A 144,179-nucleotide genomic window follows, 5' to 3' on the forward strand; every position below is an offset into this window, starting at 1 on the left:
AGATCTACTATTGATTTTTTGCCCAGGTCTAAAAATAAGGGTTTCAAGGGGGACGATAAAGGTAGCGAAACCATATTTCTAATAAACTTATTTTCCGCCACTTTTAAAGCTTTTGTATTTTCCGCACCCCAAAGTTCTGAACCATAAACTGCCGCCGCCAGTGCTTTCCCTTCGTACACTGCCAGGGTAGGGGCTATGGGTCTGCTAATAGAACGTCGCTGGTTTTTGAGAATCACTCCTGCCACCCTTTTAAGGTTTAAAACCATTTTAGTAATATGGGCAGACCAACTCAAATTATTACAAAGTCTTACTCCTAGGTAATCAAATTCTTGAACCACCTCCAGCGCGGTGCCATTCAACAAGAGGTTAACCTTCCTATGTTGCTTTTTCGATGTTAACACCATCAACTTTGTTTTAGAAGTGTTTATTGTCAACCCTCTTTCTTTACAAAAACTGCAAAACCGATCAAGCAGTTTCTGCAGACCCATAGGGGATTTAGACATGAGAAGAGTGTCATCGGCAAACAGGAGAGTAGGTGTTTTCTCACCGGCAAGGGTGGGGGCATCAGCCTGGTCCTCCCTCAAATGGTCTACCACCCCATTAATAAAGAGGGAGAACAAGGTTGGAGCCATCACACACCCCTGTCTCACTCCCCTGTTTACCGGAATCCTCTCAGTCAGTTGACCCTGAGATCCCCAGCGGATTCTGGCATAATTTCCATCATGAAGTTTAACAATAAATTGTAGAAGGTAACTAGGAAAACCCATATCAGATAAGACCGACCAAAGCTTAGTCCGTGGGATGACGTCAAATGCTGTCTTCAAGTCTATAAAAGCCAAGTATAAACAACACTGTACTGCAAAAAATATCTCCTCAAACACATTAACATACCAAATTCTCCTATCGCAATGTTTTCCCCAAAGCAGACAAATTCAGAATAAGACTCTATACAAATAAACTCCTGCTTCCACATTAGAACACATTTTTCTTATTAACTTAAAGTGCACAACATAGATCCCCTTACAAATTAATAACTCACCTTTAAAAATGCTTTTGTAGTTTTAGAACAGTGTCAATCACACACCAGATTTTCTTAAGCAGAATCTCTCAATTGTGCACCAGTCACTGGAATCATGGAATGACATAGCTTCCCTCTCATTTTACACACATAATCTTGTAGATAACCAATGAAATATCTTCCCACTAGAATTCAAAACCAAACTAACATTTTAATTGGGTCTACATTGCAACACTTTCAATCTCACATAATATTGAACCTTCCCCCACTGCTCTCTCTGCCTGTTACCATGGTAACACTTCATTGAACACCTAACTGAACACACAGGTGAAAAGTTAATCTGCAAACGAAACCAGCAAGGGTGTTTGACTTTTCAATATACCAGCGTATCCTGTGCAATGTTCCTTTAAATGATTTTTTCTCAAATATTAGCATTTCTCCTTAAAAAAAAAACAGTAGCATGCACCCTAGTTTTCAATGTTGATTTTTCAGAAACCACCAATCATTTCTTTTTTTACAAGTGCACTGAATGTCATCCACATTTTTTTCTAAACACCTACTTTTCAAACTGCCATTTCATTTCCAGAGCCCATCGGAGTACAACCAGATCTCCCTTCAAGATGCTAAGAGTGTGGATTGTAGCACACAGCTATATTTTCTGGAGTGAAAGGTATGCAGCAAATAGATGCTTTCTCAACCTTGATTTACCAAATGTGGATATAATATGGATTGGCCAGAGAGGATTGAGATGTCACCAATTGATGCCATTGGTAAAATCCTTTTTGCATCTCCCACACCCTGACCTCATAATTGTGCACTGTGGTGGCAATCACCTAGGCACTTTGACTGGGGTAGGTCTGGAAATGCTTTTAAAAGACACCTTTGGGCAATTGATGTCACTTTTTTCACAAACTGCCTTTGTATATTCTAATATATGCCAAAGGCAAAAATGGAACTGGTCCAACCAATATTGTCCACAGATTGAAAAAACAAGGAAACGTGTGAATAAGTCTGTTTCTGCTTTCCTCAGAGACTATGGTATGGGTTCTATATACCACAACAACTTGCGTTACAACATGCAAGGCATTTATAGAGGAGACGGTGTACATTTCACAGATGAGGGAAACAGAGTCTTCCTCTTGAACTTTAGACTCTGCATCGGTACTTGCTTGTAGGTACAAAAAACACTCAATGAACACAACGGTTCTTTTTAGAGCCAACCAACATCTAAACACTCAAACTTGTTAATTAACTTGTTTTTTTTTGTCACTTTTTTTTCGACGTGCGTGCAACGAGCGCGCATCTCGTGAGTAAAAAAAAATTTGGTTTTTTTGCCCTTCGGGGTCCTTCAGGGACCCCCTGAGAAGGCCTAGGGGGTCAGGGAGTCTCTACTCTGCCCCCTTTTCACATTCTCAACTTTTGTTTTTGACTCACTTCTGCCTCGAGGGTGCGTGCAACGTGCGCGCACATCGCGATTTAAAAAAAAATATATATTTTTTGCCCTTCGGGATCCTTCAGGGACTCCTGAGAAGGCCTAGGGGGTCAGGAAGTTTCTACCCTGCCCCCTTTTCACGTTCTCCACTTTTGTTTTTAACTCTCTTCTGCCTCGGGAGTGCGTGCAACGTGGGCGCACCCAGCGATTTAAAAAAAAAAATGTTTTTTTTGCCCTTCAGGGTCCTTCAGGGACCCCCTGAGAAGGCCTAGGGGGTCAGGGAATCTCTACCCTGCCCCCTTTTCATGTTCTCCACTTTTGTTTTGGGCTCTCTTCTGCCTCGGAGTGACAAAATGGCGGCCAACACTTGCTGGTTTCCACCGATTAGAATGTTGACAGATGTCTAACAGCAAATCAGAATTCCGCTCGGGCACACCCGTTTCGCGCACGGTGCGCGCACGGGAGCACGCACGGTGCACACTTATAGATATATATATTTTTTTCTTTTGATTTTCCCACGAACTACTGGATGGATTTACACCATTTGAGCAAAATCCTGATCTGCAAATCAGACTCTACCATTTTGCCAATTTTCTTGTAATTCCGTTCAGCCGTTCGGGATGTAGCCGTGTCTAATCGTCCTATGGAAAATAACATGGGGAAAACACGTTTTGGGACCCCCTTTTTTCTCAGCCCCCACTTGACGAATCCCCCCAAAACTTTCAGGGAAGGAGCGGTGCGGAGCGGGCCATCTTCTTTTGGGAAATTCGCAAAGATTCATCAACAGGCGCCAAGGTTATTCCCAATAGAATGTTGCGGACTTCCTATGGAAACTAGGTCCTAACTATAACTACCTACTGGCGACCGCCAGTAGGTAATATCTATCTATCTATCTATCTATCTATCTATCTATCTATCTATCTATCTATCTATCTATCTATCTATCTATCTATCTATCTATCTATCTATCTATCTATCTATCTATCTATCTATCTATCTGTCTGTCTGTCTGTCTGTCTGTCTGTCTGTCTGTCTGTCTGTCTGTCTGTCTGTCTGTCTGTCTGTCTGTCTGTCTGTCTGTCTGTCTGTCTGTCTGTCTGTCTATCTATCTATCTATCTATCTATCTATCTATCTATCTATCTATCTATCTATATATATATATATACATACATACATATATATATATATATATATATATATATATATATATATATATATATATATATATATATATTACCTACTGGCGGTCGCCAGTAGGTATATATAGTTAGGATTTTTTCTCTATGGGTTTTTTGAAAATTCTATGTCTAATAACTTTGGCGTTTGTGGACGGAATTGGCTGAAATTTTCAGGAAAATGGCACATTTTGTATCTGAGCAGCCCTTGAAAATTTGGGGGGGGTTCGTCCAGTGGGGGCCGAGAAAAAAGGGGGGTCCCAAAACGTGTTTTTAACATTGAGTTTTCCATAGGGCGGTTGGCCTCACTTTTAGCCCGAACGGCTGAATGGATTTGCACGAAACTTGGCAAAATTGTAGGGACTGGTAGCCCGATGTGCCTTTTGTAGGTCTCAATATATGTGCTCCAGTGGATTTTGAGAAATTAACGTTTAAAAAAAGATATATATCTGTAACAGCGGACCGGGCAGCGCACTGGTTCGCGGACTTTTCGCGCAACGGAGCTTTGTGAAGCGAAGCTGATTGGTTCTCCGGCGTCTGTCAACATTCCAAACAGTCCGTAGCGGCCGCCATCTTGTCTCTCGGTAGGATCGAGAGACAAGAGGAGGTCAAAACAAAGGGGGAAATAACTATAAGGGGGCATAGTAGATCCTCGCTGACCCCCTAGGTTTGATGTGGAGGTTTTAAAAGGGCCCCGCGGGGCAAAAAAAAATAATAATAATAATAATTGAACGGCTGAATGGATTTGCACGAAACTTGGCAAAATATTAGGGACTGGTAGCCCGATGTGCCTTTGCTAGGTCTCAATATATGTGCTCCAGTGGATTTTGAGAAATTAACGTTCAAAAAAAGATATATATCTGTAACAGCGCTCCGCTTCGCGTAACGGAGGTTTGCGAAGCTGATTGGTCATTCTGTCACTGGGCTATAGTTGGGCTACATCTGGCTGATATTTGGGCTACATTTGTTTTTTTGTGTGTCTGGCGGCCATCTTTGGGCTACATTGGGCTACATTGGGCTTCATTGGGCTACATTCGGCTAATTAGCAAATAGCTCATCGCAAACTAGGAATGGTAAAGAATCGCTATTTATTCCTTAAAGTTCGCTATTTAGGAAATGCAAATAACTTTGATGATACATATGGCGGTTCATCTCTAACAAGATAAGAAGCATAGGGATACATTTATGATGACTGGCGCATCACCAGGGATGTGTTAGTCATTCTGTGCCGCTGTTCCGTCACCTATGGTGTGCTGCATTTACAATGCGGCGCATCATGGGGCAAAAACAGCACAGATGCGTGATGTATCTGTGCCGTAAAGGTGGCGCATTGCTGGAGTTGTATTGCAAGTGTGATGAAGCTCCAGCAAGGGTCGGGGGTGCCCCTGTCGCAGGGTTTCTGTTCTCACACAGAACTGTGGACAGAGGATTGGAACCTCGGCGAATGCATTGCTGGAGTTGTATCGCAAGTGTGATGAAGCTCCAGCAAGGGTCGGGGGTGCCCCTGTCGCAGGGTTTCTGTTCTCACAGAGAACTGTGGACAGAGGATTGGAACCTCGGCGAATTAGGGTGTCCCAAAACTCACGTTAGTAATCAAAAACTATTTAGCAAGCTAGGTACAGTGTCACATTGGATATAACAAACTCTCAATGTTTAGACAATCCAGAATATGAACTTATAGTACCTCAGGATACGTGGAACTCATGAACAGTCGGTCGTTATAGATTTCTTAGAAACCAGAACATGGAGTTAAGAAGAACAGATGTGTATTTGAAATGTTTATTTACTAATGCCGTCTTCTCAGGCGTAGTACCTTAGATAATAAAAGTACACATATTATCAGTAGCAAAATTACCAGCATAGTTACTAGTACATAAAAAGTGAATGGTGATAGTATGTTAACATGCTGTAAATGAATAAGAGTTAGCAACACTTATAAGCAGCCGCGGGCCGTGGAGGGAGTTACGGTGAGGCAGGGAGGCGGGGAGGGGGAGAAGCAGGGTGGAGAATACAAGTACACATATTATCAGTAGCAAAATTACCAGCATAGTTACTAGTACATAAAAAGCGAATGGTGACAGTATGTTAACATGCTGTAAATGAATAAGAGTTAGCAACACTTATAAGCAGCCGCGGGCCGTGGAGGGAGTTACGGTGGGGCAGGGAGGCGGGGAGGGGGAGGGGCAAGGTAGAGAGGGCTCCACCCTGCTTCTCCCCCTCCCCGCCTCCCTGCCCCATCGTAACTCCCTCCACGGCCCGCGGCTGCTTATATCTCACCCTCCCTAATACACATATTATATTATTTGCTAAGAAGGTCTCTTTGTGTTGGTTTAGGGCGTGCCCATACTTTAGTGTCTTAGATTTGAAGGAATCACATCAGCATACACCAGCTCTCTCTTCATGTGAACCGCATCAACTGTTGTGTATGTGTGTTCGGCAAAGCAATATAAAACCCGCCTCATGCCCAGAATTGGCAGAAGTTGCACTTATGTTATGAGTATGAAGTCGTGGAGATCAGACCTCATAACAATTCTGTATCGTGTTGTTCTTGAAACTTTAGCACTCGCTGTACAGATATAGTTTAACAAGTAAAGCAGATAGTAGACCAATAACATATTATTCTCATGTAAACCACGATGAACTACTAGGTGGAAAGCTAAAGCAACAACTAAGTGTCGTGTGCAGAAGTTGCAAAAAAGGAAAAATGGCGTTTAAACCGGTAATGAGCCCATGCTAACTTAACATGGTGTAAAGATATCCAGGACCTAGATGACACCTCCTCATGATCCGGAAACGAACTGAATAAGATAATAGAAGTGCCATCTCATGAGAGCAGATTGCAAGTTTATATGTGGACGGTCCGCAAGGTAAAGCATTAAAAACTAGGAAAATTTAATGCTAAAGAAAAATAAAACAGCCAAGTACTTTATCGAGTCTTAAGCCAATAGGCAAGGTAAATAATAAAAACTTGACAAATAAGTCAATGAATTGTCAATGAAATGCTAGTACTCAGCATATCAAACATGAAAAAGGTCTATGACATAACTGTGTATGCAAAATAAGCTGCAACAGCCTCCAATAGGAAGTCACCGTCTTCATCCGAAAACAGTTCAGCCATCCAATTTAAAAGCGGAAAAGAACATACGTGCTCTCCCAGCACCGGATCCTCTATCACCATCAGAGGACAGCTCGGTGGGTTTTCAAGAAAGCTCTGTTCCAAGAAAGACTGTGCTGCCGCCAGTAAATTCCAGGGACCAAGTAGTCCATGCATCAATGCCACAGCCATAATCCTTTCGCCAGGACAAACCAACTCGTGAGTAATGATAGGAGTCATCAGCTGATTAAAGTCGACGTCAGGAGAAACCGGTCCGCAGAGACACAAATCAATGGCCCAATCGAAATCACAGGTCAGGCAGTGAAATACAGGCTGGACACAGGTGAAGTAGGAGAACCGAAAAGATAATCCATATGCCGTGCTTAATATCGCCAACGGCATTGTGCCATAATATTCTAGCATGCGATTGCGGAACAGTGTCAGCAGCTGCAGGGTCGGAGGTTGCATAGGAGGGACATCCATATTTAAAAATGTAAAAAAGCACAAGAGCGTCCGCTGGTAATGCAAGTAAAAATGCCAATCCACGAACCAGAGTGCAGAAAATACAATGAAAGGAAGTAGGGATGACTCCAAAGATTTTCTCAAATGAAGTCACGAGACCACTGGTAACAACTTTAAAAAAGTGTGCCAGGGATTTTGTGGAGGATGCGTTAAAGATAGTCGGAAACATGTTGCTGAAATTGAAAGGCAAACCTGTGTACGGGTGTTCGCTATGTGAAGTACGAAAGTTTCACGGGCCGAACTCAAGGCCACCTCTCTCTGAGACAAAAGAGCTCTTATTCTTGCCATGCCGTTGAAACGTGTCCCAAGGTTGGTATTTGTGGCCAGATTGAAAACTCCCTATGTTCATGTGTGGGAGGAAATAGAACATTTCTGCAGCAAATAACCCGTTCACTTACTGTTATGATAAAAGGAATACTTTTAATTAACTCAGAACAATCTTCATTATTGAGCATCAAATAACTACCATTTTCCAACAACTTGAACGTGGGGATGATAGCAGGAACTGGCGTGCCTTGCAACACGCAAGCCATATTTGGTCGGTGTTTGTTGCATGAATCGTGTAACTGTATGTGCCTACACATTAGTGAATGATCTGGCGTCTCAGTGCATTCCTCTCCATTCAGATAAACTTCTTGATCATCTTTGAAACATCTGTATGTGTATGGAAGCGACCAGACCTCATGAAGAAAAGCACTACCTAAAGGTTCATAACGACCTATTGGTATATATTTCATACAATTTGAAAACTTATATAAAGCAAAAGGCAGCGTTATTAAACCGTGGATAAGGCATGTTGCCAAAAAACCCGCAATCCTCTGCTGATGATGTCACTGAGCATGTCATGAATGATGTAATATGTGACATCATCAGCAGTGGATTACGGGTAATGGTATCTCTAGTTTACTCCCCTATAGCTGTCTTTCTTTTAACATAAGTGTGTGTTTCCTTCCCTTATACTTACTGTTTTTGGTTCGCTTCCAGTTCGCGTACCAGCGAGCGAACTAGGAAGCGAACTAAGAGAAATAGAGGTTGGCACAGTTCCAAATATTGTACCAATTTTTTAATAACGGGGAGGTAGTTCTGAAAAGAACTTTTTTTTTTATTTTTCTGAACATTTTTTTACTGTTTTGGAATTTTTCGGAACAGTTTTATATTTTTTTGGGTTTTTCTTGGAGGGGGCAATGAAAACGATTCATTGTAAAGGGCTCAACAGGAGCAACAAAACAAAAAAAAGAAGTATTTATTATTTTGGGCGTTTCGGACAAACTTGCATATGATAGTCAATAGCTCTGTTGATCAGAGTGATGCTTTTTTCTCCGTAGGAAATGAATCCATCGCAAAATGCGCAGGTGTGTTTTACATCACCAAATCTCATTTGTATATTTGGCACCATCTCCCTGCCCTCTGGTCCCGTTACTTCCGGTACAACAGATCTTCTGGCCATAATAGGGAGATTATCTAGGTCGTTCCGAAACTGTGCAGCACTGTAGTTGTTAGGATGCCACCTAGTCATATGGCGATGCATTGTGTAGTTTCCGAAACTGTATTTTTTGTCGGTCCCTCTGGACAGTCTATCTTGACATATAAGGCAAGTTACGTATCTTGCATTTACTTTTTTCTGACCTTTGGGAATTTTAAAAAATTGCCAAATGAAGTTTTCTTTCTGGTGAGACGTCCTGGGCTGCTCAGGCAAAAACTGCCTCTCTTCGTGCTCGTCCTCCTGTTCCTCTTCTTCTTCTTCTTGTTGAATTACAACTTGAGCAGGTGGTCCACTCTTCCTTGGATGTGGTGGAGGTGGTGGGGAAGCACCAGCTGAAGCTACTAAAGAAGCCATTGCTCAGTGATCACAAAGGGTCTTTCTCTCACAATGATGAAAGTCAGAGTGAGGAAAGAAGGAGGGATTTTCATCATTTGGGAAAAACAAGAGTTCTCAACCAATCAAAAGTGTTCATTTTAGATTATATGACCTAGTCTTACATCATTAGGAAACCAAAAGTGAAATGAACCAATGAAAAGTGTTATTACCAAGTCACATGACTTGCTGTGTTTACGTTAAGCGCTTTGCAGGGCCTCCCGGTTTGCTTCCAGAAACCTGCGCTTTGCGACTCGCTTCGCGTACCAGTTCGCTAACGTAGCACGTCATATGACGTATCACGCGACAACGTGAAACGTCATGCGGACGGGAGGCGTCACGATGTTGTTTTCTAACGCGGCACTTGCGGTAAAGAAACGTTTACCGGCTCGCGGTCTATTTCGCGGCATCAAGGTCAGCTAACGGGAAGCTTCCCGATTCGCGAAGCGGGAACGAAGAAAAAAAAATATTTAAAAAAAAAATTATTCATAAACATATAAAATATATTTTTGGATTTAAAGAAGAATACATTTTACAGCTACAGATATTAGCTGTTAAAAAACCAATGAAATTCACAGAAAAAACCATAGGTTATAGACCATATATAGTTAGGAATTAGCATTTACAAAACCTTGAAAATTCACTGAAAAAACCATAGGTTATAGACCATATATAGTTAGGAATTAGCATTTAGAAAACCTTATTTTACTCACACAAAACCATTGAAATTCCATATATAGTTAGTTGCACTAACTATATATCGCGCACCCGCAATCCACTGCTGATGATGTCACATATTACATCATTCATGACATGGTCAGTGACATCACTGATGACATCACTGATGACATCTCAAATGACATCACTGATGACATCACTGATGACATCTCATTTGACATCATTCTTGTGCTAATACGATAAACCTCTTCAGACTCTAATATAACCTTAGATACACTCAGTGTATACAGACACTCACACACTGTCACTCATCCATGGAGTTACTCACACACCTAGTCAGTCATGCAAAGAAACAATCTCACCTCCATTTCCTCAACTATACAGTTATACACACCTTACTTATTCAAACATATACTAACACATATTTACTCTCTTATACAATCCCTGATACAAGTTCACAATGATCCATACAGCCACTCACACATTCAGTGGCTCTCATGCACAGTTATTTATATATGCCAACTCTCACATGTACTGTGTTTTACATATGTACTTACTATGACATGTAGCATTGAGATATCCATTCACTCATCAATACACTCATGCACACAGTCAACCGCCCATGTAGCTTTTTCCACATGCACTCTTGAACTCATACACCTAGTGAATCAACTGCTCACACATCTATGCACAGAGTCACACACCTCCCAGCCACCCCCACACAAACTCAATCTCCCATAGAAATACTTGGGCAACCAATTAATAACACATATAGCCTCTCGTATAGCTAATGATCAACACATGCAGCAGTTTACATCACAACAGACATAATGATGCACAAATTAAGACAGTTTAGTCACTAACCCATGCATTCAGTGAGACACATTTAATCACTCACTCATACAGTCAGTCACGCACCTACTAAATCCTTCATCCAGACACTTATACATCCACTCATTCTTCAATATCTAAGACATATTTTAACTTTACAGAAACATACAGTCACTGGATGTTGTCATCAGTGATGTCATTTGAGATGTCATCAGTGATGTCATCAGTGATGTCACTGACCATGTCATGAATGATGTAATATGTGACATCATCAGCAGTGGATTGCGGGTGCGCGATATATAGTTAGTGCAACTAACTATATATGGAATTTCAATGGTTTTGTGTGAGTAAAATAAGGTTTTCTAAATGCTAATTCCTAACTATATATGGTCTATAACCTATGGTTTTTTCAGTGAATATATATATATATATTACCTACTGGCGGTCGCCAGTAGGTATATATAGTTAGGATTTTTTCCCTATGGGATTTTTGAAAATTCTATGTCTAATAACTTTGGCGTTTGTGGACGGAATTGGCTGACATTTTCTGGAAAATGGAACATTTTGTTTCTGAGCAGCCCCTGGAAATTTGGGGGGGGTTCGTCAAGGGGGGGCCGAGAAAAAAGGGGGGTCCCAAAACGTGTTTTTAACATTGAGTTTTCCATAGGGCGGTCTGTCGCACTTTTAGCCCGAACGGCTGAATGGATTTGCACGAAACTTGGCAAAATTGTAGAGACTGGTAGCCCGATGTGCCTTTTGTAGGTCTCAATATATGTGCTCCAGTGGATTTTGAGAAATTAACATTTAAAAAAAGATATATATCTGTAACAGCGGACTGGGCAGCTCCCGGTTCGCGGACCGGGGCGCGTACCAAAACTTCGCGTAGCGAAGCTGATTGGTTATCCGGCGTCTGTAAACATTCCGAACAGTCCGGAGCGGCCGCCATCTTGTCTCTCGGTAGGATTGAGAGACAAAAGGAGGCCAAAACAAAGGTGGAAATAACCATAAGGGGGCATAGTAGATCCTCCCTGACCCCTTAGGTTTAATGTGGAGGCTTTAAAAGGGCCCCGCGGGGCAACAAAAAAAAAATTTTTTTTCTGTTTTTTTGCGTGGGTAGCGCTCGGTCCGCGAACCGGGAAGCGTTCTGGGCAGCGTACTGCAATGAAAAATGAATGATAGACTTTTCAAATGCTGTATGTTAATTGATTGTTGGTTTTGTTGATTATTTTTTTTTTTTTTTTTTTTTAAAGCATTTTTTATTGTGTTTCATAATTTATTAAACTTTCTAACATTTCATTGTCAGAAATTTCATAATTATCATGGAATATACATTGTAGTCTCTGAGGTTGTAAAATGTCCTCATTTGCAAGGAGGTTATCTACTGCTTGTACACATTGCAGTAGTTCTTGGTCCCAAGTTTCATCCATAAATTCAATCTCATTTGGATCAATGATTTCTGTGTTGGACTCTGGAAGGACAATTTCAAATGAAATTTTTTGTTCACTTTCCATTTTCCCTGAAATTTGCATAAAAAAAATATATATTAGTAGAGGTAGGGCACTGTTGGGATTAATTTTAGATAGGCAGTTTCTAACAGTGAATTTATCTTTGGGCAGTGTATAGTATCAGAGTGGAAGTAGGAATATAAAAAAGTGTATCTAAATTTATAAGTACTACAGAGGGATAGTATATAACTAACAGAAAAAGTTTGCCATATTAACTTAAAGTGCACAATATACTTCAGTTTTAAAAATAACAACTTACCTTTAAAAAGAAGTTGAAGTTATTAATGAAAATCCTATTGAAATGTACACCAGGAAGTAGTAGTCAAAATGGCTGTGTTTCCTTCTCTTCCTTTATATATATTCGGGTACATAACCAATCAAATGTCAGGTAAAAAAAGTAGAAAATGAAAGTAACATTTTAATTGGTTGTCAATTCCAACACTTCAGATGTGTTTTGTGAAGTAATTTACCTCACGGTATTTAGAGAGGTCTACAGGCTAAATGGCTAAATGGAATTCCAATCAAATTTGTGAAAATGGTAGGGATTGGTATGTAGTATGAGCTAATCTATATTTGGTGAAATTGTCTCAAGTGGCTTTTGTGTGAACTACTTTCCCACCTTTTTTGATGGTGCGCTTCCCAGGGAGCGACCCGGTACGCGAACCGTTGAGCGCCCCGGTTCGCGAACCTTAAGCGTTCCGGGAGTCCACCATTTTGTGTTTCGGTCGAATTAAGATACAAGATGGAGGGCAAATAATGTTCAGAATGGGTAGAAGGGGGCACGGTAGAGTTATCTTGACCCCCTAAGTTTTCTGAGGGTGGCTGAGGAGGCTTATATGTGCGAAAAAAAAACATTTTTAAAAAAAATTTCGCGAGGTTAGCTCCCGGTTCGCGTACCGGGTAGCGGCCCCGGTAGCGTATTTTGTTGAAAATTAGTGAAAAATGTTAGAGTTAAATAATAATTGTGAGTGATCAGATGTAGGGTAGCTCTGAGAAGAGCTTTTGGGTTTATGGTACATTTAGGTACTTATAAGTAGGTACCAATGCACATTCTTAAATTCAGAGTGAAAATTCTGTTGCCCTCATCTGAGAAGTGAACTCCATCTCCTCTGTAGATATCTTGCATGTAGTAACGCAAGTTATTGTTGTACAGGGAGCCCATTCCATGGTCTCTCATGTAAGCTGAAACAGATTTGTTTACATGCTTCCTCGACTTCTCAATTTGTGGACAAAATTGGTTTGACCACCTCCATTTCTGTCTTTGGCATATATTTGAATTTACCAAGGCAGTCTGAGGAAAAAGTGCCATTAATTGCTCAAAGGTGTCCTTTAAAAGCATTTCCAGACCTACACCAGTCAAAGTGCCCAAGTCATTACCTCCACAGTGCACAATTAACAGGTCAGGTTTGGGCAAATGCATAAAGGTTTTCACCAATGGTATCAATTGGTGACATTTTAATCCTCTGTGGCCAAACCACTTAATTTCCACATCTTGTAAATTGAGGTTAGGTAAATTCCTGCTTTCAACGTACCTTTGAGCCCAGTGAATATAACTATGACCAACAATCCAGACAGAAAACATGGTGAGAGAAGGTTCTCCTGCAGTCAGATGAAGTGTGGCAATGAAATGGCAGTTGAAAAAATGAGAGTTTGAAATGAAAAAAACTGTGGAGTTTCTGTGTTCATGAAGCAGTAACAGTGATTGGTGGATTTTGATTGCTGAAAACAAAAAGTTAGGGTGCACGGATGTGTTCTTTGAAAGATGTATTTTGAGTGGTCAATAAAAAATCATTAAATGAAAGAATGCACTGGATATGCAGGTGCACTGAGAGTTCAGAGTTCAATTGCAACATTGTTGTGTGAACTTGCAAACAACAGAGTTCTTCCAGGAGGTGGTTGCCATGCAGATAAAGCAGAAAGGGCAGAGGGGGGATGGGTTTTCATTTGAAAAAAGTGAGGGAAGACTTTTGATTGGGTGACATGAGAGATATGTGTGAAGAATTACAGCATTTCTGTGCTTTTCATAGCTGCAGACTCTGGAGTGCATACCTTTTGCTCTGCTGCAGACAAATTGGTGTGTTTCTGAGACTGTTTTCAAACTCAAAGTATTTGCTAAGGTGAGAAAATATTTCTTTACTTTAGATAGAGAATAGTGTGCTTTAAGGAGAAAATTATGATTTATGTGGCGCAAATTGCTTGTAAATATGCTCTCACATGTGTATGGAAAATTTTGATTTTGAATGTTTGTGTTACATAGCCATGTTAAAAGTGACCCAACCATGCTGGAAAGGCAATCAAAAAATGCTTTCATGTGTTTTATTGACATTTTAAGTCATTTTCCCATGTGCAGTGTTTAGAAATTATGATTTGAAAATCGTTTTTGGGGAAAAGGAATTGTTTTTAAAATCATGACAAGGAGATAATGGTGTATACTTCTTTATAAGGCTATTGACTGTCCCTGATGTTATTTTTCTCATTTTAGTGTAAGACCTTTCTCTGTGGCGCAAATTGCTTGTAAATATGCTCCCACATGTGCATGGAAAATTTAGAGTTTGAATGTTTGTGTTACATAGCCATGTTAAAAGTGACCCTACCATGCAGGGAAGCCAATCAAAAAACGCATTTATGTGTCTTAAGGACATTTTAAGTCATTTTCCCATGTGCAGTTTTTAGAAATTATGATTTGAAAATCGTTTTTGGGGAAAAGGAATTGTTTTTAAAATCATGACAAGGACATAATGGTGTATGCTTCTTTATAAGGCAATTGACTGTCCCTGATGTTATTTTTCTCATTTTAGTGTAAGACCTTTCTCTGTGGCGCAAATTGCTTGTAAATATGCTTCCACGTGTGCATGGAAAATTTTGATTTTGAATGTTTGTGTTACATAGCCATGTTAAAAGTGACCCAACCATGCTCGAAAGGCAATAAAAAAACGCTTTCATGTGTTTTAATGACATTTAAAGTCATTTTCCCATGTGCAGTGTTTAGAAATTATGATTTGAAAATCGTTTTTGGGGAAAAGGAATTGTTTTTAAAATCATGACAAGGACATAATGGTGTATGCTTCTTTATAAGGCAATTGACTGTCCCTGATGTTATTTTGCTCATTTTAGTGTAAGACCTTTCTCTGTGGCGCAAATTGCTTGTAAATATGCTCCCACATGTGCATGGAAAATTTAGATTTTGAATGTTTGTGTTACATAGCCATGTTAAAAGTGACCCTACCATGCAGGAAAGCCAATCAAAAAACGCTTTTATGTGTCTTAAGGACAATTTAAGTAATTTTCCCATGTGTAGTGTTTTGAAGTTATGATTTGAAAATCGTTGTTGAGGTAAAGGAATGTTGTTAAAATTTATGTGCGCCATATGCCCCCAAATTTCTTTTTCAGGGGTGCAGCAGGGTGTTCTTGAGATACCCCTGCACGCTTGAAAAAAATCCTATTTTGTGATGAGCTAATTGCTAATCACAAATTGCAACCTTCATTCCTATGAGCCTCCTAGCCCATGGAAATGAATGGTTAATTTGCAATTAGCAATTTGCTCATTGCAAATTAGGAATAGTAAAGAATTGCTATTTATTCCTTAAAATTTGGTATTTAGGAAATGCAAAATAGTTTGATGGTACATATGGTGGTTCATCTGTAACAAGATAAGAAGCTTAGGGATACATTTATGATGACTAGCGCAATAAAGTGCACAATACTTACTTCATTGGTAGGCCTTTACATGTATTATCTCCTCTGTATTCTTCATCAAGCGTAACTTTAATCTGCAATCCTGAGTAGGCCTCACCTTAAACAAACCTCTGGATAGGACACACTTTATTGTCATCCTGGATTAATCATTTAAAATGGTAGGGACAGATTTATGATAGGTGTATGCCTCTTTTGTGCCACTGTGCGTCACTTTTATGATGCAGCGGTGGTGCAAAAGATTTGCTATGAGGCGACAACATTACAAATTGATGCATTTAGGCAGATATGTCATGGTGTAAAAAAAACGTACCACATAAAACCCAAGCAGCAGTGATGCAAAAGATGCACCATGCCGCAAGACAGGCCTCACTTGGGGCCATATGTATGAAGGTAATTAGCATTTGCAAAGATCAAAATTCTACAAATTTCGGCCTTTGTGAATGTTAATTAGACAAATGGTATGTATCAAACAAGTTTGATGCAAAATAAGGAGTAGCAAAATTTGCTATTCCTTATTTTGCAATTGCACTGAAGGATTTGCAAATTTTGTGACTACGTGAATGCAATGTATCAAACAAAAACTATGTAAAAAATGACATTAAGGATTTGGAAACTATTGTGGTAAATTGGTGGTAATTTGTGAATTCTTTTCAAAAAGCTTTTTTTCAAAAAAACAAAAGGTGCCATATGACGCCAACACATGCCCTTAGGGCATGTATGTGTGCCATATGCCCCCAAATTTCTTTTTCAGGGGTGCAGCAGGGTGTTCTTGAGACACCCCTGCACCCTTGGAAAAATTCCTAATTTGTGATGAGCAAATTGGTAATCGCAAATTAAACCTTCATTCCTATGAGCCTCCTAGCCCATGGAAATGAATGGGTAACTTGCAATTAGCAATTTGCTCATCGCAAATTAGGAATGGTAAAGAATCGCTATTTATTCCTTAAAATTCGCTATTTAGGAAATGTAAAATATTTTGATGATACATATGGCAGTTCATCTCTAACAAGATAAGAAGCTTAGGGATACATTTATGATGACTGACGCATCACCAGGGATGTGACAGTCATCCTGCGCCGCTGTTCCGCCACCCATGGTGTGCTGCATTTACAATGCGGCGCAGCATGGGGCAAAAATGGCACAGATGCGTGACGCATATGTGCCGTAAAGGTGGCGCATTGCTGGAGTTGTATTGCAAGTGCGATGCAGCTCCAGCAAGGCTCAGGGGTGCCGCATCTCCACAATGCTGCGTCAAGACCTATGCCAGCTTCAAGCAGGCGCAGGGTTTTGACGCAGCTTTCTCCTATCTGATTGTAAATGCGGCACACCATGGGTGGCAGAGCAGTGGTGCACGTTAACTGGTGCATGCCTGTGGATGTGCCATTTAATATAAATCTGCCCCTTTACATTTAAGTATGTGCAGGGGACACAGAGTCGGTGAGGCTTATCCAAGGTTAAGAAGAGATGAGTCCTGTTCAGTGAATAATTAGACATAGGCTTCACCTGCTCAGCATTGCTGGACATGGCTAAATAATAGCTGCTAAATGTTAATCTTGTTAAACAATTTTACTGTTATAATCTCTGAGATTTGTCTCTTACTCTGCAACATCTCATTGTTGTTATCTTTCTTTAAAGATAAAGACAACCTCAACATGAGCGACAATCTGCAATCAGTTGATTTTGACCTCATCATTGAACTTGTAATTGAAACATCAGTGGATGTTGATCCTTTGGATGATTTAAATCCTGAGGATGAAGAAGAGCGTGATGAGGATGCAGATTTGTCCGAACTATATGATATAGGATGGGAAGCTGACCTGCTTGAGCCTTTGGAAATATAAACATTTATTTTTAAATTTTATAATTAATAAAAAGTAAAAAGGTAAACCGTTTAATTTAAAAATAAAGACACCTTCAAAAACAGGTTATGTGTAGTGTCTTCAATAAAATATTAAAATATGTTCATAAAATTAGATCAGATTCACATATAAAATAGCATAGGTAACATAAATATAAATGTCATTTCTTTTCTGGTATTTTTGTATTGTAAGATTGCCAATGACTAAAAAATCTTCAAATTAAAATGTCAAGTAGTGTGTTAAGTTTTTGATCACTGTTACTGATTTACTGTTTGGTAATAATGTTTATTAACATTTTTTATTATATTTTTCCTCAGATTCAACTGCAGATCATTTCAAGATTTCACCATGCCTACAATACAAAGACAGATAAAGGCTGCAAAACGTCAAAGACAGCAGGTGAAAACAAAAACCCAGCAGTCCTCTAACAAAAAGATTTCTCAAGCCACGAAGAAAGCACCGGGTAAGAGCTCTAAATATTTCATAAGAAATATTTGTAATAAAAAAAATATTACTACAGAAAATGTTTCAGTCCATAACACGAGAAGGAAATCAAATGGAAAGAAAAGGACAATGAAAAATGTTACTGCTAGAGCAAGAGATAAATCTGTGCATGATAGTAGAAGGAAACAACAGTTTAGGGAGATTCGTAAACGAATGTTCCGCAACAGGATAATTGGCAATTTGTTAAAAAATATTAAGAAAGGTCAACAGAAACTAGTTTTTTATAAGAGAAAAAAAAAAGTTGAGAAAGTTATTGATCAGGCATTTGAAATTAAACGTAAGTTATTTATTTTGATAATCAATAGAATTAGGAAGCTAAACAAGGCAATTTTTGATTTCAAAAGAAATAGTAGATGGAAGAGAATAGTTAATCGTAGTAATTTTTGTGAAGTTTTTTCTGGAGAATGGATGCATAGTTCAAGCTGTGAGGCATTTTTTAATGAGGAGAGTTATTTCCAGGATAATGATTTGGTGCATGCAGTTGACACCAGTGGTCGTGCTTATGAAGTGAAAGATGGTTGTCCAGTTGAAAAAGAAAAACTTGTGACAACAGAGGCAGAAGAGGTGTTAGGTAATGAGGTTTTAGGAAGACGTGCTAAGGGTCCTGTGTACACCTGGAAGTGTAGTAGTATTTGCAGTGTGCGACAGGATTCCATCAATTTGCTTTGTGATTTTGTACGGTCATTTAACAAAAAAAGTTTGAAGCAGAAAATGATGTTGTTGCAAGAATTAGATCCTTGCAGAGTAAGAGAAGTGACAGGTTTGCATGGTCATTCACTGGCTTGTCTTTCCAGGAGAGTATGTCAGAGTGTTTTTCATCATTTCAGGATGCTAGCAGTGCATCATAACAAAGTGAGGAAATTAGTTAGAATGTTGTATTATGCTAAGAGTCCAGCAATTATGCTGAAACAATTATGCGCTGCTCTTTTGCATGGTTCTGAAATAGATGTGAAGAATAAGTGTGAAGAAATTGAGTTTTGTTACTTTGGAAGTAAAGAGGAGAATGTTGAAATTGAGCAAGAAGTAGAGGGTCATGTGGAAGATAGTGTACAGGTTTCCAGTACAGATAATTTCCAGAGGGAAATTGCGACGTTTGAGGTGAAATCAAGTGAGAGGCCTAATTTCACTTGTGTGTGTTGTCGACGCACTTATTATAAGAATCAGACTAAGTTAGTGGATTTATATGCAAAAAGTGAAAGGGAAAATAATAGTGAATGGAAGGATTTTGCAACATACTTGATGGTAGAAAATTGTTTTGATTTGGGATTGGATCAACGTGTGTGTACTTATTGTTGTAACAAATTAAAACAAAACCAGATGCCTGCTAGAGCAGTTCATAATAATCTGGAATTGGTTGAGATTCCTTCTGAATTGAAGGACTTAAATACTTATGAATCTATTTTGATTCAAAGTATCCATCCCTTTCAGGCTATTGTAAGAATGGAGCCAAAGACAGGGAAATTGCCTCCATCAGATTTACAGAGAGGATTAAAGGGAAGAGTTGTTTATTTGCCTCTAGATTTCAAAAAAAACATTAACACAATTGGAGTAGAAAAAGTGGAAGAGGAACCTCTGGTTATCTTAGTTTATGGGGTTCCGACAAAGAATAAGAAAATATGGCAAGATTTAGTAGATGTTAGGAAAGTCAAAAAGGCAACATTGTATTTGAAAAAAAATAATAAATACTACAAGAATGTATATGTTGCAGAAGAGGAAGTAAGTGAGGAAGAGGATAGCGATTTGTGTGCTGGTCAAATTGAGAAAGTAGAACCCTCTACTAGTGAAGAAATATATGAACATTATAGTGTTCATCCTTTGCATTCCAAGGAAGTCATGGGGAATGCTATTGAGTTGTTTCAAATGAAACAAGCCAAAGGGAGTCCCATTAGTGTTTGGGAGGAAAGTTTGGAAGCTCGGTGTTTCCCACAGCTTTTTCCAACAGGTCAGGGAGGAAGATATGATGAGCGACCTCATCAAATTCCTGCTTCTGAATACCGGACTTTGCGATTGTATGCAGGAGATGCTAGGTTTCGACAATGCATTCCTTATTTGTTTCATCTCCTGTTTGAAAGCGATCTGTCTGGACTGTCATATGCAGTGAACCACATCTTGAAAAGTGGTATACACATGCAAAACATCTCGGCAAGTGACTTTATGGATAAAGTCAATGTCCAAGATAGTATTTTGGATTCTCACCTGATTAATCTCAGCGTGGTACTAATGAGTACTGGTACCGTCGTCATGGTGATTTAAAATGTATGCTGAGGAACTTAGGTACTCCCACATGGTTCCTCACTCTGAGCTGTGCCGAGTATGGCTGGGAAGACTTACTTGAATTTCTACGAGAGGCAAATGCTAACGTAGATAACATCGAATTCAAGACACCCGGAGAACTGTGCTCTTTGGATCCAGTCAATGTATGTAGGTACTTCAATCATAGATTTGAAGCTATGATGTCTTTCATCATGAATAAGAAGAATCCACCTCTTGGAGAGGTGTTGGATTTCTTCTGGAGAAAGGAGTACCAAGCAAGAGGTGCTCCTCATATACATATGTTGCTGTGGATCAAGGATGCACCTAAATTTGGAACGGATCCAGAAGACTCAGTGATGAGTTTCATCCAACAGTATTCTACGTGTGCTGTTCCAAATGCAAAGGAGAAGAAAAGCCTAAGAGAAAAAGTTCTGCGTTTCCAAAGCCATCGATGTGGAAAGTACTGCCGTCGTAAATTCCGAAACAAAGACAAGTTCTACACTAAATGTCGTTTCGGCTTTCCACGACCGGTGATTTCTAAAGGAAGAGTAAACAGTTTGATGTCTTCGTTGCGACACAATGTCATGAAGAAATCACCTAAAAACACTTACAATTTGAAGAGGAACGAAGAGTCCAAGTACATCAACGACTACAACCCGGTGATTTTGTCCATGTGGAATGCTAACATGGATATACAGTTTGTGGCTGATAACTGTATGGCTGTGGCGCGGTATGTGACGTCTTACATCACCAAAAAAGAGAAGACAGAATTGAAGGATATGTGGGAGGACATTTCCCATGAAAAGAGCCTCAGCAAGAAGTTGTACAGTTTCAGTCTGAAGATGTTGTCGCATCGAGAAATCGGAGCGTACGAATGTTCTGACCGGTTGTCTTCAGCAAGTCTCTATGCCAAGTCCAGGAGTATCGTTTGGGCGAGTCTTGGCCTTGCTGCAACGCGTAATCGAGTTCTCAAACCTGTGCGGGAAATTGAGTATTTGGCGGAAAAGGAGCCAAACAGTACCGACATTTTGAAGACCAACATGTTGGATACATATTATCCAAATCGAAGCAGTCACCTCGAGAATGTTTGTCTGTATGAGGTTCTGCAAAATTACATATTCAAGAGGAACATCAAAGAAGATACTGAGAAAGGAGTGTATGCTGTAATAGGAAGTGAGGGATGTCTGGTCAAGCAAAGAAAATGCCACTTGGTAAACCATCGAAAATTGAGTGGCGAATCTCCTGAAAAAAAGGAGTTTTTCTATTTAGCACTTTTGCAACTTTTCAAGCCTTGGCGTGCAGAAGAGGAACTGCTTGGAGATTTTCTCTGTTACGAAGACTCTTTCAATGCCGCCAAGGAGACCATAGAATGTCCTGCTTTTCCCAAATATGTAGAAATGTTGAATGCGGAAATTGAGCAGGAAGCAACAATTGCAGCCGAGATTGCCAGAGACAGTTCTCAGGACAGTCAGAGTTCTGCTTCATTGAGTCAGGATCCACTAGGAGGACCTGTTATCGAAAATGAAGCTGCCACTGCTATGAATGAAGTGGAAAGAGCCATGGCACATGCTCAAGAGGATGCGGTTAACTTAGAAGAGTTGGAAAGGCAACTCAACGTTGAGCAGAGGAAAATATATGACGAAGTTACCATGCAAATTGATCATGGATTAAGTCATGATAAGAAAGAGTGCTCATGTACGTCGTTGAAGCCTGTCCGACTGTACGTGAGTGGAGAAGCGGGAACTGGAAAAAGTTTCCTCATTAAAGCAATTTCATGCTATTTGCAGGAAAAGACAGAGTCATCGCTGTCTTGTGTTGTCACTGCTCCAACTGGACTGGCAGCACATAATATTAAAGGGATTACTTTACATCGTTTACTGATGCTGCCAGTGGAGCATGACAACAAATTAGAATATCACAAGCTATCTGGAGATGCTTGTTTTGAAGTTTCAAGAATCTTGAGGAAAATGAAACTTCTTATCATTGACGAAGTAAGCATGGTTTCCAATGTCATGCTTGCCTTTGTGCATTTGAGGATGCAAGAAGTTCTCAAAACAGAGTATGATGTGTTATTTGGTGGCAAACACATCATTGTTTTCGGAGATCTTTTGCAGCTGACACCAGTGAAAGGGCAACCTGTGTTCAAAATGCTCACGCATGAAGATACCAGGAGGTGCCTAGGCAGCATTGGCAACGTCAATATATGGTTAAACTTCAATTATGCTGAACTGCATGAAAATATGCGTCAGGCGAAGGATTAAGTTTACAAGACTATTCTACAAGATGTTAGAATTGGAAAAGTGACCGAGCATGGGAAAGAAGCTTTACATGCACGATTACTGTCAAATTTATATCCAGAACAAGATGTTGTGCCTGAGAATATTTTTCAGAAAATTACTGAAAAGAAATCTGGAATATGTTTGATGCCAACTCTTGCAGAATGTGCCAAATTTAACAACAAAATGTTGCATTTAGAAAAGCAAGAGATTGTGAAACTGGAAGCTATTGATAGAGTAGAGCATATGGGATCAACAATTATTTTGTCTGAGAATCTGAAAACAAAATTGGATTCATTAGAGAAGAGTATATCTAAAACTGCAGGTTTTGAAAAGACTCTGAATGTGTGCTTGAACTGCCGTATAATTTTAAGAAGGAATTTACATGTTGAAAGAGGTCTGGTAAATGGATCAATGGGTAATGTTGTTGATTTTGTGAAATACAGAAATAGAGATGGAATTGAATTTTTAAAAATTAAATTTGATGGCATTGAGGAAGTACAGCTAATTGCTCGTTGTTCTGCTACATTTTTGCTTGTAAAAGACTTATATGTTCGCCGTAAGCAGTTTCCTGTTTGCTTGGCATATGCGGTGACAATCCATAAATCGCAAGGTTTAAGTGTAGACAGTGCATTGGTGAATATTGGCAGTTCTGTGTTCAAGGAGGGTATGGCATATGTGGCATTGTCACGAGTTAGAACTTTATCGGGATTGTACTTGATTGAGTGTGATGTCACAAACATTTGTGCAGATCTAGATTGTGTTAAGGAATACAATAGGTTAAGAAGAGATTATGCGCCACATTTGCCTCAGTTTCCTTTGTTTGCGAAACGTCTGGTAGGCCGGAAACGAAGAAATGAGAACAATACTGGGGAGGTTATAGCAAAAAGACAAAAAGTGAATGAACCTAAAATTACAAGCAGAAACAAAAAGGATTCTGTTGAAGATGTTGTTGGTTTTCAGTTTGAAAACAGTTCTGGTGTCAACTGCTATGCTAATGTAGTAATTAATGTTTTGTTTTCTCTAAAAAATGTAAAAGAAGAGATTGTGGTCAATTCTGATCAAAGATTTTGCGGTTTGTTAAATTCTGTGTTAGAGAAATGTACCACTGATAGAAGAAACATAGAAAGTGTGTCTGAAATTCGAAATCTGTTAGACAGATGTTCAGGCCAAACACAATTCTCTCAAAATATTCAGCAAGATTGTCAGGAGTTTTTAATGTATATGCTTGATGTATTACATGCTGAAGGTGTAGATGTAGATCAGCTGTTTGGGCTTTCTTATCAATGGCAGCATGACTGCGAGAACTGTATGATATCAAGTACTACTAGTGTAGACTCAGAAAGATTTATATATTTAACTTTGCCAGACAGTAAATCAGTCTCCTTTAATAAGCTAGTAAAAGCTGCTAATCACAACATGGAGTGTAGCCAATGTAAATCTGAAATGATGTCCACATTATTTATACGAACATATGGCCAGTATGTCATTTTAATGTTCCAACGATGTAGGCCTGATGGAACAAAATTGACAACTTTAATAAAAAATTTTGTAGCTTCGCAGTTGTCAATATCAGGAAGGACTTTTGTAACTACAGCAATTATATATCATGACGGCCCTTCAATATCATCAGGACATTACACAGCTTATTTAAAGTCTAGAAATGGCTGGTCATTCTGCAATGATTCTGTTTTAATTTTCAAAAAAAAATTGCCGTATGACCTTAAAAACTCTTACCTGGTGTTTTTAAAACCAAAATTTTAGGGAAATAATCTCGGGATGTGCTCTGTGGAATTTCAAGAAGTTCTAATGGCTCCTACACAATTTGGCCTTGAGGATAAGTGTAGTTCAGAGACATAACTTCTAATCATAGGACTGGACATCATGGAGATATATGTGCACTTTGAATGAGTTCAGAAAAACTGTTTCTTTTTATAAGCTAATTGAAGCAGCCAATCAAAACATGGAGTAGAGGGAATGTAAGTCTGCAATGCTGTCTACTGTTTTACATTGCTTTGTGATTAAAAGTGATGTAGAGAATTAAATAATTGTTGTAGTCATAGAGGTAGTGTAAGTCTGCTTCATATTAAGCAGTATCAGTGTCATAGGAAATGTAGAACATGACTGAGCAAGAAGGGGAAGATATTACTATTCCAGGATTGTGAAAATGATCTTCAACATTTTAATTCTGAAAGTTGCGGAAATGCCAAATGATGGGATTGGCTAACAAGAAATCCAAGAGTTATACATGGCTCTGACAAGATTTGGCCTTGTGGAATCTTGTGGTAGAGAGCAAGAAGTCATTTATTGTATGTAACATGTTTTTAAAAACGATGGAGATTTTCTTTCAGAAAGTGGCGGGCTGAAAGTAATAACAGCACAAAAGAGTGTAAGCTATTCATAGGACATCCTTGGACGTCATGGAAAGTAAGTTAACTTTAAGGAGTTCTGATTTTTGATTTCTGATGTTGTATGGGTTTTTTAAACACAATCATTTTGATTGTGTTTTTTTTTCCCCGCTGTTACATGATGAATACCTTCAAGTCACTGTTTTTAGTGAATTTTGATACATTCTGAGAACAGCAAAAATAAACCATTTAACATGTATAATTAATTCTGTACTGTTTGCATTTATGATGTATATGTAGAACTGTGTAGGAGGCATGGAGAAGGTGAGGCTTCTGTAAGTGTCAAAGTTGTTGCATGCAGTGCTGCACTTCTGCGTATTCTTTCATATGCTAGACTACATCTGCACAATGAGATACCTAAGCAAAGGAAACACAAGTGATGTGATTGTGAAATGAGCAAAATAAATTGCATGTATTTCAATTACATCACCTGTGTTTCCTATCATTACGAATCACATTGTGCAGATCAAGTTTAGGTCTGTCCAGGGAAACATAGGAGGTTTGGACTTTGTTGAAGATTGCAGTGGACATGACTCACTTCATTGGTAGACCTTCACATGTATTATGTCCTCTATTCTCTTCAACAACTCGAAATTTCATCTGCAACCCTGAGTAGGCCTCACCTGAAACAAAACTCTGGATAGTAGACATCTTATTGGCATCCTGAAGCAATTATTTTAAATTTTAGTGTCTTGCGACACTTTTCTGAGACAACAGCAATGCAAAAGATGCACCATGTTTTAAGATAGGCCTCACTTCATCTGCATCAAGATACTGTTAGTTTAAAATGTATATCTTTAGGACTGTGTAGCTTCTGTAAGTGTCAAAGTTATTGAAAAACTGTTTGTCCTTCAATCTTTGCCCTTGTCTTTTGTAATTTTTTAATACATGTTTTTATATTTTTCAAATGTTTGTTCTCTCTTTCACAGATTGAAAGTATAAAAATAAAAAATGAGGAATTTAACGACAATTATAAGGTAAATATTTTGTACTCTTTTCGTTACATTTCTATCACATTGAACTACTATTAGTTCCACTGCTTCATTTCTTTAATCCTCAGTTTCCTGCCTTTGCTACTTCCCTCATTCCTTTCTCTATTACCTACTTACTCAACTCCTTCCACTCTTTTTCTCAGTCCCTCTCTTCTCATAGTTCCTCACTCTTGTTCACTCACTCCGTCTCTATTACTCTTAGGGGCAGATTTATGAGGCACTTGCGCCACGTTTACGCCGCTGTTGCGTCACGCAAGGCGGCGTAAACGTGGCGCATCCCTACGAACGATTTACAACGTGACGCATCTAGGCAGATGCGTCACGTTGTAAAGCCCTGCGCCGCTTGTGGGCGTTCCGGCGCAGGGTGGGCGTTCCGGGGCAGGTGCGCCTCGCAAAAGTGGCTGAGTGAAATCTATAAGATTTCACTCAGTCACTTTCAGGCCAATGCTGCGTCAAAAGCCTGCGCCTGCTTGAAGCAGGCGTAGGTCTTGACGCAGCATTGTCGAGATGGGGCACCCCCGAGCCTTGCTGGAGCTGCGTCGCGCTTGCGACGCAACTCCAGCAATGCGTCACCTTTACGGCACAGATGCGTCACGCATCTGTGCCGTTTTTGCCCCATGGTGCGCCGCATCATAAATGCGGCGCACGGGTGGCGGAGCTGTGGCGCACTGTGGCGCATGTTAACTGGCGCATCCCTGGGGATGCGCCAGTTAACATAAATCTGCCCCTTAGTGTCTTTGACTGATCACTGTATCACTATTTGTTCATAATGCTTTCTCTGTGTAGTTGAAGCACACTAAGGGGCATATTATGAATGCAGCCAATAAAATTATTGCTCTTTTTATTGGCAGAAAACTGGTGCAAAAGCGGCTTTAGCGGCAGTTTTCTGCCGCAAAAGCAGCTTTAGCGACACATTTCTGCCGATAAAAGCTGCAAAACTTTTATTGCCTATGTTGATAATATGCCCCTATGTTATTTACATTAGGGCTATATTGTCCAGTATAACAATCAAAATTGCTCTCCAAAGACACCAGGCAAAGCAGACGCTCCCTCAAACAGATCACCAAGCGCAATTTACCCTACTTACAATCTAGCCTGTTCTCTGTCGAGACTTTAGCAATCTTTAGAGCACAAGATAAGATCTTTTCACATGGAAGAGCCAGACGTATTGCAATTCTACTTAAGAAACAAGCATTGGCATAGACAATAGGTCTCGCCTTTGGGACCTTATATGTGTTTAGCCATGCAACAGTTGATGTTGCTGCACCAAGGATATTATGCTGCATAACTAAATACTTAGAAGGTCCCAAAGTCGATACCTATTGGCTATGCCAATGCTTGTTTTTCTTTCACTTTGTCATCTATTTTGTTTTTCACAATTATACCCTCTTCTGTCTGTTCTTTGGTAAATAGATCTATTAAACAGTATCTCTTCTTTACTCCCTATAGCTGTCTTTCTTGAAACATCACTCTCTGTTTACTTTCCTTATACTTACACTTTTTTTTTTAAAAAATTTTTTTTTTTGGTTAGCTCCCGGTCCGCGTACCGGGAAGCTAACCCGGGAGCGAACCAAAAGAAAGAGAGCTTGCCAGAGTGCTAAACATTGTAGCAATTTTTTTGGAAAGGGAAGGTAGTTCTGAAAAGAACTTTTTTTTTAATATTTTTGTTGTTTTATATTTTTTTGTATTTTTTGAACATTTTTTGTTTTTTTTGTATTTTTTGAACGATTTTATATTTTTTTTGGTTTTTTGGGGGGGGGGGGGAAACAACAAAAAACAGGCGTTGAAAAGGGCTCAACAGGAGCAAAAAAAATTACTGGGGGCGGTTAGGGCAATCATGGTGTTCATACGCCAGGTTCAGTGCATTGATGCTCATGTTGCCACAAGCTAATAATGCACGACAGCGCATACATAAATGTATCATATTCCCAAAATTTGGTTGGATATTTGGCACAGTTTCCCGTGCCTCCTCTGGTGATAAAGAAACCGATGTTGTTGGTCTCGCCACAGGAGTTGGTCGAGGATTGTCCATCATATCCCTTAATTCCGCCCGGCTGTAATTTAGGGGATGTTTCCTCGTCATGTGCCTATGCATGGTATGATTACCATAGCTGTATTTTTTGTCCGTCCCTCTGGACAATTGTTCCTTGCATATGAGGCATGTTGCGTACCTGGCATTGACCTTTTTTTGGCCACGAGGGATGGAAAAAAACTGCCAGATGAAACTGGGTTTCTTTCTTGAAACCCGGGGCAACTCTTCCAGGAATTGTGGTTGTTCTCCCTCCTCATCCATCTCTTCATCTTCCTCCTCAGTGTTGGTAACCACCTGGGGAGGTGGTCCTCTCTTCCCATGAGGAGGTGGAGGTGGTGGTGGGGGTGCACCAGCTGAAGCAATCAGTGAAGCCATTTTCATACAATCAAAATAGGTCTTCCAAGAAGCAAAATAGGTCTTCCTCTCACAATAATGAAAGTCAGAGTGAGGAAAGAAGGAGTGGTTTTCATCATTTGGAAAAAACAATACTTCTTAACCAATGAAAAGTGTTATTTTTAGGTCACATGACCTAGCCTTCCATAATTATGAAACTAAAAGTGAAATGAACCAATGAAAAGTTTTATTAACAAGTCACATGACCTCTCACGCTCATGTTACGCGCTGCGGAACGCTCCCCGGTTAGCTTCCGGTTCGCTGCGCTTCGCGCCTCGGTCCGCGCCCCGGGACACTTCCGGGTGCGCTAACGCGATACGTCACAAGACGCATTTCGCGGCAACGCGATACGTCGCGCTTTCGCGCCGCGGATCGCTTCCGGGGAGTTGCGTTTCGCGCCTCGGTCCGCGCCCCGGGGCACTTCCGGGTGCGCTAACGCAGTACGTTATAAGACGCATTACGCGGCAACGCGATACCGTCACTATGTTGATTTGTTACCGGTTCGCGGACCGGATCGCGGAATCGAATTGAGCTAACGGGAAGCTTCCCGGTTAGCGGACCGGGAGCGAAACAAAAAAAATATTTAAAAAAATTTATTAATAAACATATAAAATATATTTTTGGATTTAAAGAAGAATACATTTTACAGCTGTAGATATTAGCTTTTAAAAAACCAATGAAATTCACTGAAAAAACCATAGGTTATAGACCATATATAGTTAGGAATTAGCATTTACAAAACCTTGAAAATTCACTGAAAAAACCATAGGTTATAGACCATATATAGTTAGGAATTAGCATTTAAAAAACCTTATTTTACTCACACAAAACCATTGAAATTCCATATATAGTTAGTTGTACTAACTATATATCGCGCACCCGCAATCCACTGCTGATGATGTCACATATTACATCATTCATGACATGGTCAGTGACATCACTGATGACATCACTGATGACATCTCAAATGACATCACTGATGACATCACTGATGACAACATCCAGTGACTGTATGTTTCTGTAAAGTTAAAATATGTCTTACATATTGAAGAATGAGTGGATGTATAAATGTCTGGATGAAGGATTTAGTAGGTGCATGACTGACTGTATGAGTGAGTGGTTAAATGTGTCTCACTGAGTGCATGGGTTAGTGACTAAACTGTCTCAATTTGTGCATCATTATGTCTGTTGTTCTATAAACTGCTGCATGTGTTGATCATTAGCTATATGATTAACTATATGCGTTATTGATTGGTTGCCTACATATTTGTATGGGAGACTGAGAGTGTGTATGGGTGGCTGGGAGGTGTATGACTCTGTGCATAGATGTGTGAGCAGTTGATTCACTAGATGTATGGGTTCAAAAGTGCATGTGGAAACAGCTGTATGGGCGGTTGACTGTGTGCATGAGTGTATTGCTGAGTGAATGGATATCTCAGTGCTACATGTAAAAGTAAGTACATATGTAAAACACAGTACATGTGAGAGTTGACATATATAAATAACTGTGCATAAGAGCCAGTGAATGTGTGAGTGGCTGTATGGATCATTGTGAACTTGTATCAGGGATTGTATAAGAGAGTAAATATGTGTTAGTATATGTTTGAATAAGTAAGGTGTGTATAACTGTATAGTTGAGAAAATGGATGTGTGATTGATTCTTTGCATGACTGACTAGGTGTGTGTGTAACTCTATGGATGAGTGACAGTCTGTGAGTGTCTGTTTACACTTACTGTATCTAAGGTTATATTAGAGTCTGAAGAGCTTCATCGTATTATCACATGAATGATGTTATCAGTGATGTCATCAGTAATGTCAAATGAGATGTCATCAGTGATGTCATCAGTGATGTCATTTGAGATGTCATCAGTGATGTCATCAGTGATGTCATTTGAGATGTCATCAGTGATGTCATCAGTGATGTCACTGACCATGTCATGAATGATGTAATATGTGACATCATCAGCAGTGGATTGCGGGTGCGCGATATATAGTTAGTACAACTAACTATATATGGAATTTCAATGGTTTTGTGTGAGTAAAATAAGGTTTTTTAAATGCTAATTCCTAACTATATATGGTCTATAACCTATGGTTTTTTCAGTGAATTTTCAAGGTTTTGTAAATGCTAATTCCTAACTATATATGGTCTATAACCTATGGTTTTTTCAGTGAATATATATATATATATATATATATATATATTACCTACTGGCGGTCGCCAGTAGGTATATATAGTTAGGATTTTTCCCTATGGGATTTTTGAAAATTCTATGTCTAATAACTTTGGCGTTTGTGGACGGAATTGGCTGAAATTTTCTGGAAAATGGAACATTTTGTTTTTGAGCAGCCCCTGGAAATTTGGGGGGGGTTCGTCAAGGGGGGGGCCGAGAAAAAAGGGGGGTCCCAAAACGTGTTTTTAACATTGAGTTTTCCATAGGGCGGTTGGCCTCACTTTTAGCCCGAAGGGCCGAATGGATTTCCACGAAACTTGGCAAAATTGTAGGGACTGGTAGCCCGATCTGCCTTTGCTAGGTCTCAATATATGTGCTTCAGTGGATTTTGAGAAATTAACGTTTAAAAAAGATATATATCTGTAAGCGCGCTCTGGGCAGCGCTCCGGTTCGCGGACTTCACGCGTAACGGAACTTCGCGAAGCGAAGCTGATTGGCTCTCCGGTGTCTGTCAACATTCTAAACAGTCCGGAGCGGCCGCCATCTTGTCTCTCGGTAGGATCGAGAGACAAGAGGAGGCCAAAACAAAGGGGGAAATGACCATAAGGGGGCATAGTAGATCCTCCCTGACCCCCTAGGTTTAATGTGGAGGCTTTAAAAGGGCCCCGCGGGGCAAAAAATAATAATTTTTTTTTTGTTTTTTTTGCGTGGGTAGCGCCCAGTTCGCGAACCGGGAAGCGTTCTGGGCAGCGTACTATAAGGAAAAAAGAATGATAGACTTTTCAAATACTGTATGTTAATTGATTGTTGGTTTTGTTGATTATTTTTTAATTTTTTTATTTTTTAAGCAATTATTTATTATTGTGATTGTGTTTGAAAATTTAATAACATTTCTAACATTTAACTAGTTTATGAATTACATATAAAAATGATTAAAGACTCAAACAATTTTTTAATATTACATACAATTTTATTTTTCGGATTGTTTTTCAAAATTTAATAGAACGTCTAGCATTTGACTGTCCGATATGTCCTCTTGTTGAGTGAACATAAGTTCCCACATTTGACCGTCATCATAATGAAGTAAATGATCCACAGATTCTACACATTGAACTAATTCATGGTCCCGTGATTCATCCATGAAATCTGAGTCATCATTGTCCTCAATATCTTTTTCTGTGTTGTTCTCCAGAACAATTTCGAAGGAAACATTCTGCTCACCTTCCATTTTATTGCTGTAATTTGCATAAAAAATAAATATATCAGTAGAGATAGGGCACTGTTGGGTTTAAGTTCAGACAGGTACTTGTGAGTTTATAACAGAGAAGTAATCTATGGGCACTGTATGGTTTCAGGCGTGAAGTAGTACTATTAAAAAGTGCCTGTGAAGAAGCCTAAGTAAATTCATAATTATACCACAGAAACCTAAATCAATCCATAATTATAATAAAGAAGCCTTTCTCAATGTCTAACTCTTACAGAGGGATAGTATATAACTATCTGAAAATGTTTTCAAATTTATAAAATAATATCTCACCTTCTAAAAAGAAGTTTAAGTTGTGAGTGAAAATGATCTTGCAATGTAGTTCAGGAAGTAGTAGTCAAAATGGCTGTGTTTCTCTCTCTTCCTTTATATATATTCAGGTACATAGCCAATCAAATGTCAGGTAAAAAAAGTAGAAAATGAAAGTAACATTTTAATTGGTTGTCAATTCCAACATTTCAGATGTGTTTTGTGAAGTAATTTACCTCAGGGTATTTAGAGAGGTCTACAGGCTAAATGGTTAAATGGAATTTCAATCAAATTTGTGAAAATGGTAGGCATTGGTATGTAGTATGAGCTAATCTATATTTGGTGAAATTGTCTCCAGTCGCTTTTCTGTAAACTACTTTCCCACCTTTTTTGATGGTGCGCTTCCCAGGGAGCGACCCGGTACGCGAACTGGTGAGCGCCCCGGTTCGCGAACCTTAAGCGTTACGGGAGTCCACCATTTTGTGTTTCGGTCGAATTAAGATACAAGATGGAGGGCAAATAATGTTCAGAATGGGTAGAAGGGGGCACGGTAGACTTATCTTGACCCCCTAGGTTTTCTGAGGGTGGCTGAGGAGGCCCATATGTGCGAAAAAAAAAAACATTTTTTAAAAAATTTAGCGAGGTTAGCTCCCGGTTCGCGTACCGGGAAGCGCCCCAGGGAGCATACTTTGTTGAAAATTAGTGTAAAATGTTAGAGTAAAATAATAATTGTGAGTGATCAGATGTAGGGTAGCTCTGAGAAGAGCTTTTGGGTTTATGGTACATTTAGGTACTTATAAGTAGGTACCAATGCACAGTCTTAAATTCAGAATGAAAATTCTGTTGCCCTCATCTGAGAAGTGAACTCCATCTCCTCTGTAGATATCTTGCATGTAGTAACGCAAGTTATTGTTGTACAGGGAGCCCATTCCATGGTCTCTCATGTAAGCTGAAACAGATTTGTTTACATGCTTCCTCGACTTCTCAATTTGTGGACAAAATTGGTTTGACCACCTCCATTTCTGTCTTTGGCATATATTTGAATATACCAAGGCAGTCTGAGGAAAAAGTGCCATCAATTGCTCAAAGGTGTCCTTTAAAAGCATTTCCAGACCTACCCCAGTCAAAGTGCCCAAATCATTACCTCCACAGTGCACAATTAACAGGTCAGGTTTTGGCAAATGCATAAAGGTTTTCACCAATGGTATCAATTGGTGACATTTTAATCCTCTGTGGCCAAACCACTTAATTTCCACATCTTGTAAATTGAGGTTAGGTAAATTCCTGTTCTCAGCATACCTCTGAGCCCAATAGATGTAACTATGTCCAACAATCCAGACAGAAAACATGGTGAGAGAAGCTTCTCCTGCAGTCAGATGAAGTGTGGCAATGAAATGGCAGTTGAAAAAATAAGAGTTTAAAATGAAAAAAACTGTGGAGTTTCTGTGTTAATGAAGCAGTAACAGTGATTGGTGGATTTTGATTGCTGAAAACAGAAAGTTAGGGTGCATGGATGAGTTGTTTGAAAGATGTATTTTGAGTGGTCAAGAAAAAATCATTAAATGAAAGAATGCACTGGATATGAGGTGCACTGAGAGTTCAGAGTTCAATTGCAACATTGTTGTGTGAACTTGCAAACACCAGAAGTCTTCCAAGAGGTGGTTGCCATGCAGAAAAGGCATGAAATGGCAGAGGGGGGAAGGGTTTTCATTTGAAAAAAAGTGAGGGAAGAGTTTTGATTGTGTGACATGAGAGATATGTGTGAAGAATTACAGCATTTCTGTGCTTTTGATAGCTGCAGACTCTGGAGTGCATACCTTTTGCTCTGCTGAAGACAAATTGGTGTGTTTCTGAGACTGTTTTGAAACTCAAAGTATTTGCTAAGGTGAGAAAATATTTTTTTAATTTAGATAGAGAATAGTGTGCTTTAAGGAGAAAATTATGAAGAAAGTTGTGTTCTTCAAATGTTGCTTTGTCTCAAGTGTTTTACAAATAGATTTTGTTTCTTTGAGAAAATGTAATTGGAGAAAATGTGAAGTATTAGTACTGACAGGGTGTTATTGTGCATAGGAGCTGTGGAGTCTTTTCAAATTATGATTTGAAAATCGTTTTTGAGGAAAATGAATGGTTATAATATTTATGACAAGGACATAATGGTGTATGCTTCATTATAAGGCAATTGAGTGTCTCTGATGTTATTTTTCCCATTTTAATGTAAGACCTTTCTCTGTGGAGCATATTGCTTGTAAATATGCTCCCACCTGTGCATGGCAAATTTAGATTTTGAATGATTGTGTTACATAGCTATGTTAAAAGTGACCCAACCATGCTGCAAAGGCAATCAAAAAACGCTTTTATGTGTCTTAAGGACATTTTAAGTCATTTCCCTATGTGCAGTGTTTTCAAATTATGATTTGAAAATCGTTTTTGGGGAAAAGGAATGGTTTGTAAATTTTTGACAAGGATATAATGGTGAATGCTTCTTTATAAGGCATTTCAGTGTCTCTGATGTCATTTTTCCCATATTACATTAAAAGACCTTTCCCCGTGGGGCACATTCCTTGTAAATATGCTCCCACCTGTGCATGGCAAATTTAGATTTTGAATGTTTGTGTTACATAGCTATGTTAAAAGTGACCCAACCATGCTGGAAAGGCAATCAAAAAACGCTTTCATGTGTCTTAAGGACATTTTAAGTCATTTCCCTATGTGCAGTGTTTTCAAATTATGATTTGAAAATCGTTTTTGGGGAAAAGGAATGGTTTGTAAATTTATGACAAGGATATAATGGTGTATGCTTCTTTATAAGGCATTTCAGTGTCTCTGATGTCATTTTTCCCATATTACATTAAAAGACTTTTCCCCGTGGGGCACATTCCTTGTAAATATGGTCCCACCTGTGCATGGTAAATTTAGATTTTGACTGTTTGAGTTACATAGCCATGTTAAAAGTGACCCAAAAACTTGCAAAGGCTTTAAAAAACACTTTCATGTGTCTTAAGGACATTTTAAGTCATTTCCCCCCGGGTGCAGTGTTTTCAAATTATGACTTGAAAATCGTTTTTGACGTAAAGGAATGTTGTTAAAATTTATGTGCGCCATATGCCCCCAAATTTCTTTTTCAGGGGTGCAGCAGGGTGTTCTTGAGACACCCCTGCACCTTTGGAAAAATTCCTAATTTGCGATGAGCTAATTGCTAATCGCAAATTGCACCTTCATTCCTATGGGCCTCCTGGCCCATGGAAATGAATGGGTAATTTGCAATTAGCAATTTGCTCATTGCAAATTAGGAATGGTAAAGAATCGCTATTTATTCCTTAAAATTCGCTATTTTGGAAATGCAAAATAGTTTGATGATACATATGGCGGTTCATCTCTAACAAGATAAGAAGCTTAGGGATACATTTATGATGACTGGCGCAATGAAGTGGACATCACTTACTTCATTGGTAGAGCTTTACATGTATTATCTCCTCTGTATTCTTCTTCAAGCGTAACTTTCATCTGCAATCCTGAGTAGGCCTCACCTTAAACAAACCTCTGGATAGGGCACACCTTATCGTCATCCTGAATTAATCATTTAAAATGCAAGGGACAGATTTATGATAGGTGTATGCCTCTTTTGCGCCGCTGTGCGTCACTTTTGTGATGCAGCGGCGGTGCAAAAGATTTGCTATGAGGCGACAAAATTACAAATTGAGGCATTTAGGCAGATGTGTCATGGTGTAAAAAAAACCGTGCCACATGAAACTGATGCAGCAGTGATGCAAAAGATGCACCATGTTGCAAGACAGGCCTCACTTGGGGCCATATGTATGAAGCTAATTAGCATTTGCAAAGGTCGAAGTTCTATGAATTTTGGCCTTTGCGAATGCTAATTAGACAAATGGTATGTATCAAACAAGTTTGATGCAAAATAAGGAATAGCAAAATTTGCTATTCTTTATTTTACGATTGCACTGAAGGATTTGCAAATTTTGTGATTTCTTAAATGCAATGTATCAAACAAAAAATATGCAAAAAATGCCATTAAGGATTTGCAAATTACCACCAACTTCTAGTTGGTGGTAATTTGCGAATTCTTTTCAAAAAGCTTTTTTTCCAAAAAACAAAAGGTGCCATATGACGCCCATACATGCCCTTAGGGCATGTATGTGCGCCATATGCCCCCAAATTTCTTTTTGAGGGGTGTAGCAGGGTGTTCTTGAGACACCCCTGCACCCTTGGAAAAATTCCTAATTTGCGATGAGCTAATTGCTAATCGCAAATTGCACCTTCATTCCTATGGGCCTCCTGGCCCATGGAAATGAATGGGTAATTTGCAATTAGCAATTTGCTCATTGCAAATTAGGAATGGTAAAGAATCGCTATTTATTCCTTAAAATTCGCTATTTAGGAAATGCAAAATAGTTTGATGATACATACGGCGGTTCATCTGTAACAAGATAAGAAGCTTAGGGATACATTTATGATGACTGGCGCAATGAAGTGGACATTACTTACTTCATTGGTAGGCCTTTACATGTATTATCTCCTCTGTATTCTTCATCAAGCGTAACTTTAATCTGCAATCCTGAGTAGGCCTCACCTTAAACAAACCTCTGGATAGTCCACACCTTATCGTCATCCTGAATTAATCATTTAAAATGCTAGGGACAGATTTATGATAGGTGTATGCCTCTTTTGCGCCACTTACAAAACACTGCCCACGGGGAAATGACTTAAAATGTCCTTAAGACACATGAAAGTGTTTTTTTTAAGCCTTTGCAACTTTTTTGGGTCACTTTTAACATGGCTATGTAACTCAAACAGTCAAAATCTAAATTTACCATGCACAGGTGGGAGCATATTTACAAGGAATGTGCTCCACGGGGAAAGGTCTTTTAATGTAATATGGGAAAAATGACATCAGAGACACTGAAATGCCTTATAAAGAAGCATACACCATTATGTCCTTGTCATAAATTTACAAACCATTCCTTTACCCTAAAAACGATTTTCAAATCATAATTTGAAAACACTGTACATGGGGAAATGACTTAAAATGTAATTAATTCAAAATTTGCTATTCCTTATTTTGCGATTGCATTGAAGGATTTGCAAATTTTGCGATTCCTTAAATGCAATGTATCAAACAAAAAATATGCAAAAAATGCCATTAAGGATTTGCAAATTACCACCAACTTCTAGTTGGTGGTAATTTGCGAATTCTTTTCAAAAAGCTTTTTTTCCAAAAAACAAAAGGTGCCATATGACGCCCATACATGCCCTTAGGGCATGTATGTGCGCCATATGCCCCCAAATTTCTTTTTCAGGGGTGCAGCAGGGTGTTCTTGAGACACCCCTGCACCCTTGGAAAAATTCCTAATTTGCGATGAGCTAATTGCTAATCGCAAATTGCACCTTCATTCCTATGGGCCTCCTGGCCCATGCAAATGAATGGGTAATTTGCAATTAGCAATTTGCTCATTGCAAATTAGGAATGGTAAAGAATCGCTATTTATTCCTTAAAATTCGCTATTTAGGAAATGCAAAATAGTTTGATGATACATATGGCGGTTCATCTGTAACAAGATAAGAAGCTTAGGGATACATTTATGATGACTGGCGCAATAAAGTGGACATTACTTACTTCATTGGTAGGCCTTTACATGTATTATCTCCTCTGTATTCTTCATCAAGCGTAACTTTAATCTGCAATCCTGAGTAGGCCTCACCTTAAACAAACCTCTGGATAGGCCACACCTTATCGTCATCCTGAATTAATCATTTAAAATGCTAGGGACAGATTTATGATAGGTGTATGCCTCTTTTGCGCCACTGTGCGTCACTTTTGTGATGCAGCGGTGGTGCAAAAGATTTGCTATGAGGCGACAAAATTACAAATTGATGCATTTAGGCAGATGTGTCATGGTGTAAAAAAAACGTGCCACATGAAACCGATGCAGCAGTGATGCAAAAGATGCACCATGTTGCAAGACAGGCCTCACTTGGGGCCATATGTATCAAGCTAATTACCATTCGGAAAGGTCAAAATTCTGCGAATTTCGGCCTTTGCGAATGCTAATTAGACAAATGGTATGTATCAAACAAGTTTGATGCAAAATAAGGAATAGCAAAATTTGCTATTACTTATTTTGCGAATGCACTGAAGGATTTGCAAATTTTGCGATTCCTTAAATGCAATGTATCAAACAAAAAACATGCAAAAAATGCCATTAAGGATTTGCAAACTACCACCAACTTCTAGTTGGTGGTAATTTGCGAATTCTTTTCAAAAAGCTTTTTTTCCAAAAAACAAAAGGTGCCATATGACGCACATACATGCCCTTAGGGCATGTATGTGCGTCATATGCCCCCAAATTTCTTTTTCAGGGGTGCAGCAGGGTGTTCTTGAGACACCCCTGCACCTTTGGAAAAATTCCTAATTTGTGATGAGCTAATTGCTAATCGCAAATTGCACCTTCATTCCTATGGGCCTCCTGGCCCATGGAAATGAATGGGTAATTTGCAATTAGCAATTTGCTCATCGCAAATTAGGAATGGTAAAGAATCGCTATTTATCCCTTAAAATTCACTATTTAGGAAATGCTAAATAGTTTGATGATACATATGGCGGTTCATCTGTAACAAGATAAGAAGCTTAGGGATAGATTTATGATGACTGGCGCATCAGCAGGGATGTGCCAGTCATCCTGCGCCACTGTTCCGCCACCCATGGTGTGCTGCATTTACAATGCGGCGCAGCATGGGGCAAAAATGGCACAGATGCATGACGCATCTGTGCCGTAAAGGTGGCGCATTGCTGGAGTTGTATCGCAAGTGCGATGCAGCTCTAGCAAGGCTCAGGGGTGCCCCATCTCCACAATGTTGTGTCAAGACCTATGCCTGCTTAAAGCAGGCGCAGGGTTTTGACGCAGCTTTTTCCTATCTGATTGTAAATGCGGCACACCATGGGTGGCAGAGCAGTGGTGCACGTTAACTGGTGCATGTCTGGGGATGTGCCATTTAACATAAATCTGCCCATTTACATTTAAGTATGTGCAGGGGACACAGAGTCGGTGAGGCTTATCCAAGGTTAAGAAGAGATGAGTCCTGTTCACTGAAAAATTAGACATAGGCTTCACCTGCTCAGCATCGCTGGACATGGCTAAATAATAGCTGCAAAATGTTACTCTTGTTAAACAATTTTACTATTATAATCTCTGAGATTTGTCTCTTACTCTGCAACATCTCATTGTTGTTATCTTTCTTTAAAGATAAAGACAACATCAACATGAGCGATAATCAGCAATCAGTTGATTTCGACCTCATCATTGAACTCGTAATTGAAACATCAGTGGATGTTGATCCCTTGGATGATTTAAATCCTGAGGATGAAGAAGAACGTGATGAGGATGCAGATTTGTCCGAATTATATGACATAGGGTGGGAAGCTGACCTGCTTGAGCCTATGGAACTATAAACATTTATTTTTAAAATTTACAATAAATGAAAAGTAAAAATGTAAACTGTTTAATTTTAAATTAAACACACCTTCAAAAACAGGTTATGTGTAGTGTCTTCAATAAAATATTAAAATATGCTCATAAAATTAGATCAGATTCACATATAAAACAGGACAGGTAAATGAAGAAGAATTCCATTTCTTTTCTGCTATTTCTGTATTCTAAATTTGCCAAAGCACTAAAAAATATTATATGTAAAATGTTAAGTAGTGTGTTAAGTTTTTGTTGACTGTTATTGATTTACTGTTTGGTAATAGTGGTTAATAACATTTTTTATTATATTTTACCACAGATTCAACTGCAGATAATTTCAAATTTTGAGAATGCCAACTAAGGAGAGAATGAGAAAGGCTACAAAACGTCAAAGACAGCAGGTCCATCATTTACAGCAGCAGTCCTCTACAAAAAAAAATCGTCAAGTCACCAAGAAAGCACCGGGTAAGAGTACAAAAACATTCATAAGAAATATTTGTAGTAAAAAAAATATTACTACAGAAAATGTTTCAGTCCAGAAAAAGAGAAGCAATTCAAACGGAAAGGAAAGGCCAATCAAAAATGTTACTGCTAGAGCAAGAGATAACTCTGTGCATGATAGTAGAAGGAAACAACAGTTTAGGGACATTCGTAAACGAATGTTCCGCAACAGGATAATTGGCAATTTGTTAAAAAATATTAAGAAAGGTCAACAGAAAGTGCTTTTTTATAAGAGAAAAAAAAAGTTGAGAAAGTTATTGATCAGGCATTTGAAATGAAACGTAAGTTATTTATTTTGATAATCAATAGAATTAGGAAGCTAAACAAGGCAATTTATGATTTCAAAAGAAATAGTAGATGGAAGAGAATAGTTAATCGTAGTAATTTTTGTGAAGTTTTTTCTGGAAAATGGATGCATAGTTCAAGCTTTGAGGCATTTTTTAATGAGGAGAGTTATTTCCAGGATAATGATTTGGTGCATGCAGTTGACACCAGTGGTCGTGCTTATGAAGTGAAAGATGGTTGTCCAGTTGAAAAAGAAAAACTTGTGACAACAGAGGCAGAAGAGGTGTTAGGTAATGAGGTTTTAGGAAGACGTGCTAAGGGTCCTGTGTACACCTGGAAGTGTAGTAGTATTTGCAGTGTGCGACAGGATTCCATCAATTTGCTTTGTGATTTTGTACGGTCATTTAATAAGAAAAGTTTGAAGCAGAAAATGAGGTTGTTGCAAGAATTAGATCCTTGCAGAGTGAGAGAAGTGACAGGTTTGCATGGTCATTCACTGGCTTGTCTTTCCATTAGAGTATGCCAGAGTGTATTTCATCATTTCAGGATGCTAGCAGTGCATCATAATAAAGTGAGGAAATTAGTTAGAATGTTGTATTATGCTAAGAGTCCAGCAATTATGCTTAAACAATTATGCGCTGCTCTTTTGCATGGTTCTGAAATAGATGTGAAGAATATATGTGAAGAAATTGAGTTTTGTTACTTTGGAAGTAAAGAGGAGAATGTTGAAATTGACCAAGAAGAAGCGGGTAATGTGGAAGATAGTGTACAGGTTTCCAGTACAGATAATTTCCAGAGGAAAATTGCGATGTTTCAGGTCAAATCAAGTGAGAGGCCAAATTTCACTTGTGTGTGTTGTCGACGCACTTATTATAAGAATCAGACTAAGTTAGTGGATTTATATGCAAAAAGTGAAAGGGAAAATAATAGTGAATGGAAGGATTTCGCAACATACTTGATGGCAGAAAATTGTTTTCATTTGGGATTGGATCAACGTGTGTGTACTTATTGTTGTTGCAAATTAAATCAAAACCAGATGCCTGCTAGAGCAGTTCATAATAATCTGGAATTGGTTGAGATTCCTTCTGAATTGAAGGATTTAAATACTTATGAATCTATTTTGATTCAAAGTATCCATCCCTTTCAGGCTATTGTAAGAATGGAGCCAAAGACAGGGAAATTGCCTCCATCAGATTTACAGAGAGGATTAAAGGGAAGAGTTGTTTATTTGCCTCTAGATTTGAAGAAAAACATTAACACAATTGGAGTAGAAAAAGTGGAAGAGGAACCTCTGGTTATCTTAGTTAATGGGGTTCCGACAAAGAATAAGAAAATATGGCAAGATTTAGTGGATGTTAGGAAAGTTAAAAAGGCAACATTGTATTTGAAAAAAAATAATAAATACTATAAGAATGTATATGTTGCAGAAGAGGAAGTAAGTGAGGAAGAGGATAGCGATTTGTGTGCTGGTCAAATTGAGAAAGTAGAACCCTCTACTAGTGAAGAAATAAATGAACATTATAGTGTTCATCCTTTGCATTCCAAGGAAGTCATGGGGAATGCTATTGAGTTGTTTCAAATGAAACAAGCCAAAGGGAGTCCCATTAGTGTTTGGTAGGAAAGTTTGGAAGCTCGGTGTTTCCCACAGCTTTTTCCAACAGGTCAGGGAGGAAGATATGATGAGCGACCTCATCAAATTCCTGCTTCTGAATACCGGACTTTGCGATTGTATGCAGGAGATGCTAGGTTTCGACAATGCATTCCCTATTTGTTTCATCTCCTGTTTGAAAGCGATCTGTCTGGACTGTCATATGCAGTGAACCACATCTTGAAAAGTGGTATACACATGCAAAACATCTCGGCAAGTGACTTTATGGATAAAGTCAATGTCCAAGACAGTATTTTGGATTCTCACCTGATTAATCTCATGGCGTGTCAGCGTGGTACTAATGAGTACTGGTACCGTCGTCATGGTGATTTAAAATGTATGCTGAGGAACTTAGGAACTCCCACATGGTTCCTCACTCTGAGCTGTGCCGAGTATGGCTGGGAAGACTTACTTGAATTTCTACGAGAGGCAAATGCTAACGTAGAAAACATCGAATTCAAGACACCCGGAGAACTGTGCTCTTTGGATCCAGTCAATGTATGTAGGTACTTCAATCATAGATTTGAAGCTATGATGTCTTTCATCATGAATAAGAAGAATCCACCTCTTGGAGAGGTGTTGGATTTCTTCTGGAGAAAGGAGTACCAAGCAAGAGGTGCTCCTCATATACATATGTTGCTGTGGATCAAGAATGCACCTAAATTTGGAACGGATCCAGAAGACTCAGTGATGAGTTTTATACAAGAGTATTCTACGTGTGCTGTTCCAAACGCAAAGGAGAAGAAAAGCCTAAGAGAAAAAGTTCTGCGTTTCCAAAGCCATCGATGTGGAAAGTACTGTCGTCGTAAATTCCGAAACAAGGACAAGTTCTACACCAAATGTCGTTTCGGCTTTCCACGACCGGTGATTTCTAAAGGAAGAGTAAACAGTTTGATGTCTTCGCTGCGACATAATGTGATGAAGAAATCACCTAAAAACACATACAATTTGAAGAGGAACGAAGAGTCCAAGTACATCAACGACTACAACCCGGTGATTTTGTCCATGTGGAATGCTAACATGGATATACAGTTTGTGGCTGATAACTGTATGGTTGTGGCTCGGTATGTGACGTCTTACATCACCAAAAAAGAGAAGACAGAATTGAAGGATATGTGGGAGGACATTTCCCATGAAAAGAGCCTCAGCAAGAAGTTGTACAGTTTCAGTCTGAAGATGTTGTCGCATCGAGAAATTGGAGCGTACGAATGTTCTGACCGGTTGTCTTCAGCAAGTCTCTATGCCAAGTCCAGGAGTATCATTTGGGCGAGTCTTGGTCTTGCTGCAACGCGTAATCGAGTTCTCAAACCTGTGGGGGAAATTGAGTATTTGGCGGAAAAGGAGCCAAACAGTACCGACATTTTGAAGACCAACATGTTGGATACATATTATCCAAATCGAAGCATTCACCTCGAGAATGTTTGTTTATATGAGGTTCTTCAAAATTACATATTCAAGAGGAACATCAAAGAAGATACTGAGAAAGGAGTGTATGCTGTAATAGGAAGTGAGGGATGTCTGGTCAAGCAAAGAAAATGCCACTTGGTAAACCATCGAAAATTGAGTGGCGAATCTCCTGAAAAAAAGGAGTTTTTCTATTTAGCACTTTTGCAACTTTTCAAGCCTTGGCGTGCAGAAGAGGAACTGCTTGGAGATTTTCTCTGTTACGAAGACTCTTTCAATGCCGCCAAGGAGACCATAGAATGTCCTGCTTTTCCCAAATATGTAGAAATGTTGAATGCGGAAATTGAGCAGGAAGCAATGATTGCAGCCGAGATTGCCAGAGACAGTTCTCAGGAGAGTCAGAGTTCTGCTTCATTGAGTCAGGATCCACTAGGAGGACCTGTTATCGAAAATGAAGCTGCCACTGCTATGAATGAAGTGGAAAGAGCCATGGCACATGCTCAGGAGGATGCGGTTAACTTAGAAGAGTTGGAAAGACAACTCAACGTTGAGCAGAGGAAAATATATGACGAAGTTACCATGCAAATTGATCATGGATTAAGTCATGACAAGAAAGAGTGCTCATGTACGTCGTTGAAGCCTGTCCGACTGTACGTGAGTGGAGAAGCGGGAACTGGAAAAAGTTTCCTTATTAAAGTAATTTCATGTTATTTGCAGGAAAGGACAGAGTCATCGCTGTCTTGTGTTGTCACCGCTCCAACTGGACTGGCAGCACATAACATTAAAGGGATTACTTTACATCGTTTACTGATGCTGCCAGTGGAGCATGACAACAAATTACAATATCGCAAGCTATCTGGAGATGCTTGTTTTGAAGTTTCAAGAATCTTGAGGAAAATGAAACTTCTTATCATTGACGAAGTAAGCATGGTTTCCAATGTCATGCTTGCCTTTGTGCATTTGAGAATGCAAGAAGTTCTCAAAACAGAGTATGATGTGTTATTTGGTGGCAAACACATCATTGTTTTCGGAGATCTTCTGCAGCTGACACCAGTGAAAGGGCAACCTGTGTTCAAAATGCTCACGCATGAAGATACCAGGAAGTGCCTAGGCAGCATTGGCAACGTCAATATATGGTTAAACTTCAATTATGCTGAACTGCATGAAAATATGCGTCAGGCGAAGGATGAAGTTTACAAGACTATTCTACAAGATGTTAGAATTTGAAAAGTGACCGAGCATGGGAAAGAAGCTTTACATGCACGATTACTGTCAAATTTATATCCAGAACAAGATGTTGTGCCTGAGAATATTTTTCAGAAAATTACTGAGAAGAAATCTGGAATATGTTTGATGCCAACTCTTGCAGAATGTGCCAAATTCAACAACAACATGTTGCATTTAGAAAAGCAAGAGATTGTGAAACTGGAAGCTATTGACAGAGTAGAGCATATGGGATCAACAAATATTTTGTCTGAGAATCTGAAAACAAAATTGGATTCATTAGAGAAGAGTATATCTAAAACTGCAGGTTTTGAAAAGACTCTGAATGTGTGCTTGAACTGCCGTATAATTTTAAGAAGGAATTTACATGTTGAAAGAGGTCTGGTAAATGGATCAATGGGTAATGTTGTTGATTTTGTGAAATACAGAAATAGAGATGGAATTGAATTTTTAAAAATTAAATTTGATGGCATTGAGGAAGTACAGCTAATTGGTCGTTGTTCTGCTAGATTTTTGCTTGTAAAAGACCTATATGTTCGCCGTAAGCAGTTTCCTGTTTGCTTGGCATATGCGGTGACAATCCATAAATCGCAAGGTTTAAGTGTAGACAGTGCATTGGTGAATATTGGCAGTTCTGTGTTTAAGGAGGGTATGGCATATGTGGCATTGTCACGAGTTAGAACTTTATCGGGATAGTACTTGATTGAGTGTGATGTCACAAACATTTGTGCGGATCTAGATTGTGTTAAGGAATACAATAGGTTAAGAAGAGAGTATGCGCCACATTTGCCTCAATATCCTTTGTTTGAGAAACGTGTGGTAGGCTGGAAACGAAGAAATTTGACCAATACTAGGGAGATTGTAGCAAAAAGACGAAAAGTCGATGAACCTGAAATTATAAGCAGAAACAAAAAGGATTCTGTTGAAGATGTTGTTGGTTTTCAATTTGAAAACAGTTCTGGTGTCAACTGCTATGCTAAAGTAGTGGTTAATGTTTTGTTTTCTCTAGAAAATGTAAAAGAAGAGATTGTGGTCAATTCTGATCAAAGATTTTGCAGTTTGTTAAATTCTGTCTTAGAAAAATGTAGCACTGATAGAACAAACATAGAAAGTGTGTCTGAAATTCGAAATCTGTTAGACAGATGTTCAGGCCAAACACAATTCTCTCAAAATATTCAGCAAGATTGTCAGGAGTTTTTATTGTATATCCTTGATGTATTGCATGCTGAAGGTGTAGATGTAGATCAGCTGTTTGGGCTTTCTTATCAATGGCAGCATGACTGCGAGAACTGTATGGTATCAAGTACTACTAGTGTAGACTCAGAAAGATTTATGTATTTAACTTTGCCAGACAGTAAATCAGTCTCCTTTAATAAGCTAGTAAAAGCAGCTGATCACAACATGGATTGTAGCCAATGTAAATCTGAAATGATGTCCACATTATTTATACAAACATATGGCCAGTATGTCATTTTAATGTTCCAACGATGTAGGCCTGATGGAACAAAATTGACAACTTTAATTAAAAATGTTGTGGCTTCGCAGTTGTCAATATCAGGAAGGACTTTTGTAACTGCAGCAATTATATATCATGACGGTCCTTCAATAACATCAGGACATTACACAGCTTATTTAAAGTCTAGAAATGGCTGGTCATTCTGCAATGATTCTGTTTTAATTTTCAAAAATAAATTGCCGTATGACCTTAAAAACTCTTACCTGGTGTTTTTAAAACCAAAATTTTAGGGAAAGAATCTTGGGATGTGCTCTGAGGAATTTCAAGAAGTTCTAATGGCTCCTACACGATTTGGCCTTGAGGATAAGTGTAGTTCAGAGACATAACTTCTAACCATAAGACTGGACGTCATGGAGAAATAAGTGCACTTTGAATGAGTTCAGAAAAACTATTTCTTTTTATAAGCTAATTGAAGCAGCCAATCAAAACATAGAGTAGAGGGAATGTAAGTCTGCAATGCTGTCTACTGTTTTACATTGCTTTGTGATTAAAAGTGATGTAGAGAATTAAATAATTGTAGTAGTCATAGAGGTAGTGTAAGTCTGCTTCATAGTAAGCAGTATCAGTGTCATAGGAAATGTAGAACTTGACTGAGGTAGAAGGGGAGGATATTACTAGTCCAGGATTGTGAAAATGATCTTCAACATTTTAATTCTGAAAGTTGCGGAAATGCCAAATGACGGGATTGGCTTACAAGAAATCCAAGAGTTATAAATGGCTCTGACAAGATTTGGCCTTGTGGAAACTTGTGGTAGAGAGCAAGAAGTAATTTATTGTATGTAACATGTTTTTCAAAACGATGGAGGTTTTCTTTCAGAAAGTGGCGGGCTGAAAGTAATAACAGCACAACAGAGTGTAAGCTGTTCATAGGACATCCTTTGACGTCATGGAAAGTAAGTTAACTTTAAGGAGTTCTGAATTCTGATTTGTTATGTTGTATGGGTTTTTTAAACACAATCATTTTGATTGTGTTTTTTTTTCCCCGCTGTTATATGATGAATACCTTCAAGTCACTGTTTTTAGTGAAATTTGATACATTCTGAGAACAGCAAAAATAAACCATTTAACATGTATAATTAATTCTGTACTGTTTCCATTTATGATGTACATTTAGAACTGTGTAGGAGGGATGGAGAAGGAGAGGCTTCTGTAAGTGTCAAAGTTCTTGCATACAGTGCTCATATTCTACGTAGTCTTTCATATGATAGACTACATTTCCACAATGAGATACCTAAGCAAAGGAAACACAGGTCATATGATTGTGGAATGAGCAAAAAAATTTGCATGTTTTTCAATTATATTACCTGTGTTTCCTAACATTACACACCACATTGTGTAGATGAGGTTTAGGCCTGTTCCTGGAGACAGAGGAGGTCTGACATTTGTTCAAGAGTGCAGTGGACATTAATCACTTCGTTGGTAGGCCTCCACATGTATTATGTCCTCTGTTCTCTTCAAACAACTCGAAATTTCATTTGGAACCCTGAGTAGGTCTCACCTCAAAAAAACCTCTGGATAGGACACATCTTATTGGCATCCTGAAGCAATCATTTAAAATGTTAGTGTCTTGCGACACTTTTCTGAGACAACAGCAGTGCAAAAGATGCACCATGTTTTAAGATAGGCCTCACTTCATCTATATCAAGATACTGTTAGTTTAAAATGTATATCTTTAGGACTGTGTAGGGGGCCTGGAGAAGCAGAAGCTTATGTCAGTGTCAAAGTTGTTGAAAAACTGTTTGTCCTTCAATCTTTCCCCTTGTCTTTTGTAATTTTTAAATACATGTTTTAATATTTTTCAAATGTCTGTTCTCTTTTTCACAGATTGAAAGTATAAAAACAAAAAGTGAGTAATTTAACGACAATTATAAGGTAAATGTTTTGTATTCTTTTCGTTACATTTCTATCACATTCACCTACTATTAGTTCCACAGCTTTATTTCTTTAACCCTCAGTTTCCTGCCTTTGCTACTTTCCTCATTCCTTTCTCTTTTACCTACTTACTCAACTCCTTCCACTCCTTTTCTCAGTCCCTCTCTTCTCATAGTTCCTCACTCTTGTTCACTCACTCCGTCTCTATTACTCTTAGTGTCTTTGACTGATCACTTTTTCACTACTTGTTCACAATGCTTTCTCTGTGTAGTTGAAGCACACTAAGGGGCATATTATGAACACAGCCAATAAAATTATTGCTGTTTTTATTGGCAGAAAACTGGTGCAAAAGTGGTTTTAGCGGCAGTTTTCTGCCGCAAAAGCGGCTTTGGTGACATATTTCTGCCGATAGAAGCTGCAAAACTTTTATTGCCTATGTTGATGATATGGCTCTATGTTATTTACATTTCTTTGCTGTTTCAATTAATCTTTTTCTGTTATTTTTTGTTTTCTGTTTTCTATTTTTTCTCTCTGTTATTCCCCATGTTTTAATCTTATTTTGAACATTCACTCACATTCTCCAAGAAACTCTTCTTTGTTATTGTTCTACTCTCTTTTTTTTCTTTCACTTCCTTATCTATTTTGTTTTCCACAATTATACCCTCTTCCGTCTTTTCTTCGGTAAATAGATCTATTAAACAGTATCTCTGGTTTACTCCCTATAGCTGTCTTTCTTTTAACATCACTCTCTGTTTACTTTCCTTATACTTATTCTTCTTTTTTAAATTTTTTGGTTCGCTCCCGGTTCGCGAACCGGGAAGCGAACTGGGAGCGAACTAAAAGAAATAGAGCTTGCTAGAGTGCTAAACATTCTAGCAATTTTTTTTTAAAGGGGAGGTAGTTCTGAAAAGAACTTTTTTTTAATGTTTTTGTTGTTTTATATTTTTTTTTTATTTTTTTTTATTTTTTGTTTTTTTTGTATTTTTTGAACAATTTTATATTTTTTTGGGTTTTTTTGGGGGGGAAACAACAAAAAACAGGCATTGAAAAGGGCTCAACAGGAGCAAAAAAAAAATTACTGTGTGGGGCGGTTAGGGCAATTATGATTGTTGTAAGCTAGGTTTATTGAATTGATACTCATGTTGCCACATGATATCAATGCACCGCAGTGCAGACAAGTAAACTTCATATGCCCAAAATTATCCTGGATGTTTGGCACGGTTTCCCGTGCCTCTGCTGCTGTCAAAGAAATCAACGAAGTTGACCTGGCCACAGGAGTTGCTGTTGGGTTCTGTTCCATGTCTCTTATTTCCGCCCGGCTGTAATTGAGTGGATGCCACCTGCTCATGTGCCTATGCATGGTATAGTTCCCATAGCTATACTTTTTATCAGTCCCTCTTGATAATTTTTCTTTGCAAATGAGGAAGGTGACATACCTCGCATTCACTTTTTTCTGGCCTGGAGGCATTGAAAAAAACTGCCAAATGAAACTGGCTTTCCTATGGGAAACCCGGGGCACCTCTTCCAAGAACTGTGGTCCTTCTCTCTCCTCTTCCTCTATTTCTTCCTCTTCCTCCTCTGTGTTGGTGATGACCTGGGGAGGTGGTCCTCTCTTCCCATGAGGAGGTGGTGGTGGTGGTGGGGGTCCACCAGCTGAAGCTACCATTGAAGCCATTGCTCTAGTATGAAATAAGGTCTTCCTCTCACAAAGATGAAAGTCAGAGTGAGGAAAGAAGGAGGGGTTTTCATCATTTGGGAAAAACAATAGTTCTAAACCAATGAAAAGTGTTATTTTTAGGTCACCTGACCTAGCCTTACATGATTATGAAACCAAAAGTTAAATGAACCAATGAAAAGTTTTATTAACAAGTCACATGACCTCTCACGCTTATGTTACGCGCTGCGGAACGCGCCCCGGATCGCTTCCGGGTCGCTGCGCTTCGCGCCTCGGTTCGCGTACCGGAGCACTTCCGGGTGCGCTAACGCAGCGCGTCATAAGACGCATTACGCGACAACGTGATACGTCGCGCTTCCGCGACGCGTCACGATGTTGATTTCTAACGCGGCAGTTGCGCTAACGGAACGTTTACCGGTTCGCGGACCAGGTCGCGGCATCAAATTGAGCTAACGGAAAGCTTCCCGGTTCGCGAACCGGGAGCGAAACAAAAAAAATATTTTAAAAAAAATTATTAATAAACATATAAAATATATTTTTGGATTTAAAGAAGAATACATTTTACAGCTATAGATATTAGCTTTTAAAAAACCAATGAAATTCACTGAAAAAACCATAGGTTATAGACCATATATAGTTAGGAATTAGCATTTACAAAACCTTGAAAATTCACTGAAAAAACCATAGGTTATAGACCATATATAGTTAGGAATTAGCATTTACAAAACCTTGAAAATTCACTGAAAAAAACATAGGTTATAGACCATATATAGTTAGGAATTAGCATTTAAAAAACCTTATTTTACTCACACAAAACCATTGAAATTCCATATATAGTTAGTTGTACTAACTATATATCGCGCACCCGCAATCCACTGCTGATCATGTCACATATTACATCATTCATGACATGGTCAGTGACATCACTGATGACATCACTGATGACATCTCAAATGACATCACTGATGACATCACTGATGACATCTCAAATGACATCACTGATGACATCACTGATGACATCTCAAATGACATCACTGATAACATCACTGATGACAACATCCAGTAAAGTTAAAATATGTCTTGAGTGGATGTATAAGTGTCTGGATGAAGGATTTAGTAGGGGCATGACTGACTGTATGAGTGACTGATTAAATGTGTCTCACTGAGTGCATGGGTTAGTGACTAAACTGTCTTAATTTGTGCATCATTATGTCTGTTGTTCTGTAAACTGCTGCATGTGTTGATCAGTAGCTATATGAGTAACTGTATGGGTTATTGATTGGTTGCCCAAGCATTTGTATGGGAGACTGAGTGTGTGTGTGGGTGGCTGGGAGGTGTATGACTCTCTGCATAGATGTGTGAGCAGTTGATTAACTAGATGTATGGGTTCAAAAGTGCATGTGGAAACAGCTGTATGGGCAGTTGACTGTGTGCATGAGTGCATTGGTGAGTGAATGGATATCTCAGTGCTACATGTTAAAGTAAGTACATATGTAAAATACAGTACATGTGAGAGTTGACATATATAAATAACTGTGCATAAGAGCCAGTGAATGTGTGAGTGGCTGTATGGATCATTGTGAACTTGTATCCAGGATTGTATAAGTGAGTAAATATGTTTTAGTATATGTTTGAATAAGTAAGGTGTGTATAACTGTATAGTTGAGGAAATGGAGGTGTGATTGATTCTTTGTATGACTGACTAAGTGTCTGAGTAACTCCATGGATGAGTGACAGTCTATGAGTGTCTGTTTACACTGATTGTATCTAAGGTTATATTAGAGTCTGAAGAGGTTCATCGTATTATCACATGAATGATGTCATCAGTGATGTGATCAGTAATGTCAAATGAGATGGCATCAGTGATGTCATCAGTGATGTCATTTGAGATGTCATCAGTGATGTCATTTGAGATGTCATCAGTGATGTCATCAGTGATGTCATTTGAGATGTCATCAGTGATGTCATCAGTGATGTCATTTGAGATGTCATCAGTGATGTCATCAGTGATGTCACTGACCATGTCATGAATGATGTAATATGTGACATGATCAGCAGTGGATTGCGGGTGCGCGATATATAGTTAGTACAACTAACTATATATGGAATTTCAATGGTTTTGTGTGAGTAAAATAAGGTTTTTTAAATGCTAATTCCTAACTATATATGGTATATAACCTATGGTTTTTTCAGTGAATATATATATATATATATAAATATTATAATATATATATATATCCAACAAAGCAGATAAGCCCCTCCCCAAAGACGAAGTAAAGCCACAAGAAGTTTAATCGGCACTGAAAATTTGCATCCATTTCACAGCTTGCCAGAAGAAAAGGTTAATGTCAGCCTGACGCGTTTTTCAGGATTTCCTCAATCCTTGAACTTTGCCTCAGATGAAAGGATTGGAGAAATCCTGAAATGCGTCAGGCTGACCTTAACCTTCGAAAACTGCAGTTGTGTGTTTTCTGCTGTGAAATGGATGTAAATTTTTAGTGCCGATTAAACTTCTTGTGGCTTTACTTCGTCTTTGGGGCTTACCTGCTTTGTTGGATATATATATATTACCTACCGGCGGTTGCCAGTAGGTAGTTATAGTTAGGACCTAGCTTCCATGTGAAATTCACAACATTCTATTTGGAATAACTTTGGCGCCGGTCGACGAATCTTCGCGACAGTCTCCAAGAAGATGGGGCGCTCCGCTCCGCTCCTATCCCGAAAGTTTCGTGGTGATTTGTCAAGTGGGGGCTGAGAAAGAAGGGGGGTCACAAAACCTGTTTTCCCCATGCAATTTTCCATAGGGACCTTCAGACAATGTCTACAGCCTGAACTGCTTAACGGAATTTCACCAAATTTGGCAAAAAGGTAGAGTTTGGTTCGCAGATTACACTTTTTGTTAAATGGTATAAACCGTTCAGTAGTTCCTGAGAAAATAAAAAGTAAAATCATAGATATATCTATGAACAAAGTACCGTCGGCGTACTGTCCGCAGACTATACGCGTACTATTAAGAGCCCGAGCTGCATGCTAATTGGCTGTCAACTGTCTGTCAACACTCCAAACCAGGAAATGTTGGCAGCCATCTTGTGTCTCGGTAGAACCGAGGCACAAGAAAACTGAAAAACAAGTGTGCAAAAGATGCAAAGGTGGCAGGGTAGAAACACTGTGACCCCCCAGGCCTGCTCATGGGGTCCCACAAGGACCCTCAAGGCCTAAAAAATATATATACATTTTGTTTTAAATCACGTGATATGCGTACGGTATGCGTAGTCCGTGAAAAAGAAAAAAAAACCCGGGGGGCCAAATCCCGCAGCCCTGGGGACCACCACCCCTGGGACTTCTTTTTATTAAAAAATAAAAAATACCTGTGTGGGGGGGCTCAAGCCCCCCACATGCCCGAGGACTGCCACCTCGCCAGGGCACCATGTTTTAAAATTGGGGGGTCCGTGAAGGACCCCCCAGCCCTGGGGACCACCACCCCCTGGGACTTTTAAATATTGGGAGGGGGGACCGTGCCGCCCCCTCCTGGAACCTTGTGGTGGCCCTGGGGACCACCACCCCCAGTGCCGGCTCCTGTAGTGTCCCGGGGTGCCTACCCCCGGGACATCGTAGTTTGCTATGGTACGGCGGGAGCCTCGCTGCTCCCCCCCTACTATAGCAAAATGCTTTCCTATTTAGAAGAGAGAGCTGGTTACCCTGCTCTCTCTTGCAAATAGGAAATCAGATTGCTTTTCGTCAGGGGGAGCAGCATATTAGCTGCTCTCCCTGACGAAAAGCAATGCCGGCTCCCAAAGGACGCGGGGAGCCGGCTGGGACTGTGAGGGCATTGGGGCTCCCCCCACTGTCCCCAACATTTTATATGAGCCCCGGGGGATGGGGTAATACGGTAAAATTAGAGTACGCGTGCCATGCGCGGCCGTACCACCTATGCTGCGAGGTTTCTAAGTCGTCCCGTATGCGTACCAAGCAAGAAAAAAAGCAATAAAACAAATATATTTTTGAGATATCTATCAAGCTTCTGTGTTTAGATGTTGGTTAGTTCTAACAAGAGCTTTTCTCTTTATTGGTACTTATAAGTAAGTACCTATGCAGAGTATAAACTTGTTGAGGAGGAGTGTTTTACAGTGTGCTGAACTTTTCACCTTTGTGGTCAGTCGAGTTTAGAATGCTCTGTTGGGGGTAGGGTTCGAATTTATGTCAGTTGGAAAGGGTTCAATGTTCAACCTATAGAAATGTGTGTTTGCTTTTGAATTAATGTGGGAAGCAATTTGATTTGTTATTTACATGTATAAACGTGTGGATGGAGAGGGAAAGTGTGCCATTTTCTGGTTTTGCTGAGAACACTGAAGTAGAGAAATTCTGTATAAGAATATCCGCTGTGTGACTAGCATTCTTCTAAATCTACAAATCTGAAAGGTGAGGTGTTAGCTTGTAAGAGGATGTATGTGGTGCATTTTGTTTTTAATAAGAGTAATGTGTTTATCCTTCTAAAGTGCAAGGAGTAGTTTAATTGTGTAGAATCACATTCTGAGTTTGTCTGCATTTGGATAACCATTGTGATAAAAGCATTTGGTAAGGTAATGTGTTTGGTGAGTCAGCTTTGTGTAGTAAAGTGCAGTAGTAAAAAATGTAGAATGTGTGCAATCAGTTTTCCAGTTGTAGAGTAGTAATAGTGTTGCTTGTCTAGAATCAGGCTTGTGTTTCAAATCTACAATTTCCCAGTCAGCATATATACATTGCTACATACACTCTGGGGCAGATTTACAAGCCCCTTGTGCCTCTTTGTTGTTCTATTGTGTCACTTTTTTGATGTAATGTTGGCACCAATAATGCAGTTAATTGCTTATGTATTTGCAAAATGAATCAGGATTGTATAGTAAAATGCAGCATTCATATATATAGAATGAGTTTAGTCACTTTACTGTTTCTCGACTATTAAATGTGTTATGATAAAATGCAAGGTCTAATATGTTTTGTCTAGAATCACAGTGTGTGTCTGTGTGCATGTAGGAATTATTCTGAGTGAAACATTTTTGTATGTTTTGTGTTTGCAGACACATAAGTGCTTACAAATGTATCCTTTTTCAAATTTTGGTAGAATTAGAAACTAGTTATTGCTTTTGTATTTGCAAAATGACTCATGGTTGTACAGTAAAATGCAGTATTTATATTTCTGAAATGTGTGCAGTCATATTAGCCCTTCAAGAGTAATTTATAGTGTTGCTTGTCTAGAATCAGACTTGTGTTTCATATCTACAATTTCCCAGTCAGCATATATACACTGCTGCATACACTCTGGGGCAGATTTACAAGCTCCTTGTGCCTCTTTGTGGTTCTATTGTGTCACTTTTTTGATGTAATGTTGGTGCAAATAGTTCAGCAAATTGCCTATGTATTTGCAAAATGAGTTAGAGTTGTATAGTAAAATGCAGTAGTTAGATATATAGTAGGCCTTATGGTATGGACTGCTTCAAACTCCTATGCACTATGCATTCACTCTTGTATGTACTTCCACACTTGTTTTCTATACCTTCAATTCCCCAGTCTACATCTTTACACTTCCACCAAAAACTCTGTGACTGCTGTTGCTCTATTGTAGTAACCCATTTAGCAGTATGTGCCTATCAATTCACTGTGCTAAAACTGAACCACTTATAAATTCAGTCAAGCACTCTCCTTGCAGAACCATAATGATTCAGTCAGTACCCTAGTACTCATGCAGCAAAGTATGCCTTAGGGCATGGACTGCTTCAAACCCCTATACACTATGCATGCAGTCCTCTATGCAGCTGCAAACTTGTCTTTTATACCTTCAATTCCCCAGTCTGTATCCTTACACTTCCACCAAACACTCTGTCACTGGTGTTTCAGTATTGTAGTGAGCCATTCAACAGTATATGCTTATCTATGCACTGTGCTAAAACTGAAGCAGTTACAAATTCAGTCAGAAACTCTCCTTGCAGAACTGTAATCATTCAGTCAGTACCCAAGTACTCATGCAGCAAAGAAGGCCCTAGGGCATGGACTGCTTCAAACTCATTATAAAAATCAGACCAGAACTGTTGATCTGTATTTAAAAAGTGAAAGAGAAAATAATAATGAGTGGAAGGAATTTGTAACTTATTTTTTGGTAGAGAATTGTTTTGAGTTGGGTTCTGATCAAGATATTTGTAAATATTGTCATAACTAATTAGACGAAAACAAAATGCCTGCTAGAGCTGTGCCTAATAATCTTGAGTTGATAAATATTCCTTTTGAACTGAGGGATTTAACCCCTCGGAATTACCGCCGCGCCGCTGTGGGGGAGGGGGAACGCGCGGCGCCACCATGCTCATGACCGAAACACTCCATCACGAGCCACGGGCGCGCTGTGCTTGTGACAGAGTAGTTCCGTCACGGCCCCGCCAGCTCATTAAAACTGCCGTGCAGGCGCTGAATTGCTGCAGCGTGGGCGCCAGCACAGCATGTCTGTGGCTTGTGACGGAGTGGTTCCATCACGAGCACGGAAGGGGTTAAATACATATGAGTCTATTCTTATTCAATGTGTGCATCCATTTCAGGCAATTGTTTGTATGGAGCCTAAGACAGGGAAATTGCCTCCTTCAGATTTACAGAGAGGATTCAAGGGAAGAATTGTATATTTGCCTCTAGATTTAAAGAAAAATATTGAAACAATTGTGTAAAAAATTTAGAAGATGAACCTCTAGTTATTCTTGTTAATGGAGTTCCTAATATGAGTAAGAAAATCTGGCAAGAATTAGTGGATGTTAGGAAAGTGAAAAAGGCAACGTTGTATCTGGTAAAAAATAATCAGTACTATAAAAATGTGTATGTGGGAGAAGAAGAAATAACTGTAGAAGAAGATACTGACTGGTCAACTGGACAAATTGAAAAAGTGGACATGTCCATAACTGAAGAAATTTATGAACATTACAGTGTTCATTCACTTCATTCTAAAGAAGTGATGGGGAATACTATTGAGTTATTCCAAATGAAAAGAAGCAAAGGGAAGTCCCATGAGTGTATGGGAAGGAAGCTTGGAAGCTCGTTGTTTCCCTCAATTGTTTCCAACAGGAAAAGGAGGATGATATGAAGAACGACCTGTGCAGATTACTGCATCTGAATACCAGACATTAAGATTGTATGCAGAAGATCCAAGATTTCGACAATGTATTCCGTATTTGTTTAATCTTTTGTTTGGGAGTGACTTATCTGGACTTTCTTATGCAGTCAACCATATATTGAAAACAGGTGTTCATCTGCAAAATGTTTCCGAAAAGGAATTTATGGATGAAGTACAGCAGAAAGATAATGTTTTGGAATTTCAGCTGATTGATCTCATGGCATGTCAGCGTGGTACAACTGGTACCGTCGTCATGGAGAACTTAAATGTATGCTAAGAAACTTAGGAACTCCTACATGGTTCCTTACTCTAAGCTGTGCTGAATATGCTTGGGATGATTTACTTCAAATTCTTCAAATCCAAATATAGTAAATATTGAATACAAGACACCTGGAGAATTGTGCTCTTTGGACACAGAAGAAAAGAACTTAAGACAACAAGTCTTACGATTCCAAAGCCATTGTTGTGGGAAATATTGTCGTCGAAAGTAAAAATCTAAGGACAAGTTCTACACCAAATGTCGTTTTGGATTTCCACGTCCTGTAATATCGAAAGGAAGAGTGAACATGTTTATGTCATCTTTGCGACATACTATCACAAGAAAGTCTCCAAAAAATACCAACAACCTAAGAAGAAATAAACAGTCAAAATATATAAATGACTACAACCCACTTATTTTGTCCATGTGGAATGCTAACATGGATATTCAATACGTTGCGGACAATTCCATTGCTGTTGCTCGATATGTAACATCCTACATAACAAAATCAGAAAAGATGGAATTGAAGGAAATGTGGGAAGAGATTTCCCACGAGCAGAGTCTGAGTGAGAAATTATACAGTTACAGTTTGAAGATGTTATCTCAACGAGAAATTGGAGCGTATGAATGCTGAGATCGCTTATCATCTGCAAGTTTATACTCCAAATCTAGAAAAATCATTTGGGTGAGTCTAGATCTTGCTGCAACACAAAATTGAGTACTTAAATCTGTACAAGATATTCAATATTTAGCTGAAAAAGAGCCAAAAAGTACAGATATTGTGAAAACAAATATGTTGGATACATATTATGCAAATAGAAGTCATCATCTTGAGAACATTTGTCTCTATGAAGTTCTGCAAAACTATATTTTTAAACAGAATGTTACAGAACACATCAATAATGGTATATATGCTGTGATTGGTTCTGAAGAATGCTTGGTGAAACAAAGAAAAAGACATTTGATTAATCACCGTAAATTGAATTGTGATACTCCTGACAAAAGGGAATTTTACTATTTAGCTCTTTTGCAACTCTTCAAGCCGTGGCGTTAAGAATTGGAATTACTTGGAGATTTTCAGAGCTACGATGATTCGTTCAACGCAACTAAAGATACTATAGAATGTCCTGTTTTTGCTAATTATGTGAAAATGTTGAACAACGAAATTGAGCAAGAAGCTACAATTGCAGCTGAGATTGCTAGAGACAGTTCTCAAGACGGTCAAACTTCTGCTCCGTTGAGTCAGGATCCACCAGGAGAACCAATTGTTCAAAATGAAGCAGCAACTGCCATGGATGAGGTGGAAACACCAATGTATCAAGCTCAAGAAGGTGTAACAAACTTAGGAAACTTGGAAGAACAACTAAATGTTGATCAAAAACAAATATATGAGCAAATAAGAGAACAGATTGACCATGGATTACTTCATGAAAAAAAAGAGTGCTCATGCTCGTCATTTCAACCTATCCGAATGTACGTGAGTGGACAAGCTGGAACAGGAAAACGTTTTTTAATTAAAGTAATTACAGCTTATCTAAGGAAAACAACTGAGTCGCATCTGTCTTGTGTTGTCACTGCTCCAACTGGGTTGGCAGCACACAATATTAAAGGAATTAATTACATCGTTTACTAATGCTACCAGTAGAGCATGAAAACAAATTAGAATACCACAAGCTTTCTGTAGTAGCTTGTTATGAAGTTTCAAGAGTCTTAAAGAACATTAAACTTCTCATTATTGATGAGGTAAGCATGGTATCAAACTTAATGCTTGCCTTTGTGCATTTAAGAATGCAGCAAATTCTTAAAACAGAGTACGACGTGTTATTTGGAGGCAAACACGTCATAGTTTTTGGAGATCTACTACAACTTACTCCTTTAAAAGGACAACCAGTATTTAAAACACTGATGCATTAAGATAACAGAAAGTCTTTGAGGAGTATTGGAAATGTTAATATTTGGTCATGTTTTGAATATGAGTAACTTATTACAAATATGCGACAGGCAAATGATCCTGATTATGGAACTATTCTTCAAGATATAAGAATTGGAAAAGTGACTGAACATGGCAAACAAGCGTCACAGAGAAGATTACTTTCCAATTTGTTTCCAAATGAAAATATTGTTCCTGAGAAAATATATATGAGAATTGCGAAAACACAACTGTAATCTGCTTAATGCCAACAATGCGTGAATGTTCGATATTCAATGAAGAAATTATAAAGTTGGAAAATGAAGAAATTATATAATTGGAAGCTTTTGATAAAATAGAGCATGAAGGAATCACTATTGTTTTTACAGAAAAATTGAAGAGGATATTTGATTCTTTAGAGAAATCGATAAGTAAAACTGCTGGTTTAGAAAAGAATCTATATGCATGTGTAAAGTGTTGGGTAATTTTACGAGGTAATTTGAATGTGGAAAAAAGTTTAGTAAATGGAGCAATGGGTAAAGTTGTTGATTTTGTTAATTACCTAAATAGAGATGGTATTGAATTTTTGAAAATCAAATTTTATCAAATTGAAGAAGTACAACAATTTTGTCGTTGTTCAGCTCAGTTTTTGCTTCTAAAAGATTTGTATGTTCGCAGTTTCCTGTTTCTTTTGCGTATACGGTGACCATTCATAAATCTCAAGGTTTAGGTGTAGATAGTGCTTTGGTGAATATTGGAAGTACTGTGTTTAAAGAGGGTATGGCATATGTTGCTTTTTCTTGAGTCAGAACTTTATCTGGATTGTACTTGATTGATTTTGATGAGAGAAAGATTAGTGCAGATGCAAATTGTGTGAAAGAGTATAATAGGTTAAGAAGAGAATATACTCCCAATTTAGGTCAGTATCCTGTATTTGAAAAGGTTGAAAAAGAAGATATGAGAATATCTGTAGTGAAGCTGTAGAGAAAGAATAAAAACAAGATGAAGTTGTGATTGGAAGCAAAAAGAAAAAGGACACTGTTTAAGAGACTGTTGGTTATCAGTTTGAAAATAGTTCTGGTGTCAACTGCTATGCTAATGCAGTTGTTAATGTTTTTTTTCTTGAAAGTTTGCAACAGCACATTGTTGAAAATCGGGAAAAAAGATTTTGTTCATTGTTGTATTCTGTTTATGAGAAACGTAGTAGTTATAAAAGTAAAATACAAAGCGTTTCTGATATTCAAAATGTTTTGGACATATGTTCTGGTTGTACTCAATTTACGCAGAATATTCAGCAAGATTGTCAGGAATTTCTAATGTATATGCATGTTGTATTGGAAAATGAAGGTATAGATATTGAAAATCTTTTTGGCCTCTCTTATAAATGGCAACATGACTGTGAAAATTGTTTGTTTACATGTAGCACTAACATGGATACTGAAAGATGTATTTATTTGACTTTACCAGACTGTGAATCAGTGTCTTTTAACAACCTAGGGGCTCATTAGAATGGCGGACGGAAGGGCGACCGCCGTCCTGGAGTAGGCGGAAAAAGACATTTGTCCGTCCGCCTGCCGCTGACACTCCGTACGCCATATTAGGATGGGAAACACAGTCAAATTTCCGTTGGCGGCAGAAGAGCACGCACCGCCGCGGAAGTACACCCGACCCCGCAGTGGACGTACTCAATCCAGACACACCGCTGTACGGAATGACGTCTCCGACCGTCCTCCAAATCACGATGGCGGAAAACACACATAAATTCGCTGCGGAAAAACAACCTGCCTGAACACGGCGGAATCACCACAGCGGAGATACATACCACAAGCAGATCGCCGTCATGGACCCAGCGCTGCACACATTTCCGATACTCTTCGTGCTCCACCACCAGCAAGTCATGGACCATCATCGACGACGACGCAGGTACGCCAACTCACCAAATGCTGTTGGAAGGGGAGTACCTGGCAGGGCAGTGACGTTGGAAGGGGGAGTGTCATGTCACAGGAAATACATTGATGATCGCACCAAAACATATACAATTGAAGTACACAACCTGGAATGACAACGACAAACCACAAAACATGATTTATTAGCTTTATTCAACATAATAGGTGCATAATTTCAGAATATCCAAGAGCATGGGCATTGGGTACAACAGATCATGTACATCACTGGCAGCACGTCAGAGTGGGTAAGTGCATCAGCAGTCCATTGCACAGAACAGTTACATCATTGGCAGCACATGAGAGGGGGTAAGTGCATCAACAGTCCATTGCACAGAACAGCTAGATCAGAGGCAGCATATGAGAGGGCACAATGCAGTATCAGAACGGCAACAGGGCATTGTGGCCAACACAGCAGGTACATCAGAGGCAGGAAATGAGAGGGGCGAAGTGCATCAACAGTCCATTGCACAGAACAGCTACATCATTGGCAGCACATGAGAGGGGGTAAGTGCATCAGCAGTCCATTGCACACAACAGCTACATCATTGGCAGCACATGAGAGGGGGTAAGTGCATCAACAGTCCATTGCACAGAACAGCTACATCAGAGGCAGCAAATGAGAGGGGCCAAGTGCATCAACAGTCCATTGCACCGAACAGCTACATCAGAGGCAGCATATGAGAGGGCACAATGCAGTATCAGAACAGCAACAGGGCAATGTGGCCAACACAGCAGGTACATCAGAGGCAGGAAATGAGAGGGGCAAAGTGCATCAACAGTCCATTGCACAGAACAGCTACATCATTGGCAGCACATGAGAGGGGGTAAGTGCATCAACAGTCCATTGCACAGAACAGCTATATCAGAGGCAGCAAATGAGAGGGGCCAAGTGCATCAACAGTCCATTGCACCGAACAGCTACATCAGAGGCAGCATATGAGAGGGCACAATGCAGTATCAGAACAGCAACAGGGCATTGTGGACAATACAGCAGGTACATCAGAGGCAGGAAATGAGAGGGGCGAAGTGCATCAACAATCCATTGCACAGAACAGCTACATTATTGGCAGCACATGAGAGGGGGTAAGTGCATCAGCAGTCCATTGCACATAACAGCTATATCATTGGCAGCACATGAGAGGGGGTAAGTGCATCAACAGTCCATTGCACAGAACAGCTACATCAGAGGCAGCAAATGAGAGGGGCCAAGTGCATCAACAGTCCATTGCACCGAACAGCTACATCAGAGGCAGCAAATGAGAGGGCACAATGCAGTATCAGAACAGCAACAGGGCATTGTGGCCAACACAGCAGGTACATCAGAGGGAGGAAATGAGAGGGGCGAAGTGCATCAACAGCCCATTGCACCGAACAGCTACATCAGAGGCAGCACGTGAGAGGGCACAATGCAGTATCAGAACAGCAACAGGGCAGTGTTTACAACACAGCAGGAACATCAGAGGCAGCACGTGAGAGGGCACAATGCAGAATCAGAACAGCAACAGGGCAGTGTTTACAACAGAGCAGGAACATCAGAGGTAACCCAAGTACGTGTGTCAAGCGACCCGTGACATGGACAATAATATTATCTAGGTGGTTACATTCGTCAATCTACACACAAAGTTAAATGACATGTGAGTGATGGCAACTAAACCTCACACCACAGAATCTGGTGGACTGCTTGAATTTGAATTTGAATTTAAAAACATTTATACAGCGCTCGCATACCCAGCGGTTTCATGGCGCTAGTGGTGATCAGTGGACAACAGCAACTGAAGAGTTAGGTCAGGTAAGCTTGTGTAAACAAAAATGTTTTAAGATCTTTTCGGAATAGAGGGTAAGAGGGTGAAGTGCGTAAAGTAACAGGGAGAGAATTCCAAAAGGTTGGAGCCAGGACAGCGAATCTCGCTCCGCCAGCCCTCTGCTTTTTAAAGCGGGGGATGGTGAGGAGGGCCAAGTGGGCTGAGCGAAGTTCTCTGCCTGGACAATATGGCTTGATGAGGGAGCAGATGAACTCGGGAGCGGTGCCCGATCTGGCCTGATACACAAGGCAGCCGAGTTTGAACAAGGCACGCTCTCTAACAGGAAGCCAGTGCAGTGTTTTGAGTAGTGGAGTGACCCGATGGTATCTGGGTAGGCCATGGATCAGGCGAGCCGCCTGGTTCTGCACCAGTTGTAGACGGTGAGTCAAGTATGCAGGAGCTCCGTTATAGACTATGTTTCCATAGTCTATACGGGATAGTACCATGGCTAGCATAATGATTTTAAGGGCTGAGGGAGTGAAAAAGCGGGAGACCTTTCTGATTACCCTAAGGGAGAAAAAACATGAAGAAACCACCGAACTGACTTGTGGGTGAACAGTAAGTTAGGGGTTAAGAAAAATTCCCAGGGTTTTTACTTTGGCCACAGGGAGTGGGGGGGTTCCGAGGGAGGGGGGCCAAAAGGAAGGGGACCACGGACTGCAGCCACCCCCGGTCAAGACCAATTCGGTCTTATCCGGATTGAGTTTGAGGTGGCTGCAGCTCATCCAATCTTGAATGAGGGTCATGATAGTTTGGACGTTCAAAGCAGATGAGGGTGAGTGAGACAGATTGAAGATTAACTGGAGGTCATCCGCGTAATTAAACACGGTGACCTCCAGTTGCTGCAACATAAAAATGAGGGGAGAAATATAAAGGTTGAACAAAAGAGGGGAAAGTGATGAGCCCTGGGGGACCCCGCATTCTACTTTTCGAAAGGCCGCCGTAAAATCGGCCAACCGGACGGCCTGAGTCCTCCCAGCAAGGAAAGACTTCAGCCAGGAGAAGGCTAAGCCTTCTATACCCGCCGCCCAGACACGGTTGAGGAGGATGGTATGGTCCACCGTGTCAAAGGCGGCGGATAGATCTAAGAGGATCAGGGCTTGCGGAAGGTTGATGTCGATACCTTCACGCAGCTTGTCCATGACTGAAATGACCACCTTTTCTGTAGAATGCAGGGGACGGAAACCAGCTTGGCAGGGAGAGAGGCAGTGATTTGCCTCAATGTGGGTGCTTAATGTAGTGGCAACGTGAGTTTCAAGCACTTTTGCAAGGTAGGGGAGGAGTGAGATGGGGCGATAGTTAGAGGAAAGGGAGGGATCGGCGTCCAATTTTTTTAGGATTGGGATGACCGTCGCCGCTTTGTGTGGACTGGGAACATAACCAAGAGTAAGTGAGGCATTAAGAAGGGTGAGACGGGGGATAGGGCAAGCAAAGTAAGCTGCCTTAAGAATACTAGCAGGGGCAAAATCCAGGGGAGAGCCTGATTTGATCCGGTGTAGCAGAGGGGGGAGAGTATCGATTGTTAAGGGTGGGATACTAGTCAGCTTAGCGGTGGTGGGCAAAAGGGAAGGGTCAACAAAGGTAGAGGGGGGCGGGGGGATGTTGAGTTTGATTTTGACAACTTTGTCAATAAAGAACTCGTTGAGCGAGTCACAGAGGGATTGGGACGGGGGAATGGTGGCCGTGGCTCTGGAGGATGAGGCAAGCTCATGAACGGTGGAGAAGATTTCCTTCGACTGTGACTCCGCGACCATTATCCTGTTGGTGTAATATTCAGTTTTTGCTTCCAGGATGCTTTTTTTATAGGTCTGCAAGATGGCCAAGTAGATTGTTTTTTGGGCAGGGTCGTAGGTTCTTCTCCAGGTTCGTTCAGCCCTTCTTGCAGCTAGTTTTTTTTCTTTGAGATCAGAAGTGAACCAACGGTTAGCTGCGTGGGTCCGCTTAACTGAGAGCCGCTTGAGGGGGGCAAATTCATCGCCTGCCGCCGTGAGCCAGTTGTTAATAGCGGCCAGCTGCGAAACGACTGGTAGGTCGGATAAGACAGGACAGGTCTTGGTCAGGGATGAACAAAAGGAGGGCATGTCGATCTTTCCCCATTTCCGAACCCAGGTGTTTTTTGGTAGGGGAGGTTTAAGTAGAGGTGCGAGGGTAAGGGAAAGCGTAATGGTAAAATGATCCGACCATGAGCAGGGGGATATGGTAGGAGGTGTGGAGGGAATGTTCAGTGTCCAAATTTGATCGAGCGCATGACCATGTGAGTGGGTGGAACTATGGATGAGCGGGACAAAATTCGAGCTTTCCCTAAGACATGTGAAATCCTTAGATTGTGGGGTTTCGGCGGGGTCATTAGGCCAGTAGTTGAGGTCACCTAAAACTAATACAGAGGAATTGTTAACTACTAAGGTGGCCAAAAGAGTTTGAATATTAGGGAGAAAAGAAGGAGTGAGCTGGGGAGGGCGGTAGATAAGAACAAAAGTAAGAGGGAATTGATGAGAGGTAGAGCGGGCTACGAGAAGGTCAACATCAGTGATCGGGGGGAGGGGAGGACTTGAAAATTAAGATCGGAGCGGGCTATTAAGGCCACTCCACCGCCTCGCTTGCCTTCAGGACGGTCTGCACGAATGGCGGAATATGACGATGGTAATGCGGCAAGTACATTGGGCGTGGAGTCAGTCTTGAACCAGGTCTCGGTTAAAAAAAGGAGATCTGGGTCGTGGGAATCAATGTAATCCGCTATCTCATATTGGTGCTTCACTGCGGACCTGGTGTTAAGGAGGGCAGCCGAGGTAGTGAGTCGTTGGACAGGGGGAGCAAAGAGCGGAGGGTAAACGGGGGGGAGTGTAGGGGCCGGTAAAGCTGGCGGGGGTGCTACCTCAGGGGGAGGTTTAGAAGGGAGACGATACAGGCCGAGATGATGTAGATAGGTTGTGGTAGTAGAGTTAATGCTACCGGGGCCCCAGTAAAGGCGCAGCTGAGACGATGAGTAGGAGATAAGACCAGCAGAATCTCGTGCCCCTAGCCCCGGCCGGCCGCGGACGGGCGCAGACGGGCAGGACTCTGGCACGACTCCGGCGCGCCTCCGTCGCGCCCGCTGCGCTCGTCCGCTGCGCTGCCTCATGCTATCCGTATAAATAGGGGCGGAGCTGCGGGGGAGTGGCAGGGCTATGATGGAGAAATACTGCCCAAGCCAAAATGGCGCCCGTTCCCACTGGGAGCCCCCGAAAATGCGATCAGCCCCAGTCGGCCACTCACCCCTGAAATCACAATGAGGTCAGAACCTGCATAAGTTTAAAAGCGGTTAGTCACAGTGCATTTAAAATACAGATTCCAATATTTGACAGGGAAATCGCCTCCGCTCGTAATCAGCGAGGCGGGATGTGTAGGAAGCAAGGAACTCTCCAAAGTGTGACCAAACAACCCACTGCCACCGGGCCACTGGTCAAACACGAGAGAAATCGGAAAGCGCGCTCCTAAATAGGGGCGGAGCTGCGGGGGAGTGGCAGGGCTATGATGGAGAAATACTGCCCAAGCCAAAATGGCGCCCGTTCCTACTGGGAGCCCCCGAAAATGCGATCAGCCCCAGTCGGCCACTCACCCCTGAAATCACAATGAGGTCAGAACCTGCATAAGTTTAAAAGCGGTTAGTCACAGTGCATTTAAAAAACAGATTCCAATATTTGACAGGGAAATCGCCTCCGCTCGTAATCAGCGAGGCGGGATGTGTAGGAAGCAAGGAACTCTCCAAAGTGTGACCAAACAACCCACTGCCACCGGGCCACTGGTCAAACACGAGAGAAAGCGGAAAGCGCGCTCCTAAATAGGGGCGGAGCTGCGGGGGAGTGGCAGGGCTATGATGGAGAAATACTGCCCAAGCCAAAATGGCGCCCGTTCCCACTGGGAGCACCCGAAAATGCGATCAGCCCCAGTCGGCCACTCACCCCTGAAATCACAATGAGGTCAGAACCTGTATAAGTTTAAAAGCGGTTAGTCACAGTGCATTTAAAAAACAGATTCCAATATTTGACAGGGAAATCGCCTCCGCTCGTAATCAGCGAGGCGGGATGTGTAGGAAGCAAGGAACTCTCCAAAGTGTGACCAAACAACCCACTGCCACCGGGCCACTGGTCAAACATGAGAGAAAGCGGAAAGCGCGCTCCTAAATAGGGGCGGAGCTGCGGGGGAGTGGCAGGGCTATGATGGAGAAATACTGCCCAAGCCAAAATGGCGCCCGTTCCCACTGGGAGCACCCGAAAATGCGATCAGCCCCAGTCGGCCACTCACCCCTGAAATCACAATGAGGTCAGAACCTGCATTAGTTTAAAATCGGTTAGTCACAGTGCATTTAAAAAACAGATTCCAATATTTGACAGGGAAATCGCCTCCGCTCGTAATCAGCGAGGCGGGATGTGTAGGAAGCAAGGAACTCTCCAAAGTGTGACCAAACAACCCACTGCCACCGGGCCACTGGTCAAACACGAGAGAAAGCGGAAAGCGCGCTCCTAAATAGGGGCGGAGCTGCGGGGGAGTGGCAGGGCTATGATGGAGAAATACTGCCCAAGCCAAAATGGCGCCCGTTCCCACTGGGAGCCCCCGAAAATGCGATCAGCCCCAGTCGGCCACTCACCCCTGAAATCACAATGAGGTCAGAACCTGCATAAGTTTAAAAGCGGTTAGTCACAGTGCATTTAAAAAACAGATTCCAATATTTGACAGGGAAATCGCCTCCGCTCGTAATCAGCGAGGCGGGATGTGTAGGAAGCAAGGAACTCTCCAAAGTGTGACCAAACAACCCACTGCCACCGGGCCACTGGTCAAACACTACTCGCCTCGGACACACTGCCAGCACCAGTGTGAGACACAGCCACCGATCTACTGACTGACACATGAGCCATAGACCCAGACACACCGCCAGCACCAGAAACATGAGTGTGAGACACAGCTACCGATCTACTGATTGACACATGAGCCATAGACCCAGACACACCGCCAGCACCAGCAACAGCAACAGGAGTGTGAGACACAGCCACCGATCTACTGACTGACACATGAGCCATAGACCCAGACACACCGCCAGCACCAGCAACCGGAGTGTGAGACACATCCACCGATCTACTGACTGACACATGAACCATAGACCCAGACACACCGCCAGCACCAGCACCAGGAGTGTGAGACACAGCCACAGCTGTAGTGACTGACACATGAGCCCTAGACCCAGACACACCGCCAGCACCAGAAGCAGGAGTGTGAGACACAGCCACAGATCTACTGACTGACACATGAGCCATAGACCCAGACACACGGCCAGGACATGTCCCTGTACACTGACCAACAAATACCATGCCTGCATCTGACACATGAGAGTGGCGGACACACATAGTGCCAGTACCTGCAACAGGAGAGGGCACAACTGACACAGTGCTACTACATGATGCATGACAGTGAACAATAGACACAGTGCCACTATCTGACACATGAGAGTGAACTGCAGCTGACCCACTAGGACCACTGAAATGATGAGCCACAGGGCTGTATGGGCCAGGAGGCAGGGTGGCTCTGGGAGCTGGGGACAGCTGTACTGGAGCGACAATGGGGTGGTCAGGTCTCACTGGTGTGTGTCTACATTTCTTTGTGAAACATAGGGGCACCACGGACATGACTGGACTGGTAAGTGTTGTCGCCTCATCAGACATCAAAGGTGTATCATGTGCTTGTGGTGGTCTGCCCTCTGGGGACGTGCTGGACCCTGCCTGCCGTTTGCTGTGGGCCTGCCTTCTGCCCTCTGCATCATGTGTAATGGGGGATGCAATAACAGTGTACTCCTTCCTCTGCTTCTGCGGGGTGTGGATGGGAGTAGAGGTATGGGGGGACTCCACTGCTGACACATGGGTTGTACGTTCCTTAAACATCATCCTCAGTGCAGCCAGGGGTGAAATATGCCTGTCCTTGATGGTGCTCGTGTCCATGGGAGAACCCTTGCCCATGGGATGTGCCTTGGACGTAGGAGGTCCCTGGAATGTCCCTGATCCCTTGCCAGTGCCCTGTCCCTGGGTGCAGACTGGTCCTTTGTAGTGTCCCTCTCCTTTGAAGCTACCTTGCCCTTGGGAGTGTTCCTGCTCTTGGGAGGTGCCCTTTCCTTGGTACTGTCCTTGTCCTTGGGAGTGTCCCTGCTCTTGGGAGGTGACCTTTCCTTGGTACTGTCCTTGTCCTTTGGAGTGTCCATGCTCTTGGGAGGTGCCCTTTCCTTGGTACTGTCCTTGTCCTTGGGAGTGTCCCTGCTCTTGGGAGGTACCCATTCCTTGGTACTGTCCTTGTCCTTGGGAGTGTCCCTGTTCTTGGGAGGTGCCCTTTGCTTGGTACTGTCCTTGTCCTTGGGAGTGTCCCTGCTTTTGGGAGGTGCCCTTTCCTTGGTACTGTCCTTGTCCTTGGGAGTGTCCCTGCTCTTGGGAGGTGGCCTTGGCTTGGGAGTCCCTTTTGTGGGGGATGCCTGTGTAGCATGTGATTCCATTTCCACCAACACCCCTTGATGATCCTGTGTGTCAACTCCAGTGTTGCTCACGTCGTCTTCGGAGAAAGATATCCCAGTCCTAGGGGATGGTGTCTGTGTCCTCTGTGCCCTGCCTTGCTGCCTGTGGCTGCTCCTAGTGTAATAACCTGAATAAGAGGCCTGGTCTGATGACTCACTCTCCCCTGTAACATCAAGTGGTGTGGATGGTGGTACAGAAGTTGCACCCTGTCTCTGCGACTGTACAATGGCTGAGGACACAGTGTTTGCCAATGAGTGAACTGTTCTGTGGGGACCAGCAACATCGACATGCATCCCCTCCATGAATGCCACCACCTGCCCCAACTTCCTATCGTGGTCTTGGAATGCATTGATCATGTTGGTCTGCCCTACACACAGCTGTCGCAGCAGATCAACAGCCTCTGCACAAAGTGCACTTTATGTCACAGGTGCAGGGGCAGCGGTTCCTGCACCGAAGGCAACTCTGCTCCCCCTTCTCTGGCGAGCACGAGCAGTACATGTTGCAGTGGGTGGCAGTGTGGGCCCTGTGTGCTGTGTCCCGACTGAAGGTGTCGATTGCCCACTCCCTGTCTGTGACAACAGTGCTGACTCACCAACACTTTCTGAGGATGAGGGCGATGGTGTCTCCACAGGTGAGTCCTCAGGGACGGTTCTGTCCCCCTCTCCGTGGCTGCCCTCTTCAGTGTCAGTCTGCGTGCGTGTCATCTCGGACCCGGATGCATTGCCATCACTCATCTCCGTTGTCTGTGTCTCAGTGCCCTCGGCCAAAGCTGGAAGAGAGAGGGAAGAGATGTTAACCTAAGTGACACACTCACGTACTGAATGTTTGAAAGTCACACCGTTCCGTACAGTCAATTGACATGTAGCACCCATCCTGTACACGAACCACCCCTACCACACGTCCACACATCATAGATCCATGTGTGTATGTGAAACCTGTACATCAAACAAACAGGCCAAGTGCATGCAGACCACCACACATGTCATGCCATGGGACACCAGACCTCAACGGCATGTCCCGGAACCCGCAAATGCAAATCAACTGGCATGTCCACCTGGCAGAAATGGGTGCTACCGGTCACTCCGCTAATGCCACCAACATGCAATATAGCTAAAGATGCGCACCACGGATGTCACTACTGTGTCTGTGCACAGATACATGCATTCACTCACAAGTTACAGACACATACAGTCTGCTTACCGCTAGTTTGCTGTTGATCCCCTCTCAGCCGGGCGGACAGGTCAGGATGCGTCACAGCATTTATGCGGTGCATTAGAGGTGTCATGGTGCGTCGTTCAAGGCGGCCTGTTCTCTGAATGCTCCCCAGTGTCATCACTGCAACGTTCTTGCTGAGCCTGAATATGTCGTCCCAGCGCTTGTGGCAGTGTGTGTGTCATCTATTGCACACCCCCACTGCCCGTACATCACGTGCCACGGTCTTCCACACGGTCTTGCGAAGGTGCAGCTTCACCTACCAGGATGGAAGACAAGAAGGGAACGTCAATGGAATGTTTGACAATCATATACATTGCAGAAACACGTATCTTCAGGCAGCCATGCGCAGTACAACATATGTGAAGGTCCCACAGCACACCGCCAAGCTTGCAGAAGCAAGGAGTCAGTGACCACCTCATGCCCACCAACATGTTACCCACTTCACATACCACCTGTCCGGGGGCACCATAGAGCCGTTCATAGTGGGTGAGCACACCGTCCACAAGAACATCCAGCTCCGCTGCGGTGAAGGGACGAGACCGGGTCTCTCGCACTCCCTGCATGGCAAGGTTCACGACTGTGGCAGTATAGCAGCAGTTGTTGGATAGCTCAGGAGCAGCAAGTCGAGGTGACGGTCGCAGGCAGCAGTTGTTGGATAGCTCAGGAGCAGCAGGTCGAGGTGATGGTCGCAGGCAGCAGTTGTTGGATAGCTCAGGAGCAGCAGGTCACGGTGACGGTCGCAGGCAGCAGTTGTTGGATAGTTCAGGAGCAGCAGGTCGAGGTGACGGTCGCAGGCAGCAGTTGTTGGATAGCTCAGAAGCAGCAGGTCGAGGTGACGGTCACAGGCAGCAGTGGCTGGAAGCAGTGAATGTGTGCAGGAGATCTTCACACATATATAGGGCCCTGAGCTCATTCCATTGGCACATGTCTACAGCAATTGGTTTTCCCTGGATGCTTCATTCAAAAAGAGCCAATGTCTCACATTGTTGTGGCGGAGCACGTCTTCCGCAATTTTTGAAAGCGCTTACGCGCAACCTGTTCCCATTGGCTACATGTGCACGGACCGTCACATTCACACACCGGCAACCGCATGTGCGCACTACCGCGACGGTGCATCATTTGAAATCAATCACTCACTGGCGCCGCTATGGCGGTGCACGCCTTCCGCGGTGGCGGTGCAGGCAAAAAGATACATTTGATGATGCAATCTGAAATGGCAGTTGAAACAACCCCTTACAGTGTTATTGCCTCATCCACCGCCAGTCCATGCCGGTCAGCTACCGCCAGTCTAGGCCGGTCACTACTTAATAAAATAAAATAAAATAAAAACATACTTTCTGTCGGTTTGGGCGGAACCAGGTACTTTTGTCATATAAGTAATTCCTCATTATCTCTGGCCTATTTTTCTCTCTAGACCTTTGTATATTCTTTTCTGTCATTTAGACACAAAGAGCGTTTGTTTACATAAGTATATGATATTGATGTGTACAACTAGATGACATTGATGTGTGTTTCTGAATTATATCAGTCTTACACAAATAACCACTATAAAGCGGCACACCATGTGATATTATCATTCTTCTGGCTTTTTTGTTCAAGTCATAGTCTTAGTCAATGTATTGACCAAATGCACACTGTTAGCACTAAAACCAATAGTTCTTCTCAAAAATGTTTTATCTATTTCTAGCTACAAGATGGTAGCGTCCTGAGGAAGACACTTCTTATGTGTTGAAAAGCGTAGACGAAAACCATCTCTCCTTCAGATCATTGAAAACATCTGTATACATAATATTTTATATTCATTGATTCTTTCATGAAATAACTTTTTATCATCATTTGTTATTTCTGTCTATGTCATTGATTATCCTCATGACCATTTTTATCAATTTTATCTAATTAAATTCTCAAATGCTAATTTTGTGCTTGATTATTACCTTCTTTTATTAATTTGTTATTACTTGAACTTTGCCAGTATACTTGCTTTTGCCTGGGTACGTTATTTTTTCATAAATACAATGCTGTGGACATGACATGGTTTTGGTAACAACATTACTAATCAATTACCGCTCTCTCACACGCCCACCCACCACCACCCTCCCTGTGGACATGGGGGCCTGTTGGGAGTTGTAGTGCTGGTCTCTCTCTCACCCCCTCCACCGCCATCCCTCCCTGTGGACATGGGGGCCTGTTGGGAGTTATAGTGCTGGTCTCTCACACACCCCCCACCGCCATCCCTCCCTGTGGACATGGGGGCCTGTTGGGAGTTTTAGTGCTGGTCTCTCACACACACATACCCCAACCGCCATCCCTCCCTGTGGACATGGGGGCCTGTTGGGAGTTGTAGTGCTGGTCTCTCCCACACCCCCCATCGCCATCCCTCCCTGTGGACATGGGGGCCTGTTGGGAGTTGTAGTGCTGGTCTTCCCCAAACCCCACACACCTCTCTCACACACACCCCACACCTCCATCCCTCCCTGTGGACATGGGGGCCTGTTGGGAGTTGTAGTGCTGGTCTCTCTCTCACCTCCCGCCATCCCTCCCTGTGGACATGGGAGCCTGTTGGGAGTTGTAGTGCTGGTCTCTCTCTCACCCCCCCCCACCGCCATCCCTCCCTCTGGACATGGGGGTCTGTTGGGAGTTGTAGTGCTGGTCTCTCACACACACACACCCCCACCGCCATCCCTCCCTGTGGACATGGGGGCCTGTTGGGAGTTGTAGTGCTGGTCTCTCACACCCCCCCACTGCCATCCCTCCCTGTGGACATGGGGGCCTGTTGGGAGTTGTAGTGCGGTCTACCACACACCCCACACACCTCTCTCACACACCCCCCACACCGCCATCCCTCCCTGTGGACATGGGGGCCTGTTGGGAGTTGCAGTGCTGGTCTCTCTCTCACCCCCCCGCCATCCCTCCCTGTTGACATGGGGGACTGTTGGGAGTTGTGGTGTTGGTTGCTCTGACAACATGCAAGCATTGGAACGAAGGAGGCAACATTTGTGGTTGGTCATGGTGGGTGCATTTGAGCTGAGGACTTCACAATTGGGTGACTGTGTGGTCCACATGCATGGATTGGGGCCAGGGAGATGTGTCTTGTCAATTGTGCATATATTATAATCAAAAAATGGTCCTAGACATTAGCTCAGCCTATACAATGTAATGATACAAATTAATCAATCACTTTTTTCAGTCTTGGATTAAATCAAATGAGATTCATCTAAATCAGAACATGACAGATACAGTAGTCCAGAGCATCAACTAATACAAAAATTACACAAAGAAACCAAGTGAATATGCCTCACAAAGTTCGAGAGACTTCCTTCATTTAATATATATTTTTAAGGATACACAATATATACACATATTTACAAACAGGGTTCAGCATCAATAAGAGTGCACAGAAAAGGGTGAAAGTAGGTGCTCGTGTAAAGCGACCAAGAAGGTCAGTAGTGGAAAAATTGAATTATTTAAAAACAACAACAAATTAGCCTGTCCTAAAAATATATTGCTCGCAAAAAATGTAATTCTTTCTTGCTGGCACGTAATTGAATAGTCCTCCGTATTCCTGAGTTGGCACAGGAGACAACGGGAAAGAGAGAAGGGGAAGGGCCGGGAAAATAAGGTACAGGCTAACACAATAAGGGGAGGGAAAGTCGACGTTTCGACCCAAAACAAAATACTGGGTGGCTAGGTTCCTCAGGGGCGGGTCTTCATCAGGACAAGGGAGGGAAGGGAAGGGGCAATGTGCACGTTGATGTAATGACCCCAATATCAATGGCCACCCTCTGTCGGTGTGCCACACGTACGGTGTTAATCCGTACCCGGACGTAGTATCAGTGTGCTAAGTTGAGCACAACGCGCCGTCTCATTCAATTGTACTCGATCTTCAACGATAACTCACTTTTTTAGTATTCAGAAACGCCAACTTAATGCCTCAATACACGCTCTGCAATGGCTCCAAGTCGCCTCAAGCGGATGCGGATTGTCAATTGTGCATGGCAGACCATGGCAGGGTGATCGTGGTCATTTGTTTGTACTTCCCAGCCTCTTCTCCCTCCTCGATTCCTTCCAGGCTCTCAGGGTGCAGTATGCCCAGCACCTTCTCCTCCCATTCAGCAAATGGTAAGGGCTCCGGGGGAGTGCCGCCGCCAGTGTGGTTTGCCCGCAGGTGGTTCTTCACCCTGATGCCTTTCACCCTTGCCTTGAGGTCGTGCGACCGCCTCTGGGTGTCGTGTTTGGTGCGTGGCACGGTCCCTGACGCATTCACTCTGGTCACTATCCTTTCCCACATGTGGTTTTTGGTTGCCACAGTTGTCTGCTGGACTAGGTTGCTGAAGAGCTGTGGTTCCACACGGATGATATCATCCACCATGACCTTCAACTCAGTGTCAGTGAATTTAGGATTTTTCTTGGGTGCCATGGTGTGTGATGTGCAAGGTGTTGGTGTGGCGGGGTGGGATGTGCAGGTGTGTGGTGTGTAGGGATGGTGTTGGGTTGGGTTGTGTGGTGTGTGTGTTTGTGAGCAGGTAGTATGTGTGTTTGTGTGTGTCTGCTGCTCGTGGTGATGTGGCTCTTGCTTGCAGCTAGGAGGGTGTGTTTTTATACTCTGTGTGGTGGTGGTGCCCCAATGGTTGTAGGCAATCAGGTGTTCTGTGGGTGTGGTTATTTTTGTGCATTTTTCGGAGCTGTGGGGGTGTAATTGGGGCGTGTAGATGCTGGGGGTGGGTGTTTCTGATGGTTGGTGGTCGGTTTAATGTATTTTCTATTTACTTCCGTCTGCCATTTTGTAATTGGTTTGAAGGCAGGGATGGTGTTTGTGTGGTACTTCCGCAGTCATGGTCAGTTTTCGGAGGTATTGTTTCCGCGACGGTGGAGGACGGCGGTGAGTTCCGTTGGAATGGCGGCATTATCCTAATCGCGCGGATGGACCCTCCGCAGGTATGACGGCGGTTGGGCTTGTTCCCACGGTCATGTCCGTCCGCGGCGGTGGTTGTTCTTTTGATTCCGTCCGCCGTGGACGGTGTTAGATGTGTTCCGTCCGCCGCGGATGGTGTTTGATGCGATCCGTCCGCCGCGGTCGGAGTTTCTTGACATGGATATCCTAATCGCAACCGCGGAATCTCCGCGGTGCGGCCGGGAGTGATTTTTCCACGGCCATGGCGGACGGTACCCGTTTCCGTCCGCCATCCTAATCGACCCCTAAGTCGGTATTTTAGATAATGCAGTCCTGTAGGAAAAGACATTGCTCCAGTGCATTCTGTCTGCACCACACATATGCATCATTGCAGGCTCTGCACATACTTTTTTTGCTTAGTGTATTTCAAAATGAAGAGCTCAACTGAAGGCCAGGTGGCTGTGGGCTCTTGCTGACTGCTCTCTTTGGCCTACCCTGCAGACAGCAGTGTTCACAATTGAGATCGAGTTGCTATTGTACATAAAGTAGTCCTGTAGGAAAGGACATTCCTCCAGTGTTTACTTTCTGCACCACTCATATGTATCATTGCAGGCTGTGCACACGTTTTGTTTGCTTTGCGAATTTCAAAATTTAGAGCTTAAGTCAATGCCACATGGCTTTGGGCCCTTGCTGAACGCTCTTTCTGGCCTATACTGCAGACTTCAATGTTCACATTTGACATTATGTCGGCATTGTGGAAGATGCAGTGTAGAAAAAGACATTCCTCCAGTGCACTTTGTTTGCACCACTTATACGCATCATTGCAGGCTCTTCACACGTTTTCTTTGCTTTGCGTATTGCGAACTGTAGAGCACAAGTCAATGCCACGTGGCTGTGGGCTCTTGCTGACCGTTCTCTATGGCCTACACTGCAGACAGCAGTGTTCACAATTGAGAGCGAGTCGCTATTGTAGATAAGGTAGTCCTGTAGGAAAATATATTGCTCCAGTGTATACTGTCGGCACCACTTATTTGCATTATTGCAGGCTCTGCACATGTTTTTTAGGTTTGTGTATTGCAAACTGTAGAGCTAAGGGGAAGGCCATGTGGCTATGGGCCCTTGCTGACGGCTCACTTTGGCCTACACTGCAGACAGCAGTGCTCACAATTGAAATTGAGTCGGCATTGTAGATGAGGTAGTCCTGTGGGAAAAGACATTGCTCCAGTGTGTACTGACTATACCATGCAAATGTATCATTGCAGGCTTTGCACACGCTTTACTGTTGCTTCGCTGACAACAAACTAGGTAGGTCAAGTCACCTTACATACCTGTGGGTCCTTGCTGACCACTCTCTGTGGCCTACAGTGCAGACAGCAGTGTTCATAATTCAGATTGAGTCGCGATTGCAGATGATGCAGTGTTGATGGCAACAGATATTGCTCCTAGTACGGCCTGTCTACAGCACGCATTATCGGTGGCTGTGCACATGCTGGATGCTTTTGATGTGGTTATGTGAGTGCACTAGAACTGATGGAGCGTTTTTGATATCATCTTTTTGAGTATTATTTCAGATCTATTGATTGTGTGTCAGTATACCACAAGTTGTTGTTCTTTTACGATGGAATTATTTCTGTATTATTTCACATCTACTAACCCTACCTTACTGCAGCATAAATTATTGATTCTTTTAATATTGAATCTCTGTGTGTGATCCAATGGTTACTGTTGTAGTTGATGCTAGCAGTAACCATTCCCTGAAGGCCGGTTTACACTTACCGCACACACATCCAGCACAGACGTCACTGGATATGTCACCAAGGTAATAAAAAGGAGTTGAGCGCACATGCCCGTATCCACTTCCACTATCTATCTGTTTCTGTGTGTTCATTATCTATGCACAATACTATCCCTGGACCGTACTATATTACGTTGTTCTGTGGAGAGTATATGCAACCATGTTACATGTGGTATTGGAGAAAATTTCGGTAATGTAACTTTTAGGTGTATGGCTATCATAGGTAGACAGCTACTTTACAGAGCATGAATATTAATGAAAATGATGGTTGCATGTTACGTGTAGTGCAAGATATGTGTATGTTGCAAAAAGATTAGAACAAAGCTCTCTAAGCAGAAGAGGTGTGTCTCATGAAATGCAGTACGCATATTGACTAAAATGGGTGGCGTTTTTGAACTGTTACAATGGGAAATGTTCTGAACTAATGAAATGCTTTTTTTTAATGGTCACATGGCAATTGCGCAGCCAGTGCGCAATGAGACCGCACCCGATGTGATTTTGAGAAAATATATTTATTATAATATAAGTTTATTAGAGTTAGAAATATATGACTGTTTAAAATATTTTTAATTATCGCTTGCGATCATATACACTTTAAAGTTTTTTAGATTTAGTTTGAGACAAAAAAATGAGAGAATGGCATATGCAGCACAACATCATATGTCTATGACGTAACACAGGGCGTGGCAGCGTGCATTCATCCCTTTTGGAACGCGCAGCGGGTGCCACCCCATACGTACATGATGTAATGCGCCGCTTGGTAGTGCGTACCGGTCGAATACCACAGTAGCAGCTGGCGCAACCTCATACGTACATGCTGTTAAGTGGGACGCGGTGTCACAAACCCGTTGGATATGAAAAGTGCATCATTTAAATGTGGAAGATAGGATTCGAGTGTTGATCGAGCTTGGTAGACTACCGGTACGGGACTTTAGTTTTTTGTGGGGAAGATATAAAAGATTACATAATTTTCAAAGTTTGAAAAAATATGATAGAGTTGCAAAATATTAAAAAACAATTTGAAAAAATATAGGTTTTATAAATAATAAAATATGAAATTAACATTAAAAAAAACCTTCGAAACTCACAGAAAAAACCATAGGTTTTACAGACGTTATATTTAGGAATTAGCATTTAAAAAACCTTAGAAATTCACTTAAAAAAATGTAAGTTTCAGGGACATTATAGTTAGTTGAACATTTGACTCATATAAAACCAGAGAAATTCATTTGTTATAGTTAGTTGAGCTAACTATAACTCGCGCGCCTGCAATGTCTGCAATGCACTGCTGATGACGTCACATATTACATCACTCATGACATGGTCAGTGACATCACTCATGACATCACTGATGACATCTCAAATGACATCATCCACGTGATAGTCTGACACGCCTCTTCACACTGTAATATAACCTCTGAAACATGCACTCTAAAATACAGACTACCGTGTTGAAAAACATAGACACACCAATACCAGATACTAGATATCCATCCACTGATTGCTATCTATTTATTTTGAGCCAGATATACACTGATTCAGTCACTCATACATTGTGTCACTCATCCTTACATCAGTATAATATCCACTCATACACCTATATATACATTTACAAAGTGCTACTGGTCTATAGAGTTACTCACACATATATTCAGTCATGCCAAAAATCAATCATACACGCATGCACTCACCTATGCAGATATATACACAACACCTGCCTTATTTATACACACATCACTTTCCTTATTTATATAGATAGTATCACAAACTTACTTTCCTATACAATCACTAATACATGTACGCATTTTGGTATGTAGACACTCCTGCAATCACTGTCTCTCACGTAGTCAATTATACACCCGAACACTCACATATACTGTGTAAAAACATATATAGTTACTCACATATATACCACTGAGACATCAATTCTCTAATCAACACGCCTGTACACACAGTCAGCTATCCCTTCTGAGATGCACTTTTGAATCTATAGAACCAGTGAATCAGCCATTTAGACATGTATGCACAGAGCCAGACACCACCCACACACCCACATACGCACTCAGACCCCGTACAGATACTCATACAATCAATGAAAAACATATATACACACTAATATAGCTATACACCAACCCATGCACCTGCTTACACACCAAGTGAGAGACTAAGAGAGACATTCACACAGTCTAGTCACTAATCCATGCATTCAGTAACATACATTCAATCAGTGACTTATAGAGTCAGTCTTACATCTACTTTATAATGTATTCAGGCACTTTTCCATTAACTTATTCTTGAATAGACCTTGGCATAGATATATATGAAAAATATTTAAACTTTACAGAAACTCACATTCACTGGATGATGTAATCAGTGATTTCATTTCAGATGTCATCAGTGATTTCATGAGTGATGTCACTGACCATGTCATGAGTGATGTAATATGTGATGTCATCAGCAGTGCATTGCAGGCGCGTGAGTTATAGTTAGCTCAATTAACTATAACAGGCGAATTTCTCTGGTTTTATGAGTCAAATGTCCAACTAACTATAACGTCCCTGAAACCTATGTTTTTTTCAGTGAATTTCTGAGGTTTTATAAATGCTAATTCCTAACTATAAGGTATGTACAACCTATGTTTTTTTTCAGTGAATATATAAATATGTATATATGTTTGATACGTCAGGTAACAACTTTGGCATTTATGAAGACAGAAGTTGATCAAGTTTGCCCAAGGTAAAGCATTGATATCACGTTAATCCATGCAACTGAAAGGGTTGCATGACACTTGATCAAAAAAACAATGTGGTCATGTATAAATATCACCCAAAAAATATGGAATATTTTAATTAATATTGTAGATCTTTACTGAAACAGTAAATGAACAAATATAGATGTCAAGAATACTGCTGAAAAAATAATTAAATAAAAAAAATATTAATAACAGAAATAAGGAAATACCAAATATTGCCCACATATTAAGAGTAAGGAAACATAACAAGAATCATACAAATAAGTCATAATATAATAGTTATCCATTAAATATATAATGAAAACACTGATCAGTGCTTGCCATAAATGGTGCAAAAAAAAAGTCCAACAGATCAAACTAAACCCTAATACAGTAAATCAAAAGACACACTTTTCCAAATAAAATCAGCATAACAAGGCCACTAAATTGCCCAACAAATGCTGTCTGAAGAACAAATACAACAGGACATCATCACTCTGTCAGATTGCAACTCTGCAAAAGAGGACTTCAAAACTTCACTGAACCACTAAATAATATAAACAAAGTAAGACTGTCAATTTGACAGCTAACAAAACAGTAGGAAAAATATTCGGCCCATTTTCATTGCAGTAGGACTGCCACCGACAGGCCATTGGTCTGACTGCTGCAATACGATGCAGTCAGGTGGACCACAAAGAAGTGGGGGACAGATGTCACCTTGAACATGATGAAGGATCCAGTCAGGGCAGCGGACAAAAACTAATCCCCACAATGGAGGCGGTGCCTGCACAAGCACCGCCTTAGGGATTAGGATGTCTATTTCCCACAGCCTTTTCATGACGGTCCCACTGCCATGAAAAAGCTGTCCTAAAAGCACTTTGGGGGCCCAAGCAGGGCCCCGATTGCCTTGGGTCACTGTTAAGTCGTAAACATCCGTGCTCTGTGTGCCAGACACCACATGATGCATGGATGTTTGAAAAGTGCCTATTTGTACTGCAACCATTTTCCTGGAGTAAAAACAGGCACATTCTGACCGCCATCGTAATGAGGGCTATAGTAAGAGACATAATGAAAACTATTAAACTATTAATTCTCCAACATACATGTGTATCCTCCATAGGAAGAATAGGCTTTAAAATGATGAAAAATAAAGGTGCAGACACTGAATTACTCAAAATACAACAAAGACCACCTTAAAAGAAAGTATTGCAACTAAAGCATGAAACTTAATTTAGTGTAAAAATCAACCTTAAAATATACAATCTATAACTAAAATGAAGTAAAGAAAACATCTGGAATGTAAGTTAAAATATGAAGCTGCAATGTAAAAATTAAAAAAAAATATATAATAGCACATTAAAAAAAAAATATATATATATATATATATATATATATATTACCTACTGGCGGTCGCCAGTAGGTAGTTATAGTTAGGACCTAGTTTCCATAGGAAATCCGCAACATTCTATTGGGAATAACTCTGGCGCCGGTGGAGGAATTTGCGTGTAATTTTCCACAATTTTGGCCAGGTACGCTCCGCTCTTTCCCTGAAAGTTTCGGGGGGATTCATGAAACGGGGGCCAAGAAAAAAGGGGGGTCCCAAAACGTGTTTTCCCCATGTTATTTTCCATAGGACCTTTAGACACGGCTACAGCCCGAACGGTTGAACGGAATTACACCAAACTTGGCAAAATGGTAGAGTCTGGTACGCAGATCACGCTTTTGGTTAAATAGTGTAAATCCCTCCAGTAGTGCCTGAGAAAATTAAAGTTAAAATCAATTATATATCTATAAGCGCGCACCTTCCCGTGCGCGAGCGGAATTCTGATTTGTTGTTTGACGTTTGTCAACATTCGATTTGTAGGAAATCAGGAAGTATTGACTGCCATTTTGTCAGTGCGAGTCCACATATTGTAGATAACAAAGGGGCACAACATGGAAAAGGGGCAGGGTGGAGACTCCCTGACCCCCTAGGTATTGTCAGGGGGTCCATTAAGGACCCCCAAGGCCCAAAAAAATCATTTTTGTTTTCTAAAAAGTTGCGGGGTGTGCGCACTCGATTGGGCACCCCGTCTCAAAATGGCGTTTTACTTGTTTCAAATAAAAGTTTCAAAACGTGAGAAGGAGGCTTGGTAGACAGTCCCTGACCCCGAGGGTATTGTCAGGGGGTTCATTAAGGACCCCCAAAGCCCAAAAAAATCTTTTTTTTTTCTAAAAAGTTGCGTGGTGCGCGCACCCGGTCGCGCACCTCAATTTACAAGACTATTAAAAACTATAGCAGAGATCGTGGAAAGGGGGCAGGTGGAGACTCCCTGACCCCCTAGGTTTTCTCAGGGGGTCCATTAAGGACCCCCAAAGCCAAAAAGAAACTTTTTTTTGTTTTCTTCTCGCCGAAAAGTTACGGGTGCGCGCACGGCGACAAAAAAAGATAAAAAAAATGGAGTTAAATTATAAGTTTGAGTGTTTAGATGTTAGATGGCTCTAAAAAGAGTCGTTGTGTTTATTGGGTGTTTTTGGTACTTACAAGTAAGTACCGATGCAGAGTCTTATGGTACAGAGGAAGACTCTATTCCCCTCATCGGTGAAATGTACACCATCTCTCCTATAGATGCCTTGCATGTTGTAACGCAAGTTGTTGTGGTATATACTACCCATTCCATAGTCTCTCATGTACGCAGAAACAGATTTATTTACATGTTTCCTTGCTTTCTCAATCTGTGGACAAAATTTGTTGGACCAGTTCCATTTTTGCCTTTGGCATATATTAGAATATACCAAGGCAGTTTTTGGAAAAAGTGTCATAAATTGCCCAAAGATGTCCTTTAAAAGCATTTCCAGACCTACCCCAGTCAAAGTGCCCAAGTCATTGCCACCACAGTGCACAATTATAAGGTCAGGGTGTGGGAGATGCATAAAGGATTTTACCAATGGTATCAATTGGTGACATCTCAATCCTCTCTGTCCAATCCATACAATGTTCACATTTGGTAAATCAAGGTTGTAATTACCTCTGTTAGCTGTGTATTTTTGAGCCCAGTGGACATAGCTATGACCCACAAACCAGACTTTTTGCATCTTCAAGGTAGATGTGCTTGTATTCAGATGAGTTGTGGAAATGAAATGGTAGTTTGAAAGTGGGAGTTATGAAAAAAAACTGGTTAAGATTCAGTGCACTTGAAAAACAAGAAATTATTGGTGCTTTCTTAAAATTCAGCACTGCAAATTAGGGTGCATGCTTTTTTTTTTAAGAAGTCATTTCAATGGTTGAGAAAAAGTCATTTAAACAAACATGGCACATGATTAGGTAGAACAGTGAGAGGTCAAACACCCTTGATGGAATATTTTGCAACATTGTATGATGAACTTCTGCAGGAGGAAGGAGTTACCATGGTTACAGGGGAATGAGCACTGGGGGGATGGGTGAATGTTATGTGACTTTCAAAGTGTTCAAATGTACAACCAATTAAAATGTGCAGTTTGGTTTTGAATTTGTGTGGGAAGAATTTTTATTGGCTATGTACAAGGATATGGGTCTGAAATGAAAAAGAATCTGTGCCATTATTATCAGGCTCTAGTGTCAGAAGCATAATTCAGAGATTCTGCTTCAGAAAATCTGTTGACTGTGATTGACACTGTCTACATCTTCCAAAGCATTTTTAAAGGTGAGTAATTATTATTTTAATAAAGATAGAGTGCTGTATGTACTATGGGGAAGATTAGAAGCTTATTGTGCTTCTTTATTCTTGTATTTTGTGTCATGTTATTTTGTAATGCTGTTTAAAAATAGAATGGTGCATATTGGAAATGTATTTTCAAAATGAGTTAGGTTTCTGCTTTGTTTCTGTAGTGGTCATTTAAATGAGCTGTGCCCTGTGTAAAAAACGATTTACTGTGGAAAATGTTTTCAGGTAAAAAGTGTGGTGTTTAAATTTTGGTCAAGGATTACTCTGAGTGTCTGTTTAAAGTCAGAAATTATATTTATATAATTTTCAATAATGTCACATGTGCTTTGTAACAGTTTGCCTCTTTTAGCTTAAAGGGTTTTCTGTGCCTGTGCCTCATCTTACTCTGTGCCTGTGTGGTATCTGAAATATGATTTATTTAATGAAGATACACTGCTGTATGCAGTATGGGGATAATTAAGAAGCAAATAGTGTTTTTGTATGGTGTATATTGGAAATTAATTTTTGAAATGAGTTAGGTTTCTGCTTTGCTTTGTAGTGGTCATTTAAATGGGTTGTGCTCTGTGTTTTCTGGTAAAAAGTCTGGTATATATATATGCTTATATATAGGTGGCCTGTTTTTGGCCAGTAGAGACAGTGAAATATTATGAGCAGAGACACACATACTGCTTGCAGAGACAGAGATGATAAATTACATGCAACATGCTGCTCATGTGTTTAAGATGACTTAAACATGATTTATGAGCAGAGACACACATACTGCTTGCAGAGACAGAGATGGTAAATTACATGCAACATGCTGCTCATGTGTTTAAGATGACTTAAAAACGATTTATGAGCAGAGACACACATACTGCTTGCAGAGACAGAGATGGTAAATTATATGCAACATGCTGCTCATGTGTTTAAGATGACTTAAAAACGATTTATGAGCACAGACACACATACTGCTTGCAGAGACAGAGATGGTAAATTACACATACTGCTTGCAGAGACAGAGATGGTAAATTACATGCAACATGCTGCTCATGTGTTCAAGATGACTTACAAACGATTTATAAGCAGGGACACACATACTGCTTGCAGAGGCAGAGATGGTAAATTACATGCAACATGCTGCTCATGTGTTTAAGATGACTTAAAAACGATTTATGAGCAGAGACACACATACTGCTTGCAGAGACAGAGATGGTAAATTACATGCAACATGCTGCTCATGTGTTTAAGATGACTTGAAAACGATTTATGAGCAGAGACACACATTCTGCTTGCAGAGACAGAGATGGTAAATTACATGCAACATGCTGCTCATGTGTTTAAGATGACTTAAAAACGATTTATGAGCAGAGACACACATACTGCTTGCAGAGACAGAGATGATAAATTACACATACTGCTTGCAGAGACAGAGATGGTAAATTACATGCAACATGCTGCTTATGTGTTTAAGATGACTTAAAAACGATTTAGTATATAAACTGTTTTCTGCTAAAAAGTCTTGTATATATATATGCTTATATATAGGTGGCCTGTTTTTGGCCAGTAGAGACGGTGAAATATTATGAGCAGACACACATACTGCTTGCAGATACAGAGATGGTAAATTACATATACTGCTTGCAGAGACAGAGATGGTAAATTACATGCAACATGCTGCTCATGTGTTTAAGATGACTTAAAAACGATTTATGAGCAGAGACACACATACTGCTTGCAGAGACAGAGATGGTAAATTACATGCAACATGCTGCTCATGTGTTTAAGATGACTTAAAAACGATTCATGAGCAGAGACAGAGATGGTAAATTACATGCAACATGCTGCTCATGTGTTTAAGATGACTTAAAAACGATTTATGAGCAGAGACACACATACTGCTTGCAGAGACAGAGATGATAAATTACACATACTGCTTGCAGAGACAGAGATGGTAAATTACATGCAACATGCTGCTTATGCGTTTAAGATGACTTAAAAACGATTTAGTATATAAAATGTTTGCTGCTAAAAAAGTCTGGTATATATATATGCTTATATATAGGTGGCCTGTTTTTGGCCAGTAGAGACGGTGAAATATTATGAGCAGACACACATACTGCTTGCAGATACAGAGATGGTAAATTACATATACTGCTTGCAGAGACAGAGATGGTAAATTACATGCAACATGCTGCTCATGTGTTTAAGATGACTTAAAAACGATTTATGAGCAGAGACACACATACTGCTTGCAGAGACAGAGATGGTAAATTACATGCAACATGCTGCTCATGTGTTTAAGATGACTTAAAAACGATTTATGAGCAGAGACACACATACTGCTTGCAGAGACAGAGATGGTAAATTACATGCAACATGCTGCTCATGTGTTTAAGATGACTTAAAAAGGATTTATGAGCAGAGACACACATACTGCTTGCAGAGACAGAGATGGTAAATTACACATACTGCTTGCAGAGACAGAGATGGTAAATTACATGCAACATGCTGCTTATGTGTTTAAGATGACTTAAAAACGATTTAGAATAGAAAATGTTTTCTGGTAAAAAGTCTGGTATATATATATGCTTATATATAGGTGGCCTGTTTTTGGCCAGTAGAGACGGTGAAATATTATGAGCAGACACACATACTGCTTGCAGAGACAGAGATGGTAAATTACACATACTGCTTGCAGAGACAGAGATGGTAAATTACATGCAACATGCTGCTCATGTGTTTAAGATGACTTAAAAAGGATTTATGAGCAGAGACACACATACTGCTTGCAGAGACAGAGATGGTAAATTACACATACTGCTTGCAGAGACGGAGATGGTAAATTACATGCAACATGCTGCTTATGTGTTTAAGATGACTTAAAAACGATTTAGTATAGAAAATGTTTTCTGCTAAAAAGTCTGGTATATATATATGCTTATATATAGGTGGCCTGTTTTTAGCCAGTAGAGACGGTGACATATTATGAGCAGACACACATACTGCTTGAAGATACAGAGATGGTCAATTTCACATACTGCTTGCAGAGACAGAGATGGTAAATTGCATGCAACATTCTGGCTGCTCATGTGTTTAAGATGACTTAAAAACAATTTATGAGCAGAGACACACATACTGCTTGCAGAGACAGAGATGGTAAATTACATGCAACATGATGCTCATGTGTTTAAGATGACTTAAAAACGATTTATGAGCACAGACACACATACTGCTTGCAGAGACAGAAATGGTAAATTACATGCAACATGCTGCTCATGTGTTTAAGATGACTTAAAAACGATTCATGAGCAGAGGCACTCATACTGCTTGCAGAGACAGAGATGGTAAATTACATGCAACATGCTGCTCATGAAATATTATGAGCAGAGACACACATACTGCTTGCAGAGACAGAGATGGTAAATTATACATACTGCTTGCAGAGACAGAGATGGTAAATTACATGCAACATGCTGCTCATGTGTTTAAGATGACTTAAAAAAGATTTAGTATGGAAAATGCTTTCTGCTAAAAAGTCTGGTATATATATATATGCTTATATATAGGTGGCCTGTTTTTGGCCAGTAGAGACAATGAAATATTATGAGCATAGACCCACATACTGCTTGCAGGGACAGAGATGGTAAATTACACATAACATCCTGCTCATGTGTCTAAGATCACACTGTGAGTCAAGCGTGATTTTAAATGAACATGAGTGTATAATTTACGTATTTGATGTGTTTAAAAATTATTTCTTGAAGTCAGTTAGGCTTTATGATATGTACTGCTAGAGAATCGTAGGTAGCATGTCTTTTAGGCCTCTAACTTGCCAAAAAGGCTCTATGCTGTGTAATAAAGATATGTGTAACATGGTAATAAAAGTTGTGTTCGTTTTTTTCTTTTTAGTGTTTGCTGCTCAAATCCAAGAATCTAGAGTGTAATTGAGAGTGTTCTGAACCTTCAAAAAAATTTTTAAAGGTGAGTTTCTAATTTGTAAAGGTGATCTATTTTTCTGTAGTTTAAAATAATAAGAAAACATTCTCTCAATGTTTCCACCATTTGTTTTGTGTTGTATCATTTTATCTTTTATGTGTACCTTGTCTGTATCTGCTTGCATTATTTATGTATGTTCTCATACTATTTTACTGTCTCTCGGCACTATCTTTTTATGGCACTGCTCCATGTGTTGTATTCTTTGCAGTCCTACTTTATCTATCCTCTGCTTGTAACAGTTTACTGTCTGCATGCATTATTTCTTCTAAATCTGCATTATCTATCTAACTCTGGCTGTACAATCTGTCTGCATCCGTTCTTGTGTAATTGCAGAGGCCTATTATGATTTAGCTGTTGGTGTGTGTTATGCAGTCCTACCATGATATATATTTTTCCTCTCTGTCTGTAGTTTCGCACTCTCTGGTTGTACTGTTTTCTGTCTGTGTTCTCTATCTGCGCCTCTGTGTGCTTCTTGTAGCCTCTGGATGTAACATTTCAGTGTCTGTTTCTAGTAATTTTTCTGTATTATACTATTTTATTATCTGTGTCTGTTTTCATACCATTTCACCGTCTCTACTGGCAAAAAACAGACCATATACATGCACAACATAGAGCCTTTTTAGCAAATAAGAGGCCTAACCGATGTGTTGCTTAAGATTCTTTAATAGTACATATCCTGAAGCATAATTGTCTTCTAAACATGATTTTAAAACTCATCAACTAAGCAAATTATTCACCCAGATTAATTTAAAACCAACTTTGACTCACAGTGTGATTTTAGACACATGACCAGCATGTTACATGTAATCTACTATGTCTGTCTCTACCTGTACTATGTCTCTCTGCTCATACCATCTCACTGTGTCTCTACACCTTCTTTTTTTGTAACTGCTGCATCTGTTCTTTTACTTACAGCACTGCACCATCTATTCTCTGATTGTAACAGTTTACTGTCTGCCTGCGTTATTTTATTTTTCGTCAGCACCATCTCTCTATATGTGTGCCTATACCATGTCTCTAGACCCTTTTATATGCACTTGCAGAGGTCTATTATGATATGATTGCTCATGTTTAGCATGACATTTTGTACATGCTGTGCAATTTAGATTCTGAGTGTGCTGTTCAAAGGCAAAAGCAACTGTCTCTGTGGCAAGTAGTAATCTTTTTAGTGAATTTATATTTCTGCACTGTGAGTTCCACCTTCAGTCTGTACACAGTTTAAACACCAGTTTATTGTGCTAAACTTAGAAAATCCATTCCTAGAAATAAATTATATAGTCTTTCATCAGTTCTATAGTCCAGAAAACCCTTAAACAAAACTCACAGTAAGACCTCCTTTGACTGCAGTAATTGCAAAGGATAGTGGGCCAGATGTAGGTAATTCCTATTTACCGATTCATAAATTCCGAATTTTACCGAATCTGTATTTATGAATCGGTAAATAGGAAGGTGGGAGATGTAGGTAATTCTTAAATTTGAATTACCGAATCAGTAACATTCGGTATTTACCGATTCGGTAAATACCGAATCGGTATTGCCCATTGATTCCTATGGGCCTTGAAGCCCATAGTAATCAATGGGCAATACCGATTCGGTATTTACCGAATCGGTAAATACCAAATCCTGCTAGGGTGCAGGGGGTGTAACTTTGACACCCTCTAGCACCCCAAATACAGGCATGTGTGCCATGTGACACACAGACATGCCCCTAAGGGCATGTCTGTGTGCCACATGGCACAGGTGTGCATGCACAGATGTGCATGCACACCTTTATTCCGTATTTTACCACCCAATAGGATTGGGTGGTAAAATACCGACTCTTAAGGGCCTGTGGCACTCTCAGGAGTGTCACCTACACGGTATTTTACAGAATCTGTAAATTTACCGAATCGGTAAATTTACCGATTCTGTAAAATGCTGGCCCCTACATGCCTAATCCTAAATACCGGTCGGTAACGGCCGAAATCAGCCGTTACCGACCGGTATTTCCTCTCCTACATCTGGCCCAGTGTTATGTGACTCGGATCACAGTGTGAGTCTGCTTTCAAAAAAGAGGAAGGTGGCAGATTAACTTGTGTAGTTAATGTATTTAAAAGAATGGTAGAGGAACTGAAAGATGAACTTTTTCCGGCGGAAAATGATACTGTAAAGGAAGATTTTATGGATGAGAGTTTGGACAGTTCTTTTGTTGAAGTGGTAGAAGCATTTAAATTGGAAAATCAAAATTTTGTTTATGATCAAAATGAAATACCGGATGATGTCATGTTGCAAGTTTTATTGGACTATGAAATGTTTGACGAATACATTTTTAATTTATAATAAAACATTTTTTGATTCAGTCTTCTTCTAGTATTGATCGTTCATGTTTTTAATTAATATGAGAATAAATGTTTTAATGAAGTGTGTTAGAGATTAGGGTCACACACATTAATTCCACTATGACCCCCTACACCGCCTGAAAACTACTGTACTATTTTTAACCTTGAAATATTATTCTCAGCAAATATGTCTATAATTTTGACATATCAATGCTCTGCCATCAAGTCTTAAACAGCACTCACTACATGATTTCCTACTCTGTTTTGAGACTGTTGCTATGCCTTAATTTTACTTATAAACTGAACCAGTGTTTACATTATTTAGTGGTTATAATTTCTATGTTATATGTTAGTAGAGGTCTATATTATTTTTTTTCTTTATTCATACCAGATTATAATTTTGAACAGAAAGAAAAATCAACATGCCGAACAAAAAGGAAAAAAGGAAAAAACAAAAACAAACATACTATTCCAAGAGAAAACAATTAGAAGAATTACGTAATCAACAAAAGACGGTCAAAAAGAAGAGTGCTCCTGGTAAGACAACCAAGGATTTTCTAAAACAATTATGTCAAAGTAAAAAAAAAAAGGATAATGTGGGAAAGGAAAAACATTTGGCAGTATCTACAAGGACAAATCAGAGAAAAAAGAAAAATGTTTCCCAACTCTGCGGTGAACAAATTAATAGACGTACTAATCAGTTTGCGGAAATCAGGAAACGTATGTTTTATAATAGAGTAGTTTCGAATTTGTTAAAAAATTAAAACATTCCTAAAAGGAAATCTGCTTTTTATAAGAAAAAAAAGTATATTGAGAATGTTGTTGAATGCGCATTTCAGACAAAAAAAAGGTATTTGTTTTAGTAATTAATAGAATAAATACACTGAATAAGGGAATCAAAGTTTTAAAAGCTATGTGTAAATGGAAAATAGTAATTAATCGGACTAATTTATGTGATGTTTTTTCTGGAAAATGGATGCATAGTTCAAGTTGTGCACCATTTTTTAATGAAGAGAGTTACTTTCAAACTAATGATTTGTTGCATGCAGTTGACACCAGTGGTCGAGCATATGAGGTGAAGGACGGTTGTCCTATTGAAAAAGAGAAAATTGTGCCTAGAAATACAGAAGAGATGATAGCTGATGAAGTTTTAGGGAGACGTCCTAAGGCTCCTTGTACAGTTGGAAATGTAGTAGTATTTGCAGTGTACGACAGGATTCAATTGATTTCTTTCGCAATTTCTTATGTAAGTATGCTAAGAAAAGTCTTAAACAAAAAGTTAAAATGTTGCAAGAATTAGACCCTTGCAGAGTGAGAGAAAAAACAGGTCTGCAAGGGCATTCTCTGGCTTGTCTTTCTAAAAAAGTATGCCAGAGTGTTTTTCACCATTTCAGGATGTTAGCAGTGCATCATACCGAAGTAAGGAAATTAGTGAGAAGGTTGTATTATGCAAAAAGTCCAGCACTTAAGCTCAAACAGTTAAATAGTGCTCTTTTGCATGGATCTGAATTAGATGTAAAGAAGATATGTGAAGAAATTGAAGTTAGTTACTTTGGTCCAGAAGAAGACAGTGCAGAAACTGATACAGTAATAGATAGAAATGTGGTAGAAAATGTCCGGAATTTTAATACTGAAAATTTTGAACAGGAAGTAACAAAATTTAAGGTTATTGCAGGTGAAAAACAAAATTTTCCTACTGTGTGTTGTCGACGCACTCATTATAAAAATCAAACCAGGTCAGTTGATTTATATTTAAAAAGTGAAGAGGAAAATAATAGTGAGTGGAAAAATTTTGCAACCTATTGGTTGGTAGAAAATTGTTTTGATTTGGGTTCTGATCAACGTATTTGTACATATTGTTATAATAAATTAAGTGATAATAGAATGCCTGCTAGAGCTGTACATAATAATCTTGAGTTGGTGAGTATTCCATGTGAACTGAAGGATTTAAATACCTACGAGACTATTCTGATTCAGTGTGTGCATCCATTTCAGGCTATTGTTCGTATGGAGCCTAAGACAGGGAAATTAAATCCTTCAGATTTACAAAGAGGATTAAAGGGAAGAGTTGTATATTTGCCTCTTGATTTAAAGAAAAACATTGAGACAATTGGTGTTGAAAATGTACAAGAGGAACCTTTAGTTATTCTAGTTAATGGTGTGCCTACAAAGAGTAAGAAAATCTGGCAAGATTTAATGGATGTTAGAAAAGTCAAAAAGGCAACATTGTATTTGGTCAAAAACAATAAATACTATAAAAATGTATACGTAGGAGAAGAAGAAATAAATGAAGAAGAGGAAAATGATTTGCCTGCTGGACAAATTGATAAAGTAGATGTGTCCAGAAGTGAAGAAATTTATGAACATTACAGTGTTCATCCACTGCATTCCAAAGAAGCAATGAGAAATGCTATTGAATTATTTCAGATGAAAAAAGCAGAAGGAACTCCCATTAGTGTATGGGAAGAGAGCTTGGAAGCTCGTTGTTTTCCTCAGGTATTTCCAACAGGTCAAGGTGCACGATACGATGACCGACCTATGCAAATTCCTGCATCTGAATACCGGACAACAAGATTATATGCAGAAGATCTGGGATTTCGTCAATGTATTCCATATTTGTTTCATCTTCTGTTTGAAAGTGACTTATCTGGACTTTTTATGCAGTAAACCATATACTAAAAAGTAGAGTACATCTGCAAAATGTTTCAGCAAGGGAGTTTATGGATAAAGTCCAACAGAAAGACACTGTTTTGGATTCTCACCTAATTAATCTAATGGCATGTCAACGTGGTACTAATGAGTATTGGTACCGTCGTCATGGAGATTTGAAATGTATGCTAAGAAACTTAGGAGCACCTACATGGTTTCTAACTCTAAGATGTGCTGAGTATGCTTGGGAAGATTTACTTGAATTTCTTCGAGAGGCAAATGCAAACATCGAAAATATAGAGTACAAGACACCTGGAGAACTGTGCTCTTTGGATCCAGTTAATGTTTGCAGATATTTTAATCATAGATTTGAAGCTATGATGTTTTTTATTACAAACAAACAAAAATCCTCCTCTTGGCAAAGTTCTGGATTTCTTTTGGAGAAAAGAGTATCAAGCGAGAGGTGCTCCTCATATTCATATGCTATTGTGGATCAAAGATGCTCCCAAATTTGGAAAAGACTCAGATGACAATGTACTGTCTTTCATTGAAGAATATGCAACATGTGATATACCCAAATGTACAATTGATAAGGACTTAAGAGGGAAAGTGTTACGACTTCAAAGCCATCGTTGTGGCAAATATTGTTGACGAAAATTCAAATCAAAGGATAAATTCTATACCAAATGTCGTTTTGGATTTCCACGAGCAGTAATTCCAAAAGAAAGAGTGAACAATTTTATGTCGTCTTTGCGACATACTGTTACAAGAAAATCACCAAAAAATACGTACAATTTAAGAAGAAACGAAGAGTCAAAATACATAAATGACTATAACCCAGTCATTTTGTCCATGTGGAATGCTAACATGGATATTCAATATGTTTCAGGCAACTCTATTGCTGTGGCTCGATATGTAATGTCTTACATCACCAAATCTGAAAAGACGGAACTAAAGGATATGTGGGAAGTCATTTCTCATGAAAAGAGCCTAAGTAAGAAATTGTATACCTACAGTTTGAAGATGTTATCTCATCGAGAAATTGGAGCATATGAATGTTGTGATCGATTATCATCAGCAAATCTTTACGCAAAATCTCGAACAATCATTTGGGTGAGTTTAGGACTGGCAAGATCACGAAAACTGTTCAAGAAATTGAATATTTAGCAGAGAAAGAACCAAACAGTACAGACATTCTGAAGACAAACATGTTGGATACATACTATCCAAATAGAAGTAATCTGCTTCAAAACATTTGTCTGTATGAAATACTACAAAACTACACTTTTAAAAGGAATATTACAGAGGATATTAATAAAGGTGTATATGCTGTGATTGGATGTGAAGGATGTCTGGTGAAACAAAGAAAAGGATATTTGATTAATCACCGAAAGCTCAGTGGTGAAACTCCTGACAAAAGAGAATTTTACTATTTAGCTCTTTTGCAACCATGGCGTAAAGAAGAGGAACTACTTGGTGACTTTGACAGTTATGAAGATTCATTCAACGCATCTCAAAATAGTATACAATGTCCTATTTTTAGTAATTATCTGCAAATGTTGAAGGGCGAAATAGAGCAAGAAGCAACTATAGCAGCAGAGATTGCTAGAGACAGTTCTCAAGATAGTCAAAGTTCTGCATCGTTGAGTCAAGATCCACTTGGACAACCAATTATCCAAAATGAAGCAGCCACTACCATGGATGAGGTGGAAAGAGCAATGGAACAAGTTCAAGAGGATGTAATAAACTTAGAAGAATTGGAAAAGCAACTTAATCTTGAGCAAAAACAGATATATGATGAAGTGACAGAGCAGATTGAGCATGGTTTTCGTCATGAGAAAAAAGAATGCTCATGTATGTCATTTCAACCTGTCCGACTATATGTGAGTGGAGAAGCTGGAACTGGAAAAAGTTTTCTAATTAAAGGAATTGCTATATATCTACAGCAAAGAACGGACTCATCACTCTCTTGTGTTGTTACTGCTCCAACTGGGTTGCAGCACACAATATTAAAGGGATTACTTTACATCGTTTATTGATGCTGCCAGTTGAACATGAAAATAAATTACAATACCACAAGCTATCTGGAGAAGCTTGTTGTGAAGTTTCTAGAGTCCTTAAAAAAATGAAACTTCTCATTATTGATGAGGTAAGCATGGTATCAAATCTAATGCTTGCCTTTGTGCATTTAAGAATGCAACAGATTCTTAAAACAGAGTATGATGTGTTATTTGGAGGCAAACACGTCATCGTTTTTGGAGATCTACTGCAGCTAACTCCTGTAAAAGGACAACCTGTATTTAAAACTGTGACACATGAAGACACAAGAAAGTGCCTGGGAAGTATTGGAAATGTTAATATATGGTCACATTTCAAATATACTGAACTTATTCAAAATATGCGACAGGCAAAGGATACCAAATATGGAAATATTCTCCAAGATATAAGAATTGGAATACTAAGTGAACATGCCAAAGAAACTTTACAAACACGATTACTTTCCAATTTGTTTCCAAATGAAAATAATGTGGCAGAGAAAATATATAGTAAAGAGGCAGAAGATAAATCAGTTATATGCCTGATGCCAACTCTACACGAATGTTCTATGTTCAATGAAAAAATGTTGAAGTTAGAAAATCAAGAAATTAAGAAACTGGAAGCTAAAGATAGAATAGAGCATGAAGGAAGTACTATTATTTTGTCAGAAAGGTTGAAGTTAAAATTGGATTCTTTAGAGAAATCAATATCTAAAACTGCTGGTTTAGAAAATAATCTGTATGTATGTTTAAAATGTCGTATTATTTTACGAAGAAATTTACATGTGGAAAGAGGTTTGGTGAATGGAGCAATGGGTAATGTTGTTGGTTTTGTGAATTACCCAAATAGAGATGAGATTGAATTTTTAAAAATCAAATTTGATGGAATTGAAGAGGTACAACAAGTCAGTCGTTGTTCAAATCGATTTTTGCTTGTAAAAGATTTATACGTCCGACGAAAACAGTTTCCTGTTTGTTTGGCATATGCGGTGACTATTCATAAATCTCAAGGTTTAAGTGTAGATAGTGCTTTGATAAATATTGGAAGTACTGTGTTCAAAGAGGGTTTGGCCTATGTTGCTTTATCTCGTGTTAGAACTTTATCTGGATTGTATCTGATTGATTTTGATGAGACAAAGATTAGTGAGCATCTAAATTGTGTGAAAGAGTATAACAGGTTAAGATGAGAATATGCTCCTAGTTTACCTCAATATCCTTTAATTGAAAAGTGTGTGGTAGGTCGAAAAAGGAGATATGAGGAAAAATGTACTGAAGTAGTTGAGAAATGAAAAAAAAAAATGATCCTGTGATTGGTAGCAAAAAGCAAAAAGTTACTACTGAAGAGATTGTTGGATTTAAATTTGAAAACAGTTCTGGTGTCAACTGCTATGCAAAATGTAGTGGTTAATGTTGTTTTTTTCTTAAAAGTTCACAGCAACAGATTGTTGAAAATCGGGACCAAACATTTTGTTGTTCACTAAATTCTGTGTTTCATAAATGTAACAGTGATAATAGTCAAATAGGAAATGTTTCTGAACTTCGAAATGTTTTAGACATATGTACTGGACTAAATCAATTTTCTCAGAATATTCAGCAAGATTGTCAAGAATTTATTATGTGTATGCTTACAGTTTTACAAGATGAAGGTGTAGATATTGATAGTCTTTTTGGCCTTTCTTATAAATGGCAACATAACTGCGACAATTGTTCATTTTCAAGTTTTACTGATATACACACTGAAAGATTTATATATTTAACATTACCAGACTGTAAAGCAGTGTCTTTCAATAATCTAGTTAGAGATGTGCATCAAAACATGGTCTGTTCTCAATGTAACTCAGAAATGTTATCAACATTATTTATCAGAAGATATGGACAGTATGTAATTTTAATGTTCCAACGGTGCAGACCTGATGGAACAAAATTGACAACTTCAATTAAAAATTTTGTGGCTTCTCAACTATCAATTTCTGGAAGAACTTTTGTAACTGTAGCAATTATCTTCCATGATGGTCCTTCAACAACATCAGGACATTACACAGCTTATTTGAAATCTCCAACAGGCTGGACTCACTGTAATGATAGTCAATTGACTTTTAAAAAACGTTTGCCTTTTGACTTACCAAATTCTTATATGGTTTTTTTTGCAACCCAAATTTCAGTAAAATGACTTGGTGTAGGAAGATTACTACTGTTAAGAAAAGATACTCTGTTGGTCAGAAATATCATGCGAGTGAGGGTGATGGAATTTAAAAACTGAAACTTGTATTTGGCATAGTGAGAGTATCAGGTACAGGTTTAAGTAATGTTTCTTGGAACATAACACGTTGGAACGTTTTATTCTAAAGGTCGGGAAAAGAATGGTTAAGAGTACAATTAAGTAATTTGCAAAATAAGGACTTTACTCATACTATTTGGCCGTGAGGAATAGTATCTGAGAACAAAATGACTACTTCAGATAAATGTTGGTAAAACATGCTTGTATAGAAGTTTATTGAGAGGTATTTAAAAATAAGTCATATTATTTTATTACTTTGTGATTGTTGAAGATGTAGCAAACTTCCACAAGAAATTGCGATTTAGAGAAAAACATTTAAGACATGTTTTGTTCTCATATTTACACTATGTAATCAAATGTTGTCTGGGTTTTTTAAACACAATCATTTTTGATTGTGTTTTTTCCCCCGCTGTTATATGATGAGTAGTATTGAGCTCACTATTTATAGTGAAAATCAATATATTCTGAGAACAGCAAAAATAAATCATATAACATATTGTACAAGTTATTTTGTATTTTGCATTCACAAATATTTATTATAACTGTTTTGTTTATTCTCTTCCACAGATATTACATTTATAAGGTAAGTATGACTAATAAAAAATACTTTTTCATTAGTTTTTTATTTCTGTTTCTCCCTATACCTCCCTCACTCTCTCTCTGTTACCCTAACTCCCTTCATCTCCTCATTTTGTCAGTCCCCTTCTCTCACGGTCACTCCCTTTAACTCATCTACATTTCGTCATTTACCTTTCTTTGCTCCTTCCCTGAGTCCCCTTCTGTCACTGTTTCATTCACTCCCTCTGTCTCTTTCCTTTCTCACTCCCCTTATCTCATGCTCACTCGCCTTTATCCACCCTCTATCACCCCTGTTTCCACAATCTCAATGCCCTTCTCTTACCCAACCTCACCCCTGTTCCCTTACTCTGCTTCCTTCACTTCTCCTCATTCTCTATACTTCAATTCATACTTCAGTTCCCTTAGCCTACTCTATTTCCGTTTGTCCATCCCTTACACTCCTTCCCTGTCTCTACCCCATTCACCTTCTCTTACTCAGTCTTCTTAACTCTATTTCTCTTAGTGCCTTAACACTCTTCTTAACTCACTCCTCTACCCTTAGTCCTTTTGTTTTACACATTGTTTCTCTCATCTTCCATTTTCTCATCACACTCTCCTTTCCTCCCTCACCATACTTTCCTTTCCACAGTCATACCCTCAGTCCCTTCCTCTCTTTCACTCAGTCATCTTAGTAATTGATTTATACACTACACATTCTGTCCATCTCTCTCTCTCTCTCCCTTTCTCTTCCTTTGTTTCACTTTCTGTTTCCTGCAGTCCTACTTTTTTTTTGTTTTATGAAATGTATATTATAACTCAATTTTTTCTTTTCTTCCACAGATAGTATATTTTTAAAAGAAATTTACTATTAGTTTTTTACTATTTCTAAGGTAAGTATGAAAAACAGAAATCCTTTTTAATCACTCTCTTACTTCTCTTTGTGTCTTGGTCATTGTTAAATCTATCTCTTATTCGCCTTCCTTAACTCTTTTTACTTACCTTTAGTTTCCTTTACTTATTCCCATTATTTCCCTTCTTTCTTCTTTACAGTCTTTCTTTCATTATTAATACTGTTTTTTCAGCCTCACTCACCTTGTCTAACTACCTTTTTCTCTCTCTGTCCTTTACTTGTCTTTCCTATCTCCTACTATCACTACGTTTGTTTTGCTTTTTTTCCCATTACTCTTTTCCCCTCACTCCTATATCCCTTCCCTCACTATCACTGCCCTTTACTGAATCTCACTTGTCTAATCCCACTACATGTTCTCTTCTCTGTGCATCACTCCCATTCCTTTTCTTCTTCTCTAATTTCTTCAGTACCCCTCTTTTTCTTTTCCTCACTTCATCTGTCAATCTTGTTCCCTAATTTATTTTTCTCATTCCCTTGTGCTACTTCCTTTTCATTTACTCTCTCACTCATATTTTGAATATATTTTTCTCCTTCTTTAATTGTGTGTAACTCAGTCTAACTTCTCTTCCTGTCTGTATCTCACCCCTTTTCTCTTTTCCTCTCTCTTTCCATTACTCTCCCTCATTCACTCATTTAATTCCTCAGGGGCAAATTTAAAAAACCCTTTGCGCCTCTTTTATACCGCCTGTGCATCAGTTTTCTTACGCAGTGGCAGTGCAAAAGAAGTGCCATAGTGCAGAGAGATGCATCACGTTGTAAAACCCTGCACCATATGAAACCAGTCTCAGGTTTCATGTGGGCATTTCCACGCAGGGGTAGGCGTTCCGTCACAAGAACTCCTTTGAAAAGTGATTCAGTGAAATCTACAAGATTTCACTGAGTCACTTCACCAACACTAATGTGTCAAAACATTGCATCTGTTGAAGCAGGAGTAAAGGTTGACATAGCACGTAACAGATAGAGGAAGTTGGAAAAGTGCTGGAGTTGCGTCATGCATGTAACAGAATTTCAATACTTTGCAAACTTTCAGCCCTAGATGTGATGTATATCATGAGTGGTGCAAGGATTAATTTGTGTATCGCATCTTTCCTGGTGCATCTTTACTATTTTGCAGAGATGTAACATAAATCTGTCCCTCTGTTCCATTCCCTTTCTATGCTTTCCTAAGTCCCTTCATTCTCTTATTCAATTTTTTAATCACTAATTGACCAATTCTCACTTCAACTTACCTCCCTTTTATCATCCTCAAATCCCCTTCCTTCATCATCTTTCCATTTCCTTTACCTTCACTCCCCTAACCCTGCTCTATGTATCTCTCTTTGTCCCTTACTGTCCGTCCATATATTCATCCTCACTCCCCTTTTGTGAGTCCTGCACCTTTTCTTTCTTTTCCATACTGTTCTTACCATAATTTTTAATTTCCTTTAACTCACTACCCTACCTTTAAACATCTTGGGGCAAATTTACAAGCCCTTTACGCATCTTTTGCGCCGCTGTTGTGTCACTTTTGTGACACAGCGGCGGTGCAAAAGATGCACCATGGTGCATGTTATTTACAACGTGACCCATCTGGGAGATGCGTCACGTTGTAAAGCCCTGCGCCTTAAGGAAGCGTTATGGGGCAGGGGGGGGGTTCCTGCGCAGGAACGCCTGCTAAAAGATTTGACTCAATCACTTTTAGACCATGTCAAAACCTTGCGCCTGCTTGAAGCAGGCGTAAGGCTTGAAGCAGCATTGAAGCAGCATTAGTTGAATGACCCCCCAAGGAGCATTGCTGGAGCTGTATCGCGCATATGATGCAACTCCAGCAATGTGACACCTTTACGACACAGATGCGCCACGCATATGTGCCGTTTTTGCCCCATGGTGCGCCACATTGTAAATATGGCACATCAGTGGTGGCACACAGGTGGTTTTGCTTGTCATAGGTTATGTGGCGCATCCCTGCTAATTTGCGGAGATGTACCATGTAACGTACATCTGTCCTGTAGTTTCAGTCACTCTTTTACTTCACTATGTTCAGTCACTATACTTCCTTTACCTCACTCATTTGCTGAGTCCCTTACTCCGTTTTTGTCATTCATTTCATTTAGTCATTTATACACTACACATTCATACAAAAGAAAGATGACACAGTGCGTAACAGATAGAGCTCTTTTTGGAAAAATAAGTTATTTCTGAAAAGAATTTTTTTGTTTGTTCTGTTGTTTTATATTTTTTTTCTTTTTTGAAAGTTTTATATTTTTTTGATTTTTCTAATAGGAACAGAAATCTTCAACTGAAACACTGTTCAACAGGAACAAAAGAAATCCAAAGTTTGAAAAAATGTATCTTCTCTGGGAGCATTGATGTTCATTAATTCTGCGCTCAACCAGAGTAAGGCTCTGCTCCCCGTACACAACAATTTCAAAACATTTGTTGCATCTCATGTGGACTTTGGATAAGAATGGTCTTAGGTCCATCTGTGCAGTTGATGGAGATGCAGGTCGTCCTCCAGATGATGTGCTGGCCACAGCTGGTGGTATTTGGGAGGCAGAGCTCTTGTTGATGCCTGTGCAAATTGCACAGGGTGCACTTGTCTGACATGCCTTATCATAGTATGAATTGAAAATGAGTACTTTTTGGATGGATTTCCTCTGGATAAAACAGCGCCACATATAGTACAAGTGACTTTCGGGGCATTCACTTTTTTAAGTTCTTCAGGAAACGTAAAAAATGTCCATATAAAAGATTCCTTGCCTTTTTTTTGTGGAAGCTGATAATCTTCCCCAGATTCAGAAGAAGAATCCTGTCTTGCAGCCATTTCAGATAATTCTCTGGAAACTTCAAAAAGTCTCCTTCTCCCATGAGAGTAAGACAGATAGTGAGGGAAGTGGGTGGAGTTCCTGAAGATTCTAGAGCTTAAACTACTATGAACCAATGAAAAGTGTTGTTTTCGTGTCACATGACTTAACGTGCGCGCACCCGGTCGAGCACGTCGCTTTAAAATGGCGTTTTGCCCGATTTTCATAAAAGTTTCAAAACGTAAAAAAGAGGCAAGGTAGAGACACCCTGACCTCCTAGACCTTCTCAAGGGGTCCCAGAAGAATCTCAACGGGCCAAAGAATCTGTTTTTTTTATTTTAAAAAAGCGGGGTGCGCGTACCCGGTCGCGCACCCCGCCTCAAAATGGCGTTCAACTTGATTTACATAAAAGTTTCAAAATGTGAGAAGGAGGCTTGGTAAACACTCCCTGACCCTCTAGGTATTCTCAGGGGGTCCAATAAGGACCCCCAAGGCCCAAAAAATCCTTTATTATTTTTCTAAAAAGTTGCGAGGTGCGCGCACCCGGTCGCGCACGTCGGGTTAAAATGGCGTTTTTCCCTATTTACAAAAAGTTTCAAAACGTGAAAAGGAGGAAACATAGACAGTCCCTGACCCCCTAGAGTTTCTCAGGGAGTCCCTAAACAACTCCGACGGGCAAAAAAACCTTTTTTTTTTTTTAAGTTTGCGGGGTGCGCGCACCCGGTCGCGCACCTCACAATTGAATTAAAAAAAAAAAGTCATCATGTGACTCAAAAACAACATTTTTCATTGGTTAATATTAGTTACAGATCTAGAATCTTCAAAACCCCAACCATTTCCCTCACTATTTGCTTTATTCTCCTGGAAGAAGGACCCTTTTTGGAGCTGGAGGCAGAAAAAAGAACAGAATGGCAGAAAGACAAGAAACATCATCTTCTTCTTCTGACTCCCACATGGAATATTGTCAGCCAGCTAAGAAAGGGAAATCTTCTTTTATTTGGAAGTTTTTTACTTTTCCTGAGCATCAAAAAAAGGTAAATGCTCCTAAAGTAACGTGTACCCTTTGTGGTACTGTTCTTTCAAGGGGAAACCCTCTTAAAAAATACTCTTTTTCTATCCATACCATGTTAAGACATGTAAAAAATGTGCACCCTGTGCAATATGCATAAGCAGCCACAAGAGCTCTGGCCCAGCAGATTCCATTAGCTGTGGCTAGCACATCTACAGCTCCACCTCCATCGCCAGCAACAGCAGAAATTGACGTTAGGCCATATTTGGCACATGTGCATATGCGGTGCAACAAATGTTTTGATATTATTGTTTATGGAGAACAGAGCCTGAATCTAATTGAACGCAGTATTCAGAGTCATAAATGCTCTGAAAGGAGATAATTTTTTTCTATTTATCATTTATTTTGTTCCGGTTGAACAGTTTCCTTGTTGCAGTTCCTGAATTTTCTTTAAAAAAAAAAAAAAATTCTCAAAATTTAAAAAAAAGGAAAAAAAAGAAAACAACAAAAGAAAAAAAACAGTTATTTTCAGAACTCATTCAATTCTCTAAAAAGAGTTATATTCTTAAACACTGTGTCGTTCATTTTTTTGAATGAAAGTGTAGTGCATAAATGAGTGATTGAAATGACTGAGGGAAGGAAGGGACTGAGTGAAAGAGTGAGAAAAGGGGAGTATGGTGAGTGACAAAAGAGGAGTTGAAGAGTAACTGAAAGAAGGGGACTAAGGGTAGGGGAGTGAGTTAAAGGGACTGAAAAACTAAAGGAAGGGCAATAAAGAAAGGAGAAAAAGAACTACTTTCAGTGTTTTGATGTTGTATTTAAATTCATAATAAAAAAGGAATTTTACACACATTTTATTTAGGGGTTAGCATTTAAAAAACCTTGCAAATTCACTAAAAAAACCATAGGTTTTACACACGTTATAGTTAGGATTTAGCATTTAAAAAACCTTGCAAATTCACAAAAAAACCCATAGGTTTTACACACGTTATAGTTAGGAATTAGCATTTAAAAAACCTAGCAAATTCATTGAAAAAAACATAGGTTTTATAACAGTTATAGTTAGCTGGACAATTTACTCATACAAAACCATTGAAATTCCCACGTTATAGTTAGTTGTACTCCCTATAACTGGCGCGCCCGCAAAGCACTGCTAATGACGTCACATATTACATCACTCATGACATTGTCAGTGACATCACTCATGACATCACTGATGACATCTCAAATGACATCACTGATGACATCATCCTTGTGAAAAAATGGCACACTCTCTCTAAGTGTAATATAAGTTTTGATACACACATTGACAAATAGAATCAAATAATTACAAAACAATGTAGAAACTAATTCCACTTACAACAATCTATTCAGAAATTGCAAAATCTACATACACATTCGCACATTCACCAACATATCTATATAGTTACTCATGCACATACTCAATCATCATAAATACTCATTCATCTATACATTTTGTTACAAAACGACACTCATCCTTAGAGTTACTCACACACATACTCACACAAGCAAATAAATTATAAAACAACCATACACTTGCTTATACAGCTATACATACACCACTGCTCTTACTTCTACAGAAACGTACACATACTTTTTTACTAAAACTATCCCTTATAGGAACAAAAAAGTATTCATACAGAATTTCTTACAATTTCTCACTCTCACACATACTTACCTATATGCATCAATTCTTACTTATAGTAATTTAAAACATATGTAGTTACTTATAAAGAAATTATTCTGACAGTAATTCACTCACTAACACACCTATACACACACTCATCCAACCATACAGTCGTGCACACATGCTGTCTTCAAAACATATGCAAACAGTAAGGCACTCATTCATTCATATATGCACAAAGTAATACCTCCCACCAAACTTAACAGACACTCATACTAATACTCAAAAAACTAACTAATAACCCATATAGACAATCATGTAGCTACTCACCAACCTAAGCATCCGTCTGTAGATAAAGGGAGACAGTGATAGAGATATTTACAACTTTAAACAATAAATGGTAATACATATATTTATTAACATACACTTAATAAATTAGTTATACAATCAATTAAAAAACCCCATCCATTTAAACTCTAATTTAATCGTGTGTTCTTCCATCGATTTTTAGGTACACATATATAAAAAAAAAAAATTTTATAAGAAAGATACACATTCACTAGATGATGTCATCAGTGATGTCATTTGAGATGTCATTAGTGATGTCATGAGTGATGTCACTGACTATGTCATGAGTGATGTGACGTCATTAGCAGTGCTTTGCGGGCGCGCCAGTTATAGTGAGTACAACTAACTATAACGTGGGAATTTCAATGGTTTTGTATGAGTAAATTGTCCAGCTAACTATAACTGTTATAAAACCTATGGTTTTTTCAATGAATATATATATATATATATATATATATATACATTCACTGAAAAAACCATAGGTTATAGACCATATATAGTTAGGAATTAGCATTTACAAAACCTTGAAAATTCACTGAAAAAACCATAGGTTATAGACCATATATAGTTAGGAATTAGCATTTAAGAAATTTTTTTTTTACTCACACAAAACCATTGAAATTCCATACATAGTTAGTTGTACTAACTATATATCGCGCACCCGCAATCCACTGCTGATCATGTCACATATTACATCATTCATGACATGGTCAGTGACATCACTGATGACATCACTGATGACATCTCAAATGACATCACTGATGACATCACTGATGACATCTCAAATGACATCATTGATGATATCACTATTGACATCACTGATGACATCATTGATGACATCTCAAATGACATCACCGATGACATCACTGATGACATCACTGATCACATCTCAAAATACATCACTGATGAGATCACTGATGACATTATTCATGTGATAATACGATGAATCTCTTCAGACTCTAATAAAAACTTAGATACACTCAGTGTAAACAGACACTCACAGACTGTCACTCATCCATGGAGTTACTCACACACCTAGTCAGTCATGCAAAGAATCAATCACACCTCCATTTCCTCAACTATACAGTTATACACACCTTACTTATTCAAACATATACTAACAGATATTTACTCTCTTATACCATCCCTGATACAAGTTCACAATGATCCATACAGCCACTCACACATTTACTGGCTCTTTTGCACAGTTATTTATATATGTCAACTCTCACATGTACTGTGTTTTACATATGTACTTACTTTGACATGTAGCACTGAGATATCCATTCACTCACCAATACACTCATGCACACAGTCAACCGCCCATACAGCTGTTTCCACATGCATTTTTGAACCCATACATCTAGTGAATCAACTGCTCACACATCTATGCACAGAGTCATACACCTCCCAGCCACCCACACACACACTCAGTCTCCCATACAAATACTTGGGCAACCAATCAATAACCCATATAGTTACTCATATAGCTACTGATCAACACATGCAGCAGTTTACAGAACAACAGACATAATGATGCACAAATTAAGACAGTTTAGTCACTAACCCATGCACTCAGTGAGACACATTTAATCACTCACTCATACAGTCAGTCATGCACCTACTAAATCCTTCATCCAGACACTTATACATCCACTCATTCTTCAATATGTAAGACATAGTTTAACTTTACAGAAACATACAGTCACTGGATGTTGTCATCAGTGATGTCATCAGTGATGTCATTTGAGATGTCATCAGTGATGTCATCAGTGATGTCACTGACCATGTCATGAATGATGTAATATGTGACATGATCAGCAGTGGATTGCGGGTGCGCGATATATAGTTAGTACAACTAACTATATATGGAATTTCAATGGTTTTGTGTGAGTAAAAAAAAGGTTTCTTAAATGCTAATTCCTAACTATATATGGTCTATAACCTATGGTTTTTTCAGTGAATTTTCAAGGTTTTGTAAATGCTAATTCCTAACTATATATGGTCCATAACCTATGGTTTTTTCAGTGAATTTCATTGGTTTTTTAAAAGCTAATATCTATAGCTGTAAAATGTATTCTTCTTTAAATCAAAAAATATATTTTATATGTTTATTAATAATTTTTTTTATTATTATTTTTTTTTGTTCGCTCCCGGTTCGCGAACCGGGAAGCTTCCCGTTAGCTCAATTTGGTGCCGCAACCCGGTCCGCGAACCAGTAAACGTTCCGTTTGCGCAACTGCCGCGTTAGAAATCAACATCGTGACGCGTCGCGGAAGCGCGACGTATCACGTTGTCGCATAATGCGTCTTATGACGCGCCGCGTTAGCGCACCCGGAAGTGCTCCGGTACGCGAACTGAGACGCGAAGCGCAGCTCCCCGGAAGTGATCCGGGGCGCGTCGCGAAAGCGCGACGTATCGCGTTGCCGCGTAATGCATCTTATGACACGCCGCGTTAGCGCACCCGGAAGTGCTCCGGAGCGCGAACCGAGGCGCGAAGCGCAGCTCCCCGGAAGCGATCCGGGGCGCATTCCGCAGCGCGTAACATAAGCGTAACAGGTCATGTGACTTGTTAATAAAACTTTTCATTGGTTCATTTCACTTTTGGTTTCCTAATGATGTAAGGCTAGGTCATGTGACCTAAAAATACCACTTTTCATTGGTTTAGACCTATTTTTTTCCCAAAATGATGAAAACCCCTCCTTCTTTCCTCACTCTGACTTTCATCTTTGTGAGAGGAAGACCCTTTGTGATCACTGAGCAATGGCTTCATTAGTAGCTTCAGCTGGTGCACCCCCACCACCACGACCACCTCCTCATAGGAAGAGAGGACCACCTCCACAGTTCATTACCAACACAGAGGAGGAAGAGGATGAAGAAGAGGAAGAGGAGATACAGGGAACACAGTTTTTACAAGAGGAGCCCCGGGTATCTCATCATAAAACTAGTTTCATTTGGCAGTTTTTTTCTTTTCCTGAAGGACAGAAAAAAGTTAATGCTCGATATGTGACGTGCCTGATATGTAAAGAGGACTTATCTAGAGGCACAGAAAAGAAGTATAGTTACGGCAACTATACTATGCACCGTCACATGATAAGGTGGCATCCACTAAATTACAGCCGGGCAGAAATGCGTGACCTTCAGGATAACCCACCAACTCCTGTGGCCAGGACATCGGCACAGATATCTCTGTCGGGGCCAGAGGCACGGGAAACAGTGCCAAACATTCAGGAAAACTTTGTCCACATAAAGATGGTCTGTTTATATTGCGGTACATTACTCTCATGTGGCAATATGAGCATTAACTTAATAAACAGAGCATTTGAAAACCACAAGTGCTCTAAACGCCCCAGAAAAGAATTTTTTTTTTGCTCCTGTTGAGCCCTTTCCAATGCCTGTTTTTTGTTGTTTCCCCTCCAAAAAAAACAAAAAAAACATAAAACTGTTCAAAAAATACAAAAAAAACAAAAAATGTTCAGAAAAATAAAAAAAATATATAAAACAACAAAAACATTAAAAAAAAAGTTCTTTTCAGAACTACCTCCCCTTTATAAAAAAATTGCTAGAATGTTTAGCACTCTGCAAGCTCTATTTCTTTTGGTTCGCTTCCCGGTTCGCTCGCCGGTACGCGAACCGGGAGCGAACCAAAAAAAAAAAAAAAAAAAAAAGAAGAGTAAGTATAAGGGAAGTAAACAGAGAGTAATGTTAAAAGAAAGACAGCTATAGGGACTAAACCAGAAATACTGTTTAATAGATTTATTTACCGAAGAAAAGAGGGAAGAGGATATAATTCTGAAAAACAAAATAGATAAGGAAGTGAAAGAAAAAAGGAGAGTAGAAGAATAACAAAGAAGAGTTTGTTAGAGAATGTGAGTGAATGTTCAAAATAAGATTAAAACATGTGGAATAACAGAGAGAAAAAACAGAAAGCAGAAAAGAAGAAGTAACAGAAAAAGAATAATTGAAACAGCAAAGAAATGTAAATAACATAGGGGCATATTATCAACATAGGCGATAAAAGTTTTGCAGCTTTTATCGGCAGAAATGTGTCGCTAAAGCCGCTTTTGCGGCAGAAAACTGCCGCTAAAACCGCTTTTGCAGCAGTTTTCTGCCGATAAAAACAGCAATAATTTTATTGGCTGTGTTCATAATATGCCCCTTAGTGTGCTTAAACTACACAGAGAAAGCATAATGAACAAGTAGTGAAAGAGTGATCAGTCAAAGACACTAAGAGTAATAGAGACGGAGTGAGTGAACAAGAGTGAGGAACTATGAGAAGAGAGGGACTGAGAAAAGGAGTGGAAGGAGTAGAGTAAGTAAGTAATAGAGAAAGGAATGAGGGAAGTAGCAAAGGCAGGAAAGTGAGGGTTAAAGAAATGAAGCAGTGGAACTAATAGTAGTTAAATGTGATAGAAATGTAACGAAAAGAGTACAAAACATTTACCTTATAATTGTCGTTAACTTAGTCACTTGTTATTTTTATACTTTCAATCTGTGAAAGAGAAAACAAACATTTGAAAAATATTAAAACATGTATTTAAAAATTAGAAAAGACAAGGGAAAAGATTGAAGGACAAACAGTTTTTCAACAACTTTGACACTTATAGAAGCTTCTGCTTCTCCAGGCACCCTACACAGTCCTAAAGATATACATTTTAAACTAACAGTATCTTGATGCAGATGAAGTGAGGCCTATCTTGGAACATGGTGCATCTTTTGCACTACTGTTGTCTCACAAAAGTGACGCAATGGCAGCGCAAAAGAGGTGCACAATCATCATAAAACTGTTCCTAACATTTTAAATGATTGTTTCAGGATGGCAATAAGGTGTGTCCTATCCAGACGTTTGTTTCAGGTGAGGCCTACTCAGGGTTGCAGATCAAATTTAGCCTTGTTGAAGAGTACAGAGGAGATAATATATGTGAAGGCCTACCAATGAAGTAAGTCATGTCCACTTCACTCTTGAACAAAGGCCAGACCTCTTCTATGTTTGTGGGCAGACCTAAACCTCATCTGCACAATGTCATTCGTAAACTTAGGAAACACAGGTGATGTAATTGAAAAATGTGGAGTTTCTTTTCCTCATTTCACAATCACATCACCTGTGTTTCCTTTGCTTAGGTATCTCATTGTGCAGATGTAGTCCAGCATATGAAAGAGTACGCACTGCATGCAACAACTTTGACACTTACTGAAGCCTCAGCTTCTCCATACCTCCTACACAGTCCTAATTATATACATTTTAAACTGACGGTATCTTGCTGGAAAAGAACTGAGGCGTATCTTACAACATGGTGCATCTTTTACACAAAAGTGACGGAACAGCGGCGTAAAAGAGGCACACAGCCTTCATAAAACTGCCCTTAACATTTTAAATAATTGTTTCTAGATGCTGATAAGGTGTAACCTATCCACAGATTTGTTTCAGGTAAGTCCAACTCAGGGTTGCAGATGAAATTTAGGCTTGTTGAAGAGTATAGAGGACATAATACATGTGCAGGCCTACTAATGAAGTGAGTCATGCCCACTGCACTCTTGAACAAATGTCAGACCTCCTCTGTCTCCTGGAACAGGCATAAACCTCATCTACACAATGTGATGTGTAATGTTAGGAAACACAGGTAATATAATAGAAAAACGTGCAATTTTTTTTGCTCATTCCACAATCACATCACCTGTGTTTCCTTTGCTTAGGTATCTCATTGTGGAAATGTAGTCTATCATATGAAAGACTACGTAAAATGTGAGCACTGTATGCAACAACTTTGACACTTACAGAAGCCTCACCTTCTCCATGCCTCCTACACAGTTCTAAATGTACATCATAAATACAAACAGTACAGAATTAATTATACATGTTAAATGGTTTATTTTTGCTGTTCTCAGAATGTATCAAATTTCACTAAAAACAGTGACTTGAAGGTATTCATCATATAACAGCGGGGGGAAAAAAACACAATCAACATGATTGTGTTTAAAAAACCCATATAACATAACCAATCAGAAATCAGAACTCCTCAAAAGTAACTTACTTTCCATGACGTCGAAGGATGTCCTATGAACAGCTTACACTCGGTTGTGCTGTTTTTATTTTCAGCCCGCCACTTTCTGAAAGAAAACCTCCATAGTTTTGAGAAATATGTTACATACAATAAATGACTTCTCGCTCTCTACCACACGTTTCCACAAGGCCAAATCATGTAAGAGCCATTTATAACTCTTGGAATTCTTGTAAGCAAATCCCGTCATTTTCTATTTCCGCAACTTTCAGAAAGAAAACGTTCAAGATCACTTTCACAATCCTAGACTACTAATATCTTACCCTTCTTGCTCAGTCATGTTCTACATTTCCTATGACACTGATACTGCTTACTATGAAGCAGACTTACACTACCTCTATGACTACTACAATTATTTAATTCTCTACATCACTTTTAATCACAAAGCAATATAAAACAGTAGATAAAATTATATCAACCCCTAGAATCATTATACGCCAGTTACATACCCTAAATTCTCTTTTCTGAAAACAGAAAGTAACAATATTTTTAAGTAAAAAGGCAACATTGTATCGTAGTCAAATGACAATAATTTCCGAAACAGCAATTTTTTTTACATTTTATATAAGCTGTGTAATAAGCGGATCTTGTCAAATGTCCATCATGCCATATAATAGCTGCAGTTACAAATGTTCTTCCTAAAATCAATGACTGTGTAGCCACAACATTTGTAATTAAAGTTGAAGACTTACTTTCATCAGGTTTATATACTTGGATTTTTAAAATGACATTATAATCAAAAGTTTGGACCAATAATCTAGACAGCATTGCAGACTTACATTCCCTCTACTCCATGTTTTGATTCGCAGCTTGAATTAGCTTATAAAAAAGAAACAGTTTTTCTGAACTCATTCAAAGTGCAGTTATTTTTCCATGACGTCAAGTGTTATGGTAAGAAGACCGTTTGCTTTGGGAAATACTCTGTTGTCCCTCAACTAATCTGTGCCCACCACTTTCTGTAAGAAAATCTTCTTTTTTTCCAGGAACTATTTAATACTCAAAAATAACTTATGTCTCTGTACTACACTTATCCTCAAGGCCAAATCGTGTAGGAGCCATTAGAACCTCTTGAAATTCCTCAGAGCACATCCCGAGATTCTTTCCCTAAAATTTTGGTTTTAAAAACACCAGGTAAGAATTTTTAAGGTCATACGGCAATTTTTTTTTAAAGTTAAAACAGAATCGTTGCAGAATGACCAGCCGTTTCTAGACTTTAAATAAGCTGTGTAATGTCCTGATGTTATTGAAGGACCGTCATGATATATAATTGCTGCAGTTACAAAAGTCCTTCCTGATATTGACAACTGTGAAGCCACAAAATTTTTAATTAAAGTTGTCAATTTTGTTCCATCAGGCCTACATCGTTGGAACATTAAAATGACATACTGGCCATATGTTCGTATAAATAATGTTGACATCATTTCAGATTTACATTGGCTACACTCCATGTTGTGATCAGCTGCTTTTACTAGCTTATTAAAGGACACTGATTTACTGTCTGGCAAAGTTAAATATATAAATCTTTCTGAGTCTACACTAGTAGTACTTGATACCCTACAGTTCTCGCAGTCATGCTGCCATTGATAAGAAAGCCCAAACAGGTGATCTACATCTACACCTTCAGCATGCAGTACATCAAGCATATACATTAAAAACTCCTGACAATCTTGCTGAATATTTTGAGAGAATTGTGTTTGACCTGAACATCTGTCTAACAGATTTCGAATTTCAGACACACTTTCTATTTTTGTTCTATCAGTGCTACATTTCTCTAACACAGAATTTAACAAACTGCAAAATCTGTGAAACGAATTGACCACAATCTCTTCTTTTACATTTTCTATAGAAAACAAAACATTAACCACTACATTAGCATAGCAGTTGACACCAGAACTGTTTTCAAATTGAAAACCAACAACATCTTCAACAGAATCCTTTTTCTTTCTGCTTATAATTTCAGGTTCATCAACTTTTCGTCTTTTTGCTACAACCTCCCTAGTATTGGTCACATTTCTTCGTTTCCGGCCTACCACACGTTTCTCAAACAAAGGATATTGAGGCAAATGTGGCGCATACTCTCTTCTTAACCTATTGTATTCCTTAACACAATCTAGATCCGCACAAATGTTTGTGACATCACACTCAATCAAGTACAATCCCGATAAAGTTCTAACTCGTGACAATGCCACATATGCGATACCCTCCTTGAACACAGAACTGCCAATATTCACCAATGCACTGTCTACACTTAAACCTTGTGATTTATGGATTGTCACCGCATATGCCAAGCAAACAGGAAACTGCTTACGGCGAACATATAAGTCTTTTACAAGCAAAAATCTAGCAGAGCAACGACCAATTAGCTGTACTTCCTCAATGCCATCAAATTTAATTTTTAAAAATTCAATTCCATCTCTATTTCTGTATTTCACAAAATCAACAACATTACCCATTGATCCATTTACCAGACCTCTTTCAGCATGTAAATTCCTTCTTAAAATTATACGGCAATTTAAGCACACATTCAGAGTCTTTTCAAAACCTGCAGTTTTAGATATAGTCTTCTCTAATGAATCCAATTTTGTTTTCAAATTCTCAGACAAAATAATTGTTGATCCCATATGCTCTACTCTGTCAATAGCTTCCAGTTTCACAATCTCTTGGTTTTCTAAATGCAACATTTTGTTGTTGAAGATGGCACATTTTGCAAGAGTTGGCATCAAACATATTCCAGATTTCTTCTCAGTAATTTTCTGAAAAATATTCTCAGGCACAACGTCTTGTTCTGGATATAAATTTGACAGTAATCGTGCATGTAAAGCTTCTTTCCCATGCTCGGTCACTTTTCCAATTCTAACATCTTGTAGAATATTCTTGTAAACTTCATCCTTCGCCTGCCGCATATTTTCATGCAGTTCAGCATAATTGAAGTTTAACCATATATTGACATTGCCAATGCTCCCTAGGCACTTCCTGGTATCTTCATGCGTGAGCATTTTGAACACAGGTTGTCCTTTCACTGGTGTCAGCTGCAGAAGATCTCCGAAAACAATGATGTGTTTGCCACCAAATAACACATCATACTCTGTTTTAAGAACTTCTTGCATTCTCAAATGCACAAAGGCAAGCATGACATTGGAAACCATGCTTACTTCGTCAATGATAAGAAGTTTCATTTTCCTCAAGACTCTTGAAACTTCACAACAAGCATCTCCAGATAACTTGTGGTATTGTAATTTGTTATCATGCTCCACTGGCAGCATCAGTAGACGATGCAAAGTAATACCATTAATGTTATGTGCTGCCAGTCCAGTTGGAGCGGTGACAACACAAGACAGCGATGACTCAGTCCTTTCCTTCAAATAACATGAAATTGCTTTAATGAGGAAACTCTTTCCAGTTCCCGCTTCTCCACTCACGTACAGTCGGACAGGCTTCAACGACGTACATGAGCACTCTTTCTTCTCATGACTTAATCCATGATCAATTTGCTTGGTAACTTCGTCATATATTTTCCTCTGCTCAACGTTGAGTTGTCTTTCCAAGTCTTCTAAGTTAACCGCATCCTCCTGAGCATGTGCCATGGCTCTTTCCACTTCATTCATGGCAGTGGCAGCTTCATTTTCGATAACAGGTCCTCCTAGTGGATCCTGACTCAACGAAACAGAACTCTGACTGTCCTGAGAACCGTCTCTGGCAATCTCGGCTGCAATCGTTGCTTCCTGCTCGATTTCCGCATTCAACATTTCTACATATTTGGGAAAAGCAGGACATTCTATGGTCTCCTTGGCGGCAGTGAAAGAGTCTTCGTAACAGAGGAAATCTCCAAGCAGTTCCTCTTCTGCACGCCAAGGCTTGAAAAGTTGCAAAAGTGCTAAATAGAAAAACTCCTTTTTTTCAGGAGATTCGCCACTCAATTTTCGATGGTTTACCAAGTGGCATTTTCTTTGCTTGACCAGACATCCCTCACTTCCAATTACAGCATACACTCCTTTATTAATATCTTCTTTGATGTTCCTCTTGAATATGTAATTTTGTAGAACCTCATACAGACAAACATTCTCAAGGTGACTGCTTCGATTTGGATAATATGTATCCAACATGTTGGTCTTCAAAATGTCAGTACTGTTTGGCTCCTTTTCCGCCAAATACTCAATTTCCCGCACAGGTTTCAGAACTCGATTACGCGTTGCAGCAAGACCAAGACTCGCCCAAACGATACTCCTAGATTTGGCATAGAGACTTGCTGAAGACAACCGGTCAGAACATTCGTAAGCTCCGATTTCTCGATGCGACAACATCTTCAGACTGAAACTGTACAACTTCTTACTGAGGCTCTTTTCATGGGAAATGTCCTCCCACATATCCTTCAATTCTGTCTTTTCTTTTTTGGTGATGTAAGATGTCACATACCGAGCCACAGCCATACAGTTATCAGCCACAAACTGTATATCCATGTTAGCATTCCACATGGACAAAATCACTGGGTTGTAGTCGTTGATGTACTTGGACTCTTCATTCCTCTTCAAATTGTATGTGTTTTTAGGTGATTTCTTCATCACATTATGTCGCAGCGAAGACATCAAACTGTTCACTCTTCCTTTAGAAATCACCGGTCGTGGAAAGGCGAAACGACATTTGGTTTAGAACTTGTCCTTGTTTCTGAATTTACCACGACAGTACTTTCCCCAATGATGGCTTTGGAAGCGTAGAACTTGTTCTCTTAGGCATTTGTCCTCCTTTGCGTTTGGAACAGCACATGTAAAATACTGTTCTATGAAACTCATCACTAAGTCTTCTGGATCTGTTCCAAATTTAGGTGCATCCTTGATCCACAGCAGCATATGTATATGAGGAGCACCTCTTGCTTGGTACTCCTTTCTCCAGAAGAAATCCAACACCTCTCCAAGAGGTGGATTCTTCTTATTCATGATGAAAGACATCATAGCTTCAAATCTATGATTAAAGTACCTGCATACATTCACTGGATCCAAAGAGCACAGTTCTCCGGGTGTCTTGAATTCGATGTTTTCGATGTTTCCATTTGCCTCTCGTAGAAATTCAAGTAAGTCTTCCCAGCCATACTCGGCACAGCTCAGAGTGAGGAACCATGTGGGAGTTCCTAAGTTCCTCAGCATACATTTTAAATCACCATGACGACGGTACCAGTACTCATTAGTACCACGCTGACACGCCATGAGATTAATCAGGTGACAATCCAAAATACTGTCTTGGACATTGACTTTATCCATAAAGTCACTTGCCGAGATGTTTTGCATCTGTATACCACTTTTCAAGATGTGGTTCACTGCATATGACAGTCCAGACAGATCGCTTTCAAACAGGAGATGAAACAAATAGGGAATGCATTGTCGAAACCTAGCATCTTCTGCATACAATCGTAAAGTCCGGTATTCAGAAGCAGGAATTTGATAAGGTCGCTCATCATATCTTCCTCCTTGACCTGTTGGAAATAGCTGTGGGAAACACCGAGCTTCCAAACTTTCCTCCCAGACACTAATGGGACTCCCTTTGGCTTGTTTCATTTGAAACAACTCAATAGCATTCCCCATGACTTCCTTGGAATGCAAAGGATGAACACTATAATGTTCATATATTTCTTCACTTTTAGAGGGTTCTACTTTCTCAATTTGACCAGCACACAAATCGCTATCCTCTTCCTCACTTACTTCCTCTTCTGCAACATATACATTCTTATAGTACTTATTATTTTTTTTCAAATACAATGTTGCCTTTTTGACTTTCCTAACATCCACTAAATCTTGCCATATTTTTGTATTCTTTGTCGGAACCCCATTAACTAAGATAACCAGAGGTTCCTCTTCCACTTTTTCTACTCCAATTGTGTTAATGTTTTTCTTCAAATCTAGAGGCAAATAAACAACTCTTCCCTTTAATCCTCTCTGTAAATCTGATGGAGGCAATTTCCGTGTCTTTGGCTCCATTCTTACAATAGCCTGAAAGGGATGGATACTTTGAATCAAAATAGATTCATAAGTATTTAAATCCTTCAATTCAGAAGGAATCTCAACCAATTCCAGATTATTATGAACCGCTCTAGCAAGCATCTGGTTTTGATTTAATTTATTACAACAATAAGTACACACACGTTGATCCGATCCCAAATCAAAACAATTTTCTACCATCAAGTATGTAGCGAAATCCTTCCATTCACTATTATTTTCCCTTTCACTTTTTGCATATAAATCCACTAACTTAGTCTGATTCTTATAATAAGTGCGTCGACAACACACACAAGTGAAATTAGGCCTCTCACTTGATTTCACCTGAAACGTGGCAATTTCCTTCTGAAAATTATCTGTACTGGAAACCTGTACACTATCTTCCACATTACCCTCTTCTTCTGGGTCAATTTCAACATTCTCCTCTTTACTTCCAAAGTAACAAAACTCAATTTCTTCACACATATTCTTCACATCTATTTCAGAACCATGCAAAAGAGCAGCGCATAATTGTTTAAGCATAACTGCTGGACTCTTAGCATAATACAACATTCTAACTAATTTCCTCACTTTATTATGATGCACTGCTAGCATCCTGAAATGATGAAAAACACTCTGGCATACTCTCCTGGAAAGACAAGCCAGTGAATGACCATGCAAACCTGTCACTTCTCTCACTCTGCAAGGATCTAATTCTTGCAACAACTTCATTTTCTGCTTCAAACTTTTCTTATTAAATGTCCGTACAAAATCACAAAGCAAATTGATGGAATCCTGTCGCACACTGCAAATACTACTACACTTCCAGGTGTACACAGGTCCCTTAGGACGTCTTCCTAAAACCTCATTACCTAACATCTCTTCTGCCTCTGTTGTCACAAGTTTTTCTTTTTCAACTGGACAACCATCTTTCACCTCATAAGCTCGACCGCTGGTGTCAACTGCATGCACCAAATCATTATCCTGGAAATAACTCTCCTCATTGAAAAATGCCTCACAACTTGAACTATGCATCCATTCTCCGGAAAAAACTTTACAAAAATTACTACGATTAACTGTTCTCTTCCATCTACTATTTCTTTTGAAATCATAAATTGCCTTGTTTAGCTTCCTAATTCTATTGATTATGAAAATAAATAACTTTCGTTTAATTTCAAATGCCTGATCAATAACTTTCTCAACTTTTTTTTTTCTCTTATAAAAAACCACTTTCTGTTGACCTTTCTTAATATTTTTTAACAAATTGCCAATTATCCTGTTGCGGAACATTCGTTTACGAATGTCCCTAAACTGTTGTTTCCTTCTACTATCATGCACAGAGTTATCTCTTGCTCTAGCAGTAACATTTTTGATTGGCCTTTCCTTTCCGTTTAAATTGCTTCTCTTTTTCTGGACAAAAACATTTTCTGTAGTACTACTTTTTTTTCTAGAAATGTTTCTTATGAATGTTTTCGTGGTCTTACCCGGTGCTTTCTTGGTGACTTCACGATTTTTTATTGTAGAGGACTGCTGCAGTAAATGATGGACCTGCTGTCTTTGACGTTTTGTAGCCTTTCTCATTCTATCCTTAGTTGGCATTCTCAAAATTTGAAATGATCTGCAGTTGAATCTGTGGTAAAATATAATAAAAAATGTTATTAACCACTATTACCAAACAGTAAATCAATAACAGTCATCAAAAACTTAACACACTACTTGACATTTTTACATAGAATATTTTTTAGTGCTTTGGCAAATTTAGAATACACAAATATCAGAAAAGAAATGGAATTCTTCTTCATTTTACCTGTCCTGTTTTATATGTGAATCTGATCTAATTTTATGAGCATATTTTAATATTTTATTGAAGACACTACACATAACCTGTTTTTAAAGGTGTGTTTATTTTTAAAAGAAACTGTTTACATTTTTACTTTTCATTTATTGTAAATTTTAAAAATAAATGTTTATAGTTCCATAGGCTCAAGCAAGTCAGCTTCCCACCCTATGTCATACAATTCTGACAAATCGGCATCCTCATCATGTTCTTCATCATCCTCAGGATTTAAATCATCCAAGGGATCTACTTCCACTGACGTTTCAATTACAAGTTCAATGATGAGGTCGAGATCAACTGATTGCTGATTGTCACTCATGGTTGATGTTGTCGTTATCTTTAAAGAAAGAGAACAACAATGAGATGTTGCAGAGTAAGAGACAAATCTCAGAGATTATAATAGTAAAATTGTTCAACAAGAGTAACATTTTGCAGCTATTATTTAGCCATGTCCAGCGATGCTGAGGAGGTGAGGCCTATGTCCAAGTTTTCAGTGAACAGGACTCATCTCTTCTTAACCTTGGATAAGCCTCACCGACTCTGTGTCCCCTGCTCATACTTAAATGTACAAGGGCAGATTTATGCTAAGTGGCGCATCCCCACGGATGCACCAGTTAATGTGCACCGCTGCTCTGCCACCCATAGTGTGCCGCATTTACAATGTGGAGCACCATTGAGCAAAAACAGCACAGATGCGTCACGCATCTGTGCCGCAAAAGCAGCACATTGCAGGAATCACGTCATAAGCGCGACATGTCTACTGCAATGCACAGGAGGAAGCCTCACATTGCATGGTGCATCACTTCTTATGCCTGTTTCAAACAGGTGTAAGGATTTGATTCAGCAATGCTATAAAGCTGACTCAGTGAAATCTTCTAAATTTCACTGTGTTACTTTTACAGGGCTTTCATGCAAATTAATGCATACCTTGCAACAAAACACATATATGAGAACTGACGCAGGTTTCATGTGGCACAGAACTTTCCAGCATGACACATCTGCCTAGATGCATCAAGTTGTAAATATGTCGCCACATAGCAAATCTTTTCCACCACCGCTGCGTCACAAAAGTGACGCACAGTGAAGCAAAAGAGACATACACCTATCATAAATCTGTCCCTAACATTTTAAATGATTGATTCAAGATTACGATAAAGTGTGGCCTATCCAGAGGTTTGTTTGAGGTGAGGCCTACTCAGGGTTGCAGATGAAATTTACGCTTGTTGAAGAGTACAGAGGAGATAATACATGTGAAAGCCTACCAATGAAGTAAGTCATGTCCACTTCACTCTTGAACAAAGGCCAGACCTCTTCTGTGTCCGTGGACAGACCTAAACCTCATCTGCACAATGTCATTCGTAAACTTAGAAAACACAGGTGATGTAATTGAAAAATGTGGAGTTTCTTTTCCTCATTTCACAATCACATCACCTGTGTTTCCTTTGCTTAGGTATCTCATAGTGCAGATGGACTCTAGCATATCAAAGAGTACACATAAGTTGAGCAGTGTTTACAACAATTTTGACATTTACAGAAGATTCAGCTTCTTATCTTGTTGGAGATGAAATGAGGCCTGTCTTGCAACATGCTGCATCTTTTGCATCACTGTTGCATCGGTTTCATGTGGCACGGGACTTTACAGCATGACACATCTGCCTAGATGCATCAAGTTGTAAATATGTCACCACATAGCAAATCTTTTGCACCGCCGCTGCGTCACAAAAGTGACGCACAGTGACGCAAAAGAGGCATACACCTATCATAAATCTGTCCCTAACATTTTAAATGTTTCATTCAGGATGACGATAAGGTGTGGCCTATCCAGAGGTTTGTTTAAGGTGAGGCCTACTCAGGGTTGCAGATGAAATTTACGCTTGTTCAAGAGTACAGAGGAGATAATACATGTGAAAGCCTACCAATGGAGTAAGTCATGTCCACTTCACTCTTGAACAAAGGCCAGACCTCTTCTGTGTCCGTGGACAGACCTAAACCTCATCTGCACAATGTCATTCATAAACTTAGGAAACACAGGTGATGTAATTGAAAAATGTGGAGTTTCTTTTCCTCATTTCACAATCACATCACCTGTGTTTCGTTTGCTTAGGTATCTCATAGTGCAGATGGACTCTAGCATATCAAAGAGTACACATAAGTTGAGCAGTGAATACAACAATTTTGACATTTAGAGAAGATTCAGCTTCTTATCTTGTTGGAGATGAAATGAGGCCTGTCTTGCAACATGGTGCATCTTTTGCATCACTGCTGCATCGGTTTCATGTGGCACGGGACTTTACAGCATGACACATCTGCCTAGATGCATCAAGTTGTAAATATGTCACCACATAGCAAATCTTTTGCACCGCCGCTGCGTCACAAAAGTGACGCACAGTGACGCAAAAGAGGCATACACCTATCATAAATCTGTCCCTAATATTTTAAATGATTGATTCAGGATGACGATAAGGTGTGGCCTATCCAGAGGTTTGTTTAAGGTGAGGCCTACTTAGGGTTGCAGATGAAATTTACGCTTGTTGAAGAATACAGAGGAGATAATACATGTGAAAGCCTACCAATGAAGTAAGTCATGTCCACTTCACTCTTGAACAAAGGCCAGACCTCTTCTATGTCCGTGGATAGGCCTAAACCTCATCTGCACAATGTCATTCGTAAACTTAGGAAACACAGGTGATGTAATTGAAAAATGTGGAGTTTCTTTTCCTCATTTCACAATCACATCACCTGTGTTTCGTTTGCTTAGGTATCTCATAGTGCAGATGGACTCTAGCATATCAAAGATTACACATAAGTTGAGCAGTGAATACAACAATTTTGACATTTAGAGAAGATTCAGCTTCTTATCTTGTTGGAGATGAAATGAGGCCTGTCTTGCAACATGGTGCATCTTTTGCATCACTGCTGCATCGGTTTCATGTGGCACAGGACTTTACAGCATGACACATCTGCCTAGATGCATCAAGTTGTAAATATGTCACCACATAGCAAATCTTTTGAACCGCCGCTGCGTCACAAAAGTGACGCACAGTGACGCAAAAGAGGCATACACCTATCATAAATCTGTCCCTAATATTTTAAATGATTGATTCAGGATGACGATAAAGTGTGGCCTATCCAGAGGTTTGTTTGAGGTGAGGCCTACTCAGGGTTGCAGATGAAATTTACGCTTTTTGAAGAGTACAGAGGAGATAATACATGTGAAGGCCTACCAATGAAGTAAGTCATGTCCACTTCACTCTTGAACAAAGGCCAGACCTTTTCTGTGTCCGTGGACAGACCTAAACCTCATCTGCACAATGTCATTCGTAAACTTAGGAAACACATGTGATGTAATTGAAAAATGTGGAGTTTCTTTTCCTCATTTCACAATCACATCACCTGTGTTTCCTTTGCTTAGGTATCTCATAGTGCAGATGGAGTCTAGCATATCAAAGACTACGCAGAAGGTTACAACTGTATGGAACATGGTTATGTAAGTCAAAAAATCTAAATCTAAATTTGCCAAGCACACATGGGGGCGTATTTACAAGGACCTTGCACCACAGGGAAAGGTCTTAAATTAAAATGGGAAAAATAACATCAGAAAGACTCAAAGGCCTTATAAATATGCCCCAAGCAACCTATGAATCTCTAGCATTACATATCAAGAAACCTAATTGATTTCAAAAATCGTTTTTAAACACATCATCTAAATAAATTATATACCTACATTCATCAGGAAGTGACTTAAAATGCCCTAAGACACATGAAAGCGTTTTTTTTAAGCCCTTGCTCCATTTTTAGATCACTTTTAACATGGCTATGTAAGTCAAATAATCAAGATCTAAATTTGCCAAGCACAGATGGGGGCGTATTTACAAGGACCTTGCACCACAGGGAAAGGTCTTAAATTAAAATGGGAAAAATAACATCAGAGAGACTCAAAGGCCTTATAAATATGCCCCAAGCAACCTATGAACCTCTAGCATTACATATCAAGAAACCTAATTGATTTCAAAAAACGTTTTTAAACACAACTTGTAAAGCAATTATATTCATACATTCATGGGGAAGTTACTTAAAATACCCTAAGACACATGAAAGCGTTTTTTTTAAGCCCTTGCTCCATTTTTAGATCACTTTTAACATGGCTATGTAAGTCAAATAATCAAGATCTAAATTTGCCAAGCACAGATGGGGGCGTATTTACAAGGACCTTGCACCACAGGGAAAGGTCTTAAATTAAAATGGGAAAAATAACATCAGAGAGACACAAAGGCCTTATAAATATGCCCCAAGCAACCTATGAAGCTCTAGCAGTACATATCAAGAAACCTAATTGTTTTCATAAATCGTTTTTAAACACATCAACTAAATCAATTAGATACCTTCATTCAAGGGGAAATGACTTAAAATGGCCTAAGACACATGAAAGCGTTTTTTTTAAGGCCCTTGCAACATTTTTGGGTCACTTTTAACATGGCTATGTTAGTCAAAGAATTAAAATCTAAATTTGCCAAGCACAGATGGGGGCATATTTACAAGGACCTTGCACCACAGGGAAAGGTCTTAAATTAAAATGGGAAAAATTACATCAAAGGAAGTCAAAAGCCTTGAAAATATGCCCCAAGCAACCTATGACACTCTAGCAGTACATATCAAGAAACCTAATTGATTTTTAAAAACGTTTTTAAACACATCTTGTAAAGCAATTATATTCATACATTCATGGGGAAGTGAGTTAAAATACCCTAAGACACATGAAAGCATTTTTGTAAGACCCTTGCACTTTTTTTGCATCACTTTTAACATGGCTATGTAACACAAAGAAACAAAATCTATTTGTAAAACACTTGACACAAAGCAAAATTTTAAATACACAACTTTCTTCATAATTTTCTCCCTAAACCATACTATTCTCTACCTAAATTAAATGAATCTTTTCTCACCTTAGCAAATACTTTATGAGTTTCAAAACAGTCTCAGAAACACACCAAATTGTCTTTAGCAGAGCAAAAGGTATGCACTCCAGAGTCTGCAGCTATGAAAAGCACAGAAATGCTGTAACTCATCACACATATCTCTCATGTCACCCAATCAAAACTCTTCCCTCACTTTTTTCAAATCAACACCCTTCCCCCCTCTGGCCTTTCTGCCTTTTTTGCATAGCAACCACCTCCTGAAAGACCTCTCATGTTTGCAAGTTCACACAACAATGTTTCAATTGAACTCTGAACTCTCAGTGCACCTGCGTATCCAGTGCAATCTTTCATTAAATGATTTTTTCTTGACCATTCAAATTACACCTTTCAAACAACACATCCATGCACCCTAACTTTCTGTTTTCAGCAATCAAAATCCACCAATCACTGCTACTGCTTCCTTAACACAGAAACTCCACAGTTTTTTTCATTTTAAACTCTTATTTTTTCAACTCCCATTTCATTGCCACACTTCATCTGACTGCAGCAGAACCTCCTCTCACCATGTTTTCTGTCTGGATTGTTGGACATAGTTACATCTACTGGGCTCAAAGGTATGCTGAGAACAGAAATTTACCTAACCTCAATTTACAAGATGTGGAAATTAAGTGGTTTGGCCACAGAGGATTAAAATGTCACCAATTGATACCATTGGTGAAAACCTTTATGCATTTGCCTAAACCTGACCTGTTAATTGTGCACTGTGGAGGAAATGACTTGGGCACTTTGACTGGTGTAGGTCTGGAAATGCTTTTAAAGGACACCTTTGAGCAATTGATGGCACTTTTTCCTCAAACTGCCTTGGTATATTCAAATATATGCCAAAGACAGAAATGTAGGTGGTCGAACCAATTTTGTCCACAAATTGAGAAGTCGAGGAAGCATGTAAACAAATCTGTTTCAGCTTACATGAGAGACCATGGAATGGGCTCCATGTACAACAATAACTTGTGTTACTACATGCAAGATATCTACAGAGGAGATGGAGTTCACTTCTCAGATGAGGGCAACAGAGTTTTCATTTTGAATTTAAGACTGTGCATTGGTACCTACTTATAAGTACCTAAGTGTACCATAAATCCAAAAGCTCTTCTCAGAGCTACCCTACATCTGATCACTCACAATTATTATTTTACTCTAACTTTTTTCAAAAATTTTCAACAAAGTACGCTCCCCGGAGCGCTACCCGGTACGCGAACCGGAAGCTAACCGCGCGAAATTTTTTAAAAAAATGTTTTTTTTCCGCACATATGGGCCTCCTCAGCCACCCTCAGAAAACCTAGGGGGTCAAGATACATCTACCGTGCCCCCTTCTACCCATTCTGAACATTATTTGCCCTCCATCTTGTATCTTAATTCGACCGAAACACAAAATGGTGGACTCCCGTAACGCTGCCGGTTCGCGTACCGGGGCGCTCACCGGGAAGCGCTCCATCAAAAAAGGTGGGAAAGTAATTTACAGAAGGAACCCTGGAGACACTTTCACCAAATATAGATTAGCTCATACTACATACCAATCCCTACCATTTCCACACATTTGGTTGGAATTCCATTTAGCCATTTAGCCTGTAGACCTCTCTAAATACCCTGAGGTAAATTACTTCACAAAACACATCTGAAGTGTTGGAATTGACAACTAATTAAAATGTTACTTTCATTTTCTATTTTTTTTTACCTGACATTTGATTGGTTATGTACCTGAATATATATAAAGGAAGAGAAGGAAACACAGCCATTTTGACTACTACTTCCTGGTGTACATTTCAATAGGATTTTCACTAATAACTTCAACTTCTTTTTAAAGGTAAGTTGTTATTTTAAAAACTGAAGTATATTGTGCACTTTAAGTTAATATGGTAAACTTTTTCTGATAGTTATATACTATCCCTCTGTAGTAGTTATAGATTTAGATAGACTTCTCTGTTATAGTTATGGATGGACTTAGGCTTCTCTTGTATAATTATGAATTTACTTACGTTAAATCACATACACTTTTTTATATTCCTACTTCCACTCTGATACTATACACTGCCCAAAGATAAATTCACTGTTAAAAACTGCCTATCTAAAATTAATCGCAACAGTGCCCTATCTCTACTAATATATATTTTTTTTAATGCAAATTTCAGACAAAATGGAAGGCGAACAGAAAGTTTCATTTGAAATTGTCCTTGCAGAGAACAACCAAGAAATCATTGATCCAAATGACATTGAATTTCTGGATGAAACTTGGGACCAAGAACTACTGCAATGTGTGCAATCAGTAGATGTCCTTCTTGAAAATGAGGAAATTTTACACACTCAAACATTACAAGCTATGTTCAATGAAAATAACGACATTTCAGACAGTGAAATATTAGACATTTTATTAAATTTTGAAACACAATGACAATAATAAATAATTGCTTAAAAAATAAAGAAATTACAAAAAAATCAACAAAACAAACAATCAATTAACATACAATATTTGAAAAGTCTATCATTCTTTTTTCCTTATAGTACGCTCCCCAGAGCGCTTCCCGGTGCGCGTACCGGGCGCTCCCCACGCAAAAAAAAAAAATTTTTAAAGCCTCCACATCAAACCTAGGGAGTCAGGGAGGATCTACTATGCCCCCTTATGGTCATTTCCCCCTTTGTTTTTGCCTCCTCTTGTCTCTCGATCCTACCGAGAGACAAGATGGCGGCCGCTCCGGACTGTTTAGAATGTTGACAGACACCGGAGAGCCAATCAGCTTCGCTACGCGAAGTTCCGTTACGCGTCAGGTACGCGAACCGGAGCGCTGCCCGGAGCGCGCTTACAGATATATATCTTTTTTTGAACGTTAATTTCTCAAAATCCACTGGATCACATATATTGAGACCTAGCAAAGGCACATCGGGCTACCAGTCCCTACAATTTTGCCAGGTTTCGTGCAAATCCATTCAGCCGTTCGGGCTAAAAGTGAGGCCAACCGCCCTATGTAAATTAACATTGGAAAAACACGTTTTGGGACCCCCCTTTTTTCTCAGCCCCCCCTTGACAAACCCCCCCAAATTTTCAGTGGCTGCTCAGAAACAAAATGTTCCATTTTCCTGAAAATTTCAGCCAATTCCGTCCACAAACGCCAAAGTTATTAGACATAGAATTTTCAAAAATCCCATAGAGAAAAAATCCTAACTATATATACCTACTGGCGACTGCCAGTAGGTAATATATATATATATATATTCACTGAAAAAACCATAGGTTATAGACCATATATAGTTAGGAATTAGCATTTAAAAAACCTTATTTTACTCACACAAAACCATTGAAATTCCATATATAATTAGTTGCACTAACTATATATCGCGCACCTGCAATCCACTGCTGATGATGTCACATATTACATCATTCATGACATGGTCAGTGACATCACTGATGATATCTCAAATGACATCACTGATGACATCACTGATGACATCATCCAGTGACTGTGTGTTTCTGTAAAGTTTAAATATGTTTTACATATTGAAGAATGAGTAGATGTATAACTGTCTGGACGAAGGATTTAGTAGGTGCATGACTGAATGTATGAGTGAGTGATTAAATGTGTCTCACTGAGTGCATGGGTTAGTGACTAAACTGTCTTAATTTGTGCATCATTATGTCTGTTGTTCTGTAAACTGCTGCATGTGTTGATCAGTAGCTATATGATTAACTATATGGGTTATTGATTGATTGTCCAAGTATTTGTATGGGAGACTGAGTGTGTGTGTGGCTGGCTGGGAGGTGTGTGACTCTGTGCAGATCAATGTGTACTTGTATCAATGATTGTATAAGAAAGTAAGTATGTGTTAGTATATGTTTGAAAATGTAAGGTGCTCTATGTTTAACTGTATAGACAAGAAAATGGAAGTGTGATTGATTCTTTACAGGACTGACTAGGTGTGTGAGTAACTCCATGGATGAGTGGCAGAGTGTGAGTGTCTGTATAGGTGTATGAGTGCATATGATAGTGTTGTAAAGATGAGTGATTGTATGTATGAATGATTGTATGGGTGAATGAGTGAATGTGTGTGTAGACGTAGGAATCAGTGAGTACATATGTAGTAACTAGTATTGGTGTGTCAATGGTTTCAAAAATTATACTCTGTATTTAACACTGGGTGAAACAGAGGTTATATTAAAATGTGAGGAGATGCATTGTATTGTCACATGAATGATATCATCAGTGATGTGGTCATTGATGTCAAATGAGATGTCATCAGTGATGTCATCAGTGATGTCATTTGAGATGTCATCAGTGATGTCATCAGTGATGTCACTGACCATGTCATGAATGATGTAATATGTGACATCATCAGCAGTGGATTGCAGGTGCGCGATATATAGTTAGTGCAACTAACTATATATGGAATTTCAATGGTTTTGTGTGAGTAAAATAAGGTTTTTTAAATGCTAATTCCTAACTATATATGGTCTATAACCTATGGTTTTTTCAGTGAATTTTCAAGGTTTTGTAAATGCTAATTCCTAACTATATATGGTCTATAACCTATGGTTTTTTCAGTGAATTTCAATGTTTTTTTAATAGCAAATATCATAAGCTGTCGAATGTCAAGTACGTGGTAAGTGAAAACATTTTCGTGTTTATGCACACTGATCTGCTTTGAATGGTGCCCCCCCCTCATTTCTATTAGGAGTACTCTCTCTTTGCACATAGTGAAGGGTAGTTAACGCAGGCCTTTGCCCCCGTTGTAATACGTCGTGCCTGCTTCTCTCTCCATTTGATTGATTGTTATCCAAGTATTTACTGTTTTAGAATTGGTTCTCTTTGGTTCATTCTCTATTTACAAACAAACACAGAGCCGCAATACTCTGTTTAGTCTTTGCAGATAACGAAAAATCGTGTAAAAAAAAAGAAAAGGAATCGAGCAAAATCAGTAGGCCACTAACGGGATCTCTTTTTGACCTCGCTAAAATAGAAACATTAGGAACAACCCCTCATGACAAATACAAAACTAGTGAAATGAACTGAACTCCACACAATGATGGCTGCAAAACAGCTCGGCTCAGCCACCCACCCCGCCCAAAATAACGATAAAGAGCGGCTGCCATGATTGGTTGCGGAATGGCCACGACGGAGCTACGAAATGGTACTGCTCTCATGCTAACCCCAGCTTCAGTCTGAAACATCCAGAAACACTGTAGACTACCAATTCGATCAGTTCCGGTAGCGCCCCAATGTAACCCGGTAGAGAAGAACTAGCCCTCCCCTCTTTGACTGATGTTTCTTGTTGCCTGTCCCTTCTGTTGTCATTTAACAGAACTATTTAGCCTGCTGAAAGGGGTTGTGTTCCAACCGCTGGTTGGTGGAGACATTTTGACTATATTCTGGACCTGCGTTGTCGCATAATGCGTCATATGACGCGCCGCGTTAGCGCATCCGGAAGTCATCCGGGGCGCGCAGCGCGTAACGTAAGCATAACAAGTCATGTGACTTGTTAATAAAACTTTTCATTGGTTCATTTTACTTTTCTTATTCTAATGATGAAAGGCTTGGTCATATGACCTAAAAATTACGCTTTTTATTACTTCCGAACATTATTTTTTCTTAAATATATGTTATAATGTTCCAGGCTAATGTACTTTCCCGGAAAATTTACAACTGTCCTGCAAGTAAAATATATTCTTTTTTCGAGAAAAAGAGCGTTTCTTCGTCCCATGATGGAGCCGTTGAGCAAAAGAGGGTCGACCTGCTGTCTTAGTCGCCGATACGCCTGAATATGAGATTCTTATCGATCACTTTATGTTGCAGGAATAGAAAACACAACAGCCCTTGACCATTTATCTTTACTGCGTTCCTTCGTATTATACCTTTTACCCTTCATGTAATTGGTCTGCTTTATTTCACTTGCCTTTTAATGATTCTAAAACAGTGACTATTATTAAAAACTTTACCAATGTATATACTACTACCATGTTTTCTTTTAAAAACCTTTATTGTGAAAATTTCATTATACAAATACGAGCCTATAACCACGTGGGCCGGCCACGGAGCAAACTGTAATCGTATATGATGAGTAGACATTTACACTGTAGAGGAACGTAACGGGCGGGCCATTAGGTTGCAAGAACTAAGGTGTCTAACAGTTACGGAATCGGTGGACGTACATTTTATAATTAAAATACGACAGGGCCAGTTACAATAAAATTATCTAGATATACATTTGCGGGCAAGTACCATGGGTGACGTTAATTCGAACTTTCAATAGTACAGTAATCAATAACACATCAGAACTTAATATCAATAGGGATGTCGAAATATTCAATCAATTCTCGTCCCCGCCCGCCATGTGCTTCAAAACTGCATACGTATCTCGTGATTTCAAGGTTCTGCAACCAGTACACAACAAGGAGTTACGAGTCCCATTTATTCCGGCGCCATTTTGGGCGAGGACGGGCAGGTCCAGGATATAGTCAAAATGTCTCTGCCAACCATCGACTATGATGATGTTCATATGCTGTATTTATTAGAGTAACACTCATCTGTCCACATGAAATTAATTTGCCACAATCTAAACATGTCATTTTAATCTTTCCAAAGTTCTTCTAAATATTTGGGACCGTTTCCCTTGCCTCTGATGCTGTCAGTGCCACTTCTTTGATGAATGTACTAGCAGGTCAGGGGTTCTCCTCCAAATCTCTCTTTTATGCAGCACTATAATTAATTGGTGCCACCTCTCCATATGACGATGCATGGTATAGTTACCATAACTATATTTTTTTTCGGTTCCTCTGGAGAGTTCATCGTGGCAGATGAAGCGTGTAACGTACCGGGCATTTACCTTTTTTTGCATGTACAGGAAAGGAAAAAAAAATCGAGCGTCCGAGTTCTAAGGTGTCCCAGGGCCATTTTAGTGGACCAGGCCCAAATCCAAAGAACAGGCCGCCATTTTGAGAGTCCTGTTGCAGCCGCCTGTCGCTATAGCATCAAGAGCAGCCGAAACTCAGCTGAATGGCAACTGAAACGGTAAAGGGGCGCCCCACTACAGCAGACGAGCCTCCACCTAGGAAGGCCCGTTCACGCCGCCTCCCCCCCCCCCCTTCGGGCACCCCACGCCGTTATTCGGAGCAGTATTGTAGGATGGCCACACCAGTGCGGCAACTTGCTAGACATCACCTCGGTGGTAACCGAATCTCAACGTCTTGTGGTGTCTTCTATTCAGAAAACATTGTTATGCTGCCTTCGACCTATTCGCCGCAAGTGCGCACACAACTCAACTGCATAGCTTGCTAGACACCACCTCGGTGCCATCCGGATCTTGGAATCTCAGCGCCTTTTGGTGTCTTCTCTTCAGAAAATATTGTTGCGCTGCCTTTGGCCCCATTCGCACATCGGTCCGCTACTGACGCCATCTCACAGGCTAATGGGGCGCCCCACGCCGAGTTTCAGCATTGTAGGATGACCACACCAGTACAGCAACTTGCTAGACATCACCTCGGTGCCATCCGGATCTCGGCGCCCCACTGCAGATGAAGTGCCTCTCAACTATGAAACCACCACGGTGACATCCGGATCTTGGCGCGTTGTGCTGCCTTCGGCCTATTCGCACATCGGTCCGCTACTGACGCCATCTCACAGGCTAATGGGGCGCCCCACGCCGAGTTTCAGCATTGTAGGATGACCACACCAGTACAGCAACTTGCTAGACATCACCTCGGTGCCATCCGGATCTCGGCGCCCCACTGCAGATGAAGTGCCTCTCAACTATGAAACCACCACGGTGACATCCGGATCTTGGCGCGTTGTGCTGCCTTCGACCTATTCGCACATCGGTCCGCTACTGACGCCATCTCACAGGCTAATGGGGCGCCCCACGCCGAGTTTCAGCATTGTAGGATGACCACACCAGTACAGCAACTTGCTAGACATCACCTCGGTGCCATCCGGATCTCGGCGCCCCACTGCAGATGAAGTGCCTCTCAACTATGAAACCACCACGGTGACATCCGGATCTTGGCGCGTTGTGCTGCCTTCGGCCTATTCGCACATCGGTCCGCTACTGACGCCATCTCACAGACTAATGGGGCGCCCCACGCCGAGTTTCAGCATTGTAGGATGACCACACCAGTGCACCTTACTAGACACCACCTCGGTGCCATCCGGATCTTGGCATCTCAGCGCCTTGTGATGTCTTCTATTCAGAAAATATTCTTGCGCTACCTTTGCCCCATTCACACATCGGTCCGCTACTGACGCCATCTCACAGGCTAATAGGGCGCCCCACGCCGAGTTTCAGCATTGTAGGATGACCACACCAGTACAGCAACTTGCTAGACATCACCTCGGTGCCATCCGGATCTTGGCATCTCAACGCCTAGTGGTATCTTCCATACAGAAAATATTGTTGCGCTGCCTTTGGCCCCATTCGCACATCGGTCTGCAACTGACACCATCTCACAAGCCAACAGGGCGCCCCACGCCGACTTTTACCATTGTAGGATGGCCACACCAGTACAGCAACTTGCTAGACATCACCTCGGTGCCATCCGGATCTTGGCATCTCAACGCCTAGTGGTATCTTCCATACAGAAAATATTGTTGCGCTGCCTTTGACCCCATTCACACATCGGTCCGCAACTTAGACATCACCTCGGTGCCATCCGGATCTTGGCATCTCAGCGCCTTGTGGTGTAAGTCAGAAAATATTGTTGCGCTGCCTTTGGCCCCATTCGCACATCAGTCCGCTACTGACACCATTTCACAGGCCAACAGGGTGCCCCACGCCGACTTTTACCATTGTAGGATGGCCACACCAGTGCCACAACTTGCTAGACACCACCTCGGTGCCATCCGGATCTTGGCATCTCAGCGCCTTGTGGTGTCTTCTATTCCGAAAATATTGTTGCGCTGCCTTTGGCCCCATTCGCACATCGGTCCGCTACTGCCGCCATCTCACAGGCCAACGGGGCGCCCCACGCCCACTTTCAACATTGTAGGATGGCCACACCAGTGCGGCAACTTACTAGACACCACCTCGGTGCCATCCGGATCTTGGCGCGTTGTGCTGCCTCTGGCCTATTCGCACATCGGTCCGCTACTGACGCAAACTCACAGGCCAACGGGGCGCCCCACGCCGACTTTCAGCATTGTAGGATGGCCACACCAGTGCTGCAACTTGCTGGACACCACCTCGGTGCCATCCGGATCTTGGCGCGTTGTATTGCCTTCGGCCTATTCGCACATCGGTCCGCTACTGACGCCGCCTCACGTGCCAACGTATTTTCTCCGCATTTTATACCCTATGCCGCATAACAGGTCATGTGACTTGTTTATAAAACTTTTCATTGGTTCATTTTACTTTTGGTTTCCTAATGATGGAAGGCTTGATCATATGACCTAAAAACAACACTTTTCATTGGATGAAAACTTTTTTTTTTTCCCAAACGATGAAAGCCCCACCTTGTTTCTGGATGTTTCAGACTGAAGCTGGCTTCAGCATGAGAGCACCACCATCTCGTAGCTCCGTCGTGGTCATTCCGCGAGCAATCATGGCAACCGCTCCCCACCAGAAGCCTCCAGGAGTCGGGGGCCCCCAAAACTTTTGATAAATCCTCAAGGCGGAGGGGACGCTTTCGAGAATGGGGTCCAAGACCTAGCAGACAAGCGTCCGATTTCCAAGGTGTCCCAGGGCCATTTCAGTGGACCAGGCCCAAAAAGGAAAGAGCCTGCCGCCATTTTGAGAGTCCCGTGACAGCCGCCTATCGCTGCACCGCAAGAGTGGGCGCAACTCAGCTGAATTGCGGCTTTTGACACAGTGGACCAAAAACGGACGGAATGGCAACTGAAACGGTAAAGGGGCGCCCCAGTACAACAGATGACACTCCACCTGGAGAGGCCCGTTCACGCCGCCTCCCCCGGGGCGCCCCACGCCGTTTTTCGGAGCAGCATTGTAGGATACCAAAACCAGTGCGGCAACTTACTGGACATCACCTTGGTGCCATCGTTCTGCTGCCTTGGAACTATTCGCACAACAGTTTGCTACTGATGACCCACCCCCCGCGACGCCCCACGCCAGAAATCTGGACGTTGTGCTGCGTTGGGACTATTCGCACAGCCGACCGCTACTTCGTTGTTTTTCCCTAAAAATGTTTATATGTTATTACTGTTTTTGTTTTCTTGTATATATTTATAAGTTATTAAAGTTTTATAATCTTACTACTTTGTTGGAGTGCTATATATTTTTAATGTGACACATAATTGTAAAAACTTTGATGTACAAAGAGTCATCCCTGGAATCTTCCGCTTCAGGCTCGGTCCCCTCCCCAATCACAATACAGGATGGTTTTCAGATAATAGGAACGCGTCTGCTGTGACGGATCTCATCGAGTGTGGGCCTTGATCTACTATAACTCCTTTGAAGAGGGGTGATTCTTTACAGCTGGGGCCATAAACTACATCTGCAGGGCTAGCTGATACCCTAGGACCGGCCTGGACAATCGGACACAGAGGAAAAGGAGTGTCAGAGGGTGCGGTAGTGAATAGGGCGAAAGGGAGGTGTCGGGCGGGCACAGGGTGTGATTCTCAGGGAAGAGCAGCGCAGATGGAGGGTGGTTTATTACCCATGCATAAGACAGAGAGCGGGGGTGACCACTGCCTGGGGGAGATGCTTGCGAGGGTGGGGAGTCATGCTAAGGATCGACAGCGTGCACAGAGTGGGTCTGGTCAAGGCATCTAAAATGACTGCCGTGCACGACAAAAGTGTGGCATTTGAAAAAAGGCAAGATGGCGCAGACAATGTTTTTCAACACTTCCTGATTTCCTTCGAATCGAACGTTAACAGACGTTGGGACATATTACCAAAGTTAAGCGATATTTATCCCTAACGATGCTTAGCAACGATTTTTTTACCGCTAAGCATCGTCAGAAATTATCGCAGATAAACCTTGCTATTATCAAGGTTTATCGCAAATACGATAAAAAACGACCGCAATGCATTAATATCGCTGAAAACTCAGCGATATTCATGCATTACCGAGCTAATGCTCTTAGCCATGTTATCCACCTCCCATTGGATAACATGCCTTAGAACTGCTCAGGGCAGGTGCTAGCTTTTGGAGATATTTGCGCTTATCGCGAATATTTCCAAAAGTTGATAATAGGAGATAGCGATGTTAGCGACTGTTTCCAGTCGCTAACATCTTGGCATGCCCACTTTGCATGTCATTAGTGATAAATATCACTCACATGCAAAGTGGGGCCCAAGATGGTCGCTATCTCCTACTAGCCGTCGCTAACTGGTGTTAGCAACAGCTAGGTAATACAGATATAATTTTATCTCCGCGAAGCGGAGCGCTATTACAGATATATATCTTTTTTTGAACGTTAATTTCTCAAAATCCACTGGAGCACATATATTGAGACCTAGCAAAGGCACATCGGACTACCAGTCCCTACAATTTTGCCAAGTTTCGTGCAAATCCATTCAGCCGTTCGATTATTATTATTTTTTTTTTTTTGCCTCGCGGGGCCCTTTTAAAACCTCCACATCAAACCTAAGAGGTCAAGGAGGATCTACTATGCCCCCTTATGGTCATTTGCCCCTTCGCTTTGGCCTCCTCTTGTCTCTCGATCCTACCGAGAGACAAGATGGCGGCCGCTACGGACTGTTTGCAATGTTTACAGACGCCGGAGAACCAATCAGCTTCGCAAACCTCCGTTACGCGAAGCGGAGCGCTGTTACAGATATATATCTTTTTTTGAACGTTAATTTCTCAAAATCCACTGGAGCACATATATTGAGACCTAGCAAAGGCACATCGGGCTACCAGTCCCTAATATTTTACCAAGTTTCGTGCAAATCCATTCAGCCGTTCGATTATTATTATTATTTTTTTTTGTTGCCCCGCGGGGCCCTTTTAAAACCTCCACATCAAACCTAGGGGGTCAGCGAGGATCTACTATGCCCCCTTATGGTCATTTTCCCCTTCGCTTTGGCCTCCTCTTGTCTCTCGATCCTACCGAGAGACAAGATGGCGGCCGCTACGGACTGTTTGGAATGTTTACAGACGCCGGAGAACCAATCAGCTTCGCTTCACAAAGCTCCGTTGCGCGAAAAGTACGCGTACTGGAGCGCTGCCCGGTCCGCTGTTACAGATATATATCTTTTTTTAAACGTTAATTTCTCAAAATCCACTGTAGCACATATATTGAGACCTACAAAAGGCACATCGGGCTACCAGTCCCTACAATTTTGCCAAGTTTCGTGCAAATCCATTCAGCCGTTCAGGCTAAAAGTGAGGCCAACCGCCCTATGGAAAACTCAATGTTAAAAACACGTTTTGGGACCCCCTTTTTTCTCGACCCCCCCTGGACGAACCCCCCCCCCAATTTTCAGGGGCTGCTCAGAAACAAAATGTGCCATTTTCCTGAAAATTTCAGCCAATTCCGTCCACAAACGCCAAAGTTATTAGACATAGAATTTTCAAAAATCCCATAGAGAAAAAATCCTAACTATATATACCTACTGGCGACCGCCAGTAGGTAATATATATATATTACATACTAGGTATATATAGTTAGTATTTTTTCTCTATGGGATTTTTGAAAATTCTATGTCGAATAACTTTGGTGTTTGAGGACGGAATTGGCTGAAACTTCCAGGAAAATTGAACATTTTGTTTCTAAGCAGCCCCTGAAAATTTGGGGGGGTTTCATCAAGGGGGGGCCAAGAAAAAAGGGGGTCCCAAAACGCGTTTTTCCCATGCAATTTTCCATAGGGCGGTTGGACTCACTTTTAGCTCGAACGGCTGAATGGATTTCCACGAAACCTGGCAAAATTGTAGGGACTGGTAGCCCGATGTGCCTTTGCTAGGTCTCAATATATGTGCTCCAGTGGATTTTGAGAAATTAACGTTCAAAAAAATATATATATCTGTAAGCGCGCTCCGGGCAGCGCCCCGGTTTGCGTACCTGACGCGTAACGGAACTTCGCGAAGCGAAGCTGATTGGCTCTCCGGTGTCTGTCAACATTCTAAACAGTCCGGAGCGGCCGCCATCTTGTCTCTCGGTAGGATCGAGAGACAAGAGGAGGGCAAAACAAAGGGGTAAATGACCATAAGGGGGCATAGCAGATCCTCCCTGACCCTCTAGGTTTGATGTGGAGGCTTTAAAAGTGCCCCGCGGGGGGGGGAAAAATCATTTTTTTTGCGTGGGGAGCGCCCGGTACGCGCACCGGGAAGTGGTCTGGGGAGCGTACTATAAGGAAAAAAGAATGATAGACTTTTTAAATATTGTATGTTTATTGATTGTTCATTTTGTTGGTTTTTTTTTGCTTTTTTTTATTAAATATAAATTTATTTTTGTGATTCTTTTTCCAAATTTAACAGAAGATTTAACAACACATTGTTGGAAATGTCCTCATTTTCAATCAGCGAACCTACTGCATCTACGCATTGAACTAATTCATGGTCCTGTGATTCATCCATGAAATCTAAGTCATCATTGTCCTCAATATCTTTTTCTGTGTTGTTCTCCAGAACAATTTTGAAGGAAATATTCTGCTCTCCTTCCATTTTCTTGCTGTAATTTGCATAAAAAATAAATATATCAGTAGAGATAGGGCACTGTTGGGTTTAAGTTCAGACAGGTACTTGTGAGTTTATAACAGAGAAGTAATCTATGGGCACTGTATGGTTTCAGGCGTGAAGTAGTACTATTAAAAAGTGCCTGTGAAGAAGCCTAAGTAAATTCATAATTATACCACAGAAACCTAAATCAATCCATAATTATAATAAACAAGCCTTTCTCAATGTCTAACTCTTACAGAGGGACAGTATATAACTATCTAAAAATGTTTTCCCAAATTAATTTAAAGTGCATGACATAGTTCTCCTTTCAAATTTACAAAATAACATCTTACCTTTTAAAAACAAGTTTAAGTTGTCAGTGAAAATGCTCTTGCAATGTACTTCAGGAAGTAGTAGTCAAAATGGCTGTGTTTCTCTCTCTTTCTTTATATATATTCAGGTACATAACCAATCAAATGTCAGGTAAAAAAAGTAGAAAATGAAAGTAACATTTTAATTGGTTGTCAATTCCAACAATTCAGATGTGTTTTGTGAAGTAATTTACCTCAGGGTATTTAGAGAGGTCTACAGGCTAAATGGCTAAATGGAATTCCAACCAAATTTGTGAAAATGGTTGGGATTGGTATGTAGTATGAGCTAATCTATATTTGGTGAAAGTGTCTCCAGTGGTTTTTCTGTATATTACTTTCCCACCTTTTTTGAGCGAGCGCTTCCCGAGGCGCGCCCCGGTACGCGAACCGGCAGCGTTACGGGAGTCCTCCATTTTGCGTTTCGGTAGAATTGAGATACAAGATGGAGGGCAAATAATGTTGAGAATGGGTAGAAGGGGGCACGGTAGACGTATCCTGACCCCCTAGGTTTTCTGAGGGTGGCTGAGGAGGCCCATATGTGCGAGAAAAAAAAATCAAATTTTCGCACGGATAGCGTCCGGTGCGCGTACCGGGTAGCGCTCCGGGGAGCGTACTTTGGTGAAAATTAGTGAAAAATTTTAGAATAAAATAATAATTGTGAGTGATCAGATGTAGGGTAGCTCTGAAAAGAGCTTTTGGGTCCTGTGGCTGATTTAGGTACCTACAAGTAGGTACCAATGCACAGTCTTAAATTTAGGATGAAAATTCTGTTCCCTTCATCTGAGAAGTGAACTCCATCTGCTCTGTAGATATCTTGCATGTAGTAACGCAAGTTATTGTTGTAGATGGAGCCCATTCCATGGTCTCTCATGCAAGCTGAAACAGATTTGTTTACATGCTTCCTCGACTTCTCAATTTGTGGACAAAATTGGTTCGACCACCTACATTTCTGTCTTTGGCATATATTTGAATATACCAAGGCAGTTTGAGGAAAAAGTGCCATCAATTGGTCAAAGGTGTCTTTTAAAAGCATTTCCAGACCTACCCCAGTCAAAGTGCCCAAGTCATTTCCTCCACAGTGCACAATTAACAGGTCAGGTTTTGGCAAATGCAAAAAAGGTTTTCACCAATGGTATCAATTGGTGACATCTTAATCCTCTGTGGCCAATCCAGTTGATTTCCACATTTTGTAAATTGAGGTTGTGTAAATTTCTGTTATCAGCATACCTTTGAGCCCAGTGGATGTAACTATGTCCAATAATCCAGACAGAAAACATGGTGAGAGGAGGTTCTGCTGCAGTCAGATGAAGTGTGGGAATGAAATGGCAGTTGGAACAGTAGGAGTATGTAATGAAAAAAACTGTGGAGTTTCTGTGGTAATTAATCAGTAGCAGTGATTGGTGGATTTTGATTGCTGAAAACAGAAAGTTAGGGTGCATGGATGAGTTATTTGAAAGATGTAATTTGAATGGTCAAGAAAAAATCATTTTATGAAAGATTGCACTGGATACGCAGGTGTACTGAGAGTTCAGAGTTCAATTGAAACATTGTTGTGTGAACTTGCAAACATGAGAGGTCTTTCAGGAGGTGGTTGCTATGGAAAAAAGGCAGAAAGGGAAGAAGGGGGAAGGGTGTTGATTTGAAAAAAGTGAGGGAAGAGTTTTGATTGGGTGACATTAGAGATATGTGTGATGAATTACAGCATTTCTGTGGCATTGTTGGTTGCAGCCTCTGGAGTGCATACCTTTTGCTCTGCTAAGACAAATTGGTGTGTGTCTGAGACTGTTTTGAAACTCAAAAAGTATTTGCTAAGGTGAGAAAAGATTCATTTAATTTAGATAGAGAATAGTATGCTTTAGGGATAAAATTATGAAGAAAGTTGTGTATTTAAAATATTGCTTTGTTTCATAGGTTGCTTGGGGCATATTTACAAAGCCTTTGAGTCCCTTTGATGTTATTTTTCCCATTTTAATTTAAGACATTTCCCCGTGTTGCAAGGTCCTTGTAAATATGCCCCCATGTGTGCTTGGCAAATTTAGATTTTGTTTCTTTGAGTTACATAGCCATGTTAAAAGTGATGGAAAAATGGTGCAAGGGCCTTCAAAATACGCTTTCATGTGTGTTAGGGCATTTTAAGTCACTTCCCCTTGAATGTAGTTGAATAACTGCTTTACTTGATGTGTTTAAAAACGTTTATTGAAGTCATTTAAGTTTCTTGATATGTACTGCTAGAGTTTCATAGGCTGCTTGGGGCATATTTACAAGGCCTTTGAGTCCTTTTGATGTTATTTTCCCCATTTTAATTTAAGTCATTTTCCCGTGGTGCAAGGTCCTTGTAAATACGCCCCCATGTGTGCTTGGCAAATTTAGATTTTGTTTCTTTGAGTTACATAGCCATGTTAAAAGTGATGGAAAAATGGTGCAAGGGCCTTCAAAATACGCTTTCATGTGTGTTAGGGCATTTTAAGTCACTTCCCCCTGAATGTAGTTGAATAACTGTTTACTTGATGTGTTTAAAAACGTTTATTGAAGTCATTTAAGTTTCTTGATATGTACTGCTAAAGTTTCATAGGCTGCTTGGGGCATATTTACAAGGCCTTTGAGTCCCTTTGATGTTATTTTCCCCATTTTAATTTAAGTCATTTCCCCGTGGTGCAAGGTCCTTGTAAATACGCCCCCATGTGTGCTTGGCAAATTTAGATTTTGTTTCTTTGAGTTACATAGCCATGTTAAAAGTGATGGAAAAATGGTGCAAGGGCCTTCAAAATACGCTTTCATCTGTGTTAGGGCATTTTAAGTCACTTCCCCTTGAATGTAGTTGAATAACTGTTTTACTTGATGTGTTTAAAAACGTTTATTGAAGTCATTTAAGTTTCTTGATATGTACTGCTAGAGTTTCATAGGCTGCTGGGGGCATATTTAAAAGGCCTTTGAGTCCCTTTGATGTTATTTTCCCCATTTTAATTTAAGTTATTTCCCCGTGGTGCAAGGTCCTTGTAAATACGCCCCCATGTGTGCTTGGCTTATTTAAGTACTGATAGGGTGTGCTTCTACATAGGACCTGTGTTGTGTTTTCAAATTATGACCAGAAAATCGTTTTTTAAAAAAAAAAAAAACGCTTTTCACATTTATGAGAAGGTCATATTGGTGTCTGCTTCTTTAAATAAATATTGAACTGAGAAATATTAAACTGAGGCTTCTGTAAGTGTCAAAGGAGGTGAGTAATGTACATTGCTCTGTTGCATACAGTCCTCATCCTCTGCGTACTCTTGGATATGCTAGACTAAATCTGCTCAATGAGATAACTAAGCTGAGGAAACACAGGTGATGTGATTGTGAATTGAGCATAAATATGTGCACGTTTTTCAATTACATCACCTGTGTTTCCTAACATTATGAATCACATTGTGCAGATGAGGTTTAGGCCTGTCCAGGGAGATAGAGGAGGTCTGGCCTTTGTTCAAGAGTGCAGTGGACATGACTCACTTCATTGGTAGGCCTGCACATGTATTATCTCCTCTGTACTCTTCAACAAGCCTAAATTTTATCTGCAACCCTGAGTAGGCCTCACCTCAAACAAACCTCTGGATAGGCCACACCTTATCGTCATCCTGAATCAATCATTTATAATGTTAGGGGCTGATTTATGATGGCCGTGCGCCTCTTTTGTGCCGCTGTTGCGTCACTTTTCTGATGCAGCGGTGATGCAAAAGATGCACCATGTTGCAAGACAGGCCTCACTTCATCTCCAACAAGATACCGTCAGTTTAAACTGTAAACATTTAGGACTGTGTAGGGGGCATGGAGAAGCTGAATCGTCTGTAAATGTCAAAATTGTTGCATACAGTGCTCAACTTCTGCGTAGTCTTTGATATGTTAGTTTCCATCTGCACAATGAGATACCTAAGCAAAGGAAACACAGGTGATGTGATTGTGAAATGAGGAAAAGAAATTCCACATTTTTCAATTACATCACCTATGTTTCCTAACATTATGAATCACATTGTGCAGTTGAGGTTTAGGCCTGCCAAGGGACACAGAAGAGGTCTGGCCTTTGTTCAAGAGTGCAGTGGACATGACTCACTTCATTGGTAGGCCGGCACATGTATTATCTCCTCTGTACTCTTCAACAAGCCTAAATTTCATCTGCAACCCTGAGTAGGCCTCACCTCAAACAAACCTCTGGATAGTCCACACCTTATCGTCATCCTGAATCAATCATTTAAAATGTTTGGGGCAGATTAATGATGGCCGTGCGCCTCTTTTGCGCCGCTGTTGCGTCACTTTTGTGATGCAGCAGTGATGCAAAAGATGCACCATGTTGCAAGATAGGCCTCACTTCATCTTCAACAAGATACCGTCAGTTTAAACTGTAAACATTTAGGACTGTGTAGGGGGCATGGAGAAGCTGAATCTTCTGTAAATGTAAAAAATTGTTGCATACAGTGCTCAACTTCTGCGTACTCTTTGATATGCTAGACTCCATATGCACAATGAGATACCTAAGCAAAGGAAAGACAGGTGATGTGATTGTGAAATGAGGAAAAGAAATTCCACATTTTTCAATTACATCACCTGTGTTTCCTAACATTACGAATCACATTGTGCAGATGAGGTTTAGGCCAGTCCACGGACACAGAAGAGGTCTGACCTTTGTTCAAGAGTGCAGTGGACATGATTCACTTCATTGGTAGGCCTGCACATGTATTATCTCCTCTGTACTCTTCAACAAGCCTAAATTTCATCTGCAACCCTGAGTAGGCCTCACCTCAAACAAACCTCTGGATAGGCCACAACTTATCGTCATCCTGAATCAATCATTTAAAATGTTAGGGACAGATTTATGATAGCTGTGTGCCTCTTTTGCGCCGCTGTGCGTCACTGTTGTGACGCAGCGGCGGTGCAAAAGATTTGCTATGTTGCGACATATTTACAACTTGATGCATCTAGGCAGATGTGTCATGCTGTAAAGTCCTGTGCCACATAAAACCTGCGTCAGATTTCATGTGAGCGTTTTGTTGTAGGGTGGGCAGTCATTTGCATGAAAGCCCTGTAAAACTAACACAGTAAAATTAAGAAGATTTCACTGAGTCACATTTATGGCATTGCTGAATCAAATCCTTACGCCTGTTTGAAACAGGCATAAGGAGTGATGCACCATGCAATGTGTGGCTTGCCCCTGTGCATTGCAGTAGATATGTCGCGCTTACGACGTGATTCCTGCAATGCGCCGTTTTTGTGGAACAGATTCGTGACGCATCTGTGCTGTTTTTGCTCAATGGTGCTCTGCATTGTAAATGCGGCACATCATGGGTGGCAGAGCAGTGGCGCACATTAACTGGTGCATCCCTGGGGATGCGCCAGTTAACATAAATCTGCTCCTTTAAATTTAAGTATTAGCAGGGGACACAGTGTTGGTGAGGCTTATCCAAGGTTAAGAAGAGATGAGTCCTGTTCACTGAAAAATTGGACATAGGCCTCACCTCCTCAGCATCGCTGGACATGGTTAAATAATATCTGCAAAATGTTACTCTTGTTAAACAATTTTACAATTATAGTCTCTGAGATTTGTCTCTTACTCTGCAACATCTCATTGTTGTTCTCTTTCTTTAAAGATAACGACAACATCAAGCATGAGTGATAATGAGCAATCTGTTGATCTCGATATTATCATTGAAATTGTGATTGAAACATCAGTGGAAGTAGATCCCTTGGATGATTTAAATCCTGAGGATGATGAAGAACATGATGAGGGTGCCGATTTGTCAGAATTGTATGACATAGGGTGGGAAGCTGACCTGCTCGAGCCTATGGAACTATAAACAGTTATTTTTAAAAGTTACTGGAAATGAAAAGTAACCATGTTAACCGTTTCATTTAAAATTAAACACATCTTCAAAAACACCTTGTGTGAAGTGTCTTTAATAAAATAGGGAAATATGGTGATACAAATTAGTTCAGATTCACATATAAAAGAGCAAAGGTCAAATGTAGAAGCATTCTATTTCTTTGCTACTATTTGTGAGTACTAAATTTGCCAATGCACTAAAAATTATTGTATGTAAAATTGACAAGTAGTGTGTTCATTTTTTGACGACTGTTATTGATTTACTGTTTGGTAATAGTGGTTAATAAAAAATGTTATTATATTTTACCACAGATTCAACTGCAGATCATTTCAAAACTACAGTATGCCATCGAAGCAAAGAAGCCGAAAGGCTACAAAACGTCAAAGACAGCAGCTTACTACATGCTTGCAGCAGTCCTCTACAATAAAAAGTCGTCAAGTCACCACGAAACCTCCGGGTAAGACAACGAAATCATTCATAAGAAACATTTGCAGAAAAAAAAATATCAGTACAGAACATGTTTTAGTCCAGAAAAAGAGAGCCAATTTAAACGGAAAGGAAAGGCCAATCAAAAATGTTACTGCTAGAGCAGGAGATAACTCTGTGCATGGTAGTAGAAGGAAAAATCAGTTTAGGGACATTCGTAGACGAATGTTTCGCAACAGGATAATTGGCAATTTGTTAAAAAATGTTAAGAAACGTCACCAAAAAGTGGCTTTTTATAAGAGAAAGAGAAACATTGAGAGAATTATTGATCAGGCATTCGAAATTAAGCGAAAGTTATTTATTTTGATAATCAATAGAATTAGGAAACTAAACAAGGTAATTTATGATTTCAAAACAAATAGTAGATGGAAAAGAACAGTTAATCGTAGTAATTTTTGTGAAGTTTTTTCAGGAGAATGGATGCATAGTTCAAGTTGTGAGGCATTTTTTAATGAGGAGAGTTATTTCCAGGATAATGATTTGGTGCATGCAGTTGACACCAGTGGTCGAGCATATGAGGTGAAAGATGGTTGTCCGGTTGAAAAAGAAAAACTTGTGTCAACAGAGGCAGAAGAGGTGTTAGATAATGAGGTTTTAGGAAGACGTCCTAAGGGACCAGTGTACACCTGGAAGTGTAGTAGTATTTGCAGTGTGCGACAGGATTCCATCAATTTGCTTTGTGATTTTGTACGGACATTTAATAAGAAAACTTTAAAACAGAAAATGAAGTTGTTGCAAGAATTAGATCCTTGCAGAGTGAGAGAAGTGACAGGTTTGCATGGTCATTCACTGGCTTGTCTTTCCAGGAGAGTATGCCAGAGTGTTTTTCATCATTTCAGGATACTAGCAGTGCATCATAATAAAGTGAGGACATTAGTTAGAATGTTGTA

Source organism: Lissotriton helveticus, chromosome 6, assembly GCF_964261635.1.
Source record: "Lissotriton helveticus chromosome 6, aLisHel1.1, whole genome shotgun sequence".
Taxonomy (NCBI): Eukaryota; Metazoa; Chordata; class Amphibia; order Caudata; family Salamandridae; genus Lissotriton; species Lissotriton helveticus.